This window comes from Rhinichthys klamathensis, unplaced genomic scaffold, assembly GCF_029890125.1.
Source record: "Rhinichthys klamathensis goyatoka isolate OS25496 unplaced genomic scaffold, OSU_Roscu_1.1 h1tg000165l_1, whole genome shotgun sequence".
Lineage (NCBI taxonomy): Eukaryota > Metazoa > Chordata > Actinopteri > Cypriniformes > Leuciscidae > Rhinichthys > Rhinichthys klamathensis.
The window spans coordinates 1,668,995-1,785,861 of NW_026606697.1; the positions used below are offsets into that span (position 1 = coordinate 1,668,995).

Consider the following 116,867-nt stretch of genomic DNA (forward strand, 5'->3'; position numbering starts at 1 on the left):
GATCGATGATAAATAAAGCATTACGTCTCAAACACATTTTACAAAATTAATCACAAATTAAACGTTTTCAGAATTTTACATTTAAACATGTTACACAAAATATTTACATAATATTAGTTCTTCCTTTTTTTTTATTTAGCAATAAAACATATGTATCTTAAATGTACAAATGAAAGCTTACTGTCAAAACAAAGATGAAAGAAATGAAACTATACTCCTGAGAAAATGCTGGGTTATATTTTAGTGCACACCATCATTTCTTTAAGGCTAAACAACTTCAATTTACATTTATGTATGAGACATGTCAATAATATACTGCCTGAATTGAGTTTTCCCTGTCGCTTTGTTCCTGAGGACAAAAGTGTCACTGAAAGTTCTGTAAGGCCATAGGCACCGTTTTCCTTAAATTATGAAACAATAATTCACTTTGTGCATGTGACGAAATAATAACTCCTGCATTGCGTCACTGTGTCTCCTCTGACATCAAGTTATGTAAATCCGTAGAGGAGCTTTCGATTATAAAATGCTTCTCTGCCGCCCCCTCATGGTGGATTTAAGTCAGCGCACGTGAAAACTGCAAAGCAAATGGGACTTTAAGAGCATGTCCTGCTTTTATAAAATAATAATAAAAATAACAAATTTTCTTGGATTAATAAATAACTCCTAAAAAAAAAAAAACCAGGCCAACAGAAATTCTAGATAAACAAAAGCCTGTATGCTTGTAGGTTGAATATTCATGTATGCTGAAATAAGTGGACACTTTGAGTGCAAAAACGGGGTGTTAAAAGTATTATTATTGACATTTAGTTATGATACGGCGCATTCGATCCATAAGGGTGACCGTATAGGCTACGTACACTATCCAGTGTGGATGTTTATTTCCATTACCTGTCCAGCAGGTAGCTTTAAATATCCACCAGTATTTACAGCTCATCCGTCCTGCTAAAGTCATGAAGTATTAAACGCAGAAGGATAAGAGAAACTCAAACTAGCATGAAATACATGGGTATGTTATACAATGGCCCCCAAAAAACTGTCCTTAGGGCCTTATCTTTGGAATGATAATGAAAAATTGATTGTCATCTTCGGGGTAACGTGTGAATGGTGTTAAAGTGCTCGGTGGCATTTCAAAGACGGGACTCCTTCGAGACCCTAAAATAGAAGACATGGGGAAAATGGAAAACCACCTCTCTCCCCTAATCCGTTTAAATGTTAAAACTGTGATTACATTTTAAATTGTCGTTCTTGTGTGCAATAAGCCGAAATGATTTCTCTTCCTAAAAAGTTGGCCAATACGGGAAGTTACAATTGTTTACATTTTTTGCGTTTTCTAAAACTTTTGGAGGAACAATTGATTTGTAAATGAGTGCCGACAACTGAGACACTGAAATTCAGACAATCTGTGTATTTTAGCAATGTATGGAAAGATGGGATGTCTAATAAACAAACATTTGAAAGCAAGTGCAAGTCTTAGATTTGGGCCTACAGATTTGAGAATTATCTACAATTTGGGTCACTCTTACAGAAAACATGCCCACGTCACATTTATTCCAAAAATAAAATAATAATATTAGTAAAAAACAAAAAAAAAACAAAAAACATAATAATATATATATTACTTTATTACAGCAAAAAAAAAAAAATACTGTAATAAAATACTATATATCAGCAGTAAAACATTTACCATGCTATTTAAATACAACTCAAATAATATATTATTACGGTTTCTATTATTACTATTTACTGTAATAAGAATTTGGGGGTAAATGTGCTAAATTGTTATTAAAACAATGTAATTATTCTAAAAAATAAAATAAAAACAATCCTAAAATAGGCTTCATTTTGTTTAAGCAAAATATATATTTTTTATTTTGGGGTGTAACATGACATGGATATGTTTTGTGTGATTTATGACATTTTAAAAATGTAGGATGAGCCATAACTGCGGTATGCCGCTTCCTACATGATTTGATAGAAAGTCCATGAGAGGGAATGATTTGGACAGAAGGGATGATGGGTAAATCAGCAGAAGAAGATCTCTCCGTCCATAGGAGGCTCCGCCAGGGGCAACAGATGTGATGCTGGAGACAAAAAAAAAAAAAAAAACAGCAGGATTTGAGAAGTTATATCTACACTGAACCACAAAAAATACAGACATCATCATTCTCAGTGTAACGAACATCTGAGATTAATACACTCACTTATTCAGCGTGTGCAAAGACATCCTAATGCAAACCCCTACCTCCTGACGAATCATTTTACAATTTAAATGTGTGATGTTTTGCATCAGAGACTTTGTTTCCAATTCCAGTCAGAACGGATATGGAGGCTGTGGTTTGCAGGCTAACTGAATTAATTCGTTTTCATTATCTCTATTGAATTAGTGCATGAGAGTTTTCCGTGTTCACCTGCATCCTGAGGCTGGCTTTTGCTCTTCTTCTTCTTTTTGTCCTTTTTGTCCTTGGATGTAGCCAGCTGTAGCAGTCGTGTAGGCATTTGGTTTTGACCCTCTAAGCTCTGAGTTTTGCTGCCCAGGGAGAAGAGGCTGCGACCCTTCTGTTTGGAGTCAATCCTGGACAAAGAGTTCTTCCTGGGGCTGGACGATAACTCGCCCTCCCAGAGCTCTCGCTCTATAGAGCTGCTGCTCTGGAGCTTTAGGGAGTCCTCCGATGTGCTGGAAGGGGTGCGCTGGAGCCGAGCCTGTGGAATAATAAATGATATGTTATTATGAGTTAAAACTCAAATCAGAACGGGATCAGAAAATGACAAGTTCAATCACAAGCATCACAGGTCAACGTGTCAAAGCATGCACGCTATTTGCTAGACTGTCCGGAAGGGAAGCGCTCAAAACCGCAAACTCCAAACTAATTGACTGGCTTTACATTACTTCTGTTAGTCAGAGCGCAGATTTCTTTTAAGCCTGCCAGGAAAAAGTCATGTTTACAACAACAACAAAAAAATTTTTAGGTACAAAAAGAACTTGTAATTATTCATAATACATTTTCTCACTACTATAAAATGTTTGGAAGATACAATAATTATTTTCATATCACAGCCATAAATGGCCTATAAATACAAGTTTGTCTAAATTAAAAATAATATTATAGATTTTTTTATTTACTTGGGGTCAGTAAGCTTTTTCTAAAAGAAATTATTACTTTTTCCCAGCAAGGAGGGACTAAATTGATCAAAAGTGACATTTTAAATCTATATAATATTGCACACTATTACTGTTTTTGTGGTAATTTTGATCAAATAAATCAAATAAATATAATTTATTATATTTATATAAAAAATTAAAAAATAACTTGTGCACGCACACGCACGCACAACTTATTTTTAATTTTACATTTTTATATAATAAATATAATATTTATTTGATTTCTACAAACTTAACATTTGTTTTTTACTGTGTTTTGAAAGATTTTAAAGAGATTAAATGTTTTTTATCTTTAAACAGATAAAAAAAATCTCAATGTTAAAATAGGGGAATGAGCATGCACAATTATATATCCAATATCAGCACATACATAATACAACTGATATGTACAGTAATAACTGGCCGATAATAACTGATGGTATCAGTATATTCTGCTTATGTAATTTGTAGTACTTTCTGGGATACATGTTTTTAACTCACAAATATAAAATAAAATGCTTAGTGAACAATACGTTGGTCAAAATTTGTCAATGTGAGAATGGTTCATTTTTAAATCAAGATTAAAATGAAACCTTTCTTAATTCATCCAATTTTATTCAATCATTCACACGGTAATTTTTTTTTGAATTTCTCAAATCAACAAATATTTTTAGTTGCTCTCAACACCAGAAAAAAAACACGAATTTTCAATAAAACACTGCAGAAAGAAAGATGATGGCCTTCAGATCTTTATTCGGAGTGAATTATTATAATAAATAATGATTGAGGAGTAATGTGCAGTTCAAGCCTCACCTCCACCCCCCGGAGGTGCTCCACTCTCTCCAGTTCCCTCTGCATCTGCTCCCTCTCCCTCTCCAGCCTCCTCTGAGCATCCCTCAGTCTCTCTAGATCCCTCTGATAATCCTCCTTCCTTCCCAGCAGCTCCTGCTGTGCATCCTCCAACTCCTTGTTCCTCCTCCGCATCTCCTCCTCCCTCACGTGCACCAGCACCTCCCGGTCCGTCAGCTCCCGTTCCTTCACATCCCACTCCTTCTCCTTAATTCGCTTGTCTTCGGCGTGGGCGGCTTGCTGGCGCTGCAGGGCGGTGGCTTCCTGACGGTGTCGCTCCAAGCTGCGCTGTTTCTCCTGCTCCACCAGCGAGGGGGGGCGAGAGGAGGAACGGGACGGGGCACGCTCGCTCAGGGCCTGACGCTGGTCCTCGATGAAAGTGTCCTGCTGCAGCACCACGGCCTGTGAACAAAAAACATTTAAAACAAGACATTATACATAAACACACACTTGTGTCTGTTATATCACACTGGAATAACCTATTCATTAAAATTATTACTGTACCTGTATACACTACTATATCTATACATGTAGCTGTTTTTTTTTTTTTGTCCTCTCTCTTTTCTCCCCTCTATGTGTACTTGTGTGTATATAGTCATTGGTCTATTACTTTGTATATGCAGCTATGTCTTGTTAATAAAAATAAAATAAAATAAAAAACACTTGTAGCTAGTATGAGGATACAAGTGTTCAAATTTATAAATATATTCATATTCAAATTTATAAACATACATTCAAGTTTTGTATAGAAACAATTTTATACAGAATCATGTAGAACAGTAACATGTATATACCGTAACAGGATATATATATATATATATATATATATATATATATATATATAATTATTATTATTATTTATTTATTTATTTTTCGCTTAAATTTAACAGGAAAAAGTTAAATCCAGTATAATTTACAAATATACGTTCAGATTGATCTATATGACATCTATATAAATGGAAATTCATTAAAAAGTACATGATCAGATTGTAACTGTTTCATATTAATTTATTTACATTATAATAAACAGTATTATTATCATATTAATATTATAATATTGTTAACACACACACATATATATATATATATATATATATATATATATATATTAGGGCTGTCAAATGATTAATCACGATTAATCACAATCACAAGTTTTTTTTACATAATATATGTGGGTGCACTGTGTATAATTATTTTGTATATATATATAAATACACACACATACATGTATATTTAAGAAAAAAATATTATTTATATATAAAATATTTATATTTATATATAATATAAATTATATATAAATCTATATACAGTATATACATGAAAATATTTCTTAAATATATACAAGCATGTGTGTATTTATATATATAAAATAATTATACACAGTGCACCCACATATATTATGTAAAAAAAACTTTTATTTTGGATGTGATTAATCACGATTAATCATTTGACAGCCCTAATATATATATATATATATATATTAGTTAAGATGTCAGTTATTTCAGTTGATTCTTTTTTGGCACAACAGCATATATAATACTGTTTTCGAAACACACACACCTGAAGTGAGGTCAGGAGGTCATGAAGGTGAGTGACACTAGTCAGGACCTGCTGTCAGGAAACACAAGTCATTATGAAAGACTGTCATTTGTTAAGTTTCACAACAGCAAGAAAAAAAGATACATCACAAAAATACATACAACTTATCAATATATAAATGTAATTCAAGGATGCCATAGGAAACAGTTATTATCTTCTCTACATGATATCCAAGTCCACTGATACTTTGCCAGAAAGCTAAAAACAACATCCACAACCCCAAGCAGCGCTGAAGGATAACACCCTGAACTCTAAAAGAAGCATGTTCTTCTGTCTTACCTCGCTGTTTTTCTTCAGCAGGAGCAGCAGGTTGGCATTTCCTCCCTGTGGAGCAGACAAGCAGAGACTGCAGCTTTACTGAGCCCAGCTGAGAGTGTTTAATCAGCCCAGCACTAGGCCTGAGCCCAGCACACCACTGCTCATTACGCACATTAAAGAGTCAGGCCATGCTGGCCACTCATAATGGACACTTATTCATTTTTCCACCCTCCACTGAGCTCTCACTGCACTAATGACTGCCATTAGCTACAAAACCTGACAGGATATAATCACAGTGCATGCGTGTGTAGTAAACACTAAGTGACACTAGGGGGCAGTATGGGTAATATGATTCGGTTTATTTAGTCACATAGAATGCATACGTTTCATTTTAATGACTATTTTTTGGGAAATAGTCTAACTATTATTTCAATTTGACACGTTGTCAGCAAAAATGCGGCTTAACGAGTGACCATTAAAATTAACATAACTAAATAATATTCATGAATAATATAATGTGCGCATTTTTCAATCCACATTTAACGTGATTCCGATCTGCAATAAGATCTTGCCAAAAGGAGTAAAAAAAAAACCTCAATACTTGAAATTCATTTGCTGTGCATCTAAAAAAGGATCACACGCCGAGATCCTTGCAATCTTTTTATTACAAGTGCAAAAAAATAAAGTGCTTAGTGCATTTAAAAATCAACAAACGTTTCGGTTATGCAGGACTTCTTCAGTGTTCTTTTTTGGATACACAGCAAATTAATTTCAAGAAATGCGTTTTTTGAGCACTTAATGACTATTTAATTCTTTAACTTTTTTCATTGATCTCACAAACCCCTGCAGTTCCATCATGAAGCCCAGTCTGGGAAACCCTGATGTAATGTAATATTTAATGCACTTGTTGCACGTTGTTGGAATAAAGAATAGAATATATTTTTTCCTTTATATTTTTATATATTAATATGGTACAATATTTTCCTATTCAAATCACTGTGATAAACGAATTAGGTCAAAAGTAATCAGATTACATTACTTTAAACGTGTATTGTAATAGATTAAGTTACTAACTTACAATTTTTGTCATGTGATTTGGAATCAGTAACCGACTACAATTTGTAAGTAATCTCCCCAGCATTGAGACATTTTTTTAAAGTTAATGTGTCCTTGCTGAATAAATGTATTCATTTGTCAATAAAAAAAAAAAAATCTTACTACCCCCAAACTGAACGGTTTATAAATATGAACACATTCTAGTTTAAATATTCAGATTTACAACTATGTTTACAGACTCACATATTTTGAAACTCTATATGTAATCTAAATTATTGTATAATTATAAATTGATTTACAACAATATATTCAATTTTGACATCTGTATATCTGAATATTGAAACAAAATTTTCACGATTTATAATTATACATTCAAATTCATGAACATAAATTGAGATGCTGACTGGGAAAAATAGTGTTAGCTTAGACAAAAGCTCATTTCTTATTGGCTGGAGTACAGGCCTTTTACCTTCTTTAGCACACTGTCAGATTCTGTCCTCCGAAGATCTTCGGCTTCCTCTTTGTCTCCATCTACAGACACACAAACACAATGACTGTAAGCAGGATCCAATCAGCAATCAATCATTTATATAAAAAAAAGATTTATAGTTAACATGAACTAACAATTATCAATACTTCTGCATTTATTAATCTTAGTTAAACTAATCTCAACATTTACTGATGTACTGAGATAAAAGTGAACATGAACTGTGAACATGAACATTATTAACTAATATTAACAGGTAATAAATGCTTCAAAAATATATTGCTAATTGTTATTGTTAGATAAAGGACAGCTACTATGCTTTTTTTTATATTTTCAGCTTTCTTTGGTGTGTAATGTTGCTGTTCGAACATGAAAAGGGTCTGAAAAGTTACAAAGCACAAAGTCACTCTAAAGGGAGTTATTCTCTCAGTTTCTGAACTCCCTGAAACACCTCAATTGTAGTCTTGAGTTTTCTTCCAGGAACAAACACGTCACAATATTCCTCATTTAAATCATTCCCTCCCATACGCAAAATAAAGGGGAAGAGGCCTGGTTGAGTTGTGTTAGTAGTGTGTTGAAACTCATTGTTTATGGTAACGGATGTGACATTTCCCAAACATGCTCGAGGCGGCTGACCAATCACAACACACTGGACCAGCTGACCACTCAGATCACATTGCATTTTTCATAGAGGGGCTTCATAGAGACAGAAACGATACTGACAGACTAGGAAGAGAGGTGCTGCATCAATGTAAAATATGTGTAAAATATGTTTTTTTAACATTCAAGCAGGAAAACCTTATTCTAGTAGACCCCAAAAACACAATCAAGACTTTTATTAAAGGAGACGTATTATGCCCTTTTTTTAATGTTGTATAAATATATTACTCGTTACTTGTTAGTTCATATTACCGTAGTTAAAGCATGAACTAATGTTAACAAATGAGACCTTACTGTAAAGTGTTCCTGTTTTCTTAATTAAACAATTGTTTATAAATCTAATCTTGTGGTAGACTAAAATAGATACAAGAAGTTTGTTTGCAAGAAGTCATACAAACAGTTATTAATGTGACATAAAAGTTACATTTCCTGACGAGCACATTAAATGTCTCACGTTTGCAGATGTTCATCTGGTGGCTGTCAAATCCTCCGAAGGTCTCGGCTCTGCGTGGCAGACACACGGGCCCCATGTTCCCCTGAGCGCAGGCCACCTGCTGCCCGACCGCCCCTCCCAGAGTGCTGTTCACCAGCGCCTGCAACATCTCCACTGTGCAAACACACACATGCACGTCACTAACCGCATTACATTAAGTGAGTTACTAGTCCTGGAAGAACATTAGAGCTGGAAATGAGATGCTGCCACAGCTGCCACCAAACACAAATAAGTCATAAATAACACATCAGTTTTAAGACGACAGGTGGAGAACAGCTGAAGACGCTGGTTGTGTTTCTTACCCTCTCTGAGAGCGTCTATCATGATGGGTTCCCCCTTGGTTACGTCCTCGCTGTTGGCCCTGAAGAGCATTTTGACCTGTGAAGCCGTGTCGTCGGTCGAACCGCACATGTCACGGAAAAGCTTCATCTTCTCCATCAGGAGTGAAACGATCTGTTCATCTTTCCTCTGGAGCATGTCTAAAAAGAGCGTTGTCATTTGCAGGTTAAGGATTTGGATTTTTGTATCAAATTCCTGCACCATTATTTTGCACTTTTGTGGGGGTTTTTGTGGCACTGCTACAGTATGAAATGAACAACACAATGTCAAAAGAAATTATAGTGCAGATTTATTTAACAAAAGTCTAAACTGAATGTAATGAGAAACCTGTGAAATAAGATTCATGATAACTATTGTGCATGTTACACGCTGATTGAATGCAACAACATACATTGCAAAAAGAAAAAGAAAAAAAAGATTCATTAACAAATGACATTAACAAAATCAGCCAAATCAACAAATCACCATCAAACTTTTTTTAAATAAGTTTTCAAAAGATATTGTTTTTGATTAGTATTCATGCCCTGAACTGTTTTGTTTTCATAGATATAAATTGGCACATTAAAATATTTATAAAAAATAAATGGATTACATAAAATTAGATATTTAATCATTTAAATAATAAAAAATGAAGGGGTGGATGGTTGGTGTTTTCACTAAAGAGTGACAGTGTTTTATTAATATATTTAAACAATTAATATATATATATATTTTTTAAGTTAATATATAAATATCTTTTATAAAAAAAAAAAATATATATATATATATATATATATATACACACACTGCATATATATGTTATATGTGTGCGTTTGCAAATATATGAAAAAAAATATTCTAAAGAAAACTCTATTTTTTTGTATTTTACCCCCCAAAATAATAGTATATAAAGCGGTGTTGTAATGTAAGCTTACAGAGAGAAATCTGCTCACCTCTCATTTCTTTAGTTTTAGTTTCGAGTAGCTTCTTGTCTTCCTCCGTTTCACTCGGGATCCCTTCATCATCGTCCTTTTCTCTGTGAACCCACAAGACGCTGTCAAATACACTTTCATTGCCGTTGCACCTTTATGAATATACATTTCCTCCAAAAAACACCAACCATCCACTACTCCATTTCTTCAATTATTTGATTGAACTATGACATACTTCATTTTGTGATACATTTGAAATAAATAAATATTTGAATGTATCGATGGAGAGGGATGGCTCAGAATATCTGGTACTCACATAGAGTGCATGGCGTCCTGAATGAGCTGCATCCAGGTGTTGCGTTCATCTCGGGAGCTGGCGTGAACCTCCACCATTTCGGGGTTTGCGATGCCGGCCGTGATGAGGAAGAGGCCGCGTTCCTCGTGGGCCACCTCACGCACGATCAGCTTCTGCAGGGAGATAACGGTGGCTCGCTGGTCCTGTTGATGAGAAAAGCAGGCGCCAGACACAGAATGAGGAGGGCGGAGTGAAGGAGAACGAACATGCAGAGAGAGAGAGATCAGAGAGATGGAAAGAGAGGAGGAGGGAAAAACAGAGCAAAAAATATAGTAATCATCTAATTGAACTGAACATCAACATCCAATATACAGACATTTTACACTGTACACAAACTACAGTCATCCGTTGTGTTGTGTTTGCTAATCTGAACAAATATCTAAACCTAAGTATTAAATTTAATGCACCATTGTGTTAGGGATATCTAATAGAATCCAATAATGGCTTGATGAGGAGGCCAGCTTTTCTCTTAAGAAATTAGGTCATATTAAACATGTATTCTTCACCAAATGCAAAGCATATGTCTATTTAGGAAGTTAGTGATGAAATGAATCCGAAATAACAATAGATGATGCTTTTGTTCTGACTGTACAGAGTGAGAAATGTCCTAGTTTTCAAAGAAAACGGTTTGTAAAAACATCATGAACAAAGATTAAGATTAGGTGATGCACAATGGACTAACATGAATAAATTGCACTTTTATTAACTAACATTAATAAATATAAAAAAATACTGTAAAAAATATAGTACTAATTGATAGGTCATAGTTCATTTTAGCTAATGTATTTAAGGTGCCAGTTATTTTACTTATGAATTGTGCGTTTTGTGTCGGAATGTCCATTTTATTTTTGGTCTGTGTGATCCCGCCCACTGCCAATCTACCCAATAGTTTTTCAACACCCCTGGGTTACCAGTAAACGCAGCGTATTGCAGCCATGAACGCAAGCAACGAACTGTGCCTAAAAAGCCTTAGCATCCATCTGTCCCGTTCCTGTTGCGTCATCAATCTGGCAACCCACGTGAGGGCAGGGGAAAACAACTCTCTCCAATATTTTAAATTAGGACTGCAGTATCCATTTCAACCGCTAGCTGTCCATATTACATACTGCACCTTTAACTAATGTTAATACATGAGAAGGACATAAAATCCAAATCACTCACCAGAGACGCAAAAACATATTTCTGATCTTTTTCTTGAAGGAACACAAAGACATCAGAGAGAAGAAGTGCATGGACATCTAGGGACAAAAAACAAAAACAAAGACAATGCTGCTGTTACAGTAGATATTCAATTTTAAAAAATGGTAGCACTTTAGTTTAGGGTCCAATCTTCACCATTAACTAGTTGCTTATTAGCATGCAACCTGTCCATGCAACCTGTCCAGGGACAGCGGGTGGAAATTAGCATTTTTTGCTATAACCTGGCACATGACATCTCTTCTTTTTGAGACTAATGTTTTTTTGTGCATTGCCCCTGATCAAATAAAGAAATAAAACTAAACTAAACTGCATATTACTAGGATATTGGCTGTTTATTAGTACTTGTAAAGCACATATCATGCATGATCGTATTCTTCATCCCTTAATCCTAGCTAATACCTAAACTTAAACTATCCTACTAACTATTAATAAGCAGTAATTAGAAGTTTACTTAAGCAAAAGTTTTAGTTAATAGTGAGAATTGTACCCTAAACTTAAGTGCGAATAAAAAAATAAAAAAAACTTTTTAGAACCACAAATAATAATGCAATACTATTTATGTGGACATGTGCAATAAAATAAAATAAAATAAAATTGAAATAAGAAAAATGAAAAATGAAATAAATTGATTTACATTGTAAATAATTCTAATAATAATAATGATGCGTTCGTAATTACCGTAATTTTGAAACGACAACACGTGACAATCTACTCTGTTGTTCACGTCATCGGACTAGGAATTATGTGTTTCTATGTCAACGCTATCAACGCCAAAATGAATCTGTAGCAGTCAGGTGGTACAGTGGTCATGTGGTACAAGTAGGAGCTCTCAAACAAAAGTTGTAATTACGAGCTCTACGAGGACGTGAACGCTTTTCACAAATATAAATCCTGCAATTACAGTAATTGCGACATGATGTGAACGCACCTTAATACACTATTAACTTTGTTCATTTAATTACTTTTTCCTAAAATAAAATGACATTTTCTTTTAATTTATAAAATTGATTGAAAACTAGCTAAATGTTGTTTATATATATATATATATACACATCACTACCAACATACTCTCAAAAATCCATTTGGTTTTTTCAAATCAAGCCCATGATCAGATTTCAGCACATGGGATCTTTAATACAGTATAGTTTGAAGATATTTCATTTTTCAAAATGGAAGAATCACCAATATATAACGGTTTTCCTTTTTTTTATCCATTGTTGAATAAATGAGGTCTACAAACGAGATTTACAATAACAACATTAAAGAGTTTTACCCTTTAGTCGTCCAGCAGCGTTTTTCAGCTGCAGAGAACCATCATGGAGAAGCTTCCGACAGCGAAGCAGGTCCTCTCGGGCAAACATCTGGCCGTTCTTCATGCGCGTGATGGACTTGCTGTCCGTTCGGCCGTAGATCTCTTTCAACTTTTTCTTCTTCTCGTGTTCATTTACTTTATTGTCCACTGAAGCAATTATGTCTTTCACCAGCTGAAGCGCCTGCGTCAAGTCCTCGATATCCTTCTCGTTCTCTGCACAAACACACACACACGTTTATATGATATTTAATTGTAATAAATTCCTGTAAACAATCAACAAGTCCATTTAGTTTCATTATAGTATTAGACTGGCAGGATAAAACCCTCTTGAGAGCTATAAGCTCCTTCTCAAATTGCCCCTGAAAGGATATTTGTTATACTTGATGCTCTAATTCATTTTAAAATCTCTTTGTTGGGAACGTGACCAAAAAGCCTTTCAGGCTGGCTGTGCAACAGTTGGAAGTGATTTGCAGTAAATCTGGAATGTTTACTCGTTGCGGCTCATGTGTGCGGCAGAGGGCCCATCCGTAAGACAAGCGTGTTTACCGAGAGTGAAATATCGGTGTGCTATTCAAACACTGACGGGCGAGTCGGTTTGGAGAACCGAGGCTTGACTTTGCTTACTGCCAACATCTTTGGCTCAAGTCCAATTTTATAGTGTCTGTTTGTCTTCATATCTGTGTATTTGTAAATGACACTAAGCACAACAAAATCAGAGTAGTTCACAAACTTTGAAAGTGGCTGTGAGGTCTCAATCTATGGTATGCGGTATACCATATATACCGTATACTCTGATTACTACCTGCAAAAGAAGCACTTTCATTTTAATTTTATTTTATATTACGCTACAGTTCAAAAGTTTAGGGTCGTTAATACTTTTTTTTAATGTTTTTTATGCTTTTATTATAAGGCTGCATTTATTTGATCAAAAAACAGCAAAAATAGTAGTATTGTGAATTATTACTATTTAAAATAACTTTTTGTCTATTTGAATATATTTTAAAATGTAATTTATTCCTGTGGTCAAAGCTGAATTTTCCCCATCATTACTCCAGTCTTCAGTGTCACATGATCCTTCAGAAATCATTCTGATATGCTAATTTGCAGCTCAGGAAACATTTCTTATTATTATCAGTAATAATTTCTTATTAATATAAATAGTTGTGCTGCTTAATATTTTTGTGGAAATATTGGATGATTTTTTAATGAAAAGAAAAGCATTTTTTTAAAATACTGTCACTTTAATGCATCCTTGCTAAATAAAAGTATTATTTTCTTTTTTAAAAATCTTATTGACTCCAAACTTTAAACGGTAGTGTATCATTATTTTCTTTGTCTATTTATTGGACAATAATTGGGAATGATAGGGGTGAATTAGAGCTCCCACGAAATATGCATTTTATGCTGGAATATCCATTTAGTCCGAACACTATTGCTAAGAATTGACTGATTGATTTCTTTAAGAAAGATTTAAAACTAAAATCACAGCTCATGACTCCAACTAGTCAAAGTAAATCTCACCTTTAGTGTGCTGCAGGATTCTCTGTAAAAGCACCGGGTACTTCGTTATTCGCTGAGTAACCAGCAAAATGCACTCTGGGATGCCCATCCGCCGGACAACACTGCTGCTCATTTTTTTCTGGAAACAAGACCACATTGAGGACCGTTAGGCATCTTCTTGCATTTATTGGGAAGAATGTCCAAAAAAATGAATTGAATAATTCACCCTGATGAATGCCTGGAAGCGTTTGTCTCTGGCATGCAGCTCCTTGTAGAAGTTCACTGCTTCACTGTGTCGACTGCAAAATTTGCCATAGATTTTCTTCATGCTTTCTGCATTAGAACCTGAGAACTGAAGCACATCATGTGATAAATTATTACAGGAGCAAGGATATGAACAATGAATCTGCTGATAATTCATGCTGACACATGCACACAACATGCAGGTAAACAAATACACTATCTTTTTTTACAAAGTTTTTTATTTTGACTGTTTATATTTAGATTTTTTTTTTAATTATTTGTATATTATTATTATTGTTATATTTATTTGATTTGATTATTTTTTTTTTTTTTTATCAATTCACAAACTGCAGTTTGAGGGACTTTACACGACAACAATGTACTAAAAACGGAAACGTTTTCCTTTCTTTTTTAAAATGTTTTGCGTACAGACGACAACGTTGCCAAAACGATCCCGTTCACAAGCATCAATGAAAACAACTAAAAACGCTGTATTATTCTGCCAGGCCAGTAGTTGGCGATGTCACTTTGTAGAAACATTACGTGTCTGTGCACAAACGCATTTCTTCTACATATGTAAATAATGCATCTCCGCTGGCACTAGTCGTGGTGCAGTAAATCTACACTTTGCTGGAGGAACGTTAATAAACTCAGCACCTTGAGCAGCACAAACACAGTTCTGTAATCAAAATTAAAGTACTTGTGCATGCCTATAGACTGAACAGGTAATGCGCATGACAACACTGTTTTCACAAATTCACAGAGAACGCAGAGTTTACACATAGACGATAATGGTATAGTTTTCAAAAGTTTGGGTTTTCAGGTCCCCAAAACGGTGTTGGCGTGTAAATAAACGGCCAAAACAAATGAAAAGTTTACTGGTTTTTGTTGAAAAGGTGTTGTGTAAACGGCACCTGAGAAACTCTTAAATCTTCCCTTTAAAGTCCCCCTGTGGTGAAAATGAAGCTTTTAAATGTTGTTTAAATGTCTATGTGGTGTTTTTAATATGCTTTAAGACAAACCATGAGCAAATTCATAAGTCAACACCATTGCTGAGTATTGTCTCTTTAAAACTGCAGTGAACAAATAACAGTCTCAAAAACGCTGTTTAAAATCGCTGGTGTTTCTGACGTCACAAACTACCCAGTAACCAATCACGTCAACGTGTGATCATCAACGAGTGGATCTCTAAACTGGTGTGAGTGAGTAGATGGGGGGCTAATTTGCATATTCTTAAAACCGCATATACTAAATGAGGCAAGGGGCGTAGAGTTACATTAAAGTTATTTATGGCATGAAGAATTTTTTAAGGAAAAAACATGCCATTTTAGTGATCAAATATGAGTTTTAAGGGATAAAATGATTGACTACAGGGGGACTTTAAGTAGAATCAAACACCCTCACCTGGTTGACCAGCACGTCTCCTATTCTGTCGATTATAAAGCCGTTCGCTCCATCCAGGCTGGCTTCCTTCTTCCTCTCCAGCAGTGCACTGAAAAAGAACGAGTGGAGTTCCAGGAGCTCCTCCAGCATGGGGAACATCTTCTCCACCATCTGGACCTCCAGCTGGAGATCTGTCAGCAGGCCCTTACTGTACACATTAGACATGATCCGTAACGTCCGCAGGTGATGCATCTCCGTCTGGATCAGCTCTGGATTGATAAAGGAAGATGATGTTTAGATCCAGACATCTGGAAAAGCAGCAGTTGCCATTCTTATTGCTTTTGGGCCAGTGAATAGAGATGTAAACTCTTTGAACAGCAAGAGATTCCCATGTTAGAGTTGCCAATTACTTCTAAACTATTCACTTTAATTGTAAACTGGCATCTAAACGAATTTAAGTGTGTTATTTGTCAATTTTTACCTATTGTTAACCAAAAGAACAAAGAATAATTGCTTCAAGTTAAGGTCAACAACACTGCTGCTAAAATGATGACGTGTGATTTTTGATGCATTATTATAGCTTTTTTTATTTTTTGAATTAGTTTTTATTTTTGTATTTTCAGTTTTCATTTTAGTTTTAGTAATTTTGTTTTTGTCATTTTTATACTTTTTTATAAATATGTCTATTTTTATACTTTAAAAAAAATGTATTTCTATTTCTTGTTTGTATGCTGGTCTTGCTGCAAAACCAATTGCCCTTCAGGAACATTTCCCTGGACGAAATGTGCAATCATTTAGCCAGTGTTTGTAAACAAAAGCTCAGAACAGCAAATGCTTTTGGCCGTAAAGAAAAAAAAATGTATTCAATTCTAACATGGACTTACCATAGATGACGTCTTGCCTCTTAATGATGTCCTTCTTGAGATGCTTCAGACATTTCTTATCTACAGTAATGCTCCAGGAGTCAGCCTCCAGTTCTTTAACATCTGCTTCAAACTCTCCCATCAGCCGGCTGTCAACCATCTCAGTTCCTTTAGAAACCAACAAAATGTTTATTCATACATTACTAGACAACCTGTGCAAATAATAAAAAAACATTCAACTTTAAAAAGCCATTTTATCAATAGTGAAAGTGAATAACGAAGGAAATGAGTAGAAGGGGAAGAAAAAGGGCAAGAGGCCAGATTCGAAACTAGGCCTCCCATGAAGCCACAGCTCTGACAATTAATTACTTATTTTTAAAAGGATAAGGACTAATTCTTTCTAATTCATGGATAAGGGAAACATGCTGGACAGTCATTCTTTCCTGAAAGATTTTAGGTTGGGCCCTCTTTTAGATGTGCTTTTGAAAGTATAATACAGGTATAATACAGGAAGAAATATGTCTGCTCACCTTCATCTAGAGACTCATTGGACGCTGTGACCTTATTAGGTTTGTGGAGGGAGTCTGTGGATTGAGACAGATATCGCATACCTCTCAGAGGTATATCGTCAAACCTGCAGGAAGGGATGAGGTTGGGATGAGGGATGAGGTCAAGTGTCCTACAGACAGATGCACTGGCTTTAGGTATCAGAAGCTAAAGAGTCAGAAGTCAAGTTGTATGTTGAGAATGGCGTACTGCTATACTACCAGTGCTGAGTCGAAACTGGTTATACGTACAGTATGTTATCTGTATTACATAATCAGATTCCAAAAATTAAAGCTGCAGTCCGCATTTTTTCCTCTGTCGCCATCTCTGTTTGAAATCTGCAATTGCAGTCATTCGCGGAATTATCAACTTTACGCGAGTTGTACTTCGACACGACACAGCGCGGATGAACACAATGTTTGAGGAGACTGAGGCTGTCAGTCACCGCGCCGGTGTGGATACTGGCATTCAGAATCACAGATTATACTTTTTGGAAGTATGATCAACATAATAATTTTCACCGGAAAATGTCATCTGAACAAGTAAGTAACATCCACTTTTGTTCTGGTTCTGACATTGTTAGATTTAATCAGCGCGATTTACTGCAATGGCTTATCATATCACGCAAAACCGTGCAAATTATACTTTGTTCTCCAATTGTTAATGTTAACAACGTGAGCATTGCGTGACTACATATAATGTCCTTCCGATATGTATCCTTGTTTTCGCACGGTTGCAGTCTCTTTCTCTCTGTAGCCACTCAGAAGTCCAAACGAAGTCTTTTGCATTTTACAGCGGGTGAATCTGTTGTCACTGGTGATTGTCGTTTGAACCTTTCTGGATCCGCCATCAAATTGATAAGTTTAATTATATCAAGTGCTGTGAGAAAAGGCAATAAATCTCCACCTCCAACATCCTCACACGCAATATAGCCTACTAGCGAGACTCTTCTTTATGTGTACAGATGTGACGTAATGACGCAAAGACATGCTCGAATCTCCCGCGGAAATCCACCCGTGCCACTGGAATTAAAAACATTATTACAAGCTTACCGCTTTGAATCGAGCTAAGGCAGGCAGATAGTTTTGAACACTGCCTGGTTATGTATTCTCTCAAATATGTATTTTGGATAATTTTTAACCCCAAAAAAGCTACGGACTGCACCTTTAAGTACTTGTAATTAGATTATATTACATTTTAAAATACTGATAATAAGACTATAGTTACTTTTTTTATTGATTCCATGATTATATATTACTCACAAAATGGCATTATTCCTAATTCATTGATTCTCCCTAAATCTTCTTTTTATCTTTTTCATTTATAAAAACCCTTTTATTTTATTGCAGTTTAGTTTTAGTAATTTTATTACTTTATCTTAGACATTTTATTTCAGTTAGTTGCCAATGTAACATCTAATTTTCACAAGTTTTTTAAGTGTTCAATTTATTTTTATTTTTTTTAGCTTTATTTCAACACTGATACTGTGTAGTATGCAGTAGGCGGTATAGTTGCATTCCATTCTGAACATACTCAGTAACTATATTTTCAGTTAAATGCTGAGAATACTTGTTGGTGTGTGTGTTTAGGCACTAACATTGCAATATTGTTGATGGACATGCTTTTCGAGAGGTTGCTGCTGTGGAAGGGCATAATACTGGTGGGTCGTCTGGAAGGAAGAATCACAGAATGTTCCTCTGGAGAAAAGATAGCAGACCAGGGACGCTCCCGCTGTGTGGATGCTAAACACAAAAATCACAGATACACCATTAAGATCAGTTGACATGAAAAAATCATAGAATGAAAAGAGAGAAACCTACAAACCCACATTTTGTTCGTAAAGTGACGACAGGCAAAGACTCTGGTATTGCAAACTGTTGTTTATGTAACAGAAAAGAAGGAACAGATTGTTTTTAACAACACAATGCAGACACTTTTTTCGAAAGAATATGGCACATTTTAGAATGAAAACCACTCAAACCTTCATTCTGCTTTTGGGACAAATGGGGAGGCTTTCTCTACAGCTCTTGTGAACTCTCACATTGCAATCTGAAAAACAAAACATCACAGATAAAAACATTAGCAAAGTACTCATTTGCAATTCACTTTTTTGATAAAGATGCTATATTGTGAATGCTGTAAGTGTAAGGTATAATTATATGCGTTTATCATTTTTATTTTTATATTTAGCTTTAATTTATTTTTATTTCCATTAGGTTTCAAGTATTTTAGAACTTTAACTTGAACTTATTTCAGTTAGTTGCCAAGGTATTGTGTCTAATTTTAGAGTTGTTTAAGTTTAAAGTTTAAGTTGGAGCAATGAAGGTAGGATTGTTTGTTTGTGTTTATTTCAAATATCAACAGTGTTTCTCAGAAATCGCTTACTGCACCTTTAAGTTATCACTCTTTCAATTCTTTGATAAAGATGCTATATTGTGGATGCTGTAAGAATACATCATTACTTGTTACCAAAACATAAACACACCCTTTTCTGTTAGCAGAGAGTTCACCTCTATGACCAAACATAAGGGTTTAATCATACACGTATAACGGAAGACACTGTTTTTTCTATTCTGGCTTTATGGTCAAAGTGGTAAAGACAGTTGGGCTTAGGGTTAGGAATTCCTTCCAGTCAGGAAACTCCACCAAGCTCACAAATGAAATCCCAGAAACGTGCCAACAAGCACTACTAATGCAGATCTTTTGTAAAGAACAAACTTTGAATATATATAATATCATTGTTTCTTATTACTTATAATTATTTTTAATAGATTTATCATTATTTCTATATAGGTTTATATTAGGGATGGGCGATATGGACTTAAAAATATATCACGATATTTTCTGGCATTTATTGCGATAACGATATCAATGACGATATAAATACAATACCATATTCACCACTGTTTTTGGCTACAAGTGATAGCTGCATGCAAAGCAAAATGTACCCTTCACCAAATAGACTTAAAATGATAATAAAAAAACAGTAAAACAGTAAACACCATCCCTTGCAGAAATGGAAAAGTTGCATACGTTTCTTCTGTAAAAGTGCAGATAATGTTTAAATAGTGCAACTATACTGAAAAACATCACACAGTAATAATTCAAATCATTTACAAGTTTGAAATATAAAAAATCTAACAACGAATAGTTATACTAATACTATTACGAATTCTGATACTAATAACAATACAAACCACACTAAGGATTGATGAGCTGCTTGGTTCATGAATATCATCACGTCTGCGTTTGCGCATTAGTTTCTGCTTGCTCAAAGCTGAATAATTCCAAATGAACTCCATTATTTTTACAGGAAAATACAACAAATAATATAATTTACATGTAGACGTCATGTACACTTCAATTCTGCGTGGTATGTAAAACTCTCTCTCTCTCATCGGGTGCGTGAGAAACACGGAGCGCTCTCAACAGTGACAGCACGTCATGCGCCTCAGTGTTTACTGCGCGTCAAATACACTGTGTATTCATTGAGATGAACTGATATAGTGGGCTTTACGGATCACTTGACGGAGAGCGACACTCTCAAGCGCTCAGTCAGTGTTCGGCGAGATGGGCGGATGAAAATCTGTGTGTACCAGTTCCAGATTGTAGAGGTAGTTACTCGTTTAGCGATAAACTTCACCTCAGCTTCACGTCCGCCTTCCGCCATGCGCGTGAGCTGCGAATGCGTCCCGTCATAGGCTTTATCGTTATTATCGCGGGAAGACTAATTCTTATCGTGAGGAAAAATTTTAACGATATATCGCAAACGATAATATATCGCCCATCCCTAGTTTATATTATATATATTTACTCCCAATGGGCTGGGTAATGAGGCTATGGAAAGGTGGACTGAAAAATAGACTCAATGGGAAGTTTAAAGTTTATTTACAATAAATATGAATGAGATTAAAATATTTAAAAAATAATGAGGGAGAAAAAGGAGAAAAATAAAAATCTCTCCCTGAATGAAGGCGTATTGGCCGCAACGCATAGGTGTGCCGTTTCTTGTCATCTGTTTTTAAAATCTAAGCCATGAAAGAATAAAGGCTTTTTATATTTTTCTAAAAACTACTTTACTCAAGTGTCTTGGATTGTTTTTTCTTATGAATAAGATTGTATCATCAGCAGCTCCATGAGGAAGTGAATGATGTTACCAGAACTGCTTCCTATTTTTGAGCAACGAGTCTTTTGAAATCCATGACACAACAGTTCAGACATCTTTAAATCACCCTTCAATTTGAAGTTTTTCTATTCTATCACCACACTTAGCGCCCCGTTATGCTTTTTTATATATTACCTTTCATGTGGAGTGTAATATAGCTGTTAGTAAATGCAAAAGGTCTGCAAAGGTTTAAAAATCAAAGTGCACATCAAATAAAGTTATTGCCTCCAAAAAGGAAAAAACAGATTCTGAACTGCCGAAACGAGACGTCAGCAATACCAGTCTCACCTCTGTTACATACCTACATAACAATGTAACAGATTTGCATAATGCCAGCCTATGGTCTTCATTGGCTGCCTGCAAACAACGTCTACTTTGCCCCGTCCTCAAAAACTGTAGCTGACACTGGAAAAGTTTGGTTGGTATTGTCGACATGTCAAGAAGGATGAGGACTAAGGCTTGAATTGATATGGTAAAACCGACGCCATTGTTACTGTTCGTATCACTGTGTATTGAGATATTCACTGTGTAAATTCAGATTTGGTAATGGCGTTTGGTTTCCGACACGCTCTGTAAGCGATAGACTAATCACAACAGACTGGGCCGTCTGACCAATCAGAGCAGAGTAGGCTTTCGGAAAGGAGGGATTTAGAGAGACTGAATCTTTAAACGAACTGTTTTTAGACACGTTGAGAAATGAGGTGATGTGCAATGTATATTATGATTTTTTTTTTTTTTTTTGACCTTGGATTCACATCAACTTATCGTAGGAGACATCCAAAACAATATTAGGAGTCTTTGAAATAGCATAACAAGGGGACTTAAGGGAACAAAAATAGTTTATATTACTTGTATAGATACTTGTCCTGCATATACTAGAGGTGTCTTTTCATGTGAAATCTATTGTTGGGGAGTAACTAAATCAAAAGGATGTTAAGTATACCTGAAACCTTAAATGATGAACTGATTCTTACTTGTGCAGTTGACAGCATCTTTAGTGTTGAGGGTTTTGTTGCATTGCTGGCACAAAGCCGGATGCAGCAAACTCGACGTGCTGAACAGGTGTCCATTCACAGATTTCTTGTCTCTCTCTTTTGCCTCTCTGTCTTTCTCCCGATTCTTTTCTTTGTCTTTTTCCTGTGCCAGAAAAGGTATAAGAAATATTACAATAGGTGACAGCTGTTAACACTTGCAGAGCACTGTAATGGCCCGTCATATTTACTTCAGTTTAAACCCATTAACTTAATTGCTCATCATTTTCTTTAATGGCATTTCTGCAAAGTCATTTAGTACGCCTCCCTCTACAAAACAAAGTTTAAACATTTAAATTATGGGACTTGGGACAAAATGTGGATTGAGTGAGTGCCACAGGATCCAGAGCTAATGTGTATGCTAATCAAAAAGAGGACCTAAGTGGGCCGCCCTATTGTCCCTATGTAAAATGTCATTTCAAACTGAGGACATTTTCACTGTGATTCAGACAGTGGTGAACAAACATCCTCTCAATTGTTGTCAAGTTCTCCTGTAACAAAGTTCAGCTTCCTACTTGTAAATATAGGCCCCACGTTAGGCAACTGTTTAGAAACAGCAACCGTTTTTTGGGGTAATAAAAAGCTAAAGTAACAAATACTATCAGGCTTATTCTAAACATGAAATATTCAATTATGTATAGTTGAATCAGCATAAATCAAACACACTGCTGGCAACAACGTGCCAGTTGTGGATGAAATACACTAAAAAGACAATCAATATGACAACTAAAGAATGAGAACGTCGTTCCATTGCATTCCAAATAAGGAGTTAACCATTTCAGAACCAGTGAACATCAAGAAGTGAGAAGAGAAAAAGAAGCACAATATAAACCAGAACAAAAAGTGAACAGACCCCAGGGGCAAAACATCACTTTTTTCCTCAAACGAGGCAGTGACAGAGATCCGGCCTACCTCTTCTCCCTTCAAGCTCTTTATCTTCTGATAGCGGCCTTGAACCTCGCAAAACTTTCTATATAACATTACTGTAGGAGGTAGAGCCTTTGCAAGACTCTCGAACGAGACAAAAAGTTTAGCATCACCTCAGCTTCAGGAGGAAGTGATCCAGCTCGAGCTGGGAGGTGCTGTGACTCTTACTTCCTCTTTTTATTGCACTGTCGTAGCTGGTGTCAGAACAGCAAAGTGCTGATGAAATCTGAACATTTTGGTGTAAAAACACCCATATGAAAACTTTTGTAGTAAATCAGTAGCGCTGCAAAAGTTTCATACTATAGATTTAACGTTTAAAGTATATTTAACTACAAAGTTCCCAGTGTGTGGAAGCTTGATTCATTTTAATGGTTAGTTTTTACAGTTAAACTAGGTCCATAAAATCTTGAAATTAGAGTCTTGAATGACTTTCAAGAAGTTTAGAGTATTAATACGAGGCCAATTCAGAAATAATGCATGTACAGAAGCCCTAAAGTATATTTAAGCCACAAAAAAAAATATGATTTCATTGCATTAAAAAAATAACATTTCAATGTGGCATCAGCAAAGAAATGTCAGTATTTAGTTGCTAAATTGCTAAAACTGTTGGTAACACTTTATTTTAAGGTGACGTAGTTACATGTTATTATATATATTTATTATAGTAATAACAGTAAATTATGCATAATTCCAAGTTACTAACCCCAACTCTATAGTGCATGCAATTAATTAATATTAATCAGTACTTATTTGAGTATGTACTATGTAACTACATCACCTTCAAATAAAGTGCAACCAAACTGTTTATTTCCACGTTTCCTTGAAAAATGTTTTTCAATGTGCACTTTAGGTTTCTGTAGTTTGTAAATAAAGTGCTGGTCCTTTAAATGGGTAAAATGCTGAGCTAACTGTAAAGAATGAAACATTATCGTGCCTCTTCTCACCGTCATATTTCCTCTAGTGTTCAGAAAGTCTCTTCCAACCCCTCACACAATCTACTTCTCCATTCATTTCAGTACAAGGGTAAATTCCTGTCTTGCATTTAATTGACAGGGTGATAAATCACACTCAGTCGTCAGTATGAATGAAACAGATGAGCTAATCTACAAATACACTCTTGGTGGAGAGGAAATTACTTGGTGAAAAAAATGACGAACAAAAATGTTAACTTACTCTCGCTTTCTTGTACATTTTGTTCTTTAGATAGCTGAAAGTCCGGCTCACTTTGGTGGTACTTTTTTCAAAATCTCCTCTTAAAGGTCCAGGTTCCTCCTCTGTAATGCTAAAAAAAAAAAGCAAGATATACTGTAAAGGCATGCATTATATGAGTGTTTCCAGAAATGTCAAAATGAATTGAGATATGCATGGGCATCGTACCTGTATCTCATTGAACTGGAGTTACTGGTGAATGATGTCATGCCTACAAGTACAATGATGGAGTCAAATTACCATTACTAATAACAAATAGCCTCCATCAACAGAGCCTGATTTACATCCACATGCAAAATTGTCTGAGTACGTGATTTGTCTAGATATTCAACTAGATTAAAATGACTCATTGTGCCATGAACATGCTATGGGTAAGACCATTTTAATCAATACTGAGTTTTTGAAATTATAATGCTGTCATGAAATCATATTTAGTTATTATTGTAAGAAATTTCCATGTATTCGCCACTGAATCTCAAAGAAGTACAAAAAACATACAGCCATAAATGTTAATGTAACCACAGACAAATGGAGTAGTAAAACTGTTCAGAACGTGACCTCCTTTTTGTCTGGCAAAAAGAACACTATATTACAGGGTTAATTCACCTAAAAATGAAAATTAGTGACCAGCAACTCCAAAAAGGACCATTAGGGCTGGGCAATATATAGCTAAAAATATAAATGACGCCATTCAGTATGAATGAAAATACATTATCTAGATGCAAAGTACATACAGTATACACAATGTTCCCTAATTTAATACCATAAGTAAAGATATCGCAATACTAGAGGGCTCTACTCTATATTAGGGTCAGGGTTCAAAGGTGACTAGCATATTTTGGATCATCTACTGTGAGTCACAGGACATCATCTAAGGACAAAACACTAAGGGTTACTATGCGGAAGATGCCATTATCCAGCTCCTACTGCAACTTACTTATGACGTCCTCCTCATCACTAGATGAAGAGGTGACAGTAAAGACCGTTTTAGATTTGGGGAGGATCGGTGAGAGGTTGAAGGTAAAAGACATCTGTCTCTTTCGTCGAATTCTTCCTATCGCTGGGCGGTTGCATTGGGGATTGAAAAGTCAGAGCAAGTACTTATTAAACCAGATGATTTAGGGGCTTGAGAACTGAGTGGAGGACAACTAACACAAACCAGATGAAGAAAACAAACTACATTATCCTGGTACAACCTGCACGTACACAACCTCTCAAACAAGGAATTCATTAGAAATATCTGGCATTCTGAAATCAAAAGATGTTTCTAACGCAAAATCCATTTCATAATCAATCTATAGCAGCCAGAAACTGAAAGAAGAGATGGAAATCAAGCAGCTTAACTCACCATCTATGTCCCGTTGGCTGATGGAAAGCATAGAGACTGATTTCATGAGGGGGAGAGTCACAGATTGGCCGCTGTGTCTGAACTGATGATACTTCCTTGATTTCTGCAATTGCAAACTTAGATGCTCAGTGCTAAAGTTAAGTTCACAAAGATATTGCACAGCAAAATTCCCTCTAAGCTGCGCACTCCTTATATCCCGGCCGCGCAGGACAAATAAAATGCAGCGCACAGAACAGATGCAAAAAGCCATTGGACTGCATTGTAGTAAATGAGAAAAAAATGCAGTGCTTGGGTAAAGCGCTATGGAGTTAGTGTCGCTATAGAGTTAGAACTGGTAAATGCGGTTTACAGGTTTCATAGACAGAGAAGTATGTGCGCCAAATCAGTCGCTGTAGGAATACTTTAAAGGTTGCGGGCTAAATAGCTCAACATGAGACGCAGTCATGATGAAGAAGTCATGGTTTTAAAAAAGTGGCTTGATTAAGTGGTGGAAAAAACAGATGATGGGCACAGAATTGTAACAAAACACAGAGACATTTACAGGTGTAACTATAAAATAATTCACATTCACATTTCTGAAGATATTTCACTTGTAGATCTCAGATTAACTGCTTCAGTATGTTTTGTATTATATATTATATTATACTATATCAGTTTAAATGCTTCAATTTGTTTTATACAATGCATTTTATTTTGTAATTTTATTTTATTAGCCAAATAAATAATTTATCTCACAAGGGGAATTTCATGAGCAATAAATAATATACATTTAATTTGGATGTTTTAATGCTGTCTTGTAGTCATTAATTGATAATACAAAAACACTTTGTGGTTGTCCCAAACCATCTCAGTGTAACTGCTTCATTTTTTAAATATTATATTATATTATATTATATTATATTATATTATATTATATTATATTATATTATATTAAAGAATTAAACTGTTCTGCGGGAGATTTTTTTTAAATACATTTTTAATACAATTTCTTGGTGAAGTTACATAAAGGGTCAAATCAAACATAAATAGCACATTAAAATTAAAAGTTACAACTGCATGATGTAACCACTTTTTGTATGTACGCTGTACAGGTCTGGTATAAAGAATGTTTTTGCTCAAGTGGCCAAAATGTCCACCCAATACAAAAAAGGTTTGCTCAGAGAGTAATATTTTTTTTGGAGGGAACATTGTTGCACAGTCTTAAAACAAAAGAAAGAAAGAAAAAGAGAGAAAGAAAGAAAAATATTGTGTATTTACCTTGGTAACTAGTCTACATAACCTTAACCCAAAATACCACTTTATTTTACTTTGTGCTATTTTCTATATCTATAATTTTATTTTATTATATAAAACTATAGTGTGAATGGGAAAATGAGGGTCCCATGGCCAAATCAGTTGGGAAGCACTGGCTTGGGCCGCTTCAAGAAACCTTTTCAAATAGTTCCTCTATTTTAACCAAAATATCATGCTTTGGAAAAGGTAACTCATCTCACCTGACCACCTGGACTGCTGCAATCTCCCAAATCAGATTCAGGACCTTCTTCTGTGAGAGACATCAGTGAGCCCCTCTCTTCACTTTCCCGCCCCTGCACTCCTCCCTGATCCTCGGATGGGCCTCCGGACTGCGGTATCCAGCGTTTGCCATCCTCAATCCCTGCTGCTAGACCCTCCAAACTATAACTTAAAAAAGAAAACATTGCTAACAGCTCAGCACTAAAAAAAGTAGATAAATAAATAAATATCTGACTTAACTTTTTAATTTAGATCAAATTAATTACGGTGTCTACATGGTTTTCTTTTCACCCAAAAAGGTGTCCACATGTGTCTGTGTGTGGTGTACTACTGACCAACCAAATGCAAAATATGCAAAGTGGATGTTCATATTACACTACACCCAACACAGAAGTATACACACTCAAAAAATGATTAGACCTTATTTATTACACAATAATATAACAATTGGAATTAAATTATTATGTATTTCAGTGCAGCTACTTAAGTACTAAAAAAAAATAACTTAAGTACTAAAAGTGCAGTATTAAAATGTAGCTGGATGGTTTTGGGACTATGCAAAGCTGACTCTTTTGACAGTCTAGTATATGAACACAGTGAATTTCACTAACAGAATGGCTGTTGTTAGTATGAGACAGCAGGTCTGATCTTAGAAGCGACGCCATAGACATACATTACAAGCTCAAAGCAGCACAATGAAAAGCACAACCTGAGGCTACATGAGAAGTTTTTTGGTATGCTAAATAAATATGTGAGCATACATTCGACATTCAAATCTCAAAACAAATAAAATCGTAGAAAAAAAGAATCAAAACTACACTGAGAAGTGAGCAACTACATGAGCAAAACAACTACTGTACATATCACACTATATATTAGATAAACGAGGGTCTTGTGACTAGAAAATTTCCAGATTTTCCATATATGAATTATACAGAGATCTCAATTATATTAAACCTCAAATCAACTTATAAGGTTTAAAAAGTGAAAAAAGTAAATTATTTCTAAATGACATGACACGTATGAATTACTTTAATTGGTATAACCTACTGTAGTCAAATTGGTCATATTAATTCATATTTTACATTTTGGTGCAACAGTATGAAACAGATTCGTAACAAACTTCCTCTTACCTGACATTCGGGCCAGATACGAGAACAACAATATCAGTCATCATGCAAACGCAACAAAAAAAAAGCTAAAAAAAAAAAACACTACACAGCAAATGCAGTAAGTATCTCTGCAGCAACACTTCTAACTTTTAAAAGCCATCATTTATCCAAGCTGTATCAAGGCTGAACGGGGCAGCAAAAAAAAAATAAGGCCTCACTTTGCTCTCAGACAAACAGGTAATGCAAATGATGATGCAAAAGCTCTTTGTGCTAGTCAAAGGGGATGGCTCTTCGGTTGGATTTACAGGAAGCTTGCACACAACGCGCTCACACACTTTCTGTACCTGATGAGCTCTCTAATTTCTTCCAGCTCTCGACATGGCTCACTGGGGCACCAGCTCAGACTGGGCAAAAAATAGGGGGCGCCAGTGGGCACAAACCAGTTAGAGGGGTAGTAGTAGAGCATTTATTCAGTAAACTGTTTGTTTGGGTTGATTATTGTGCTCCACTCTTAGAAGAAAAGGTTTTTATAAAGAACCTAAAAGGGGTTTAGATGATTGGAACCTTTTAGGGTTTTAATGAATTAATTTAGTTTAAATTTTTTTTTTTTTTTTGATTAAATTTTATGGATGAAACAACAGCATGTAAACACTTTGTCACTAGAAAAATTGGAAATAACCCATAAGCCATGACTGTATTATGCAATAATTTAAAACGTACCTCCTTATAACCTTTTTGGCATAAAGCGTTCTTTAAAATTTAGTCAAGAACCCTAGGGCCCTATCATACACCCGGCGCAATGCGGCGCCAGGCACGGCGCAAGTGTTTTTTGCTAGTTTCAGCCTGACGCAGTTATCATTTTCAGGTCCTGCGCCACGTTGTTTAAATAGCAAATGCATTTACGCCCATCTATGCGCCCCTGGGCGTGCTGGTCTGAAAACGAGGTGTGTTCAGGCGCATTGTTGGTGCGTTGCAATTTTCAGGCAACTGAAATAGACTGCGCAAATTCCGCCATGTAAATAGCGAATCCGCCATGACGCGAGCGCAACTGGCTTTTAATGGGAATGGGAGATGAAACTCTGATTGGTTTATTGCACATTACACCCAAAACACACCCATTACTTATTAAGAGAACAGGGACACCCCTTTTAGACCATGAGCCGGGCTCGCCGACCATTTTTCCCTTCGTTAAACTAGCAAAAGTTGATTCGGACAGGCCCTAAGTACACTTGAGCCGTGCGCTTTAGACCATGTGCTTAGATTGTTAAAATAGGGCCCCTAGTGTTCTATGTAGAACCCCACTGAACCATTTTTTCTAAGAGTGATATTAGAGCGCAACAGTAGGGTTCGAGAGGTAAAAATGCTATTCATCCTAATCACATATATTTGTTTTACAAAAACATTTTTTTTTTATACATAGCAAAAATTGTGTTAGTTATGTTAATTCCCAGTACTGTAATTTGCTACCATGAAAATGGGAATCACTGTTGCGCTCTATATGGATTTCAGATCTTAAATACTTAAAAATAAAATAAAAAAAACAAGATACCTTCTTCTGTAAAAAACAGGTCTGGCGTCTCCTGTACTTCGTACAGCACTGGAAATGGAAAGATGATGAGAGGTATGAGATGACATGGAAATATTAGAGATCTTTAGTAACTACTATGACTTAAAATATCTGTATAATAAGAGTCTTGGAAGCAAATCCGTAACAAAGGGAAGAGCGAGGTGAGGATGACTAGAGCATGCAAAGGTTTGAGGATGTCACATGATCAAGAAGTGTGAATGATGTCATTCTCAGAGCATGTCTTGTTTTGGTTTGTCGATGCATTAGCATTCAGTGTGTTATGAGTGGGAGCGTATACTGCGTTTCAAAACCTAAAAACCCAAATATATTTTGGGCAAATTGGTGTCTGTCATGAGATATACATTTTCAGCATATTCCTTTACTATAGTCCGTTTCAACTTATAAATTAATTAACTATTTTATTCAGCAAGGATGCATTAAACTGATCAAAAGTGATAGTAAAGACGTGAGATTATATATGTTTCTTGAGCAGCATATTAGACTGATTTCTGAAGGATCATGTGACACTGAAGACTGGAGTAATGATGCTGAAAATTCAGCTTTGCATCACAGGGACAAAATAGAATAGAATATAAAAATAGAAAACAGTTATTTAAATTGTAATAACATTTCACAATATAACATATTGATCAAATATATGCAGCCTTGGTGAACATAAAATATTTTTTTCTGTTGAAATGTCATTCTGTCTGTCAGCAAATTTTCAGATAAAAATATCAGTCACATTTCGTTACAAAAATGAAGCCTATGTTAGGACCATTAAGATTTCTTGCATTGCAATATCATCATGACAAATAAGCACACTTCAACCTATAATTCACATTACATTAATGCAAAAAAACATTTTTTATTTATTTTAAAATGTTGATTTAGATTTATTTTTTATTAAATTACAACCGAGAAGCACTTTTTCACAAAGCAGAAAAACACTGGTCCTAAGAGCAAGCTTCACTTCAGTGTAATCATGTACCTGCGCTGATTCATTTCTTCTTCCCCTCCCTGGATCTTCCCAGGACCCCAGCTGTGTCTGCGGAACGGAGAGAGCGAGCGCACAGTAGAGCGGAAGAGAGAGGCGGGGAGCGGCACCTCAGTTAGCCTGTCTTTGGCCTCCTCTTCTTGCCGTACCTCCTCAGAGCTCTCGGCCGAGGAGCTGGGATGCCCCACGCTGGCTGTGTCGTCTGTGGAGGAGCAGGAGACGGACACCTCGCTCGTGCTGTCACCTCCACCTACTGCCTCCTGACCCTGAGCAAGAAACACCAGTCAAACTCAAATTAACCAACAGACAGATGAAACATTATTCAGCACAACAGTACTGTACTATATATAAGGATTGGCTATATCGTATCAATGATAAATGGAAAGTGTGCAAAAGAAAATGGTTCTCAAGCACAAATGCTGCCCAAAAATGCTCTTAAAAGGTATTTGACAAAGTATATAATTTTTTTTTTAAGTGTATCTAATCGTGATGGGGAAAACTAAATTCTAAAAGTTTTTATCTTCTGTTTTTGTAGATATAGTGTTTTCAAAGTAGCATTGTGTTGATTTTCTTTAAACATTCTATATTGGCCAGTGTTATTTTAGTATTATTTATATACTATTAATATTTTTTTATACATTTTTATTTATTTTTTTAATTCAGTTTTAGTTTTAATAATTTTAATACTTTGACTTCAGTTAGTTTCCAAGGCAACATTTAAAAACAAAAATTGTAAGTTTACATTTTTCTTCTAATGTTTATATTTATTTAAGCTTTATTAAAATTAACTAAAACTATTTGTAATAGTTTTAGTTATCAATAACAACATTGATCCTGACCTCATGGCATTGAACAGATTTGCAAAAATAACAAGCAGGTTTCACCCCAAACAATGCCCTTATTTGTCATTGGTCGGTCAAACAGAGAGTACCGCCCCCAAACTCACACGATTGGTTGAGCCGGTCAGGATTATTCACTCGAATTATTTTAGGGTTAAAATAATTTAATTTGATTGATTTTATTAAATTAATTTTAGGTGAACATCCATGGGAAATCCAATTAGAAGAAAGTATTTAAACATCATTACATATGAAATGTAATACTTTAGAAATAGACTAAAGACAAAATTTTGAAAAGCTTGCATTGAGAAAAGTGTTCATCATTCAACATTTAACAGACAGCAATGACATTATCATAGTATTTGCATTTTTTATTGTTTTTAGAGTTTTTCCCCTCAAATTTAATCTAATAATCAAACATATCTTATTTGACTCCTACTTACACTCCACTGTAAACATGTCTAAACTGTAAAAGTTTATCTCAGACTTGCATGCATCTCTAACACTCACTCACTCACTCACTCCAGTCGTGAGGGTTCTTGGTGTGAGGCTTTGATGAGTGTATCGTGCCGAGCACTGGTGGCGTGTGAGACAAGGTGAAGAGGATTTGAGCTTTTGACACACATTGAGGTTTTTGTTGGTGCTCTTGGTGGGGGATGAACGCCCTCTATTCATGTGCCCCTGAAACAACTTATATTGAGCATGTGTGCAAGGAAGCAGAGGGGGTGGTTTATAAGCGTGTGTGTATGAGGTTTAAAAGGGTTCTAGAGAACTTAAAACCACGTGGAAAAAAAAAACCCTCCGGTGGATTTTAACATTTAGGTGTCCTAAAAAAAAAAAAAAAAAAAAAAAAAACTGAACTGTAGTCACATGATCACATTAAATGGCCAATTCTGAGATCAAATGATATGTATCATTGATATGCATCATAGCGCAGGTGAAAAACCATGACATTAATTACAATTATTTCACCCTATTGATAGCCATTGTTTTATATTTAATCTAACAGTGCTCAAATGTTTGAAAATCCCTGTGCTAAGGCATCACTTTTACTATTCCTCATAGTTAGGTTAAGGATTTTTTAAAGCTCTTAACCATCAAGCATGTTGTGCTACAGACATGAATTAACCCTTGAGCAGACTAACAATTTTGCCAGCTGCATAATAACATTGAAAAAAACTCAAAATAAATAATTAATTATAAAATACAATCTAAAAATTAATTATAAAATATACTATAAAATTATAAAAAATTAAAATTCAAAATAACTTACTAACTAAATAACTAACTAAATATATAAATATGGGAGACAGCCAAGACATATCTAGAGACAAAAAATAAATCTAAGACTTGGCCAGTGAGCAAACATCCACAAATGCCCAAGGAACCACTCAGAACAACCACAAAATGTCCTATGTGGCAAAAAACACTCATATTTTCTTCAGAAAATGTAGTCTGCTTTTTCTTTCTCTTACCTTTTTGAAGAAATTGTCCTCTCCAGCGTCAGGACTGAGAAATCCATCTGTATCGCTGCCTGAGTCTCGAAATGTGACTGTTTCTGAATTGCAAGTGTGAAACTCTGGATACTGTGAACTCTCTGCAACAAACACAAACATAAACAACACGCATTTACACAATGACAGACCAATTTAAAGCTGTGTGCTAAAAGTCTCGAAATAAGTTACCTTACTTAAGTCCAATGTTTAAACAAAAACATGCGATTTCCCCTTCAGAACAGATCTTTGTACACCAGCACATGTATTCACTACAGCAAAGTCTGACAAACCTGGTGCGGTACTGACAGATGCTTCAAAATGTTATCATAGCGTGGATAAAACCATATCACGTGGGAGAGGAAACCATCATGACAAACCTCAACAGATTCCATCACCTAGAAAAAAATACCGCCTGTTTCCTTTGCTCTCTCTCGCTTTCACTTTCTACTGGGTTTTTTAAGTGCAACACATTCTCTATGTACGCTTAGTGTAAGTGAACAGGATCTGGGATCAACACTAGTACAGTAGATCTGTCACAAGAGTGTGAGCTTTGTCAGCTGTCTAACTGCCCACAGGTGGCTCCATGTCTTGGGAAGTGAAGGAGGGGTCTCGCTAAAACCACTACAGCTGCCCGTTCTCAATGTGTGTGTGTGTGTGTGTGTGCTGTTAATTAACCAATGCTGTAGTAAAAGCAAACGTCATTACAAACAACTGAAAACATAAACACAGGCCACGACGGGCCTTTGAGAAGAACGGCAGAATTTAGTATCTATGTATAATCACAGTTACATTTCAATGACAAAACTATTGTCTGAATGTTTTTGACATGATTCATTTGTTGTAAACACTGGGGCTCTGTGTTTTCTTTTTAACATTGTATCATTTTTTTTTTTTTTTTTTTACCTTTTTACACTTGTGGTGTACCCGGTCAAAAATGACCGGCCTACAAATAATAGCTTATAAATCTTTTGTTATGCTATATTAATCACCAAATATTGGATTCAATCTTTTTGTCAACTTGTTTTCTTTCAATTAGCACTTGATCGTAGCCCTCATTGATCTGACCTTATGCGCTTCAGTTTTTGATCAATCAGTTTCAAAAATAAATACAAAACCTTATTAAAAGAAAATATTGGTTTCACTGAAAAACTGAGGTGCATAAGCTCAGATCAATAAGGCCTACGATCAATCAGTTACAAAAGGAGATACAAAACCTGTGCTAATTAAAAGAAAACAAGTTGACAAAAAGACTGACTCCAATATTTGCTGATAATATAGCATAATGACCGATTTACAAGCAATTTTTAAAAGGCCGGTAATTTTTGAAGGCGTTACAGAGTTTTCAACACGGTGTAAGGGTTAAATAAAATGTAAATGAAAACCATGCTAAAATAAAGTTAGGTTTTACAAGCATTGTACTGTGATGAAACTGCAACGCTGTTAAATGCTGTAAAAAGGTGTCATGCTTACAAGGAAGTGATCAATAAATGTCACCCTGCTTCCTGCATTTATAACAATAGCTCTGATTCCAACTAAGTTGTGTGTTTAAGACAATCCAGTCAGGGAAGTCTAACTGGAAAAAAGAAAGCTATAGGTCATGAGATATTCACAACAGGACAAACAAATCATTCTGTACGGTTGAAACACACTTTTCATTAAACAGGAGATCTATCTTTTCAGCACTGCACCTGTGCACCATATGTTTGTGGTTTTAATGTATTTTGTTTTTAATATCAGCCACTGCTTGTGTATTGAAGCTAAATACACTGAAGGTACAAGTAAAGATAAAGTCATCATGCTCTTCTATACAAGCGCTAGTTGCCATTACTATCTGCTGTTCCATACTTCATTTGAGAACTAACAGTTCAATCTCTGTAGACACACTCAACCACAAACAACGCAACTTCACGCCTTCCTGAGAAGCTAGCAAACCATACATATTGTACTGGAGCCTCAAAGGTACAAATCAAAACAACCTGTTCAATTCTGAGGGTCAGGGAAACGATGACTAACTTTACAGCTTGACTATCCTGCCTAAATAGACAGCATCCCGACAGTCATGCAACCTCATAAGTGATCACACAAGCCACATTAAATAGAGCTCATCACATGAAGTGCATGAGCAATGTGACTCACGAATGATTCAAATAGAAAATGATAATAACATGTTGCTAAGCTTACTTCATAAGCATAAACATACCTAGGAACAGTTTAAGATCATACAATTAGACTGTTTTAAGAGCCAAAACTTTTTAGTATAATATATAAAACATACATTACTGTTCAAAGGTTTTGAATTATTAAGACTTTTTCATGTTTTTGAAAGAAGTATCTTACGCTCACCAAGGCTGCATTTATTCGATCAAAAATGCAACTAGATTATTACAATTTAAGTTAAGTTTTATGTTTTAAAATGTAATTAATGTAATTAATTAATTCCTATGATGGTAAATGGAAATCATTCTAATAGGCTGATTTGCTGAAACATTTGCAAGAAACATTTCTTATTATTATAAATGTTGTTTTTATTCAGCAATGCTGTTCTTTTGAACTTTCTATTCATTAAAAAAAATTATGATTTCCACATTGTTAAGCAGCAAAAACGGTTTTCAACATTTTTATAATAACAACCATTATTAATATAGTGCGGTATCTCATAATTATTGAGATTCAATAATAATTTCTAATAATTGAGCAGCAAATCAACATATTAGAATGATTTCTGAAGGATCATGTGACACTGAAGACTGGAGTAATAATGCTGAAAATTTAGCTTTGCCATCACAGGAACAAATTATTTTATAAAATATATTAAAATAGAAAGCAGTTCTTTTAAATTAAAAAAAAAAAAAATTTCAGAATATGCTGTTTTTGCTGTATTTTTAATCAAATAAATACAGCCTTGCTGAGCATAAAGACATCTTTCAAAAACAACACAAATATAATCATTATATCAAACATTATGGTGTATATTAAGGGTTCATATTTCTCTGGACTCATTCAATGGTGACTTATTTAACCAATTACTGTCCTGCAACATTATCTACAGGGTTAAATTACAAATTGAAATTTGATCTTCTGTGTGATTTGTATAATTCCATATGAAGCCATACAGTAAGATAAACTAAGACCATACTAGGTAAATAATAGCATTGCTTAACGTCATCGACAATATGATAGCAGGGATGTGTGTTCTTACCTGTGGACAGGCTGTGTCTCTTCTGAGAAACACTGGAACACAGTGTGTCTTTGTCTCTGTGGATCTGGAGACAGAAAGAGGAAGATATGGTTGTATGCATGTGACTGTCTAACTGGAAAGAATTGCTTGACATACTGAAAAAAATAAAATAATAATAATAATAATAAACATCAGATGCATGACAATACAACTTGTCCGTTTTTTTTTCTTATTGCTGAAATGGGCAAATTTTTCTAATTTTCTAAATCCTGAAAATGAGGGTTGCTAACAAAAGCCTAGGCAACAGGGAAACAGAAGCAGGAGCTTCGCACACATATGCTCAGAGACTGCAGCATACATGAAGTTTGAGCTCAGTCTGCGGTTTGTGGAGCCCATAACAGCTGCATCTCACTCATCATAGACCACACACCACCTCACACCAGCCCTGAGGGACAACGGAGGCTTCAGAAATCAAATATGAGGATCAAATGATGAGATGGTCCCCACAAGCCAGACATCCAAACAAACTATACTGCTGGTTGGATTCAATCCAATTACATAGAAGAAACAAAGGCTGCAAAGGTAAAATCAGCATAGCCTATAAAACAGATTCAGCTCAAATATGATAACCTGTTTGTGTGTGAAGAGAAGTTGTGCGCTACAGTGAATTCCCTGTCTTAATCCATAGTTACGTTTAATAAAAAAAAATTTTTCTTCTTTTTTAAATGACAATGACTAGTCTTGGAAGTATCAGTAAACTGTGTTGAAAACTACATTGTAGTTTTACAGCTTTTGCCCTTAGTTACCAGCAAAATCGTGTTTATGAATATATGGAGCTAAAAGAGAAAATTAAGAAATTGAGAAAATATTAGCATGTAGGCTAACTATAGACTGAAAACCTGCCATAGTTATATGAGGTTCACAGGTGTGCACTTTTTTTGAAAAGCTTCGATTGTGGCTAAATAAATACCTGATAAACATACCTGTGGCACTGGCAACACATTCGTTGAATTGTACTATATGTTAATACCAAGTGTGCCTCGAAAGTCCTGAAAAGTGAAGCCAGAACGTTTCGATCGCCCCCATGTGGTTGGCTGCAGTATAGGTCATAAACCCCGCCCCCTCCCCATGTTATCTAATGGGATGTGAGACAAACTAAACTAATCAAATTGAAATTACAAGTCAAATACATTTTTTCCAAAGATGGTTTCTGTCAGTTTAGGTAGTTTTTAAATCACGCTGATGTAAGTTCAAGTGTTCTTTTTTAAATAAGTTTGGTTTTAGTTAGTTATTTGATGCTATAAAAACAAGAGTGTGACTTCATGATTGACAGCTGTGATTGACAGCTTCTCTGAGGGAAGTAGTCACTGAGGCACCAATGGACTTTTTTCGGGATTTTCGAGAGGAGATTGGAGCTTCAACTTTAATTTCTACATTTCCATAATTGTTTATTTCGCACAACATGAGTTGTACAGTAAACTGTACTAACTGATTCTGAGGGAATGTGGGCGGGGCTCCAAGATGTCAGCACCATATTTGGACATTGGCTGTTTCACTTCTCTTCAATGGAAGAGAGCAAAGGAGTGTAGTCTGTATTTTTTTACAGACTATGGTTAATACACCCAGTTGCACAGCAACCACACGCTAGTAACCTACATGTAGGGGCCGTTTACACAACACCGTTTTACAACTAAAAATTTGAAACTTTTTATGGTTTTTGACCGTCCATTACAAGGGCGTTTGGGTTCCTGAAAACGCAATCTTTTGAAAATCGTTTTGACGACGTTGTTGTCTGTACGCGAAACACACCAAGTAAGAACTGTTTAATTTTCAGTACGTCGCTGTTGTGTAGACATACCCTAAGGCAGAAACATTTATTGCAATTATTATAGTAGTAAATACTATTTATTATATGCTACCGGTCAAAAATTTATACTTTTATTCAGCAAGGACACATTCAAAAGATGTTACGAAATATTTATATTTCAATAAAATACTTTTCTCTCTATTCATTGAAGAAACATGAAAAATATTCCACAGAAATATTCAGCCAAAGTGTTTTTTTAACATTGAAAAATGTTGAAAGGAATAAATTAAATTGTAAAACATGCCACAATAGAAAAGCATTATTTTAATTTGTAGTAATATTTGGAAATATTACTGTTTTTACAGTATTTTAGATCAAGTCCATTGTGAGTATAAGATAATTCTTTCAAAAAACATTTCAAAATCTTACCCAAACTTTTGAATGGTAGTATACATAAACGTAATTGTCTTTTATCACATTGCTGATGTGATGTCAACATAAAAAAAGCACTATATGTGTGTTTTTCCATACCTCATTTGTTTCAAGCAAACTAACTCAGTCACATATATCTTGGAACTAAAAAGCATTAAGGAGCATTTGGGTTTCTTGTGTATCTAGAAAACTGTACATCCTTTTTCAAAGACCAGTTTCAGGCTGTATTAAGAGGCCCAAACACTGCCATGCCTGATTGCCTACTATATGTCAGCTTTTGATCTGAGGCACTGAAAGGGTGAATACATACAGTCTATTGGAAATGTTTACACAGATCTCATGTTACGGGCAGTACTGGTACTGAACAGCAACCTGTACAAAGCTCCCACAATAGAAAGCCTGTATTAAAGCGACCTGCACAGCTGATGGTTATTCACTCGGCTGGAAAGCACAGAGAAAAGCTCTTTCGCCTTTGTTATAATCCAGCTACAGGGTCACACCGGCGATTCAAGATGGGACGGGGGAGAAAGATGGTCAGCAAAGGATACCAAGAGGGAGGGAATACAGGAGGACAAACGTGAAGAAAAAGGACGAACGAGAGAAATCGCTTCTGATTTGACCCAGGAGCAGCTCACATTTCCATCCTGGCCAGGGAATAATTATGTTCACACCCTTTGAGCTTGTCAAAAACCAAGTAGCTATGCACAGCTTTAAAGCAATTAACAATGCACAACACTCCATTGATGAGCACGTCCATGCCAGGGCTCTGACTATCGACTGTGTGCCTCTGGGAAGGAGAACACTGCTGTCTGTTGTCCCGAGCACAGACCCTGCCTACAGACAGGCCACAAAGCACAAGCACACACTCTTTGGGTTATTTGTAGCAGTTCCCATCATAGTGTGATGGTATCTCACATCCACTGTCGCTGAAAAACAAATACTCTGATGTTAAAAAGATTATAAAGAGCTGTATTTTTGAGGCATAGGTCTCTAGTACAATAACAGCGGTAGAACTATTAATGAGATCTACAGTTGTCAGTTTGTGACCTGGTAAATTGAGGGTTTGTGTAATTGCAAAGTATATGAGATGCTTTCATTTGGATAAATTGATCCTTTTGGGATTTGATTTTTAAGATTTGCTCACACTAAAATCAGATGTCCAGGGGTAAAAAGACAGCCTGTAGAGAAGTTAAATGTGGACTGCGAGATGATTTGAGATAGAAAAAAAGGGTACTTATCATACACTAGCATTCATAAGTTTGGGGCCGGTAAGATTTCAATGTCTTTGAAAAGAAGTCTTTCTTTTCGATTCTAATATGTTTTATGTATGTCTGTCTATTTATTTATTTATTCTGACCCCAAACTTTTGAAATGGTAAAAGCTTGAAGTGGTGAAAGCTTTTACACACAATACATGTACACTGATTCAATGTTAAAGTTTGAAATGAGCAACAGACTACAAACAGCTTAACTGATTTGAGTCTGTTAGGCCAAAAAAAAATAAAAAATTGAGTTTTGAGTAAAATATGGCAAAAGTAACCTATAACAATTCATTAGAGATGATCGATAAATATAAAATCCAATGCAATCCCATTTAGTTCAATAGCAGAGAATTGTCTAAAATAGCAATTGAATAGGAAGTAAAGATTTACTTTTACTGCCACAGAGCTCACACAAAAGAAGGACTTGCGATAGTGTACGTTTACACCCTTAAAAAAATAAATGTGCTTTATTGGCATTGATGGCTTCATGAAGAACCTTTACTCAGTTCAAAATGCACTTTCGGAAAAATGTGTTTGAACCCATGAATAACATCAAAAGGCAAACATGCAGAGCTATTGTTCAGCAGTTCGCACACATGCTCCTGACACTTTGAGCTGTGATACCTGTGATGCAGGTTTGAGGCATTTCCTCTTTCTCCAATCTGATAAAGGAGAAAAAGCACATGGTAACATCAAATAAAAAACTGCATTCTTAACTGCATGTCAACCCCCTATATTATATAATGCTCTAAAAACACTGCAGTTTCAAACCACTCTCCATAACACAGGCCCAAACCCTGAAGTCTGTTCGGAGCCAAACATGGCCCAATGTCCCTTTCCAGAATCTGGCACCACTGCCGTTCTCACTGCATATTTGCGGCGCTAGTGGAGAAACCAAAAAGGCAGTGCCAGCAGACTCCGTTGAACACGGAGCATTCAGAAGTGTACCCAATAAAAACACATCTGGTTTGAAAGTGTACAGACTGTGCGCTGGCTCTCGATGCATGCCGCGGGAACAAAAGCAGTGATACAAAAGCAACTGCTTTGGGAATAAATTTATGGCACGATAAGAACACGTTAATCAGCTAGTGGGACATTTTGAATCTAATTTTTGTGCCTGACGTTGCTATGTTCCTACAGGACCATTTTTGTTTCCAAGATCGCGGTGTTTAATCTGTGAAAAGCTCCAAAATCTCCAGTTTGTGCTGATTGTAAAGATGGTGATTTTTAGTTGCAGTACAGCGCTATGAAGTCACTTGGCCGGCGGCCCGTTTCCATCATTCTCTCCAGGCTAAGAGCCAAAGGAAACCGTTAGGATTTGAGCAGCGGCTCCCAGACTGTCACCAAACTGAGCCGGCCCCTTCGACTCACGCAGTTCTTGACCTCCACATGCATGCGCAAACTCCATTTACAGTCAAAACATTGTATCTGAGCTTTCCCAGAGGCATTGCTCCAACCCAACAGCCATCCAGTCTTTAGGAGTCATTAAGAACAGAAGGCTCTTAAATCCATCTAGAGAAATGTACTGAATCAAATGTGCTAGGTTGAAGTCATTAAGGAACAGCATTCGCAAACTATTTTACTTCTGAAATACAGTACATTTTAAAAGTTTGGGGACAGTACGTTTTTTTTTTAAAGGAAATTAATACTTGGGTGGATGCATTAAATTGATCAAAAGTGACAAAAATATATCTTTTGAACTTTAAATTCATCAAAAAATCAGGATAAAAATGCATCATGGTTTCCATAAATATATTAAGCAGCACGACCGTTTTCAACATTGATAATAATAAGAATTGGTTCTTGAGCAGCAAATCAGCATATTAGAATGATTTCTGAAGGATCATGTGACACTGAAGACTGGAGTTATTATGCTGAAAATTCAGCTTTGCATCATTGGAATAAATTAAATTTTCAAATAAATTCAAATAGAAAACCATTATTTTAAATGGTAATAATATTTCCGAACATTACAATTCTCACTGTATTTTTGATCAAGTGAATGCATCCTTGGTGAGCATAAGAGTCTTCTTATAAAAAACATAAAAAAATCTTACAGACTCCAAACATTTGAATGGTAGTGTATGAAATATTTCTGAGTGGAAAAACCATATTCAATGAGAAAAAAATACTAATAATTGTGGTGTGGGACTTAATTTATCAATCAGGAATTAACTTGATTTTGGAAAGTGGACTATGACAAAAGGTTGAAAAATAAAAGTGATTGATCACCTCAAAAAGGAAAGTAGTTGAGATTTTTACAAAGACATGTATTGCACTTCTTAAGAATAATGTTCAATGATGAATCATTTACAATAAAACTGAATTCTGTTTATGTTGACTTAAGTGTATTGAATCAACTGTGCTGAATCAAATGAATTGCCACGTGAGAGAACAGTTACATTTGAGATACACAAAAGCTTTGTGCCGATAACATTGAACACATACAGTTCAATAGCTTATTGAGAACTTAAGGATTTGAGGCTGGAAAGAAGTGACATCTGTGCTAATGGCTGTAAAGACAAGATCAAGCCGCACGTCTTCAGTGCCTGATCAAACTGGTAGATCAGTGCTTCAGGGTATTCGTCTGTTGAACCAAATTAAACGGCTGAAAACAAGCCGCACCTTGTACACACACACACACACACACACACACTCTTCATACTGTATGACATGAAGTGTGAATGCCAGATGTCTCAACCCAACAAAAGAACTATGAATCAACAAATAAGACATGACACTGTTTGGGCACACAGAAAGAACAGCTGACTGCAGAGATTCCTGAATGGGACGCCAAAGAGCATGTCTATCACATTTGGCAAAAACAGACGCTTTCTATAAGCAGAAACTTAACCTTAGCTTGGAAAAACACTGCAAGTTATTGATGCTCTTAGACTTCTATGAAAAACATATACCATTTATAATCAGTACAGTATATAGGAAAGCTCATAAATCTTGCGATCTGTTCTGAAACTCAATGGGACGATTTCAACGTGAAACATTTCTCATCACAATCTTCCAAGATCAACGCATCTAATGGTTGATGGTGTCCACGTTTATTTTATAACAATGCATTCTTACAACAAATCTCTCAACTTTGCTATTTTATGCTATTATCAAAATACAAAATGTACAACTACTGATATACTCAAATAAAATGGATATGTTAAGCATTGCAATGTTTGCTAATGAATTATAAAACAACATTACCGCACAAGACTTGTGCTGTGGACCTCAAGTTTAAAACCTACAAGTCATATTATATAAAGTCCTAATGCAACAGCACTGAATGCCAACATTGCAGATCTCCTTACCTTGATTAAAACTACATCCACAGTTCTCTCTCCTTTGGCACACAAACTATACCTCCGCTTGTATCGTTCATACATCTTTCCAACACACGCAAGGAGAAACTGTGACACTGAACAAAGCTTATTTCCCACATGAGGTCCTGACAGGCACAATCTCCATGGCTCAAGCGTTTGGAAAAATGAGACGCTCCTAATCTTTCACATCTGTGTGAAGGGCCGGCCCCTTTCCCTCGCTCATCCCCCACTCCCCTCTTCGCTCTCTCTCTCTCTCTCTCTCTCTCTCTCACACACACACACACAGACAGTCGCATATGCAAACAGTCTCTTTTCCTCTTTCGTTGCGCCTCCACCATCCTCTTTCTGACACATCTGCACATGGGTCATTCCTGCTATGCAGTGCATTTTCCCCATGTGTTTTAATATATTGGATCAAATATTATATTCACGTTTTATATAGTTTGGTTCACAATTAAGTGACCATGAATTTAAACTCCTTTCCTTGAGGAGCAGATGTTTATATTCACAGTGCATCTGCTCTGCAAGGAAATTAGTTTAAATTCATGGTCACTTAATTGTGAACCAAACTATATAAAACGTGAAAATAATATTTGATTGTTATCACGCTACACCAACCAATATAAAAAAAAGGTTATTAATATTAAACATTAATTTATTTGAAAAATTTTCTCTAATCAAAATGTTTTCCTTAGTTTATTTAAATTAAGATCAATCTATAGCCAGGGTTGTTATCATTAACTGAAACTAACTATTAAAAACACTTAGATTAAGCAAAATAAAATATATCTTTAACAATAGTTAACTGAAAAGTATATATATATATATATATATATATATATATACACAAACATAGGTGAAAATACTAGCAATACAAAAAAAGTATGCTAAAATAGCATAAAAAAAACATATATCAACTTCCCTTAAAGCCAGTTTCCTTGATGATATCATCCTCCAGGAAGTGACATCATTTGGCTAAGAAAACAACAGCGCTAGCATCAGCAAGTATTAGAAATGGATTTGAGGAATTGGTTGTTAATTTACATTTTACTTTTCTTTCTTTTTTTTGGTGAAACAAAACAAGCTGACAAGTTAGTTAACTGTCAATAGCTCAATGAGGAAACGGCTAACTTTAGCTCTTAATGTTTTATCCTGTTAATTGAGTTGCTGCTGTGTAAATAATCAAGTGATCAATTAAGATATCTTAGCTTGACCAGATTATAGAAATACTTCCTTATTAGCATTTTCACCAAGTAAAAAAAAAAATACAGCAGAACAAAAATGACCCACATAGTCACCTTTCTTTCTCTGTCACTGTTCTCCTTCCTTCTCTGAATCGAATGATCCCTGCAGGAAAGCCTGTCCGGTGGGACACACTGATAACAGCCCTGATGCCTTTCTGATTGACACCACCATTGAAACGTTGTCAAAGCTTCTCAGTGTTTCGCGCACCATGTATACACACAATCACAAACACACCCTCTGCCCAGAGGAAACGAGGCAGAGCAACACCTACTAGTGATTTCTTCCATCTGCTCATGGTCTCAGTCCAGAGGTGAAAGAAGCAGAAACCGTGGCTTCGTGTGTTGCCAGGATGGGGCTGCTTATAATTAGCAGGAAAAGGCCTTCAGCACTTGTGGTTCACATAAAAGGGTAACCCCAGCCCCCCCATTCCCCCAAACAGTTATAAAGAAACCTATGGATGAACAGCTGGCCCAGAGGTCACGACATAAAACTGTCAACATCCAACAGGAGAACGGATAATCAACAGCTTTTTTTTTTCAACAGATCAAACCAAAGCACAGCGTTACTTTTTTGTCAACTGATTTTTTTAAAACATGCACTATATTTTCACCCATTTATTATAAGCATTCAAAAATAGCATTCAAAAGTTTGGGGTCAAGTTTGGGATGTTTAAAAAAAAAAAAAAAAATTATTACTTTTATTCACATTAAACTGATCAAAAGTGATAAATGCATTTCCTCAAATAGTTGAAAGCGGTCCAGTTCCGATAGCACCTTTTAAAGTCCCCCTGTGGTGAAAATCAAGTTTTTAATGTTGTTTAGAAGTCTATGTGGTGTTTTTAATATGCTTTAAGACAAACCATGTGCATAAATTAACAATTTTAATAATCCTTTAATATTTTTATCTAGCCAAATGTGCTTCATTCAAGCATTTTCTGTTCTGAACGCGTTGCTTCTCTCTTCCGCTAAAGGACCATGAGAATACAGCAAAAAACATTTATTTTATCGGTCATTTAATTTACTCATATTTGTTGACTATTTTGACTACTGCTGCTCAGATGGAAATTTAAAATTATTCCAAAAAAGGGTAACACTTTAGAATACGCTTCCTTCGTTAATGAATGAACACAAGAACCAATGAGTAACACAATATTAACAATCTAGTAACTATTATTAAGTAACAAGAAACTCTGATTAACGAACTAGTAAGTAATAGTGCACAGATGAAAGTGGTACTTCACTATTAACTAATCAATAACTACTATTTTTTTAATGCTTCCCAGAGAACTACTGAAAAAGTTCATTAACAATCTAGTAACTACTATTAACTAAAAAGAAACACTGATTAACGAATTAGTAACTACTGTAAGAATCATGGTAACAAACTAGTAATGACTCAAGTGTTACTACATACTTCTATGGGATTTACCAATTTTTTGGATCCGTATTCTAAAGTGAAGATCATGGGAACTAACTAGTAATGACTAAAGTGTTACTACATACTTCTAAAGAACTTTTCTAAAAGTATACTATTTAAAAGTTCACCAAAAATCTCAAACGCTTGAAATGACTTTTGTGTTTGGTTGCACAAATCATGACTAGATCATGTAGTGACACTTTAGTCATTACTAGTTAGTTCCCATGATCTTCACTTTAGAATACGGATCCCAAAAATGTGTAATTCCCATAGAAGTATGTAGTAACACTTGAGTCATTACTAGTTTGTTATCATGATTCTTATAGTTACTAATGAAAAGCCAGTAAAGTGTAGAATCTTCAAATCAGTCACAAGATATGCACACACACACACATATATATATGAGCTAGGAGACATACATAAAAAAATAATAATTTTGGGTGGTAGGTTAAATAATAAAATAACTGTATATGGTATTTGGGTGGCTGATGACTCAATATGTCCCAGTACTCACCATGACTCTAGTGATTCAATGTCAGTCCAGAGGAATGCGGGAAAATTGGCCACAGGACAAGTAAGGTCCCTACAACTACATTTAAAAATCCATTTCTTTAAAATTATTCAGTTGATAAATAGACAGCATAGGCCAATTATTAACAGCTTTCCCAAATCATAAGTCTGCTATGCTATTTACATATTGACAATGTAAACAACCTTGTGTATTCGTTTACAGTAGCAGTTAAAATGTTAATGTAGTACTAATCATCTGTCCTGCATTGGTTATTGATTAGTTTTGCATGAATTATGAAACTTTTTCAGTAGTTCTCTGGGAAGCATTAAAAAAAATAGTTATTGTTTAGTTAATAGTGAAGTACCACTGTCATCTGTGCACTATTACTTACTAGTTCATTAATCAGAGTTTCTTGTTAGTTAATAATAGTTACTAGATTGTTAATATTGTGTTACTCATTGGTTCTTGTGTAGTTATTCATTAACGAAGGAACTGTATTCTAAAGTGTTACCCAAAAAGGTATTTGGTCTGGACCTCCGCTGGGAAAGAAATATAGAGACTGGACATTTTGGAACTTTAATTGAATACCCTTGACATGGAGAATACCTGAACCACACACACACACACACACACACACACACACAGCAATGTAGTTTGTAGCCATCTCTACTCTCTGTTCCAGTCCTCTAATTTGAAGTCTCACAAAATAAACAAATCCACATTGCTTCTGGACTTCACGCCTCAACGCTACCACATCTAGTGCTTCTGTGACCACGGACACTAAAGCAACTCTTTTACCTTGAATAACAGCAGCACAATCATGTTACGCTGTGTGCAGCACTTTAGAGTAAACCAACAAATATGAAGCCAAAAATTATGTCATCTGGCAGGGAGCATATGGATGCATACACACTGCTGTTCAAAAGTTTGGGGTAGGTAAGGAAATCTTATGTTTTTGAAAGAAGTCTCTTATGATCACCAAGGCTGCATTCAGTCAAAATAAATAGCAATATTGTAAACATATTTTTACAATTTAAAAATAAACATCTTCTATTTGAATATGTTTTAAAATGTAATTTATTCCTGTGATGGAAAGCTGAATTTTCAGCATCATTACTCCAGTCTTCAGTCCCACATGATCCTTAAAAAAAATTCATTCTAATAATATGCTGATCTGGAGCTTAAGAAACATTTCTTATTATTAATGTCAATGTTGAAATGCTGCTTAGTGTTTTTGTGGAAACCGTGATACATTTTTACATTATTTCTTTTTTCCTATGTCACTTTGGATCAATTTACCATCCTTGGTAAATCAAAGTATAATTTTTTTTTTTTTTTAATCATCTTACTGACCCCAATGTTTTGAACAGTGCTGTATTTCTGTTCTTTATTATGCACTGGCTATATACATACCAAGATATTACTGCTAGATATTCAGATGTTTATAATAATTCTCAGATCTTTATGTAACAAGTAAGGCTAAAGATGAAAGGGGGGGGGGGGGGGGGGGGGGGGGGGGGGCACATCTGTTATCAGTTACACGTGGGCCAGACAGACACCATGGGGACTCGACCAAAATGCAGCCGAGTAACAGGACATTATGTTTTGTTTTTCATAGAAATATCGCCCCTATTTGGAGCTCGGTGCTCAAAATGATTTACTTCAAAGCAACTGTAAATACGGACTCCTTGCTGAATGTTAGGATCTTGCTGAAGGGATCATAACAAAAAAGTAAGAGCCTATTTTGGTTTTTAAAAAAAGGTTTGACTTGTCTTGTTGGGTTTGCCAAGCATCATTAAACCACTTTATAAACAAATGTGGCACATAACATAACAGCCCAGCGTAACAACAGTCATAAGCATCAATCAAAATAAAACAAAAAATTGACAGCAAAAAAAAATAAAAAATTGGCAGCCCTAGGATTTTGCAACCCAAAATCATGGGATGTCATTTAGTCATGTCACAACATACACCCACAACATATTTCATAAGTTAAGTGTAGTAAATTAAATATATAGTCTAAAAACACTATATTTTTAGTACTAACCAGTGGTGCATCTTTTTTGTCCATGATATCAGGCCACGTTGTCTTCTGAAAGTCCATCTGATCCTCCAAATGTGCATCGGACTCTGTGAGACAACATTTAGCATTTACAATAACTTTAATCAGTCATATATTAATTAGCAAAAAAAAAGTAAAAGAACAAATGGTAAAAAAAAATCTTCATGAAAATAAAGAAAAAAAATATCATTGATAACTAATAAAAAATAATAATAAAAAAAAATAGAAAATATGAGTCACTTTTTATTAAATAATAAATGAACTAAAAACATGTCCTGAACCAACTAATGCACCAACCAAACGGGGTTATTTCTGGAAATTATAAGTATGGCTATTTCAGTTCAGTTACGTAACAGCAAAGATAACAATACCCCTTTAAAAACATGGGTGTACCAAATGTACTTTTTCAGTCACTGTGAGAACTGAGAAAAAAGGTCAGGAAATGGATGCTGACCTCGTCTTGTAACTTCACTTCCCTGGACATCCCATAATGACATCACCTGTTGCTAAGCTACATTTTGTTATGTACATATATCATGATGAAAACGCCCTGTTCTCTCAGGCGTGTGCGTGATGGAGGCGGACAGACTACTTACAATTATTCTGTTGGATCTGAAAGGTATAATTACTTAATTTTGGTTTATTATGGAAGGCGGGTGCTTTAATAGAGACTGTTACGCAATCACACTGCAATATTCGATCAGTGATGAAATTAAACTTGGATCTTGGTAATGGATTTTAGTACATTTCTCCTTCATTCAAAACATTTCATGTTTTGGACCAGCAATACTGTTGAAGCAACAATATATATATATATATATATATATATATATATATATATATATATATATATATATATATATATATATATATACACACACACACACGCGCGTCATCAAATGCATATGCTACCGTATTTTCTGTAATATAAGTCACATACTGTATTTGTATTTATCCAAAGTACTTTTATAATGCATGCACAACGTGCAAAGAGAGGTTTAACTAAAGTTTAGTGTTAACAATGTTCGTAAAAGTTTCATTTTATATACTGGTATTTTACAAATATGAATGTAATCAAATGTGACTTATCCACTGATCCAACTTGTGTTCTCTCAATGCAATTTTGACCCGGTGCAACTTAATCATGTGCTTCCTTATTTTACAGAAAACATGGTATATCATAAATGTATCTATTTTGTATCATTCAACTCACCTTTCAGTAGGTCTTCTTCACCAACTGGTTGCCCAACCTCATGCACTGCAGTGTCTATGACTTCAGACATTGGATCTAAGCTTTCCGGGGATTGTTCAGGACATACAGAAGAATCTATAATGTCATTCTTATCAAGTGCCTTAGAGACATGTAAGGCACCTTCTACATGGTCACTGTGGACCAAAACACTCATTTGATCTTCTGCATTGACTGCCAGACTTTCCTCAGAGATTCCAGACTCATTTGACTTAAATAAAACCGGTATGTCTGAGGGATCAACTAGGACACCTTGATCTCCAGATTTATTTGTATTTACAAAAACTATGCCTGCATTTCCTTCTGAAGACTCTATTTCCGATGTGCCCTGCATGACCTCATTGTTTGAGGTCATATCTTGACTGGGATCCTGAGAAGAGTCATCTGGGAGATTCACTTTCTCCATATCTGCAGGAATCGCGGACTCAAGCACTTCCTCCGCTGTTGCCTGAGCTTCAAAAATGGGTTTGTTCTCCAGGTTCTCTTGGACGTTCTCCATCCCCTCGCAGCAGGAACCTAAAAGAACCTCAAGATCTTCAGGTTCTAAGGTGTCCTCACTAGTTGCTGTAGGAGTTCCAGGTTCTGATCCAGGCTCAGTTTGGGATATATCAAAAGAACTTAACAGTCTCTGTCCGTCAGCCCTACTTCCTTCTTCCACTGCATCGTCAATAAAAGAAAGAATTGGATTTTCTACAGGCAACAGCTCTCGATTTATTTCATGGAGGCATGAAACACCCTCATGTTCAGCAACTGAAGTCCTTGAGGTTGTATCACTAGGTTCCTCCTTCTGTTGGTCGGCATCTGTTTCCGAGTATGGCATTTCTAGAGTCTCCTGAAACTCTTCATTGGCATCTTCTTGATCTGAAGTTCTTGAAGAATCAAGATGGTCTTGATTACCTTCCAAACTACACCTGATATTCTCACAAACACCTCCCTCAGATCCCTCCAGCGTATAAGTTCCTTTGTCACCAGTTTTATCACGAACGTCTCGGCAAACACGCATTTCATTTTCAAACCAATTTTGGTTCAAGCAATCTAGAGGTGCATCTCCATCTGGATTTACTTCCAGTAGTTCCTTGCTTTCTTCTCGCACTTCCACTGGTTCTATGAGTTCTCTGCACCCATCCTCTTCCTCATCATCAGTCTCAGCACCCTGAGAACAAGATTCAACATCCGAGCTTTCCGGCGTGTCCAAAGACTGAGTAATTCCCATATCTCCTGCTTCAGCGGTGGGGTTACGCTCAGATAGCTCTTTCTCCTCCAATGCTTTCTCCTCTACAGAGTCGTGTCCTTTTTGCTGACTTTCCCCACAGATTAAGTCATCCGCTTTATCAGCTTCCTCTTTCTGTTGTCCGCAGGAAGAGGTTCTGTAGGTTACGTTCACAGAATTGCTCTGCAAACCATCACTACTATCTCCAATGTCCCTGGTACTAACTACACCAGCAGTTGAGCTCTCCTCTTGCGCTCTGCAATCAGTCTCACTGTTTTCACAAGCACACGCCCGCTTATCTTCACTATTGCCATTGTGTAGGAGAGCCGTGGCAGTTTCGCAGCTGAGCGAGGGACCTCCGTCACCGTAATGATCCAGGCTGCCATTACATTCTCCTTTGTTTTCTTCTGTGCTAAAAGGAGTGAACCCTCGTTCTCTCGTATCAAGGGAGTCGTGCGGTGCCTCTTCACAAAAGCAAACTCTGGTCTCCAGGCCATGATCACATTCTTGGGCAATGTGCGGAGAATCTGAGCTCTGCTGAAACGCAACTCCTCCCTGAACATGAACAGAGAACAACAGCTTTAGAGTTTTCTCTCCTTCAAGCCAATTCTCTAACTCTACAGTTATGCCAATGCAATGAATAGTAGATCTACAGTTGTTGGAGACTATTTATGGTGGAGGTTGAAATCTGAGGGATATTTCTTGGCAAACAAGTTCCCTTCTGTTGCCTGCATAATAGTATGTATTCATTTAGCAGACCTTTCCAAAAAATCCAACAAATGAGGAAGACAACACAGTGATTCATCCTAAAGAGGCAGTAACATGAAAAGTACAATGTTGTACAGGCTAAAATATACAAATAATGAAAAGTAATATATAAGTATATATATATATATATATATATTAGGGCTGTCAAATGATTAATCACGATTAATCACATCCAAAATAAAAGTTTTTTTTCCATAATATATGTGGGTGCACTGTGTATAATTATTTTGTATATATATATATATATATATACACACACACGCATGTATATTTAAGAAAAAAATATTATTTATATATAATATAAATTATATATAAATCTATATACACCATATACATGAAAATATTTCTTAAATATATACAAGCATGTGTGTGTATTTATATATATAAAATAATTATACACAGTGCACCCACATATATTATGTAAAAAAACTTTTATTTTGGATGTGATTAATCACGATTAATCATTTGACAGCCCTATTATATATATATATATATACATAATTAAATAATCACAATCACAATAAAATGCATCTAACATTAAAGTTTGTAAATATATAAATACACAAAATTATATATTTTCAAACTTTCATGTTAGATGCAATTGATTGCGATAAATTAATTTGACAGCACTAATATGTATATATATATATATATATATAGAGAGAGAGAGAGAGAGAGAGAGAGAGAGAGAGGGAGAGAGTTTTTAGTGTGTAATGGAAAAACATTGTTTTTCATCAGAATTTTTAGCCTATTTGCACTTCACTTGCCATTGAATACCTAAACTTTGCATTTATTTATATGAGTACTATGTGTATAATGCATATTGTTACTATTATTTTTTTTCTCTAAAAATATAATGTTGAAAACAATTCAACTTTGTCTTGTACTTTCAATCATCTTAAGCTCTGACAATTCCAATTAAAATTAACAAAAGTGTTTTTTTATGAGTTGATCTTTTTGATATCACATTTTTAACCACATGGTTCAAACTGAAGTAACGTTTCCCTTACAATTGCATTAGTCTGTCTTTATCAATATATTAGCATCATTATTCTTCACATTTGCACATATTGTCCTCATCATGCTGAATAATCATGGAGATGTTCATCACAACCAAAAACTGACAACAGAGCTGAAAAGACAGACAGAGAGAAAAGAAAAGGAAGATTTGCCAACATCTGAAAAAAACTGACCTGACTCGCGTTCCCCTGACAATGGCAAATGATCAGGCTGCGCAGTGCCAAGATGTCAGCCTGCAGGTTGGGTGATGCACCGCCCGGCTCGGTGCCCACAGAGAGGGTGTAGGTGTTCAGAGAGGGGTGGTGCTGTACCACGCGACTGCCCGAGGAGGAGACCTGTCTGAGCGTCTCAACGCCATTGTCTGTATCCAAATCCTCCCTGAATCAAAACAAGCCCTCGGATGAACAGGAGTGCCCAGACAGTTTCATTACAACTTCAAACAGAATAACACTCTGCTGTAATCAAGAAACTCAATATAATTTATAGTTCTTATGGATGTACTTGCTTTGATTTATTTGTTCAAGAGGCAGTGGAGAATGATCCAAATACACAAATCAAGTTATTATACAGCTACATGAATATTTTCTACTCTTTTGCCAACTCAAGTGTGTAATAATAAGAGGTAATGATTAAAATCTGGGCCTGGAGCATTGACTAATGCTGGGTGGAGTGATTTTTGTCAACTAGGTCACAGGAAAGCAACTGTCACTGCTCTCTGAAGCAGCATGCTTAAGATTAAAGAACAATACCCAATTAGATCGCTTTTATGTCTCAGCAATGAGATTAATAGAGAGGTAATGGAGACATCCTGCTTCTCAGATGTTTCTTGTGTGGAAAAAATGCCTCTCTATTAGATTCTAAGATGATTTTAGATGTCTCGTACGGTGTTCAGTATTTACCAAAATACCAATCGCAGCAATCAAAAGTCAGAGATTGTTATAAAAAAAATTTTTTATATAGAATTCATCCAAATATAAGTTATCTGAGTTATGACAGCCACAAGTTCATTTCTAATTTTTAAGAGAAACAGTGTTATTTTATTTGCATTGATATACTATTATAGTTTTTATTGTTATATTTTTTGTTTTCATTTTAATTTTAGCTTGTTTTTGTCATTTTGTTGTGTTTTTGTCATTTTTGAATTTTTTTTTGTTTATTCATCTTTATTGGAGTTTTGGTTATAGTTATTTTAGTACTTCAAATTAAACTAAACGGAAATGAGAAACGCTGCCTAGCCAACTAGCTAAAATATGTTTACATTTTTTATATTCTATAAAAAAATACATACGCAGATATACATATATTTTGAAATGTTTATTTTATTTCAAAAGACAACATAACTGTAACTTCATCATTTTACTCTGGGCTGTACAATCAAAATGCAAACATGATTTGTTAAGCTATTAACAGCACACCCCAAAAGTGAATCCTTTAATAAGCCTAGAGTTACTGACAATGACATTGTAGTTGATTTTTAAAATGAATAAAACAGTGGTATAAAATAGTCAGTAAGTGTTGAAACAGTAAGGATCAGACAATATCTAACCATCATAACCGCAGTAACAGTTCACTTAGTATACAAACACTCATGTTTTTGACTATTTAACAGTGTGAGGACAATTATTCAACAGTAGATTGGTGCCCATAGAGTTCCCATTCACTCCTGTTCCTCACTCAGTACAGATTTATGTTGTTTTCATGTGAATAACAGACTGTGTATGTACTGTAAGTACATTACTCACTGGCTGAAGAGCTCCAGTAGTGCAGTGTGTCCTCGGCTCTCAGCGATGACCACCGGTGTGGCCCCCTGTTTGTTACACAGGTTGAGGGCCTCTCGGGCCCCTGGCTGCTTGAGGAGAAAACTGGCCACTTTGAGGAGCCCACGACGGGCTGCAAAGTGTAGAAGGGTCTCTTGAGGTTCCAGTCCTGAAAGACAAAAACAAGAGTGTTCAGAGAGAAAAATGGATGAACATAAACCAGACCTGGATCAGTGTTTGTCTTAATACATATCAAAAGCATATCAATAATAACCAATAACTTTATTTGAAGTGTTTTGACACACACGCACACACTTTACTTAGCTATGCAAATAAGGACATTTCAGATACTTAAATTGTTTTTATACACTAGTTATAAATAATATAACCTAGTGTTATCATGATACTGGAATGTTTTTACTTTGATACAATACCTTGACAAATATTGATATTCTATACCATTTTTGATACCACATGGAAAACTTATATATCGATATTTTTATTATTAACTCATAATTTTTTTTTTTTTGATAATTTGGGTAATTTTGTTAAAATATCTTACAGCCCATGGAGGTGTTATTTGAAACTTCGAACTAAAGTAAACTGTCAGTAATAAAATACAATAGAATAAAGAGACAAACGAAATAATGGCTTTAAGTTTTTCAGGTGAGTCTAACAGTAGTATTCGGGTAAACACTGGATAGTCTCCATTGTAAAAATTAAATACAGATTGATTTGCATACAATTAAAGTTACAAAAGGTATTCAGTCAAGAGCAAAGAGTGATTTTCTTTGTCTTTTGTTCTCTGATTAACATGACGGAGCAGCAGGTTTATTAGGCTGCTGTCCCTTTAAGAGCTTATGCACTGATCCAATATACTGTTACACAACATGCGTTTTCTTTCTCAACTATTATGTTCCAAAACTGACTGTGTTTACCTGAATACCCGGACATTTTGACATAAGCGTGTGTGTATTTGACCATTTAAGCGCAATAAGTCACGAAAAAGAGCTCAACATGGCATTCACACTCTGTTTGAGAGGTGGCTTTATGTGCGTGAGCTTTTGAGCAGGTGCAAGCAGGAAACCTGCAGGAATGAGTAAAATTATGCGCAATACTCGTATCAATATGTATCGAAATATCAATATTTTTGATAACACTAACCCTAACCCACACCTTAGCCCTAACAGTAAACCTCCTGTATTTTTACAATAAAAAAATACAGTAATATACAACACATAAACTCCATTAGGGCTTATTAATTTTTATCATTATTATTATTATTATTATTATTAAATTACAAAATATCAAACCAAAGTGGTGTTTATTACTGAAAAATGAAAGCAGCAACATTTTTAAGCATAATAAAAACCCATCAGAAAAGTTTAAGACAAGGACTTAGTACTGTGATTCAGCAGAGAAGAACCAGGCCCAAACAATGGCAGATAATTAAATATTTAAAAAGATCTGTCAGCTGTAATTAACGTCAAACTGTAACTGACCTGTCAACTGTCATGTGACCGCTGTGAACTCAAAGGACCTGTTCTGATTACTTGGAACCTGATCTGGAATGTCATTTAGGGACGTTTATTTGGCTGCAGATCCATGCTCGAGAATATCATCCAGTACATTCTCTTCTACACTGCTGGGCAAATCATGGACCAAGCCCAAAAATGGCTAAACACTAAGCTTTTAATTGTCTTAACCACAAATTATTGGTCAGGAAATTAGCTAAATTTAAGCAAATGCACTACTTAAAAAGCTATTGCTGAAAAATATCAAAGAGAGAATTAAATATTTGGCAGAATATGGGAAGTTGTGTGGAGTGATGAATCACAATGAAACACGAGTTGTATGCTGAGAGATTTAATAATAAATGCATCTCTACCATAGTGAAGCATGGAGGAAGAGTGTCATTGTTTGTGTGGGAAGCTTTTTTAGCTGCTGGTAGTGTTGAGCTATATCACTGCAAAAGTCATTTAATGCTTAGGAGTACATGGAGAATATTGCTTCCCACAAATGAACATTTCTCAATGATCAGAGAAGTCCACCAGGCTCATGTTTAGTCTGCTCAGAGTCTAGATTTGAACCCTTTAGTGAATATTTGGTCTCATATTAAACACAAACGAACTGGGAGATATTTTTCAACTACTCAAGAACTGTTTGAAGCCATTAACATTGAGTGGAACAACACTGACTCTTCTTCCTGTAAAAAAAGCTGTCTGCAAGATAGGGAAGGCTATTCCGTGCTAAGTTACTTTATCTACAGTGTTTGTGCAATTCTTCCTAATTTCCTGACCAGTGATTTGTGAGACCATTAAAAAGACCATTAAAAGACCACTAAATATTTTGCCATTTTATTTTATTTACTTGCCAGGAGTGTAAACATGTAATGAAATAAAAAAAGAACTAGATACAATGTCAAAATGGAGACAAAATGGATCATAGGCCAAGAATAACAAAGAATTATAAGCTCTCCAAAAAGTAGCAGTTTATATTTTTATATAATATTATATTATAATATATAAAATTTTATATTAAATAGGGCAGTAAAGTGTATTTTTTATTGGTTTTGTAGACAAATCAAGAATAAGCCTGATGAACTACACCAATGCTAATGCTTAGATGCCCCCTACAGGACCACTGCATAACTATTGCTGAGGCAATCCTCCCATTTGATAATGTAGATAATCTCCTATTGGATGATGTACACAGACAACTTCTTAAAACAAAGGTACTTAACTTATCAAATCAAAACTGCAACGAATGCAAAGGTCTGCAAGTTACATAAACAGTCCTCTGACCTAAACACCAAACTTTCTTTGTCATGATCAGTTAAAGGTAATATTATGCTGATTTGAGCTCTTGTTAATGACTACTTGCCTTCCTACTTACTTTTAGACTTTGCTCATTGTGTATCAGACAATAATACATCATGGATTGAACCTACAACCCTATTTGAACCAGATCTAACAACTAGCCTCCATTAAGCTGCACTCACGTGTGTTGTTCCCCAGCAGGCTCCAGCCAGGGGGCAGCGTGAGATGTCTGAGGGCCAGGGACAGACTCTGGTCCAGCTTTTCGCACTCCTGCAGTGGGATCTGATGCTCGTCCAGTAGTAGAGCCTCTTCCAGTATGTCCGTCTGCCCCACCGCACTCACCAGGAACTGGGCCATGTCGAAGGCCAGGTCCTGCATGAAGTGCAGGTGCTCGGTGGCCAGAGTATGAACGTAACCGTCCCGTCCCGCTGAGCACAGGGTGACCAGCACTGACTCACAGCAGTTATGAGCTGCACAGAGAGGCAAAGATCACATCATGTCAGCAGTCAAACACATTCAAGACAAATAACTAATAATGTGAAAGGTCAAAAGGATATGGAGGGGGGAAAGCACAGCAAAAATAGTGTCATTATCAGACATTTGAGTCATTTAGCTGAGATGTGCATGAAATAAAATAAATAAAATAAACAAGATTTTCAGGTTGGGTACAACTGTCAGTACAGGCATACAACTCATGTCTGGTTTGTTTGCACAATTTACTGTTAAATTACAGTAATTTGTCCAACTAGTAAATGCAATCTCTCATTCCTGGCGGTTATAAAAACAATGAGTCTTTACTGCAGTGACAGCTCATACTAAGAGAATAATTACTGTGGCTGAAGTCTGTGGTACATAAAAAAATGACAGCCAGGTCTCACCACACAAAGTGGCACATGGTCATCCTCCTGGGAAAAGAGACAAACCCATATTTATGTGCAACAACATTTCCAAGAATTCCAAACATCCTCCTAGTGGTCTGGACTTATGTTATGTGTATCTCTGAATAGTTACTAAAATAACATTCACACTAACATAAAATAATTCATATGCTTAAAATTAAAAAAAATCTATGCAAAATTACTGCCGTTTGTAATGCACACGACTTTGTAATATCTCAACTACCTGACTAAACTGACCTTGACCTTGGATGCATGTAAACCTATTATAGAAGACCTCTGAAACAAAATTAGGAACCTTTAAAATAGCAAAATAGGGGCACTTTAAATATTAATGACACAAAGGTTTTTTTTTTTGGAATATTGTCGACCGTTAAACTGTGCTAATTAAAATCTAGTACAGTAGTCACCATTTGTAGTGGATCAAAACCTTTTTTGATCCACTTCAAATGCTGACTACTGCATAACTATAAAGTAAAAGGTCCATTTTGATCTCATATTGAAAACAAGCCAAACATAAACACTAAAACTGGATTCACAAGTGCCAAACAGGCCTACTGTTTCTCCCAGTAATCTCCCTCCATCAGCGGATCATCCCTTCACTGACTGCTGAGGCATTACACCTGACACTGAAACACAACACTAAGCATTGCGAGCATCTATATAGTGAGAGGGTTTGTTTCAGCTGCCAAACAGCCCGAAAAGACAATTAAAAACATATCAGTAAAAAAAATTCTTATAATGAGATAACAGGCTTAAATATATCCTACAAACACAGAGAAGATCAATTTTCTCCACTGAAGTCTTTCTATGGGGCTGAACTACACCATTTTCAGTTTGACTCAATCCCTTAATAGGACCCGGTCAGCAAGCAAACATGTTTTGTTGACAGGGCCAAGTGCTGCCACCTCGTGCAGACAAAAGCTTTCCGCATTGAGAACTTATATTATGAGTAATTCACATAATATGAGCTTTGATGGGAAACTACAGATTATCTAGATGTACATGAGAAAAGTACAGAGAGGTGCTCATGTTTCTCAGCAAATAGTGATTTCTTAAAAAAAGGACAGAGGGCAGCATGTTCAACCAATTCATCTTCCCCCAACTGAGTAAACAAAAAAAAAAGGCAAAAAGTCCCAAAATACACAGTCAGAAGAACATAGACAGTTAAACATTCATCACTAGAACTCACAGTGACACCCAGAACAAACACATTCCTCAACTTTAATATCTGGCAATAAGTTAATGTGAAACTTAATTTCTGTAATCAATCCGAAATTTGGCGAGTATCATTTTTCAATGCTAAAATAATTTATCGTGTCCCAGTTTATGCAGAGAACAAGTCATTTGCAGCCTGATTTTCTTGTAAAGTTTTTTCAAAACTTTGACCTTGCAGCCAGATAGAGTAAGCAGAGACGCATAATATATCAGCACCATATTTATTATTGACTGATGTTTTTTTGTTTTTTTTTTAATCGGTCGGTATCGCCTGATATTGGATATTTAAATGTCTCTGGCTATTTTACCATTTCAAGATTTAGCTCATAATCTAGCACTCAAAATGATAACTGCAAATTATGGTTCCAAATTATGAGGCCATTTACATGACACCATTTTCAACTAAAAACGGGAAACTTTTTATACGTTTTGGCTGTTCATTTACACAACAACAGCATTTTGGGGGCCTGAAAATGCAAAATTTTGAAAACGATAAAGTTATCTTCTTCGTGTAAACTACAAAAACACGAATTTGTGAAAACATTGATGTCATGAACATGCGTATTACGTGTTGGCATCGCCAACTACTGGTCTGACATGAATAATACAGTGTTTTTAGTCGGTTTTGTGAATCCGTGTGAAAGGAGATCATTTTGACAACATTTTCGTCTGTATTCGGAAAATGCAAAAGAAAAACGTTGCTGTTTTTAGTACTTTTAGTATCTTTGTCGTGTAAACGTACTCTTAACGATTTAACCTTTTAAAAGCAGTATATATATATATATATATATTCATATATATATATATATATATATATATATATATATATATATTCACAATACTGACCGTTTATTGGAGATTGGCTATCTAATCGTAATATCAATATATGTGCATTCAGAATAATAATTTTGGCTCAGCCCATATGCAGTGCTCATCTTAGTATGTTATATTAGTAATGCTAGTTACCACTAGAGCACCACATCACAATTTTATAGTAAACTATTCTAAGGCAGGGATTCACAAACTTTTTTGTCAGCCGACAAAAGGTCAAAGGTTGCAGTTGGGACGCAGTTGACTATGACGTCACAGATCCAAGGGCCCAATAATGCGCTCACCTGGACACACAGCCTGAAGGGTGCCATGGTTAAGCTTCAGTGTGCTGGTTAGATGTCTCTGAGAGGAGCCGGTGAACAACAGGAAGAACTGCACCTCCCCCTGTTCTCCTTCACGGAGCACCTCATCGCAAAGCTGAACTGTTAGCACACACTTGCCCTGCCACAAAAAAAAGAAGTTTAAATAAAATACAAGTTTATGTGCTTATGAATAATAACTTAATATATTATCATCCAAAAAGCTCAATGCCAAACTGATCCAATCCATCACATTTTAGAAGTCACATGAATGAACCTGTTAATAATGTGCTTTTCAGCCAACTTGATCATAAAAAAAATGTACATGATTTTTTTAGACAAGCACTGTATGAGTGTGAAATTTGCTTTTAAATGGAATTTGCCATTCTTTCTTTTAAATGGAAGCTTTCGTAAGTTGTTAATGCAAGAACTCAAAGTCAAACGCAATGAGAAATAACTGAAGTTGTGGTTGCAACAGGATATCACACGCGTGCTGGTCTGCACAGATTAACACAGATAGCAGTTTGAATTTAACAGCACACGCCTAGGTTCTAGGTGAGAAGCTGGTCTCCTCCCATCACTTTCACAGATTAATACACTGAAAAAAAATGAATCTACAATTAAAATTCTAACAATATGCTCACTGTTCTGCACAGCAGCCAATGGAGCCACCACTGCAAAGGCCATGATGAATTTAAACTGGGATTTTATCACATTTCATGAATTTAAAATGGGATTTTATCCCATTTCCTATTAGAATAAAAATGTATTTCCTATACAATTGTATATGAAAATATCACATTGAATAAAGAAAAAAATGAAGCATATTTCTATTCAGCAAGTACACATTTTAAGTGACAGTAAAGACATTTAATATTCTTTTGAACTTTCTATTTTCCAAAGAATCTTGAAAAGAAAATACATGACCATTTCTACAAAATATTAAGCACAAGTGTTTTCAATATTGATAATAATAATAATAAATGTTTCTTGTGCATCAAATCAGCATATTCGAATGATTTCTGATGTGAGTAATGAAGCTGAAAATTCAGCTTTGGCATCACAGGAATAAATTACATTTTATTATAATATTTAAAAATATTGCTGTTTTTACCATATTATTTTGACCAAATTAATGGAGCCTTGGTGAGCATATGAGACTTCTTTCAAAAACAATATAAAATGTTACGACCCCAAAATTTTGAATATAGTGTATATGACCTTAACGATAAAAAACAAAAGTCCCATTTGAATTTCATGGCAACTTTGAAGAAATTTAAAAAACAAAAACTCACTTTAACCATGAAAAACGAATAAAGTGGTGCTTTAAAAGAATGCAGAAGTCAATGTGCCAATCTTAAGAATCAATAATAAAACAAAGAACTTTCTCTCCAAAACATTTAAGAACATAAATCTATGAGGAACCATAATATAACCGACTCAAGAACCCGATGAAGTGATAATGCTGAACTTAAAGTCCTACAAAGAACCATTAAAGAACATTGGTTTCATGGTAAAGTTCATGCTCATAATGCGTTAAAGCGACAGAAAGGATATATTCGAGTTTCGATGGAGGCAGTTCTATGGCGTGATTGACAATCGGGTAGAATTGGAGAAATCTGAGTCGCATACTGACTTCAGAAATTATTTCAGGAGAGGAAAGATGTCTATGGGAATAAAGACACAATAAGGGGTGTCACACATACTTCTGTACTCAAAACCAGCCTAATCCATCCTCTATCACTATCACCATTGTGTCCATTTATCTCAGTCTTCTGGATAATCTAATATCGTTTCAGCAGTTAATTACAGACGTTAACACAAAGATAAGTGTCTTTGAACCCTCATCAGATTTCACAGCACAGGAGGGAAAATCCCTTCTCTTTGTTGACTGTACTCCTACGTGAGATGGGCTTCTTGTGATAGTAACACAATATCAGTCATACATCCATCCCATTGCTCTACTCATTTTCTGTTCTTGTAAGGTGCTGACAGTCATATTCCCACTGGGAAGAATTCAAACTGGGGTCACCACCAGTCTCCTGAACGACAATTGTATTGACTTTTCAAGATCTGTGTTGAAGACCGCTGAAAGGACAGCGAACTTTGAGGGGACTGGCGAAGCTGGAATGTTTTTCTGATTATATTATTTCACAATTGACGTTTAGATGGGCACTAATAATGATTTTTTTCTAATTATCAGAGTAAGGACTTAAAGGCCCACTGAAGTGCCTTGGAGCGCACAGCTTTGTGTGATGCGTTGACGTAATTTCCACTGAAACAGGAAGCTAAGGTGGGACATATTGAATGGCCCCTCCCCCTTTCGAATAGCCAATAGCGTTTAGTTTAACTCACAGAATGCAAGTCGTACTTGGAAGCGAATCCGAGCTCTGATGATACGTTGGATTCAATAGTAGAGGTGTAAATAAATTCTATTCATTACATTCTTAACCAACGTACAGTTGGAAAACGGAATAAAAGCTGAATAAAAAATTCGTACTAAAAGCTGAAAAACTTACAAAAGTTTGATATCAGGGGGCCTTTAATTGCGGGAACAAAAGTAAACATTTACACTCTCATTTACATGCAATTTTCATTATTCTATCATTTTTGTGGGGGGGTTTAAAGTCCCCGTGAACCGGAAGTTGCAAACGACTTTTCTCCAGTGTTGAGACGTATTTCCGAGAGAAACGGAATACTAAATGAGGCAAAGTGGTCGGCGTGGCTTTTTTCCCAACTAGCACCTGATTGGATCTAGAAAAGTAGGTGTTTTCATTCAGCCTGTCTACTGTCAGTTGGAGGGGCGTGATTACGGATGTTAAGAAGACGCCCAAACCGTGAAACCTACGTCATCAGGCAAGGTCCTCCAACGCAGAGGGGAGGGAAAATTTCAGATTTTGATTAAAGATTACGAAGCCAAAAACATTTTTTGTGTGGATTGACTTGCATGGATGAATTGTTCACCACAAACCGATCAATTTAGGCAAACAAAGTAAGTATGGTCAATTTTGAATTCATGGGGACTTTAACGCCACTATTCACATACCAAAATGCATGGCACAAATGATGAACTCAAATGCAGTAGATGTGCAGCTGGTCAAGCTCCTCCAGCACACAAGGATTTGTTTGCCGGTTCTTTTGTATCCAGTCTCAGACATTTTTTTCGGTAGTGCACCAAAAAAAAAATTCATCAACCATCAATATAGTACTGTGTCTATGTAATATACATTATATTTCATGTCGCATAACATTATCAACATGAATTGAGTTTCTTCAACACCCCAAAACTTCACATCTGGATGTTGGTCAGACTGGAAGAGATGCGTTTAAAGTGTTTACATGCATGTTTATTGCGATTAATTCAGCATTCACCAGGTTTTGCTATGATTACGGTTGCTAAGATTATGAGCTTAATCGCATCAATTTGATCAAAGTATTGTGTGAATAAATGAGGTAAAGTTTAAAATCGCAATATTGCCTAAATCTCATTATAATAGCATTATTATGGCTCATGTAAACATAGTCAATAAGTGTGATTTTAAAATACTTCCTTCTATCTCGGCTTAATGTGCAGAGACAACTATAAGCAAGCCATTTGTTAGATGATTTCCCCGAGTGAAGTACAAACATTTGTTTGAGCATCACAACCATCCTGACAGCATGATGCTGCAAGAATGTCTAAAGAAGACCACAATCTTCTATTGAATCTTGCGGAAGGTTTTTATTTTGGGTTATTTAGTCCACGTTATTTATTTTGATAACTTGTGTTACACTGCAAAAAATTATGTTCTTCCTAAGTATGTTTGTCTTGTTTTCTAGTACACATATATAAACATTCTTAAAATCAATATACATTTACTTGATAAGTAAAATTACTCAAGATGTTAGGTCTTGATTTCTAAAACATGTATCAAAATGAAGTGAGTTCTTGCTTAAAACAAGAAAAAAGAATCTGCCATTAGGGTCAGAAAAATAAACTTAATTCAAAGGAAAAACAATATAATTTGTATTACCCCATTGGCAGAAGTTGTTCTTGTTTTAAGCTTAAACTTACTCAATACAAATCTTCTTTTTTTTTTCAGAAAAAAATAATTATCACATTTTTCTTCTCAGGTACATGTATCTTGATTTAAGAATGTTTACATATCTGTACTGGAAAACAATGCAAAAAATACAGAGGAAGAACATCAGTGTATTAAGAAGCAAAATAATGTAAGATAAGCCTTGTTGAAATAAATGTAATTTTCTTATTGCATTTGACAGATTTTGTCTCCTTGCAACTGCAAGCCTAAATCGAACAACATGTATTGAGGTTTATCCTAAAAACAAGAACAAACATTGTCAATGCGGTAAGAAGTTTATTTCAAGAGCACATCTAAATAGCTTTATCTTACATAATTTTGCCTCATAAACTAAATGCATTTTTGGATTAAGTTTGTTTCAGATATTTTTACTGGAAGAAAAGACAATAATATTGATAACAATAATTTGGACTTCTATTAAAATTGTAAAATTGAATGAATGCACTTACAATGAAAATCTATGAGGTAAGTTTATAGTAGAGTTTAAAAGCAGAAGGTCTATAGTTAAAAGCAGAAGTGTATTTTGATAAAGCACTTACATGAATATTTCGGTGAAAATGTTTGTTATTTGAACAAGAAAGTTGTCATTTCAAAGTGGCACTACTTTTCTACCTAGACAAATTTCTGGTTGTGCATTATCAACACTTATTATGAGTCAAGAGTCCAATCGAAGCGGTTTTCAGGGAATGCGTTTGTGAGTCCTGAAAATTTACAAGTGTAAATTCAGTTACAGAATGCGGTTGTCACTCCCGTAAATAACCGTACTGTGTGTGAACGTAACAATACAGGACTGACAACTGTATTCTGCTGCTGTGTGAACATGGCCTAAAAACATGCGCTGACAGAAACGTTTGACCACTGCGCATGTGCCTCGCTTCTTTTGCATCGTCTCTATTAGAGACGATGCAAAACGTGTTTTCGACGTTCCTGAAAACACAACGTTCAACTTCCAGCAAAAACGTGTCTTTAGAGCTCGTGTTAAATGTCATGTTTTTCCATTGAAAATGGAAGACGCAGGCTAGTCTAATGAAAAACAATGTAAGCTCTAGAGCTTTTGCATTTTTAAACGCAAAAAGGGGTTGTGTTAGGGGTGTGAATGGCCCCTAAATCCCAAAGTATACTTTGGTTTTTACGCGTACACTAGGCTACACAGTGCGCATGATGTAAATTGTCATCAGCATAGTATGAGCATATTGTACACACAGCCCAACTTTTATAACCACATGTACTCTGTGAGCTCAGCTCGCAAATGCACCTGTTTTGTTGTTGTTGTTGTTGTTGTTGTTTGCACCAACTAGTTGGTCCACAAGGTGGCAACACTGACTAGGGCCTTTATTTCACAATAAATGAAATATATATGGAAGAACAACAAACAACTGGACAAGGCAACAACAATAGATTCATGCAACTCTAGTTTAAACAAGTAAATTCTAGACACTAGACACTAATGCAACGTTCTTGTGCGCATGTGTCTAGCGCCTGTGCGAGATATGATCATATTTGCTGAAACTGCAGGTAGCTAATATTTCAAAACTGATTTGACTGAGCAAATAAAGAGGAATGAAAAATAAGCATGGAGGATACTTACATATAACGGGGCTTGACAAGGACTAAGTTTCATGACTCTGGACACTGAAAAGATACACACAAAAAATACAGTATGAGTTCAATGCAAACGAACAGTAGATTATCAGATCAACCACAATACTGCTTCTTCTTTCGGCCCAATAATAAAAGAAGGTTTATGGCTCGAAAGGTTTGAGCATGAAAATACCCCTCAGCATATGTGGAAAAAATTTTAAATTAGCACCTCTACTGAGAGTATAACAGCTGTTTGTTAAATAGCACTTAAGGCCGAAAAAAATATTCATGAGTGTGAGTCACACCTTCAGACTCAGTGAGTGCAAGACATGTTAAAATACACTGCTAATTCTCAGGCCTGCAATCAGCAGAAAAGTGATGCGTTTAAATGTTTACGGGAACAACAAGTTCATGGGTGAATCTCACAAAACATGTCAAGACAATGATCTGGTCATAATTCATTCAACAACAACAAAATATATATATCAAAATAAATAAATTATATTCAGAACATTTTGAACAACAAAAATGCCCTGATGTGTTTCTGTAATCATGAGTTGGTATAGAAATGTGCTTAATTTTCATTAATATATTGCCACAATAAATTAAAATAAATCTTTATGGTTCTAAAAATAGGCTTAATTTCCTTCACGCTAACTATCTTTTTTGTTTAGTTTTTTGGGGTGAAACCAAAGAAATCCACAAGCTGACATGCAATCCATTGGCCATCCATCCTTTTAATGCATTTTCAGTGCACACTGGTAAATAAAAGCAGCGCCGCTGTTAGATGTAAGGAGGATCAGGTTGAAAGGATGAACAGATGACTCTAATAATACCCATCCTAATCCTCTTCTCCAGCGCTCAGTTTGCTCTCTCTCTTCACACAACCAAGAGTAGAGTCACTGCACGCACACTTTTTACCTTTAACATCTCATTCTGCGAATCACTTGATTTTTCTGTATACCCGTTTTCAAGTAAAAAATATATTAAAAAAAACATTTACTTGAGGAGCAAAATTGGGTAAGTCTTTAGAAAATTCATCTTAAAATAAGTTTCATTTTCATACTCCATTGACATATTGCGGTTTAGTCTTGTTGTAAGCATAAAACTAACAAAATTTAGTGAGGTTTAAAGCTAGGGTAGGGAATTTCACGGGGCTAGCAATAGCAAGCTAGCTTTGAAAGCATAAGATCCCACCCTCCCTTCAGAGCGTCTCCAAAAAACATGGACACGCACAGCCAGAGCAGAGTCTGCAAACCGTCATAAGAGACGCCATTAAATTACCTCATGTCTCAAAGTACATAACATTACAATAATAATGAACGTAAACATCTTACAGAGCTCGGACTTGTACCACCTGACTGCTGCAGATTCATTTCGACAGTGATAATGTTGACATAGTAACGCATAAATCCGAGTCTGAGGATGTGAACAGCTCAGAACGTCACAGGTTGCCATCTCGTAATTACGGTATTTACGACATGGCGTGAACGCAGCATAAGCTCGTTGTTTTGTTTCAGGAGGAACTGTAAAGGTGGCTGCTGTGTGTTTGCTATGTTCGGTCTCATTTCGAAAGCTATTAGTCGGCCGTATACTTCATCAAAGATATCGAATTTCAGAAAAGTAACCATTTTATGAAATGTTTTACTGAAATGAGGCAGCCTCAATGACATATGCGGGCGACAAATGTAACCTACAGAGGGCGAAATGAGACAGTAGGCCTGTCCAAATACCCACACTTGCAGTCTTTGTTCCTGACCACTTGTTTACTTAAATGATGCATTTCCTGTATTTAGCCCAAGTGTTCGAGTGGGTGTGAAGACAGCAACTTTTGATTACCTGTGGGACACACTTATAGTGTTGTGAAAATGCAAGTTTTTACAGAGCTTTGTTTTGATTTTCAATACTTTACATTTTAAAATAAACTTCAAAATGCCTGTTCAGTAGTAGTAACAGACGCCACTATTTAGTAATTGTGGTGCTTCTAATTAAAAGATAAAAAGCAGTTGCAAATGTTGTCCAACACTGTGTATTATATTAACAAATTAACCAAATTATATGCTATATCTAATTAATTTAACTTACAGTGAAATGTTTCTCTCAACATCTCGCGATTTCGGGGCACACAAGTTGCTGAACATGATGCATGATGGGATATGCTTAGTCTCAAATACCGCTCCGATAGTGGCAGGATCCCAAATGGCACACTCTGGCCTTGTGGACCACCTTCGAGTTCACACTTGGTGATGTCAGGAAGTGCAGACCTAAGGGGCGCTGAGTCCACACGAGAGTGTATTTTGGGACAGGCTTGATGACATCATGCCACCGAAATTCAAACAGCCACGAAACTCCTCCCCTCATTGATCTGATTGGGCGTTCGCAATGATTCCTGGGTAGGTAACTCGTGTGGTGGGTGCGAAAGTGGGGGTTCGCCGAAGTCCGCATCGAGGGCACACTTCTGAGAACCCTTTCGGACTCGTACACTTGGCGAGCACGCGCAATTTAAGCCCACGAGACCGCGAGTACACATGAAGTGTGCCATTTGGGATCCAGCCAGTGTGGGTTTAGTGTGCGGTGCGTTAAGGGCACTGACCTGGGAAAGTTATGTGCACTTACTTCCTGTTACATGCACCTACTCTCAAGTGTCCAAGACTGCAAGTGTGGGTATTTGGACAGGCCCGGTGTCGGTCTACAACACTGCATAGCCTCATGGAACACACTGATGAACACGATATGATGTCTGCGCGAGCAAGGTATGACATCCTACTATTATATTCGGACCGAATGCAATGATTGGACAAACATTTTTGGTCCTGAGACTTCCACAGAAGATATAGCCTATGCACATGTTTTAATATTTAGACCACTTCTATTATTGATTGCTATCAGGATGTAAAGAGAGTTTTATGAAAAACATTGCCTGACCTAGCTTTAATTCAGGAACACATCTAAAAGTTTATTTTGCTTCCTAATTAAATGCCTCTTCCTTTATTAAGTCTGTTTAGATATTTTACTGGAAAACAACACAAGGAATCTCAATTACTAACCGTGCATAATATGCATGAATTTCAGCATGAAATCGTCGATAACTTAGCACTTAAATGTATTGTATTTTACAGGGGGAAAAATGATTATGTGTGGTCTTCTAAACATGAATCTAAATCTAAATATGTATGCAAATTGCTAACCTTGGGCAAGCATTCGCTCATTCATAATACTCCAAATTCCTCTATACACATTGTGAATTAGGCAGATACAAAATTGTGACAAGTTCTCCAATGCATTTAAATATAAATATTCCATGCAATGATTTGTTTATGATGAGACCCAATAATATTCAGAAAAAGTTTTTGCTGTGAGGGTCAACTGTAGGATTCTTCTCCATGGAATGAGACGGAAACACCTGGTTGAACCTGAATGCATTAAGGCAGCGAAACTGCCTTTAATACACCTGTGCTGTAAGCTGATATATACCTTTACAAGCTTATACCTCAAATACTTGGCAATACACGGAGTTCATCTACACCCATCAGAACATCAAAGGAGAAACTGGACTTCCCACCTTGAGGTGTGGCTCTTCTGGTGTCCTTTCATAATGTTCTATTGCATAAAGTGCACAACAGCACAAAGAGCAATGCCAGTAACAATTTAAAAAGGGGAAGCCGTTTCATCACTCATAGGCCCTGAAACACTTTGCTGAACATGTGTGACAAGCACAACGATTAAATATAGATTTCCTCCCAACTGAAATGATCACGGAAACCCCTTTATCTGACACCTGCTTTTATATAGTAATGAACAATAGCAATAGTACTGACTTTATGAGGGCGGAAGGAAATGAGTAGACCTGGAGACCTGTCAAAGAGCAACGTTTACCCTACAGCACGGGCATGTATGCACAAACTGAGAGCTGGGCAATGTGAACATACTGTATATCACCGCAACAGTACCACGAAGGACTGATTTATGTTATTTTATTTTGAGAGCAACAAGAAACATGCAAAAATATATAGAGGGACCTTTCCCAAAATCGAGGGTTGATGTAATAGACAACAAAAAGTGACGTTTAATTGTTAATAAACAGAAATAGTTGCAAGTAAAAGGAAAAATAATTAAATAACCATTATGTGATATAAAAAGTGATACTTGGAGATTTTTTTCATACCACCCACTCCTAGGATGAGGGTATCATTATTAATAGAGACGTGCAGTGATGACCTATTTCTGAAGTTAGCATCACCCTGGTTCCCTTTTTGGGAACTTTTTGGAGAAGGGGATTTTCCAGAAAATAAGCTCTGTGAACAAGAACCATGTATGATTCTTACATGTTTTTTCATCAAGCTAATTCCCAAAACTGAACAACATTTATGAGTCTGAAGCCTAAATACAATCGCCAGGAGTAAAAATAGTTAGGCTATAAACTAACTATAGCACGGTCGCATGACTTCACCGTCACCACCATTAAGCTGTTGTCAACTCTTTCAATCTTCATGTTAAAAAGTGTGTGGTAGAATAGTTTGTAAGAGTATGATTATAAAAACCACAATGAGGCTGTAAAAGCACTAATGAGATGAGTTTATCCATTCAGCATGATGACATTTAATGTCCCAACAACCACTGTAGTTCTATTCAGGCATTTTTTTTGCATTACTTACTCATCTTATTCGCTCTGATTAAATAAATAGTGCTTGTAATTATATCGCGCATAATTTTACTAATTCTCATAGGTTTTGAGCTCGCACCAAAAGCATGCGCACCACTGATCTATTTAAGTAGTGCACACATAAAGCCGCCTCTCAAACAGCTTGTGAGTCGCGAGTACCAAAATGAGTGGTTTACTGCGCTTAAATGATCAAATACACATAAAATATGTCAAAATGCCCGTCTTGCATCCTGCAGAAGGGTTACATTTTGCCATAATTATTCAATTTGAAAATCTGGAAAAGCACACAAGTAGCCTAAATGATGCACAATATTCAATCCCAAAATCAGAGACTCGCTCATCCAAATCACATCACAAGTGGTCAGTAAGCATTTGAGATTCTACTAGCTGGTGCAATACGTCTCTGCTGACTGACCACTTGTGACTGGATCACCAATGGCCAATGTTAATACCAAGAGTAAACAGGGTAAAAGATCTGTATTGATAACTAAAAGAAGTAGGCTCGAATCAATCCATGAGCAACCACTAGGTTCATGCACATTTCTTATGCATCTGATGTATGGCAGGATTTTGTGGTTAAATACACTACTGTTCAAAAGTTGGGGTTCATTAAGATTTTTTTTTAAATAAATTAATCAATTTAATTTAGCATGGATACATTCAATTGATCAAAATTGACAGAAGACATTTACATTACAAAAGATTTCTGTTTCAAATAAGACAATCCTTTCAAAAACATTTCAAATAATTATTAAGCCTAAACTTTTGACTAGTAGTCTAACTGGCCTTGTACTGCAAAGAATAAAAAAGTTAAATCCCAAGCTTGAGCACTAGATAATTACTGAGAAAAGCCTATCAGCACGGTTCACCATCGAGCGAGGGACTTGATCGCGTGATGATCAATGAGGACCCTGCAATTAATGTCTTTAAGGCCTTTTCGAATTACAAGCGACTGCAAAATGACAAATTATAATAATCTGATCTAACCTAATAATCGGGGCAGCTTATCTGAATTATGAGATAACTATCATGTGTCAAGACTCTGAATGGAGGCCACAGGAAGATTATGGGGCCTTTGATTTTTGCATAACCCTCTGAGTGATCAGCATTGTGCAATTTTCTTCTGGACTTTTGTGGGGCAAATAAAGCACAGTCAATGTTTAAAACAGGCAAAAACATGTTCAGGTACTGGCCTTGGTGTAGAAATAATCATCAGTCTGCATTAGTGCCTCAGGTGTGAAGATCTAATTAGCGGAAGTCTAAAATATGGCTGAAGTAGCAGCTGGTTATTATGGTTAACAGTGAATTTGTAACAGTGGTGTTGTAAGGCACGGTGAAGTACGGTAAAGTCTTGTATTTGTAGTGATGAACTGAAAAGATTTTTTATAACAAAAGCATGAAACCAAAATTACAATTTTCATTTAGCCGAAAAACAAACTAAAAATAAAAGTAAAAAATATTTATGTACTGATTAAATTTGTGTAATTGAACTCATGCTGTCCATGCTGTTGCTAAATTGAAGCAGTTGTGGTAAAGTTTTTTGGAAACAAGACACCTCTCAACATTTGTTGAACGAATTTTAGTGTTTACGCCATGTCCTAATTACCGTAATGATTCTAAACTGTAAAAAGCCTTCACGTGCTTGTAGAACTTGAAATTACAAAGTGTAAACTCATAATTTTCTGAGATCTAGAACTTATTGTACCACGTGGCCGCTGTACCACTTTACCACTGAGGATTTAAGGTACGTTTGACTTGAAGCAGAGCTGTGGAGACCGATCGGTGTCAAAGTCTACGTTCGGGTCAAAGTCTACGTTCAGACTGTCAGTCCTGGATATCGGATTGAAATCCGAACAGATTTAGCAAGTGTGAATAGCTAATAAAAAAATAAAAAAATAAACATTAAAAAAAATTAATTAATTCACATGAAATGTTTCGAGCTACATTCATATGTGGTTTCATTTCTGGAAATCCGTTTCAGTCGGATCCACACGGATTTTGTGTGGTTTATGTGACTTTCTCATGCCACGTAAAACATAAACGTCAGACATTGTTAAAGGAAACATGCTGAAAGTCGCTTCAGAAACAAGGTTGTGTGGTTGCAAAGTGCCAGATGAGCAGAAAATGACAAAATAACGGAGAAATGTTTTGAGATCGGCGGAGACGACAGAACGTCCTCTTACGTTTCTGCCACTGCCTAGTCCAGCATGGCGACACATTGTCATGTTGTAAATAAGACAACATCTGTATTGCAAACCCCTCTATGTTGCGGTTGTTGTTGTTGTTTTTAAGCATATACCTACCAATGCAACATTATTGCCATAAAAACCAATGCAGATATTCAAAAAAACTAAAGAGCGGCACGGGACACACAAATCAGACCTGAACAGTCGCGATACAATGTGGACATTCAAATAAAATTTTAGATCAGACTCCAATTGGATTCACAAATAATCAAGATTTGGACTGACAGTGTGAACATAGGCAAAAGTACTGCAATACCGAATTGAAAGCTTTATTTACGGTAATTAGGCTACAACATGCTGTGAACGCAGCATCATATCATATATTTACGGTGGCCGAGACAGCTCAACGCGCTGCAACTGAAGCAAACACATGCAAATAGAGAAAAACGTGTGCAAATAGAAATAAACGCATGCAAATAGAAAAAAACACATGCAAATAGAAAAACACGCGTGCAAATAGAAAAAAACACATGCAAATAAAAAAAAAACATCTTCATCAGTTTCACAACACACGTGTGCTCCAAATAAGGAAACGCGCTGCAAAAGTTCACAACACAACCAAATACAGAAAACGCGCTCCAAATAACACAGACCACAACGGAAATGTTTCCAGGGGAACCAAATAAGTGACGAACCCGGCTGAGATGTGCTTATTGCTCGTGAGCTTCCCTATGCCATACTCCCTTCGAAGGGCAGATTGCAGAGCCCTTTTGGAGTGAGCAAGGCTCTAGTGGGCTGTTAGGCAGCCGTGTGGAACGCACTTGATGAAGGGAGCAACTAAAGACAACGTGGGATGTTCCCATGACAACGCAGCACGGTGTCCATCAGCTGGTCTTACGACAGAAATATGATGCTGTTAACATAACGGATGCAAATACATTTTTATTTTTAGTTTACAAAAAAAGCTTTTAAAATATGCGTTATATATCTGTGTCTCAACTTTAAAATTTTGGACCCTACATTACCTAACATTTCTTACGAAACTTTTCTCAATGAAAATGTAATAACATGAAACAATTTGTACAGTGTAACTGATGTATAGATAAATATCTTTCCTTCATGTTTTTCTTCTTTATCTTTTTTATTTATTTATTTTAGTTTCCAGCTCATTGTTCTTTTCTCATTTGTATTCTGATGACATTGAACATATTGTTAATACATTTTGTACATTGTATACAAGTTGTATGTCATAAAAAATGTAATCTCTGTATGTTTTGCACAAACAAATAAATAAATAAACAAATAAATAAAGTATAATTTTAAGCTGTAAGCACCAGCACGCATAGATTTATGGATATCTATGCTGGCACGTCCCAGCCGGGTTCGTCACTTATTTGGTTCCCCTGGAAACATTTCCGTTGTGCTCTGTGTTATTTGCAGCGCGTTTATGTATTTGGTGGTGTTGTGAGTATTTGGAGCACACGTGTGTAATGAAACTGATGAAGATGTTTTCTTAATTTGCAGGTGTTTTTTTTATTTGCACGCGTTTTTTTCTATTTGCATGCGTTCTTTTCTATTTGCATGCGTTTTATTTTATTTGCATGTGTTTTTTTTTCTATTTGCACGCGTTGTTTTCTATTTGCATGTGTTTTCTTCTATTTGCATGCGTTTTCTTCAGTTGCAGCGCGTTGAGCTCTCTCGGCCACCGTATATATTGCTACTTTAGCATCATTTTTGGTCAAAGTGAAGTGCGTCCACACTGATGACGTTTACCTGTTGTATAGCTTATCCACATTGTGTACATGAAATAGATGCTTAAACAGTCAAGGCGCATCATCAGAGAAGAGCTAATTAAGCATCTCTGTTTTGGTCAATGATTTCGGCCTTCCAAAATGCTTTTTGCCATTTCAGATGACTATTTTTAGTTGCTGAAATTTCAGCGCATCACTATGCATTTGTAAAGTGTTGTGATATTGCATACAGTTACCATGATATGAAATATTGGCCATACGACTCACCCAGAGCATGAATAGCCAAATAAAAAGGCTTAGAATGGGTAGGATATAACTTTGTGGGTTTTAGGCATTACTTATAATGATACAACTAAGGACGCACTGAAACATACACCATATGACTACGTTCAATGCGGTCCCTTGCCAATTATGAGATCATACAATTTTGAAAACTGCACAACATCAGGTAAATACCACTGTTTTTGTTGTGGTGTGACAGTGTTCAAACACATGGAACAGCAGCACTCAATAGTGACATGATACTGGTGTCCCTTCCTGACACTTGATCATGACAGTACTGTTGGGCAAGGCAGAGCATCCTGTTTTAGAAAAGACTTGGCAAGATCAGTCTTTATACACATTGAAATAAATATAGCTTAAATTTTCAAAGATTTGTCAATATCATTAGAACAATATTATGTCAACAACAAACCTGTGTCACGAATGCAAAAGTATAAAATGTCCTTCTGGGTGTGGAAACTGAGTGTTATTAAATGTCATTTGAAACATAAATCTTGTTTTATTACTCTGACCTGAAAAGACCACACCTTCTGATCAATGCACGTTTTAAAGTGGTTCCTGATGTACTGCAGTTCAAAAGAATGATGATGATCCTCTGAATTCGTAACTGTTTATAGTCTATGAAATTCTCCAGAGAGCCGCGTTAGTAATGCTTGAGTGAGTGAGTGAGCCTTTATGTGTGTGTTTTGGGGGAGGGTCACAACTGAAAGGTGTGGAGGTGGAGCTTGATGTTTAACTACTTGCTTTGTTTGAATTTCCATAGCAACATTGACTGACACTTCAAAGCGTGAGGGACAACATTCTATCCAAAACCATATATCAAGAGTTACGGCTGGGAAACCGCAGCATATTTATCTCTAAAATATCAATCTATCTAACCACTGAAAACTGCCAAGACAAGTACCACTATTATTTCTCATACACTTACTGTTCAAAAGTTTGGGATCAGTATGTTTTTTAAAGGGTTAGTTCACCCAACAATGAAAATTCTGCCATTATTTACTTACCCTCATGTCGATGAAAGTTCATAAAGAGATTGTAAAGATAATCTATATGAATTGAGTAGTTTGTTCCACATTTTCTGAAGAGACTCGATTGCTTTATATGATGAACAGATTTAATTTAGGTATTTATGCACATATAAACATTGATCAGTGAACATAAAACAGAAGCTCTGAACCTGCTTGAAGCGCAAGAATGAACCTCATTGGTTCTTGCTGAAGCTCAAATGTGCTGAGTAACATGAGAATGAACCGTATTTGTTCTTGCTGAAGCTCAAACGTGCTGCGTAACACAGGAGAATGAACCTCATTGGCTCTTGCTGAAGCTCAAACGTGCTGCGTAACACAGGAGAATGAACCTCATTGGCTCTTGCGGAAGCTCAAACGTGCTGCGTAACACAGGAGAATGAACCTCATTGGCTCTTGCTGAAGCTCAAACGTGCTGCGTAACACAGGAGAATGAACCTCATTGGCTCTTGCGGAAGCTCAAACGTGCTGCGTAACACAGGAGAATGAACCTCATTGGCTCTTGCTGAAGCTCAAACGTGCTGTGTAACACGAGAATGAATCTCATTGGCTCTTGCTGAAGCTCAAACGTGCTGTGTAACACAGGAGAATGAACCTCATTGGCTCTTGCGGAAGCTCAAACGTGCTGTGTAACACGAGAATGAACCTCATTGGCTCTTGCTGAAGCTCAAACGTGCTGTGTAACACAGGAGAATGAACCTCATTGGCTCTTGCGGAAGCTCAAACGTGCTGCGTTACACGAGAATGAACCTCATTGGCTCTTGCTGAAGCTCAAACGTACAGGTAACACAGGAGAATGAACCTCATTGGCACTTGCTGAAGCTCAAACGTGCTGTGTAACACAGGAGAATGAACCTCATTGGCTCTTGCTGAAGCTCAAACGTGCTGTGTAACACAGGAGAATGAACCTCATTGGCTCTTGCGGAAGCTCAAACGTGCTGCGTAAAACAGGAGAATGAACCTCATTGGCTCTTGCGGAAGCTCAAACGTGCCGTGTAACACAGGAGAATGAACCTCATTGGCTCTTGCGGAAGCTCAAACGTGCTGTGTAACACAGGAGAATGAACCTCATTGGCTCTTGCGGAAGCTCAAACGTGCTGCGTAACACAGGAGAATGAACCTCATTGGCTCTTGCGGAAGCTCAAACGTGCTGCGTAACACAGGAGAATGAACCTCATTGGCTCTTGCTGAAGCTCAAACGTGCTTTGTAACACGAGAATGAACCTCATTGGCTCTTGCTGAAGCTCAAACGTGCTGTGTAACACAGGAGAATGAACCTCATTGGCTCTTGCTGAAGCTCAAACGTGCTGTGTAACAGGAGAATGAACCTCAGTGGCTCTTGCGGAAGCTCAAACGTGCTGCGTTACACGAGAATGAACCTCATTGGCTCTTGCGGAAGCTCAAACGTGCTGTGTAACACAGGAGAATGAACCACATTGGCTCTTGCTGAACCTCAAACGTGCTGCGTTACACGAGAATGAACCTCATTGGCTCTTGCGGAAGCTCAAACGTGCTGTGTAACACAGGAGAATGAACCTCATTGGCTCTTGCGGAAGCTCAAACGTGCTGCGTTACACGAGAATGAACCTCATTGGCTCTTGCTGAAGCTCAAACGTACAGGTAACACAGGAGAATGAACCTCATTGGCACTTGCTGAAGCTCAAACGTGCTGTGTAACACAGGAGAATGAACCTCATTGGCTCTTGCTGAACCTCAAAAGTGCTGCGTTACACGAGAATGAACCTCATTGGCTCTTGCGGAAGCTCAAACGTGATGCGTAACACGAGAATGAACCTCATTGGCTCTTGCGGAAGCTCAAACGTGATGCGTAACACGAGAATGAACCTCATTGGCTCTTGCGGAACCTCAAACGTGATGCGTAACACGAGAATGAACCTCATTGGCTCTTGCGGAACCTCAAACGTGCTGCGTAACACAGGAGAATGAACCTCATTGGTTTTCGCACATCAAGCAAACATGCTTGAATCAGTTTTCCACAACTGATGTGTGAGTTGATGAATGTTTATATGTGAATAAAAGCTTAAATTCAATCTGTTCATCATATAAAGCGATCATGTCTCTTCAGAATTTTTTTTACTAAACTGCTCAATTCATATGGATTAGTCTATGAACTTTTTAAAGTGTCAAAGTGGTAGTTGCATAGCTGTCAATAGAGGGTCAGAAAGCTCTCAGATTTCATCAAAAAGATCTTCATTTGTGTTCCGAAGATGAACGAAAGTCTTACAGGTTTGGAACAACATGAGGGTGAGTAAATGATAACAGATTTATCAATTTTGGGTGAACTATCCCTTTAAGAAAATGTAATATTTCATTCACCAATGATGCATTGATTGATCAAAGTGACCATTCGTTGTGTTACATTTTAAAAAATGCTGTTCTTTTGAATTTTCAATTAAACAAGGAATCTCAAGTGTTTCTTGAGCACCAAATCAGCATATTTGACTGATTTCTGAAGGTTCATGTGACACTGAAGGCTGGAGTAATGATGCCGATGAAAAAATGTTTTGCAGTCAGAGGAATAAATGACCTTTTATAATAGAATCAAGTAGAACACAATATTTTACAGTATTTTCAAATAAATTCTGGTGAGCATGGAAAAACAATATTAAAATTTCTAAATGACCCCAAACTTTTTAAAGTAGTTCTAGCCCATCTCATAGGTAAGGCTTTGCACTTCATGTGACATATGACAGTATGACGTAACTTTAAAAATCCGTTAAAAACCTAAAACATTTAAACTACCGGAAAAAAAAAAATCTAAAACTATGTGTCTGCTGCCAGTCACACAGCTCAATTTGCTCAGAACTCATGCCACAGGTTTTTAATTCATATATTTTATATGCATTTCTCCTTTAGTTCCTCACATTTTAACAAACTCCTTGGATGACATCTTACCTCAGGTCTTGAGAACTCCACGCTGAATCCAGCGGAGCTCATAGATCCATTATTTCAGAATATTACGTGAATCAAACGTACCAAAAAGCACACCTGAATCTTCATGCATCTCCAGTGCATGGCAGGTTAGGTCACAGCGCTGATTACTGCGAGCTAAATGCGGCTTTGTGTTTGGCAGCCGATAAGAGGCGTGTGATGTCATGGGTGGGGGAGGATGAGGAGGCTGTGGCTCAGGTGTCTGTTTCCAAGAGCACTTGAGTAACAGAGGCCACTGCTGTTCGTGGTGCAGTCTGATGCCTGTCTGGTTAATGTTCTCTTACCTGATGCTCTCAAAACCTTCTGTTATTGCTGTTTGTTCCTGCTGCTTTACTCTCTGAGGGAAAGGTCACCCTTTTTATGGGTCAGTATTTACCTGTATGGCCTTACTGATGTCACATTGTAAAAACTGAAGGAGGAAACCATGCCAAGAATCAATAAAAAGAACAAACACAACTAAATGATACAAATGATCAATTGGCCAATCCACTAGAGATTGAGAAACTACAATAATCTTTGAGGAGGTTTAATGTTAAGTGCATTAGTTGTTTGTATCATTTTAAGCTCAAATTAAAGCAATTATTTTCTGATATTACAATACATGAGCTGAATAAATAAATAATCTAAATTAATATAGTACTTTAAATGGGGAGATATTTTTGTGTTGCACTGAAAGCTCCTAACACGGATTTAAAAATGGTAAAGATAAAAAATACTGATGAAATGTAGTAGATCTTACTATATTACGCAATACCTTAAAGGGTTAGTTAGTTCAACCAAAAATGAAAAATAACCCATAATTTAAATGAAGGGACAGAAATCTCAGGTTTCATAAAAAAAATATCTTTTTTTTTTTTTTTGGATTTGGATTGGAATTGGATTGGAAACATTTTGTTTGGAAGTTGAACGACATTTCATAGGTTTGACATGAGGGTGAGTACATGATGACAGAATTTACATATTTGGGTGATTACCTTATAAATACAGTAAGCTGAGACTTAGATCAAAATAACTCTATTTCGCGAATCATATCGTTAACATCAAAGATAGGCTACATCGTGGCATTTTATATCGCGATGTCTCGATATATATCGTTACACCAAGAAAATGGTACGCTACCATTCACTCCCATTATAACGCTATTTTTTAATAGAACTCCGAATGACTTTGGCTGAAAGAAGAAAATCATTATATACACATGGGATGGCTTGAGGCTTGGTGAGTAAATTATGGGATAATATTCATTTTTGGGTGAACCCTTAAAATTCGGAAGTAAAGCATAGACACCCAGTGGATATATAGTCAAATAAATAAGCAAAGAAGCTAACTTCATTCAAATATAAGCCTAAGTTTTATATATTGCTGTTATTAAAGAGCATTAAAAACCAAATTAAGATAGAAAAAAATAAGAATAAAACAGAAAGAAAAACTGATTCAATCTGAAGGGGTATTGTGAGGCTTCTTGCCATTGAGATGACTGGGGAAATGGTCCCAATCAGCCAATACTGTGTTTAAAGGTCGGTTTGTGCACCTGTTGACTTTCTAACGAAATTAAGTCAAATTAAATTATTAAATAAGCCGCGCCTTAACCATGAGAACATAAACCCTGGTTTGTTGTTTGATGTGTTAATAGCACGTCCATAATATTCAATAAAGTACAACTAAACAAAAGCTGTCAAGCACATTCACACACGCCTCTATATTTCTCCAAGTAGCCTACACATGAAATAAACCACTTACCTCTAACTAAACACGTCTACCGCCGTAGTTTCCCTTGGACGCACGAGGGTACAAACTACAAATAAACTGAAACAGGTCAGATGAAATCCATGTCTCATGATACTCTTTGAGGAAACATATTAACCGTGATCAGTGAGAGGTAAATGTTGATGACTAAAAACTTTCCTAGTTTCCTATCAGTTTTTTCTTCTTCTTCTTCCAGGTGGTGGCCCAGAAACCCGAATCCACCATTGGGACGCATTGCAATCTTAGGGTCGTTTTTTTCCTTTCTACTAGCGTTTTTTCACTAAAAGTTTAATCATTTATATCTTCTATTTATAAGGAATAGCACATGTCATTTAAACAGAAATCCGCTACAGTAATCTCTATGAAATTGACATTAAATAACGCATTATTCTGTAATCACAAACGAATATGATTGGTCCATCTTGACCAGCGCTGAAAAAATGATCAGGTATCAGGTGACATCAATGTCTATGGACTGCGTCAGAAACGAGTCTGGATAATAATTTACACATGAGTAATGAGACTGAGATACATTTATACACATTGAATTGAAAATACATAATAAATAGTTTAAATAGAAAAAGTATTATTTAGACAAAGAGTCGAAGACAACCCCCGGGTCGTCTAAGCCACGCCCTTCTAATTTCTTCGTGAATTAAACCAAATATCAGTTTGATGTGCGTCTCTACTAGAGACATTTCAGGAGTTTGGTTGAGGGTAAATTAAGACTATATTACTAATGTTGTGCCTCACAATCTACTTTTTTGTTTAAGGATGTTAAAACTGAATATTTTCAATAAGATTTGTCATCGGCTGGTGTTTTATAGTTTGTTGTGCCACCCCCTATTGGTAAGTAAATAGACTGCATTTCAAAAACTCAAGATGATTTCATTTTAAAGAAATCATCTTTAAAATTGCCTGTTTGGTTTTTTAAACCAGGGGGTTTCAAACTATTTTGAATAAAAAAATATATATTTTGTTAATTAATTGTATGTTTTTTTTTTGTTTTTTTGTTTTTTTTACAAAAATGCATTTTAGGGCTACCATAATGAATGTGTGCAATACATATAGGCTATTAATAAAATATGGTTAAGAGTTTTTTTTTTTACATTCACATTCACTAGATGTAATTATTCCATTGTCCTTTATCAAGACATTAATGCTATTATTTTATATTTTGTTTTATTATTCTCATAATTTGTTATTTTTAATCTTTTTTTAGCTAAATAAAATAAAATAAAATCTCACACACATTGTCAACTTAATTAAAAAAGTAAATATTTTCCAAATAATATTTTAACCAAGTAAAATGACAATTTTGGAAACAACTTGATTTTATAATGTAATATTTTCCTCACTCTGTATAGATTTATACACAATAAAATATAAAGCTGCCTTAGTATTTATTAACAGGGTTGTATTTGGGGGTCTTTAGCATCCAAAATGTATCAAAGCACCCAAAATATCCATCCAGCTCTTCTTGCACTGGACCAATGACAGTCTTACAAGCCAGTCCAGATGAAAAAGTTTAGTGTGATACTGTTACATGTGACACTATTAACCCTTTGAAAACAAATAATTTTTCCAAAACACATCATTTGCATATTTATTGTGAGGCGCTGCTTGTGTGTGTTGTGAATGGAAGTGCAAGGGTCTCTGAATAATGAGCTTCATGATCCCAGTGCTCTGTCTCGGTGTCTTCAGAAAGCCCCAGGCCACTCTTCTCTCCCCCCAGCAGAGTTCTGCTTTAGATAAATAAGGAAATAGTGAAAGAAAAGACTCTTCTCTCTGTCACGCTGAGCTGCACTTCAACGCATTCGCGATAGCAGCCAGAGTAAGGGAAACGTGAAGTGAATTTCAATATGCCGTCTGCAATCCGTCGTTCCCAGTTGGACACCAATGAAGAGAGATGGGGAACAAGCTTGACACAATGAAGTACATTGCCAGTTTTGTTCCGTCACAAAAGCTGTTTTGTACGTTGAAGGACTTGCGGTGACAGGGTGGGTTGTCAACTATGCCAAGTTGATTGGTGCTTAGTTGGGGAAGTTTTATGGTGGTCAGGGAAATTGTTGTGTTTTCCTCTTCCTCTTCTGAAGATTTTAAAATAAATTCTTGGTTATAGATAAAGGCCTGGTTGGTTTCACAGGCAGGGCTTAGGAGGAGTAGGCCTTAGTTCATGGGTTTTAAGTAGCTTTTATAAACGTGAATTAGAAGAGAAAAAAATTACTGGTGTGCATCTGAGACAAAACAATTGCACTGTCATATGTTAGGATATATCAAGTTGCTTTCAGTTCAGACAGCTCCAACATGCATTTAAGCCTGGTCTGTGAAACCAGGCATATCGAGGCTTCATAAAATTAAACATATTTACTAAACAGATTTAATCTACGGTACATTGTCGAAAGTCATTTTCAGAATGTATGTCCCATTTACTCATTACTTATATAATTCACAATGCTGTAATGACACTGAACTTATATTAATATAATATGAATATTTGATCGATTTAACTCTATTTAGTATTAAATACAAAATAAACGTTAAGATAAAGCATGAGTCTATTTTTTATCTCTATGTTCAATATCTATATTCTTTGATATTACTCTCTTTTGAAAATTATGCTTTGATCTTTGACATATGAACATTTATAATTAATTAATTTATTTATTTTATTGAGGTCTGTAAGTTTCTTATACTCACCAAGGCTGCATTTATTCCAGTAAAAACTATAATATTGTGAAATAGTATTACATTTTAAAAATTCCATTTGAATATCTTTTCAAATGTATGTTGTTCCTGAATTTTCAGCATCATTACTCCAGTCTTCAGTGTCACATGATCCGTTAGAAATCATTCTAATATGATTTGGGGCTCAAGAATGTATATATATATTTTAAATTATTATTATAGCCGATATATTAATTTTGCAGCTTCATATTTTTGTGGACATTATGATGCATTTTTTTCAGGGTGTATAGTTGGTTGTATAATGCACAATGTTCAATACATACTAAGCTAATATTCCATTCCTTAGTTGCTATTGTTCTTCCACAAATAAACACTAGATGGCGACTTCATCTTTCACTAGAGTGGATTTGAGGATCGAGTCAATTTCACAAAGCTTTAAGAATTTTCCTATCAGTGGCAATTCAATGCATCATACCTGCGAATGTTTATCATTATGCAAGCATTATCGTAAGAAATCAAATACTTGGGTTTATCAGGTATTTAGCCCTACGTATTGAGAGGCTTTCGTGTCTATCAGTCAGGTGACTGGAACTGCAGTCACGCTCCAATCAGCTTTGAGGGTTTTGAAAGGGTCAGTTTGGTTGTGTCGTGTGTGCTGTACTGCTGTACCGTCTTTCCTTCCCACCTCCATTCCCTTAATGCTGTGGGATTACGCTAGCAACTTCTGGCCTTTGGAAAACAAGATCGACAGAACAAGTCTGACTGAGTATATCTGACACCAACACAAAGGGTCAAATGTTCTGTCATTCAGTGGAAGATATTTTCCCTAATTCCTGGTTTAGATAGTTGACCCCTATATATTATAAGGGGTCAACTGTATCTAAATGATGTATTAAGTATATATATATATATATTGTGTGTGTGTGTGTGTGTGTGTGTGTGTGTGTGTGTGTGTGTGTGTGTGTGTGTGTGTGTGTGTGTGTGTGTGTGTGTGTGTGTGTGTGTGTGTGTGTGTGTGTTTGTGTGTGTGTGTGTGTGTTTTTGTTGTTATTGTTAATTGCAAAATGACAGATACATTTCTATGAAATTTGGGCACACAATCCAAGAAGATTATTTAAATTCATTGTATACTGTTTTCCAAGATTTTAATCAGGATTTTTAGAGGAAATACCTGTGATTCATAAGTTAATTTACAAAGTTATGTGACGGTATAGGCCTACGTAATAAGTATTATACAAGTATTTGGTCTAATGTAGCTAGCGAACAGTTGGCTAATGCAAAAATGGCAGCCTTAAATTCAATGGCATAAAAAAAAACCCAGCATTTTAGTAAAAACTATATGGATTGATTGGTTAAGGCACAACATTAAATGTGGTGTATTAAGTGGTCTGCAATTTTTGTTTTAAAGTGGTCTGCCACCTGACAAGGTAGCCTAGTGTTAAACCAAGGATTTGTGGAGGTGAAGCTGGTTTTTGCCCACTAGGGAAGTTTAGATGAATTAGTGGGAGGGGAAAGTAAAAAGGCGGAGCGAGTGGAGAAAACAGGGAATATATGTGATCTAAAAATAGCCAATGGTTCTGTTGGGGTGGAGCTAATCCTCTTTGCAGCAGAATTACTGGCTGTGGGATTAGGCAGCTTTACTGTGTGCAAGACATCTACCCACTATAATACCGTTCCATAGCATGCCGTACAAACTAACTCAGTGCGTAACCGGAAACGAGCATTTTACTTCAGCTAGTTAAGCCGTAATGTGTCGTTGAGGTCAGTTTGAGAAGGAAATGTCAGCATCCTTCTGTGTGTCCTGAAAGAACAAATTGACTGTTCTTATTTTTTATGGAATTTGCGGTATTTATTATAAATCTATGCACATCATTATTTATTTTTTAAATCCATGTGCCTTCATAATCTTTAACCAGAATAACTCCCCCCCCCCCCTCCCCCCCTCCCCTCCCACTTGAAACATGATATTTACTGGCGCGAGGGCGGGACAACCTGTCACTCACAATACTCGACCAATAGCAAACCACAACCATCCAATCAATTCCTAATGGACAAAATCAAGTCCCGCCCTACATTGTTTTCTTGTTCGAGAAGCCTTTTTAATTTCGAAAATACGTAACAATGGGGAAGAATCGCAACTTCTGTTTCATGCCGACTTTACTAAAAGAGTTTTTAAAGACATTGCACTTTGGGGAAAGATAACATTTCAGGCCATCAAGGCTTAAATTTGGCTATTTAATTGCAATAATCTGTGAATAATCAAAACATGTAACGGGGGTCATCTTTTCTCATTCAATAATAACTTGATTATTTAGCATCAATGGCATAAGCATGTCTAAGTAAAATCATTATGTATTGTAACAGTTTTCCCCTCCGGTTTGGTCTATTGTTGCAGCATGTCTTCATTAAACTGGATGTGGACTCTACCATTTGGTCTGGCAGCATCAAGCGTAGGGAGATTCCATCTGGATGAGCCGGAGGCGCTGATCATGAGGTCGACCCATAATCCCCTGGTCTGCCCATCAGACTCCTGTTAAGGTGACATGTAGGGCTTGCCTTCTGAAACTCTGCCAGGATTTTCCTTTGGATTTTTTATTAATTTATATCGAACGCCATAATACATAAAGGAAAACAAATTCTGGTAAGTCAATTTCATTTCATTTGAACGTTAAGGTATTTTTAAACTGCTTTCAGTGCCATTGCATTTAAATTATACCTGATAAAGGTTCGCATTTGGTGAATGCTTTACTTTCAACTTTAAATGTCTGTAGTCCTACAAAAAATCACAATATTTGACCCGTTTCGATCATAACTGTGAAATGATAACCATAAACAGAGATTAGATTTACACTTTGAAAGTACTGGTATTTTTCAGATCTATAAAGCTGACGGAAAAGCTCCACCCTACATCATGACATGTTGCCTTTCGTTTTGTACAACAGATTGTTTATTGACTTTTAGCCATTGACATTTTGGGTCCTATGTGTCCTCCAATGAGGTTATAATAATAAAATGACAACAGCTCTAGGAAGAAAATAACTACTGAAAAATATGTATATTTCCCCTTACATTTTGCGTTAAAAGAAACTGCAGTTTGTTATACCATTATATATTATAACATTTAGTAATTTTCTAAAAGAAAAAAAGAAATATGATCCAAATGTAAAAGTGATTTTAGTAAGTATTCATGTATCTAGAAAATAAGTAAACTTAAGTTTAAATATTATTGACCTGTAAAAAAAAACATTAATGGCAAATAATGACCACAAACAATTCAAAATGTCCAAACATATCCAAATTATTATATAGAAAGTATGTTGATACAGAAATAAAGGTGCATAATTGTCATTGTCCAGAGGCTTCTCTGTAGTTTTACAGGTGACATGCGTGCCCTTCAGACTTGCCCTCCATTAGCTGGCGTCTCCTCCCTGTGACATCACTAAAGACCCGCCCACACCATGTGCACATTCAGCCATATATCGCCTGACGGAGAGGATGTCACCAATTAATTTAGGCGTGAACATTCTCTATTTAACACTTAATTATTGCTTTCAGTTTAGCTTTCGGACGTCAGAGCATAATCTACTGTAATGTTGGTTCATGCTTTAAATGAAATGTGAAGTTTTTGTATATATTATTAGTAGTAGTTTTAGAAGAATAGCATGTCACAGTGTAGCAAACTGATGTCACTGCTTAATCATTTCAATAATTTGCCAGGACATGTACAGTATATGCGTGTGCATACCAGTTCTATATTCACATTGAAACAATAGAACATGCAGGAAAATGGATGAATATCATGATATGTTCCCATTACAGTCCCTGCAGACTTAATGCATTTCCTAGAACATTTGTTTTAGCTTATTTGGTCACAGTACATGTCTGAAGTTACGTAATGCCCATCTGGGACCGTCAGATCACGATGACCAGGCCGAGGCAGGATACTCAGTGAATGTAAATGGATTCACTCAGTAATCTCTTTTCAACCGATTTTAATGTTTGGGCAAGGGACAATTGTCAGTGTTTAGGGATGCACGGGTTGTATTTTTTTCTGTATTGATAAAAGCATACATTTTCTTTGCAAACATTTTCATTTTTACAATTTTTACATTTTCTTTTTACATTCTATGGATCTTATCTGCTATTTATTGCTCTTTATTATTGATCGATCTTGATATTTATTATACTCCTAACATTTGATTATTTAATCGAGAAGAGGGTGTTCAATGTTCATCACCCTCCAAATCTAATCTGGCCTTCTGGGAATGAATAAAATTCGTCTGGTTTTAAGCTGGATTATATCATAGCTCTCACTTGGAAAGCAGGAGAAAATATGGCACATGTCCGGGCACAAGAAAAGCTTTCCGTCTTTGTAGTATATTACACATTTTGCACAGTGTCACATTTTGGTCCATTGCTAAACAGACACACGCAGGAACATGTGTGCATGGTCATTAAAGCTCCTTTATTTTCACATTCATAATATCAGTATTATGACATGCTCAAATACATTACTACTTTAATTTACAGGCATGTAGTGAGCAGGATGTCTTGCGTCTGGCATGGTCAGATCAAATGGCTTGGGATGGATAAGGTGGGGCTTAAAATTAGGTCTAGTCTTGACCAGTATTATCATCTTGTATTACACACTCTAATGGCAGCACGAGACGAGAGGAAGTTACAGTTGTTTGTAAACATCTCATTTACAGCTCCTGTTAACCAAAAAAGTTATTGACGGCACATACACGTTAATATATGTTTGCTAAAGTGGCACCAAAAAGTATTTGGACACTCAAGTCAATGTTTGACAACCACAAAGTGTCCAATTTCTTGTTTTCATTTTGAACAGTAAGCAATTCACTGTTTCTGATAACCTCTTACTAAAACACAATTTTTGTATGACATATTTTTTAAGTGTCACTTGTACACATTTATTTTACTCCTCTATGTGATCATATTGCATTTGTTTTAATGCTTCATTGAAAATGCGATAGCCTAACTATTGTATATTGAGCTTAGTCGGGGGTAGACACCATATTTATTTTTCATGAATGGAAACGAGGCTGTAAGGGATCGACGTGCAGTTTGTTCAGTGGTTTGTGAACTGAGAACTGATGGACCGAAGTACCTGGGCCAAAAAATGTCCCGTTCCGTTTACAGTTCTCGCACGTGCATTCGGAATGCACTTTTAGGGCCGGTTCACACAGAACGTGTTTTTGCTGATAAAAATCCCGCAATGTCTAGAGATAAAAAGTTTAACTTCTTTTAACTTGAGCGCCTCTTTTTTAGAAGGCCGTGTCATGCGCAAGACGCTGCTAAAAACCCAAAACGCGTGTTTACATTGAAAAACAACGGAAAAGTAGAGCAGTGTAATGGAAAAATTGCCTTCTGTGTGAACGGTCCCATACTTCACTTCTGAATCAACAGCATGAAAGTAACAATTCAAATAGTGAAGTCCAATTACAGATTAAATGATTCTAATGAGCTGATTCTTTTCAGTGAATCATACAGCACGAACAGCGTAGTCTGATTCCAAAACGAATGACTAAAGTCGGTTCTTTTTTAGAGAATCAACACACAGGCGACAAGTGTATTGTGATTCTCAAACGAATGACTAATGAGTCGGTTCTTTTCAGTGAATCAAACATACAATTCCCAAATGAATGGCTGTGGCTGCGTCCAAATTGGATACTCTCTTGAGTAGGTACTTATTTTGAATAAGTAATTACTTCATGATCACTAAAAAAGTTTGTTCTATAACCTATTGTATGAGTGTGTGTCGTATGAATGCAATTTTGACGTACTACATTCGCCATGTTGTCATTATCATGTGACCTACCAGCATCAGTTGTGTCACTTCAATGCCATTAATCCTCTCCTGTTGCCACATGGGATAGTAAAGTATCCATCGTATGCACACTTTATAATCTCGCCTGAAGAAGTAGGTCATCCGGGTAATTTTTGCCTACTCTTTTATGAGTACTGTGAGTACAGACAATACTTCTTCTGTCACATACTGTTTTTTGCCTAATATATAGTATGGAAGTATGTGAATTCGGATGCAGCCTATTATTTTTCAATGAATCAAACCCACATGCAAAAAAAGTCCAAAGTCATTACAAGTGTGTGTAAACGCCTTTTGTAAGATTTTTTTTTTTTTTTAAATCAATGAATGCAATGAAATTGCATTTACCTCTAGCCTCGTTTTCATTCATGTAAAATTAAACCATCGATAATGTTGATCAAAAACATTTTTCTAACTAATGTTCTTTTTATTTCAGGTGCAGCATGTGGCCTTGTGTAGAACCAACCAAAGGGAAATAGCTTGTTGATGTCATAAATATTGAGGCCTTAACTTAACTGAGGTGCAATTTATATTTTTAAACTTTTTGGATTTGGAACCGTCACCAAAGTCTCCGAGAGATTTCTGAGGATTATGTTCATTTAGCTATTTTTGTCTCCAAGAATATATATAACAAATTCAAGCCAAAATGGATGACCCTTACCAAAACAACATAAACCAGCCGGGAGAAACGTATCCCACATATGGAGAAGGAGGAGAGTACACTTACCCTTATCAGACAGACTTCCCTCCTCGGGAGGAGGATGATGCTGCTAGTGATGCCACCGAGGGGCATGATGAAGATGAGCAGATGTATGAGGGAGAGTACCAAGGCATCCCTCATCCGGACGAGATCAAGGAGGCACGGAGAGCCGCACGGAGGGAGGCCCGTACGAAGGCCAGGATGGCAGCTGAGGTCGTAGAGGAAACGTTGCCAGAGCAATACGAGAGCATCATGGAAGACTGCGGGCACGGGCGCTTCCAGTGGACCCTCTTCACCGTGCTGGGTCTGGCCCTGATGGCTGATGGCGTGGAGTGCTTCGTTGTGAGTTTCGTCCTGCCCAGTGCTGAGAAGGACATGTGCCTGTCGAATGCTGACAAGGGCATGCTGGGTGAGTGAAGGAGTCGGGATCAGAATCAGCTTCATTTCTGATCAGACAAAGACTTTGTTTGTAAGAAAGGCCCTGTCAAAGAATTACACTATTTTTAATGTGGTTCAACGCAAAGTTTTCAGAACTAAAAACTAAATGTGAAGTTACCTGTATTTATATTTGGGCTGGGAAAATAATAGCAAATATAAATGATCTTCCTTAGATGTCCCAGAGAATTTTATATTTGTCAAATCAACATCTAGGCCTAAACCCTTTTACCTTGATACATGCATAATTTAAAAAAGTAAAATGTTATTCCACAAGTGGGTTTCTATTTTTTCCATTTAATTTCTTATTACATTTCAATAATATTTGATATTATTATTATTAAGCTATTATTAATAATTTTCCTTTTATTTCTTATTAATAAAAAATATATTATTATTGTTGTCAATATATATACATATATACTATTACAAGTATTACTATTCCATTTGAAAGCTTGGGGTCAGAAAGATATATATATATATATATGCATTATTAATGTCTTTACTGTCACTTTTAATTAATTTAATTCATCCTAGCTAGGATGAATTAAATCAAACAATCGCTGTTCTTGTACAATTTCCATTCATCAAATAGTCCTGAAAAAAATGCTTCAGTAAAATGCAGTTTCCACAAAAAATATAAACTATTTTCAACATCGATAATAAGAAATGTTTCTTGCGCAGCAAATCAGAATGATTTCTGAAGGATCATATGACACTGAAGACTGAAGAGTAATGATGCTGAAAATTCAGCTTTACATTACAGGAATAAATTACATTTTAAAATATATTCAAATAGAAAACATTTCTTTTTAAATTGTGACACTATTTTAAAAAGAACTGTTTTTACTGTATTTTTTTATTAAATATATGCAGCCTTAAGAATCAGAGACTTGAACATGAAAGATTTAATGTGATACAAAATGAGACAAAAACATTTAAAAATCTTACCGACACTAAACCTTTCAACAATAGTGCATTTATTGATTCTGAACAAATATTGGAAACCAAAAAGTTAATATTTTCTTTTTTTCTCAAGCACGTATCAGACCCCATTCACACCCCAAAGTATATCTTCCTGTACTGATTTTTTTAAATAGCCCTGTGAGTGACAGAGTGAGAGCACAGGTTAAATGAGAATATTTCCTAGATTGCGTGCAATAGTGAGGGAGAAGCAGGAAAAGTTTTAGTGAGGGATGAAAGTTGCCACTGTCTAGAGTGGTGTGTAATCCACGTCGAGGTTCACAATCCCTGCCACGTGCCTGATAATCACTTATCCCAGTCGAATTAGGTGTGTGTGTGTGTGTGTGTGTGTGTGTGTGTGTGTGTGTGTGTGTGTGTGTGTGTGTGTAGCAGTAGCAGAGCTTTGATGAAGGCAAGAGAGACAGAGACGGAATGTTGTGTGATATTCTGATGCTTCTGTTAAAAATTATCCACTTAATTTCTCAAAACTAATAAATTCTATATCTTAAAGTCGACATGAAACTGAAGTTGCGATAGTTCTTTTTTTTCCCCATTGTGATATATATATCTAAGTGAAAAAGCTTCTTGAACAAGAAAAAATGTAGACCGTATGACCTTCTTTATTTTGCGGGACACACACACACACACACAGACTGAAGAATATCCTGGAGACTGTTTCACTATAATGAAAGTGAATGAGGACTGAGTCTTTATAAAGCATGAATTTGCTAATGATTTGAATTAACAACATGATGTTTGTAAATGACCTACTGCATCATTCTGCTGGAAATGCTGGAAACAGTAGCAGATAGTTTTTCTATGATGTGCTGTTACTCTTCCTCCGCATCTAACTGTCTGGCTCTGTGTTTTGTCTCTGTGTTCAGGTTTAATAGTGTACGTGGGCATGATGATCGGCGCTGTCGTGTGGGGGGGTCTGGCAGATAAACTGGGCAGACGACAGTGTTTACTCTACGCACTGGCCATCAACTGCATCTTCTCCTTCCTGTCTTCTTTCGCACAGAGCTACGGCTTCTTTATCTTCTTCAGACTCTGCTCGGGAATTGGGTGAGGCTCACAGAAAGCAGCAAGAATTTATTTATACATCTATCTACACTATCGTTCAAATATCTGGGGTCAGTATTAAAGGGGTGGTTGATTATGATTTCACTTTTCTAACTTTAGTTAGTGTGTAATGTTGCTGTTTGAGCATAAACAACATCTGCAAATTTACGGCGCTCAAAGTTCAAGGCAAAGGGAGATATTTTACAGAAATGACTTTTTAAGGACTACAACAAACGGCTGATAGGGACTACACGACATTCCTCCCGGGTTAGTGACATCACTAACCCTAAGATTTACATAAACCCGCCCCCGGGAACACGCAGTCCATGTTGAGAAGGGGAAGAGTTGTTGTAGTAGAACACATTTGTGAGTCTGCTCAAGCTGTCGCATCCGTCTATTCACTTGCAATACATACAGTACGTAACACAAATGCAATAGCATGTCACTCTGTAAGCATCTTACAACAGTTACCACACGAGCGATTTTATCGATTATTATGACAGAATATGCTAATCATAATCAATGACTTGAAGATGGTTAACTCCACATCAGCAACATACATTCATCAACTAACCATTCGTAAACATCCTGTTGCATTCTACATGTTCACTTCTTTTTGAGTCTCTCCATCATTGTCCGACTCCGGTTTGAACATAAAAGGCAGAACAGTTTCTGTCATTTTAGTGCGTGTCTGCAAGCTACTAACACACGAGCTCTTGAAGCTCCGCCCTCTGTGCCGGGAGCAGCAGCTCATTTGCATTTAAAGGGACACACACAAAACTATGCGTTTTTGCTCACCCTCAAAAAAGGACAATTTTAACATGCTATAAAAAAATATCTATGGGGTATTTTGAGCTAAAACTTCACATACATATTTATTTACACACACATACTTATTTTACATATTGTAAAAAGGGGCATTATACAACCCTTTCAATGTTTATGAAAGATGTCTCTTGTGTTCACAAAGGCTGCATTTAATTAATCAAAAATACATTTAAATATACTATTTGCTGCTCAAACATTTCTTATTAATATCAATATTGAAAACAGTTGTGCTGCCTGATATGTTTGTGCAAATCTTGATAAATTTTTTTCATGATTATTTGACGAATAGAAAGTTCAAAAGAACAGCATTATTTATTATTTGAAATATAAATCTTTTTTAACATCATAAATGTATTTACTGCCATTTACTTTTGATCAATTAAATGCATCCTTGCCAAAAAAAGTATTCATTTCTATAAAAAAAGAATTGAACTGACCTAACTTTTGAACGGTAGTGTATCATTATAGTTCTTATATGATTTCATATTTCACATTTTTTACATAGACACATTTACCAGAGTTTAATGGTTGTATAAAGCAGCTTTGTTAACTGATGGAATCACTTTATGGTAGAATTGTATTTTATCTGTCCAATAAACGACCCCAAGAAACAGTTACTGATGATCTCCTGCAGGATCGGAGGATCAATCCCTGTTGTGTATACGTACTTTGCTGAGTTCCTTCAGATAGATAAGAGAGGAGAACATCTCAGCTGGCTGTGCTTGTTCTGGATGCTCGGAGGACTGTACGCTTCCTTCACCGCATGGGGAATCATCCCACATTATGGTAATTCATCGCAATTCCTTACAATGTTTCTAACAATGGCAATTACTACACGTGTAAGAGCAGACTTGAAGAAACAATATTAGTTGTCTGGAAGTTGTTGTACATAAAACCACATTTCAAGATCCAGGTTTCTGAGAGTTTCAGTATTTTTTGTTGCAGGCTGGGGTTTCAGTATGGGGACAGAGTTCCAGTTCCACAGTTGGAGGGTGTTTGTGCTGGTTTGTTTCCTTCCCTCTGTGGCTGCTCTCGCTGGGCTTGTGTTCATGCCAGAAAGTCCCCGTTTCCTCCTGGAGGTAATATAGTGTATGATAGTTTACTAGTAGAGCACGCTGGCTATTAATCATTACTTTATCTATAAATAAAAACATTAAAATACATGTATTTATTTAGTTCGTTTTTCTCTTCTCAAAATTCAGAATTGTATAGAAATTTCATTTTATACTGTAAATAGGCATATTGTGGAAAAGATAGCATTTTAAAGGTGCAGCGAGCGATTTTCGAGAATCATTGTTGAATGCTGCTGATATTTGAAATCAACCCAAACATACACCCCTCCACCCTTCATTGCTCCACCTCTAAAATGCACGAACACACAATGCAAGAGTGGAAGTCTCTTTATTAAACAGAAGCGAAGCGAAGCAAAATAAATATTTGCGAAGATGACGAACAGTACTAATCAGGACGAATCAGCTCCAGACAAACAATGACACTCAAAACTGTTCTGTTACTAGAGCTAACATTACAACAACAGCATGTCTTGGTTCTGCGAAACATAGCAAAGCCAGTGTTACTCACGTGTGGAGCAGCAATAACCTTAGGATCTGTTTCCAGGCCTTACCACATCAGTCCCTCCAGTGCTGGAAAGCTTTTCTAATATAAACGCTGGTCCTAAAGCTCTTGCCTGATCATAACCCTTCTTTTTCCAGTAATATTCCTCCAGCCTTTTCTCTTTTGTAATGTTTCTCAGTCATCTCTCTTTCTACCGTCTTTCTTCAAATCTCCCTCTTGCTCACTCTCCCTCATCATGAGTGGACACGCCCCCTGCTGCTGATTGGCTACAAGTGTGTTGTGCTGCTCGGTCTGATCCACTTTCAACAGCGTTTCTCAGAAATTGCTTACTGCACCTTTAAGGCATAAATTACTTTTCTTTATTGTATAAAATGTAGTTGGCAGACACCCAGTGCTACACAAAATGAATGATCTCCATTCTGGGTTATTATCATTAACTAAAACTATTAAAAGCATTTCTGTTAATTGAAATACAGTTGAAGTAAAATAAAATATAAATATTAGTTAGAACATTTTTTAAATGTTGCCTTGGCAAAAAAAATTAGTAAAACTAACTAAAACTGAAACACATATAAAAATAAATTCAACCTAAATGGCAATATTTAAAAATATAAACTGATAAAATGATAAAAGCACATAACAAAATTACTAAAAATGAAACTAAGATTAACATCGAAGATAAAAAAAACATAAAAATAAAAGCTAATTTGAAATATTCATAAAAACTAAAATAACATTGTCTGTTTTGTGAATTTCAGGCTGCAAGACACGATGAGGCCTGGATGGTCTTGCGGCAAGTCCATGACACCAACTGGAGGGCAAAGGGAGAGCCAGAAAGAGTATTTCAAGTAAAGTTGTCCATTTTAAACTTCTACACCACTGAATAACAGCAAAGCAACAGAATTAACCCTAGATCTGCATCTGTGATGAGTTTACTGAGTAAAGTCTTGAATTTATTAGTAACTGCATTGGCGACACTTGATAAATGGCTCATCTTACATGGTCTTAACTATGAAATATATCCCTCTCTTGCAGGTTTCGCAGCTTAAAATACCTGAAACACAAGATGACGAGTTCATAGAGATTCAGAGTGAAACTGGAACGGCCTTTCAGAGATTCATGGTCAGACACCTGACCCTGGTTAAACAGGTATGCTAACATAATCCAACTCCAGATCCTATCCTTTTCACAATTTATAGTACAATCAGTATCTGCCACCATCTTCTTTCTCGTCCTGCATCATTTGAGCTTCAGACCTGAATGATAGCTTAAAGTGTGAGGCTTCTTTAGGAGAGTTGTGAGGTTACCTTTCTAAGCGAGTGGAATTACAGTTTTTGTCTGGCAAATGATAAAAAGATTGAAACGTGCAATAAAAATCATTATAAACACTCCAAACACGTTTGCAGCTGCATAGCAAACTCCTGGCAACCACCCTTGCATGGCAAGCACCACCTACATTTTGTTCAGAAAATAGAAAAATAGTAATTTAATACAATTTTGGCAATTTTGGATTGGATCTTAAGATTCTTGTTTTGCTAACACAAATGAAGTGGTTGTTTCATTTGTTCTCCAAAAGGTCATGAAGAACATGATGTCACTGGCTGCACCTGATCTCAGAATCCATAGTTTGTTCATTGCCATTGTGTGGTTTACGATGGCCTTCAGGTGAGCAGCTCTTGATAGAGAAGCTTTATTGAGCTTCTTGCTCTCTATGTTGCATATCCTGGTCATATAATCTCATAAGTGATGGATTTTGGAATGCTCTTGTAACGGGTAAAGAGCTGTGTGGGTAAACCTCACTCCACTGGCCTCAAGAGGTACACTAGCAATTGGCGTTAGAGGCTACAGTCTTTAGCGTGATGCCACACTGAACCAGTGATGCCGGTTCAAATCCCACTCGGAGCGGTGCGAGTAAAACCAGTGGGGTTACACTCTACCCGAACAGCAACATAGTATCTGCCCAGATCCATCCCACGACTGGCCCGACACTATGTTGCTCTCTGGTACATAGGCAACAACTCTAAGTGATCTGCATTAGCCCTCTTTAATTATTTGAAACAATATTCAAGAATTTATACACGTCAGTCTTTTATGCTCACCAAGGCTGCATTTATTTGATAAAAAAAAATCAATAAAAGTATAAAATGTTTATTTATTTAGAAATTCTATCTATTTATTTAATGGCAAAGCTGAATTTTCAGCATCATTACTCAAGACTTCAGTGTCACATGATCCTCCAGAAATCATTCTAATATGATGATTTGCTGCTCAAGAAACAGTTGAAAATTGTTGTGCTACTTAAAGTGTGGAAGTGTTTTTTTCAGGATTTTTTGAGGAATTAAAAGTTCAAAAGAACAGCATTTATTTGAAATAGAAATATTTTGTAGCATTATGAATGTCTGTGTTGTCATGCTTGATAAATTGAGTGTTCACAAAATGTTCACAGAATTCTTTCACAAAAAAAGAAAGAATTTTTGAACAGGTGTTAAAATTTGTGCCCTGTATGTTTATGCCTAATTGCATAGCACTCACTTATTTAATAAATGATTTATTTAGAGATATGTTCTATGTAGAATGAGTTTTAAGTATATTTAAAAAATAAATTCACCAAGATTTTTTTTGGTTCAGCCATCACAATGGACTTTCATTTCTTTTTTTTCTTTTGACTACAGGTGCATTGTGGAATTAACTTTTAAATGAAAATTACATTTCATGCTGCATAATGAGGAAATTTTAGGAGGCAGTATACTAAGTCGCCATTATGTCTGGAGCATGTATATAATGATCTCAACTCAGTACTAAATAATAGTATTAATCAATCTTCCACCACACAGCTATTATGGCCTGGGAGCGTGGTTTCCTGACCAGATCAAGTACCTCCAGTTTGAGGAGTACGAGTCCAACGTCAAGATCTTCCATCGTGAGAAAGTGGAACGCTTTCATTTTAACTTCACTCTGCAAAATCAGGTCCACAAAGAGGGGGAGTATATCCATGACAGGTACATTAACTTCATCTGTCTCTGTCTATAAAGTATGATGTTTTATAGAATAAAGGACTGATGCAGGCACATATTGTTCAAAGACAAAGATTTTTTAATGTTGAAATAATGTGAAAGACTCTTATGCTCACCGAGGCTGCATTTATTTGATCAAAATTACAGTAAAAACAGTAATATTGTGAAATAGTTTCACAATTTAAAATAACTGTTTTCTATTTTAATATATTAGAAAATGTAATTTATTCCTGTGATGCAAAGCTGAATTTTCAGCATCATTACTCCAGTCTTCAGTGTCACATGATCCTTCAGAAATCCTTCTGATTTGCTGCTCAAGAAACATTTTTTATTATTATAAATATTGAAAACCATGATAATTTGTTTCAGGGTTCTCTGATGAATAGAATTTTCAAATGAACAGCATTTATTTCAAATGGATATCTTTTGTAACAGTGTCTTTACGGTCACTTTTGATTAATTGAATGCATCTTTGCTGAATTAAGCATTAATTTAAAAAATATACCGACCCCAAACTTTTGCACGGTTGTGTATTGGTTGAGCAGTCAGTTTTATTTACTTTACACGCAGGTTTATCAACATAGAAATAAGAAATGTGAAGTTTGAGGAATCCCTGTTTGAGAACTGTTATTTTGAGGACATCAGATCAACAGAGACCTTCTTTGAGAACTGCACCCTTAAAAACACAGTCTTCTACAATACTGGTATGCAATTAAGATTTACTTTATATACTAACCTTCATCCTATTAGATTTTTGAATGATTATTTGGGTTTTCCTTTCATTAATTGTCATCTTCCAATATTTGTGTCTTGTTCCTTACAGACCTGTGGAAAGATTCCAAGTTTTTTAACTGTAAGCTGGAAAATACAACATTTTTGCACCCCAAAAAAGGCTGCCATCTAAATTTCCAAGAGGAAAATGACATCCTGATCTATCTAGTCTGCTTCCTGGGCAGTTTATCTGTCATACCTGGCAACATCGTAGCAGGTCTATTAATGGATAAAATAGGACGACTTAAAATTATAGGTGAGTGGTTACATGCAAAAGCTTATATTAAAGTGCCCCTATTATGCTTTTTCAAATTTTACCTTTAATGCAGTGTGTGATATAGCTGTTTGTGAATGTAAAGGTCTGCAAAGTTTTAAAGATCAGTGCACCACAAAGTTATTGTCTCCTACATGAAAGAAGCGATTCTGAACTGCCTGAAATGAGTCGTCAGCAATTCCAGTCTTACTTCCGTAACATATCTGCAGTACGTAGGTTTGTAACAAATTTGCATAATGCCAGCCTATGGTCTTCATTGGCTGCCCGTGAACAATGTCTACTTTGCTCCGCCCTCAAACACTGTAGTTATAGCTGAGACTGGAAGAGTTTGGTTTGTGCTGCGGATCTACTTTGCATGCACTTCGAAAGAAGGAGGACTCGCACTAGAATTGATACAGTAAAACATACCTGTCAACATTTGGTTTTCAAAATCCGGGAGATTTCTCTGGGGGGGGGTTGTGGTAAATGTACAACTTGTAACGACTGGAAATAAGGTGTGGCCCCTTTAAGAGCTTTGCGCTCCCTGTTGAACTGTCGGCAGTCTGTATTGTGCGCGTCGAACACCCCTTTTACTGTCTATGCATGCGAACACCCCATGTATGTGGGTAATTTCTGTTTGATGCTAATTTTTATCTTATTTTGTTTATTAAGTAACGATGTGGACGGTAGAACGTGTGACAGACAGTTAGGCTACACGAGTTCGATTTGGGAATAAAGTGCGAGTTGTGAGATGTCAATCGCCTCCGTGTGTCTGTCTGGCCTCTGCATGCAATAACTTCAGTTGTGAGCTACCCCTAATCTTCCTGAAGCAACGCGTTACAAACTGTACTTCAGTTTCATTGCGGGGACACCACCTTCACCTGCCATCATGTCTATCGGCTCGCTTTCGGGTTAAACTTTCCGCGACTGCGCAACTGGGTTATAGGTTGCCAGGTTGAGGTGACAAACGGGTTGAAATTGTAAATGGTCTGTGGATTGTGTGAATATAATGCATTTAATACAATCTGGCAACTGGTCAACATTAGCAAACATATTGGTCCGATTATTCATAAAGGAGTTTGGGCCATGCAAATTACGGGAGTTTCCCGGGAAAAATAACAAACCGGGAGGGGTCCGGGAGATAGGGCTAAAAAACGGGAGAAACCCGGGAAAAACGGGAGTGTTGACAGGTATGCAGTAAAACCAACGCCATCGTTACTGTTCGTATCACTGTGTATCGAGCGCTGAAGAAGATCCGGAGCTGAAATTCAGATATGGTAATGGGCGTTTCGTTTCCAATACACACTGTAAGCGATAGACCAATCACAACAGACTGGGTCATCTGACCAATCAGAGCAGAGTAGGCTCTCAGAGAGAAGGAGTTTATAAACTGAATCTTTATCGAGCCGTTTCAGACACTGTGAGAATAGAGGGGATGTGCAATGTATATTATGAGAAAATTAAAGTGATATTGACTTTGGATGCATGCAAATCTATTGTAGGAGACGTCCAAAACAAAATCAGGAACCTTTAAAATAGCATAATAGGAGCACTGTAACAGTTATTGATAACTTTCAAAGTGTTGATAGCATGTAAATGAATTCTTCTTGTGTATCTTTGTTTGCAGGGGCATCCATGTTAGGCTCCGCTGTCTGCACGTTCTTCCTGCTCCTGTGCTTCAGTCAGTGGGCTGTCGTCCTGTTCCAGTGCCTGTTCTTCGCAGGCAGCGCGGCAGCTTGGAATGGCATCGAGGTCATCACTGTGGAGCTCTATCCTGCCTCGAAAAGGTACAAAAAGATCCATCACCAAAAGACATCTCTGATAAGTAGAATTAATGTAAGGCAGATGCTTTTCAACCTGTGAGTTCTTTCTCAAAACTGCATTTACGTGTTAAAATAAACTACCGTTCAAAAGATGTTTTTAAAGTTTTTGAAAGAAGTATCTTGTGCTCACCAAGGCGGCATTTATTTGATCAAAAATACAGTAAAAAAACTGTAATCATAAAAGTAATCCATACGGCACCAGGGGGTTAATAAAGGACTTCTGAAGCGAAGCTATGCGTTTTTGTGGGAAAATATCCATAATTATAACTTTAAAAACTGTAATCACTAGCTTCTGGTTAGGTCTGTCCGTGCGTTAATGAGAGTTCCAGCGGAAATGTGACCTCTGACCCGACGCATGATGTAGGATGTAGGATTAACATAGGCTTCGGTGAGAGTAGATGCCTCTCACGGTTCAAAATGGCTGGGCAACAAACTCAAGCTCTTCTGACATTTCTCGTTAAAAATTCTCATTTTAGACTTCTATCTCGTGAACTTTGTTTTGTTTTGCTCTATCCTCTGTGCTTCTGCGTTCGTCAATACGTCATGCGTCGGGTCAGAGGTCACTCTTCCACCGGAACTAGACTCGCATACGGCTGTTACCGGAAGCCAGTGATGATAGTTTAGAAAGTTATAAATATGGATATTGTTCGCTTCAGAAGGCCTTTATCAACCCCCTGGAGCCGTATGGATTACTTATATGATGAAATTGATGCGCTTTTTTGGGCTTTAAAATCTAAGGTACCATTCACTCCCATTATAAAGCTTGGAAGAGCCAGGATCATTTTTAATATAACTCCGACTGTCTTTGGCTGAAAGAGGAAAGTCATAGACACTTGAGGTTGAGTAAATTATGTGATCATTTTCATTTTTTGGGTGAACTTACCCTTTATGGTTTTATTCAATGTTTTTATCTGGAAATTTGTAAAGATGCTCTTTTTTTACCTTTGTTTTTTTTTTTTTTTTTACAATGTTTTCATTAAACAGCGCAACATATTAAAGGCGGGACTTCTATGTCTCAAAGCCTCAATTATTCCATACACTCTTACAAAAATAAATGTTGTTTATTGGCACAGATAATTCCATAAACAAGCTTTAACAGCCATAGAACTTTTCAATTGCACAAAAGGTTCTTTATCGTGGAAAAGATTGAATAAATGAAGAAAAACATAGTTCTTTTAAGAACCAATCACTGAAAGGTTCTTTGGGGAACCACAAATAGTTCCTCTATGGCTGCGAAAAACCCCTTTTGGAACCTTTTGTTTTTAAGAGTGTAAAGTATGTACTTATTCTTTTCATACTTTGCTCATTAATCAATCTCTTGTTTCCACAGAGCCACAGCTTTTGGTGTGCTGAATGGCACATGTAAACTGGCAGCTATCATTAGCACTTTCATCTTTGGCAAGTTTATCGGCATCACCAAGATTATCCCGATCATCCTGTCCTTCTCAGCGCTAGTGTGCGGAGGACTGCTAGCATTTAAGCTACCTGAGACTCGGGAGGTCATTCTTCAATGAAAAAGCCAAACTCCTCATGGCCTCAGCGTTTGGTCCAGCTGGACACTGGATGACCGCATGCTTAGTCTGATGAACACTGACAGGAAAAGGGCTGAATCATGTGAAGCTGAAACAGTGTTATGTTAGAACCACTGTACTGTAGTATTACTGTAGTATTCATAGTATTACTTATAGAGATGTAGATGTTTATGTTGTTCACAGTGGCTGTATTTTTTTAGTAAGAAATCCAAAATGTGGAAATATGGGGCAATATCTTTGCTACAAAATGATTTAGAGGCGAGTAGTGATATCAAATTCCCTTTTTTATATTGGAACAAATAATAACTTTGACTGTAAGTTCAATCTTTGAATGAGATCTCTGCATTTTACTTTTATTTATTATGTAAAATTTGAGTTTTGCATCTCCAACTTCACCCGCTCAACAACTTTTGGTCATCAGCTAGTTTTTGTTGTGTTGTATTTGTTAACTACTGTGGTATATATTTATTTCACATTAGACAATTACATTTTCACTGTGTTTTAATTCTAACGTTTTTGGATTCCCATCTTTTCAACTATTATTTGTCATGCCTTTCATTAGAAGACGATCACGCTACATCAAAATTACATTGTTTGTATGAAAATAGACATTTTTAAAATGGACTTATATGTGAAGTATGTATAATGCTCATTTCCTGTGAGAAAATATGTAGATTATGTGATTTTGATTTTATTTGTCTCTGTTTTAAAAGTGTGTGAATACTAAATATGTAGGTATGGCTCACAAATTATACTTTCTACTTGTTTTCCACTTTTGACCACAGAAAATGCTATTCAAATATCCTCTTATACATCTCCTATACATCAACACTGATTAAATGCTACAACAACTCCGAACAGCTTTATGTCAAGAGAAATCTAAAAGAAAATCTTTTTATATGTAATGTTCAAATAAGAAAAGATCAGTTTACCTTTTTGTTTTGTTTGTCCTGGTTTTGTGATGGTATAACAATAAAAAATATATAAAACATTATAATTTTGCTCTTCAGTGCTTCATGTTCTTTCCCACCAGAATATATTGAAATGGGAAAACCACAGTATTTTGGTCTTGGAGAAAGTTCCCATGCTTTTCGGTGAGTATGGGCACATGGAAAGGCACTTGTGAAAACAAGGCCAGGGCACACGTGTGAATCAGTCACACCTCTTGTGATGGTCATTTATTTATGCAAAGGTGTGAAACAAAAATCTAGATAAGTCTTTCACCAGATTTACTAGATTAATTGCTGTGCATTTTAGGCAACTCTTCCTTTTTTGTATTATTAATTTCCTAAATAAAACAATGTTTTTGGCTGCATAATGTTTACCTCTTAGCACAGCTCCATTTATTTCTTTAGGCAACCATCATCAGCAATATTTTCAGAGATTCAATACAAGCAATTTGCTTGTGCAATGACAGTATTATTCACGCACAATGTGTTTCTTGGTTTATATCAACCCTGTGATTAAATTGCTTGTCGCATTTCATACCAAGGGTGTGAACGTCCTCACTTTGCTACACCAGGACACAGTAAAAAATCAAAGCATGGTAACATGCAAATTGCCAAATGTGCAAATGCGTTATCATATATGCTGCCCCTGCAAAAAAGCACAAGGAATATATATTTTAGTTGAGTTTCTGTGGGAGTTTGATTTGAAGAAAGTGAAAAGACACACACAGGTGGCAGCTTCACTCATTCTTCTGCAGTGAGGAGGTGCCAAATCTAGCACGCTGCTCATTCACTCTCACAGAGAGGGTGGCCTGGAGGTCACAGTGCTGGTTACAGAGGTCATCAGAGAATTAGTTCTCAAGAAATGGATCCTGAAAATGGTACCTGGTTACATTATAGGAGGGCACACAAATCAAAACTATTAAATGCTAATTTGTATCATTTAAAAACCCCAGGGTGGTTGACATGATAAGATCTTTGGAAATTTAATTATGGCTAATATGGAAAAGCTGTTCGGTGACGGTGAGACTGATTTAGTTTCCCAGTGTGATTTTATTCACACACATCCAGGACGGTCCGTAGAGCCAAAGTGGCATCAAATGTACTCACCGCTCATTTATCGCTCATAATCTGGTCTTTTGATATTTCGTTTTTGTTGAGATTTTTCTTTTTGCGTCTTTGGCCTTAACCACACTAATACGTTTTCTTTTGAAAATGCATCTTTTTCTCTCCGTCCACACTGAGATGGTGTTTTTATTATTGAAAACGAAGCTTTTTGAAAACGTTCTCCAAAGTGGATTTGAAAATGGCGTTTTCGCGTTGTAGTGTGGACTGTGAAAACAGGTAGGCCTATTTGAAAATGATGACGCATATTGTACCAATACTAATAGATAATCATTATGGACGGTATTGTGCCTGTTATGCGCTATTCACTTTCACACAGTTGCTAAAATGTTACAATGCACTCTTTATTTCACAGTCTTGCAAAGATGACAGAAAAATTACTAAGTTACTAGTAAGTAGCCCATTTTCAGTGCTGCTCCTTGTTTTCTGTCTTCAGGTTTATTTCCACTGCATGTAGGTAAGATCTTACGGATTAATGAATGAACCGCTCGTTTTAAAATGTTCCCGGTCTATTGACATTTGTCATGACATCCTTCAAACCTTACAATGCTAATTATAACTTGTTAAAATAAGTAGGCTAACGTTAAATACATTTCACCAGCTAATACTCTTTATTTTTCTGCGTCGACGTTCAAGCAGTCTCGCGACCACTAACGCCATCGCTATGACACACATTCTACCAGGTGTTATTTATGGATCAACTGCAGATCATGTTAACTGCAGGGACATGCGCTTAATTTTACCTGGCTTTCCAGCAGATACGGGCTTCTGCGCATTGAATTGTCTGGCATTCCTGCTTCGACATGCGTTCAAGGCTCTCCAGTAGCCTAGTTTCATACGGAATCAAAACAGTAAGTAAACGCCTAGTATTTACCTCAACAATCATCCAGAACTCCCTAGCAACCACACGGCAACAGGCTAACAAGCACACCCCACAATTCACATTAGGGTAGCCTACTATTCTAAACAGATTCTGAGACGCCGTGTAGGCTATTCTAATTTTATTCAGCAATGATGCATTCAATCGATAAAAGGTGACAATAAAGACATTTATAATGCTACAAAAGATTTTTGTTTCCAATAAATGTTGCTCTTTTGAACTTTCTGTTAATCATAGAACCCTAAAACACATGTATCGGGATTTCCACAAACTGAACTTTTTTTAGCACTAAACCACTAAATCTAAATAGATTAAAATATCCAATCTATTGTAATCTAAATAAATACATTCAACTAAAACGTGTGCTCACAGTCAGTGCTCAATATTAGAATGATTTCTAAAGGATTCATTTAAAGTTAAATATTTCACAATTTTACAGTTTTTACCTATTTTAAATCAAAAATATGCAGAGAGCATAAGAGACTTCTTTCAAAGACTGTAAAAAATCTTTTACAGACCTCACATTTTTTGAACGGCAGTCTGCATATTGTAAATTTATGTTATATTTTCACATTAATTTTATTTAAAATATAAAATTAGTTTTTTTAATAAAAAGAAATAAAATATATAAATATAAGTATTTATATATACATAAAAAAGGTTATACTGATAAATCAAATCATATTTTTTTTTCTTCTCATTATCACTTTGAATCTCTGAATGAGACCCACTTCACTGGGCGAATGACTATCTTGACCACTAAACTGCAAAACTGGTCGCCGGTTTGTGTGAATGTCACACCTCAAGTGCAATCTGCTAATGGAGTTTATTAAGCATCATTAAACATCATTAAGGTCAGTTACTCTGCTTAGCTCTTTGAAATACAACCCCATACAGACAATTAGCAGCGGTTTTGAATTATTGGGCTGATTGGGACTGTCTCTTAAATATAATATACTGTATAATAGGCTGCTTACTTTAGTGGAATTTATCAAACGACTCAGCTCAAATGTTTTACCTTTCTAGTTTAACCTAAAAAATTACTATTGAAATATTGTTACTTACTGTTAAAAAGTTTAGGGTCGGCCTGATTTTTTAAATGTTTTTGAAAGAAGTCTCTTATGCTCACCAAGGCTGCATTTATTTGATCAAAAACTGATCATTACTCCAGTCTCCAGTGTCACATGATCCTTCAGCAATCCTTCTGATAGCTGATTTGCTGCTCAAGAAACATTTCGTATTAGTATCAATGTTGAAAACAGTATTTTTGTGGAAACCATGCAGCATTTTTTTTAAGAATCTTTAAATGAGTAGAAAGTTCAAACGAACAGCTTTATTTGAAGTATAAATATTTTGCCTTTTTTACTTTCCTTTAATTTAATGCTTGCTAAATAAAAGTATTAATTTCTTTAAAATTTTAACATTAGATGTTTATTGGTGTGATTGCTGTATTTTTTTTGCTTTATGACAATTTTTATGTGAGATAGTGCTTTTTACACATACAGAATTGAATACTTTTTTCACCCATTTTTTTGTGATTCATCAGAGATGAATTTCATAGATACATTAAATCAGATTAAAGAGAAACCATACATTGTTTGTTCAGATGTACAAGATCAGTTCACTGGAAGAATAGCTGCACTGGTTTGTTGTTTTGAAGAGGAGTCAAAATTCACACCTCTGCTCCTGTGGCCTCTCCAAGCCTTTCCCAGACAGACCCAGGCCGAGTCCTGTGGTCTGAGAGACAGCGATGGCTACCGTAAGCCTGCAGAGGTGTCACCTCGCACCTCTGAGTCCCACATATAAACCTCCAGCCCTCAGTCCAGCCTTCATTCACACTCAAGGGTCACAATATGGAAAGCTCAAGCCGCAGCCAGCAGAACCAGTGGATCTATTCAAGCTCGGAGTCGGAGTTGTACAGCGTTTCCTCTCCGGACACCGTCTCGACAGACCAGGGCTTCTCCCCGTCCCACCGGACCCAGCCTGCATGCTCCAAATCGGTCAAATCTACATGTGTCGACAAGAGAAAGCGCAGGTTAAGGCTGAAGAACCCAAGCGAGCAACGGCAGAACGCCAGCGAGAAGGAGAAGCTGAGGATGAGGGATCTGACCAAAGCCCTCCACCATCTCAGGACGTACCTGCCTCCGTCCGTAGCTCCCGTGGGCCAAACCCTGACCAAGATTGAGACGCTCCGGCTCACCATAGGCTACATCTCGTTTCTGTCAGCTCAGCTGGGTCTGAGTGCCGAAGAGCTGAAGCACAACTCCAGCGGCTGCTCATATTCTCCAGAGATCGTTGGCTATTTTCAGTGCAGGTCTATGGCTGGAGATTGCGTCGGGCCGGGACAGTGTCACGGTCACTGTGATGGACAGTATGAGGGAAAACCAAGTCATACAGTGCAATGTGTGGATCAGTATCCACAGCAACATTCAACAGAGCAAAACGTCTCTGCAAATATAGACGGTTTCGTCCAGTCACAACAGTGTGCTCAATCAACACAGACATACCAGGTATGTAAAAATGTATATTTTTAAATTGTAGATGTATTGTCAAGTCACCTTCATTTATATAGCGCTTTTAACAATATAGATTGTTTCAAAGCAGCTTTACAGTGATAATAGGAAATTAAAGTAACAGATTGTTTTGGCTTTACAGCAGCTCTAGAAAAATGTTATTGTCCAGCTAAAGTTAGTTTTGATTGATTCACTTCTGTCGCAACTATCATTAGTTTTATATATATATATATATAGGCCAATATGTCCCTGGCCTATACTCTAACCTTGTAAAAACAGTAATATTGTGAAATATTACACAACTGTTTTCTATTCGAATATATTTTAAAATGGAATTTTAAAGTTTAAAATTGAATTGTATATTTTTTTTTAGATGCGAGATGTCTCTAATTAATTCTCTATCCTCTATTTCAGGTTTATGGGAGAAACTTAGGCTATCATCTTGTTCCTCAAGGAAACTGGAGCTGACAGCAGAAACCTCTCCATCACATCCAAAGCAAGACTGATACCTACTACTGTGTTTTGTGTACAGTAAATGTGTACATGTGGACGTTTGGCATCCTATCTTGTGAGAGCAATAAATGTGAACCCAAGTTAATCCTGATATTCTTATAATTTAAGTTGTATGTGTTATCAATGTCTGTTCTCTGTAAATACAAAACTATATTTGATATGTATTTATAATAAAACATTTTTAAAATAGTTTCTTTTGTTCTTGTCCTTTTTGGATATTTACAGATCCTACATTGCATGGTGTTGATTAAAATTTTTGAATTTTAGTTATTATTATGTTCATTAAAAGTGTTGCGTGTGTGTGTGTATGCTTTACTGTACTGTATATATATATATACATACACACATTTCAGATGCAAGTCCGTCTGACATTTTTCTTTCATGAGCTTTTTTTAGCCTATGTTTAGATTCAGTAATTTTACTTTAATGGCAATGAAATGTTTATGAGTATTAATAAATGCCTTATTTAAAAAAAGAGCTGCCAACTCTCGCTCTCAGCGCTCTCGCACCACACGTCCATTTTCTCATGCAGTTTCAACATGGAGCCTATACAATGTCACATAATGTTACATTTACCTCAGAAAAGCCATTCAGTGGCCATAAACTGTATTTAGCGAGAAAAAATAATTCTAGAGGAGCATTATGCGACAAAAGGACTATTTTACATATTCATTATTTTTACATTAAAAAGTTATAACATTATTATTATTATTATAAAAGTATTATTAGGCTGTTAACAGTTGTTAATTAACCTTTAATAACAGTTCATCATGACATGGTTCTCTGTATAGTTTACGACATTATTTGAAAAGTATTTTTCTTTCTTTGAGCTAAATAGCACATGTGTTTTTCTAAATGATTGCAGAAAAATATGTAGTCCTATGTTTTAATTGAACATTGATGGATCAAAAGTTTTTTGTCGGAAAATAAAATTTTAAAGTGGTGTGTTTCACCTAAAAATCCTATAAATGTGCGAGGTGGCGAGGAGGGCTTTGCTCTCTGGAGGTCAAAGAATCACCAGGATGGGGCAAAAGGCAAACACTTTAGCTAAAGTACTATGTTTTGCATCGAATACTTTTTCAAAACAATCACTTCAGCAAAGTGTGTACTATTTTCTGTTTATTTTAACTAATAAATAATAATTAATAAATCTATATTAAAATAAATATTTAAAAATGATAGAATCTGGAAGCTTTGAAGGAGATGCCATAAAAATGTAATATGGCATTACAGTAGTAACAATAGATACATTTTATAATATATTATATGATTATTGATATAATATTTTATGCGGCAAATCTTAAATTGAAGACACTGTATGTAACATCATCTCTAATAACTTTTTTTTTGTTTGACTTGACAGTAGATCTCTGAAGTTCTGACAGGAACCTCTGCGGCTGTTCAGAGGAACTAATCAACTCTCTTTGTATTTACAAAAGTGCAATGATTTATTTCCACATCCTTCTGAAAGCAATAGCGTCAGATGCTAATGTTGCTGCTTCACGCCAAAATGCAAGAGGCTAAAGCGGATGATGGAGAGTCCAGTCGATTCAGTGCGCCGGACACACGGCTGAACACACACTTCTGGAGTGACTGTGACCGATCTTACACCTGGAACAAATAAAACACAAATGAGTTTTATTGAAAAAATGAATTACACTAAGAACAGGTGAGAAAACTTCCAGTTTATCATTTTTAGGTGTAAATTATGAAGTGAAAGCTCCAGGAAACAACATAGAGTTCAATATTCTCATAACATGGTTGTCATTTACCGTCGGTACTTCTCCTGGATGTTTCCGTCTCAGGTCCTTCATCTCATCCTGAGCTCTTGTTTTGGTGGATTTTTTCATCAATCATTCAAAATGCATCTTAAATAGTTTTCAGCTCATGGCACAGTACCTAAAACCATTTGTGTTGAATGATCCTGTCCAGATCAAGCCGACGCTCTGGCTTCTGCTGCAGAAGGGAGGAGATCAATTCGCAGCAATCTGTGAGAAAGATGGAGAGACGTCTGATTATTACCGTCAACTTTACATCCGCTCTACTTTCATCATTCTAAGCTGTGAGATCTCCAGGTCAGACACCCGGGACAAATTCCTGCATTATCTATACAGCCACCTCCTATAAAGCAGCCTATGAGGTTTTGCATTAGAATTGTACTTGAAGTAATAAACAAATCACCTTCTGTCAAGCCAGGTTTGTACCAGGTGTTCATATTGGTGCTGTAGAAGTCGAAACTATCTGGAAAGTATCCACACACCATTCTGAACAAGAGGATCCCCAGAGACCAGACCGTCGCCGGCTTTCCGTGAAACTCGCCCTTCATTCTGTACTCGGGAGGGCAGTACAAATCTGTGCCTGGAGGAAAGAGTGTTTGTCTGATGTGTAAGTCTCTACCACAGCATTAGCATACGAGTGCTGAGTCAACTGATTCACAAGAGTTTTGAGAACTAATACACACCACGGTAACTCGTGTAGGGAGATTCTGTCAGGAAATCGGCGGATCCAAAGTCAATGAGTGTGACATCGTGGTTCTTGACGTTTATAAGCAGGTTCTCTAATTTGATGTCGCCATGGTAAACTCCACGGCGACAGCACGCATCAGCGGCTAGTGTTGCCGACCACATGATGTGCCGCGCATACTTCTCCTCAATGCGGCCGCCGCTGCGTGCCACGTAGTCGAACACATCCATGCAGTGCGAGAAACGCTCGAGGACCATGACGTAGAAGTCCTGCTGGTCCTGCCAGTCCAGCAGCTTGATGATGTCCATCGCTGGACCGTTTTTACTGGCCAGGATTGTCAGAGCGACTTCTTTGGGAAGGGGGTTGGGATGATCAGGCTGGAAGAAAGAAACATTATATGATGTCAGATGGTTTTAAATAGGGATTTAACTCAGTTTGTCTGCTGAAAAATCACTACTACTCACAATGCTGATACATTCTGTGCACTCCGTCTTTAGGATAAATTTCACTGCCACCTGATGGACAAAACAAAAAGCAATTAATGTGTGTAGAGATCATATCATAAATTCCAAGCAATAATTTAAACCCTAACAGGTCAAGAAGAGCCATAACTAGTGAATATATGATACAGTAAGATGTCTTGCATAGGATAAAGTGAGAGATCAAAGGATGAGAAATAATTCAGATCAAAAACAATTCGCTAAACTAGTAGTGGTAAGTTTTTTTAAAAAGTCAAACCTTCTGGCCATCCGCCAAACGAGTGCCTTCATAGACGGCACCAAATCCACCTTGCCCCAGCTTACGGCCAATTGTATATCGGCAGCAAATGTCGTCTGTTAAAAGATGAAGAGAAGAAGACAATGTTTAGTGGTGCTTTGCAAATATTGTGAGATTATTGTTGAGGACTGTGGCAGGAAACTCACCCTCAGGTCTCATGTTCTCTTGGTTACGGAGAGGAGACGTTTCACCCGCTGTCAGACGGACTGGAGCGTCGTGGACTTGAGTTTGAAGCTCTTCTTGCACCAGAGGCTCAGCAGCGGGAAGGACTTCAGGATCATCGACAGGAGGTTCCTCGAGATCAATGACCTCTACACATCTAGAGATGCACTGTAGAGACTTTTGATCTAAAGAGGAGAATATCAGCACAAGTTAGCTAGCAGTCCATTAAATGGTAAAAACTAAAAATACTGATTTATTAGGAAAAGCGATTATTTGATATTAAAGTAAATTACTAATTGTTCACCTATTGATTTTTAAAGTACAAAGTATAATATTACAAATTTTTACACTTTTGAGGTTACTTATATTATTTTATTAGCCTATAGAGAGAAAAAAAAGTCTGTTTAAAACCATCCTAAGGGCAGAAAAGTTGCCGTTACTCATTTAAGTGTAAATTAAGTGACTTTTTCATGTAGGATATTTAATATATATTCTCATAACATGGTTGTCATTTACCGTCGGTAATTCTCCTGGATGTTTCCGTCTCTTGATCCTTCATCTCACTCTGATCTGAGCTCATTTTGGTGGATTCTTTCTTCCATCTAAAGGAGAGACTCTTAAAGATGTTGAAGTCACCCACTTTCTTTTTCTTCCTCTTCAGACGAGAGATGGGAGGCTGGGCTGCCTCTCCCTTAGGCTTCTTCTCGTCAGGCCGATGAGGAAGATGTTTCTCCGCCGTGCAGCTGCTGGGGTTTGAGCCTGGTGTGCGGTCACGGTGATGGAGGTCGTGAACCTGCTCGCTATCCGTGAACGGTTGTACTCGTGAACTTCTTTGTCCCATAATGAATCGCTGTTGTGTATCAATCACACTAAAGCAGCTACAAACTCAGTAAATGAGTAAAGAGTTGCAATAACGCGCGACTAAATAATCGAACTCATTATGATGTCACACTGGCTCTGACGTCACTCAGCTGAGGGGAAAAAAGTCTGTTGTGTTGTAAGGCTAATGTTTCCTTTAAATATTAGGCTATATTAAAATGTTATGGTATCCTCATGCTTATAGAATTACATCTGAATGACTGTACAATTTCTTTAAAAAGGTTATTGAACTTTTTATTTTATTTACAGTTAATAAAATGCCTACAAACGGCTAAATAGTTATAAACATTGTACAGTTAAGTTGCAAACATATGTTTATTTATTAAAAATAAATATATATTAAGTATAATGTCTGCTAAATACATTGTGTAGAAAATCTCAACATTTGAAGTGAACAGTTTTATAAAAATGCATAGGCTAAAACGTAGCGGCTACTGCAGCAGCAAGAAAATATCCTAACAAAGTTTTCTGTTGTGTTTTTAACAATATAAACATATTCACATTTATTTTGCTACTTTATTTAAAGACACGATATAAAGGTTGCCAACTCTCGCGCATTCAGCGCTCTCGCAACACACGTCCATTTTGTCATGCAGTGAAAAAGATCACGGAGCAAAGAGGACACAGACAATGCGCTAAATCCCTATGGCTAAATCACAAAAGCCTCCTCAGCTTTCATATTTTTTAAGTTTAATTACGAAATTCAAACAACAAATTATCGTTTTGGCGCTTCCAATATGGCGTGGCAGATCGCTATAAAGTGAAGCGGGAGCGCGCTCATCTCCAGGCAATTTGTAAGTGGCATAAATGTACACTATGGTCAATTATATGTTTATAGAAGCCATCATACCATCTAGCTATATGACACAAATAGTATTTTGTCACTAATTAATTTATGGTTTCTACCACCTAAATGTTGGAAAGAGAGAGGAGTAATATATGGCACATATTTGGCATAAAGCAAACAAAATACACATCATACTTAGCTATAACTTGAACATGTCTAACGTGCTTGGAAAACTAGCCTACATATCCCAACATGCTCCTCAACTACTCCCGTATTCAGGATTAATTTGATAAATCCAAGTATAATCCAAAAACCTGCCACTAGATGTCAGTATACGTCTTGGTGTGTAAAAGAATAGTACTTTTTCAAAAGCAAAAAAGTAAACATTTTCATCCGCGTTGTGAATATAGGCTATAGTTTGTTGATTTATGACTGTTTTACGACAATTTTGTTGTAAGACTATGGATATTTTTTTTTACCACACTATTATGGTAAATGGACATACAGCACAGCCTACTTTTATTTTGCAAGGATGCATTTAAATTGATCGATAGTGACAGTAAAGACCTTTACACTGACAAAAACACAAATGTTGTACCCTATTTAAAATAAATGCTGTTCTTTTGAAGAAAGAATCAGGCAAAAAATTATTTTCATCATTGATAATGAGAAGAAATGTTTCTTGAGCAAATCAGCCGAATGATTTCTGAAGGATCATGTGACACTGAAGAGAATACTGGAGTAATGATGCTAAAAAAAATCAGTCTGTCCATCACCGGAATAAATTACATTTTAAAATATTTTAAAACAGAAAAAAAAATCTTTGTAAATTAATGTATTTCAGAAACATTCAAAAATCGTACCAACCCCAAACCTTAGCATAGTAGTGTATATAATGGCAAGGTTTCTGGACATTCAGTGTCCTTCAGTGTTCTCTATTTCCATGCATATTGGAGCGCTCTGTAAATACTATGGTAATCATTCGGAACAAAGGTATATATATATCAAAATATTACCCTATGGTACACAACTGTACCATGGTACTGCCAAAAGTAGTTTATTCTAAGCACTAATACATCCCCCAACATTCAGGCTCCCTCAGAAAACAACACAAGTTAAGAGTAGATCTTAAGTATTTGGGCAAAACTGTTCATAATGGATTTGTACGAGTTTTTGGACTATATTTCACCCTCATTCGATGTTTTCACATCTGTTTCCCTGTTTAAAATGTGTTGCAACCAGAGAATGTCTGATATGTTCTGTTTCAAAGAATCTGGTAAAAGCAAAGCTATTGAATCTGGCACAGGGCTGCATCATAATAAGCGAAGCAAATGTGACATCCTGGATGATTTAACTAAAACAATAACCAGAAAGGAAATTACTTTGACCTCTGATGGTCACAAATATTAGTTATTTTGTGTGTTGTAGATTCCATCTAAGCACCAGGCATGATCCTTCAGATGTGGTGTGTATTCAGATGGTGACAAGTGAAGCTTATTGTTGCTAATGAAGTTCAACTGCATGTGAAAAGCCATTCACGCCACTAAGTCTAGCCTAAATCTAGCTTTTGAGACCCCCCTCACGTTACATAATGTGACTGTGAGTGAGCTGCATTTTAAATGCATAGAACAGTTGTGTGTGAATTACAGTATGTTGTGGAATTAGCCCACAAAGTTTATTTTGGCAGCTAATAAGGGATATTTGATGTGCAAATCCCAATGTCAAATACACACATTCAGCTCTTTCATCTTGGAAGGCAAATACACAATTAAAATGTGTGAATGTGTAACAATCACGTGTTAATCGGCTCATAATCACATGGGTGTTAAACTAAGTTAGAGGAAATCCCCCAAATTAGGTTAGAAATGACACCCTCTCATTCTGGTAGGTTAATCAGGTTTATTACATTTTAATGCCATATCTGCAATCTACACTCTTAGAAAAAAATGTTTCATGGGGTTCTATATAGAACTAAATCCATAAAATGATCCCATGATGGGAACCCCTCAAATGTTCTATATATGAAGCACCAGAACCCTTAATGGTTCTATAGACAACGGTGTATTTTTCAAAAACTTGCACTTTGAATCCTGTTTTCAAATGTTTGTGTTTTCAGGCCCCCAAAACGCTATTGTCGAGTAGGCTAAATGAACGGCCAAAACAGTTAAGTTTATTTTTTTATTTTTTTTAGCTGAAAACCAAAATGCCTGTCAGGAATAATGTTGAAATACATGAGAACTTGGATTCCTGTTAACATTTCTGAGGTGTAACTTCACACCTGTGATTGAGAAACTAAACATTGAGAAACGATCTTAAATCTAGTTAAAATTGATATGTAAAATAATTTAAAAGCATCAATTGTGGTCACATTTTTTGAGCACATCGCTAAAACCTTTTAGATAACATTAAAATGCATATAATTGTGCGTATGTGTGTCTCTGTTGATGCAGGAGTCAAATGCGACACTTCTGTTTGTGGGAACTGCGGTCACTGATCTCGTCCACCACCATCATCTGCTTCATCACTACAGGAGCCCTAAGAAGGTGTCATATTCAGACCCCTGAGGTCAAAATTTCATGTCTAGCTAAGAATGCAATCAAAGTGGTGTTAATCATGTTAAATTGAGGAATGGCTGTGATGTGATTGTGTTTTTCTCATGGTCCTCTCCACACATATTTTGATAGAAGCCAGATCAACTATGTTCTTTCTGTTGGTAGAGCTACTGTGTTTGTTTGTCAGTCAGTGGAGGATTTGGATTTGATATCTGAATCAAACATGTTGTCCGCACTGACCTTGAAATATCCAGATACTCTGGACTGTTCATGAGGCATACACATAAGCGCAGATATAAGTTCTTCATTACGGCTGGTCAGCTTCAGAGAGAGTGCTGCACTAAAGCAAAACTTCTCTGAAATGCTGATGCGACTAAAGAACTGTTCTGCATTTAACATTTCAACTCGTTGTAGGTAGTTAAAGGGATAGTTCACCCAAAAATAAAAAATTTGTCATCATTTACTCACTCTCATGTTGTTTCAAACCTGTATGAGTTTCTTTTTTCTGTTGAACACAAAAGAAGATATTTTAAAGTAACCAGTTAGTAACCAGAACGGTACCCATTGACTTCCTTAGTATTTTTGGAAGTCATTGGGTGCTGTCAACTGTCAGATTACCAATATTCTTTAAAATATTTTCTTTTGTGTCAACTCATACAGGTTTTAAACAACTTGATGTTAAGTAATGACAACATTTTCATTTTTGGGTGAACTATCCCTTTAACAAATAACCTGGGCATCAGGATGTAGGTTCAAATATTTATCTATAAGGGAATGTGATGTAACTGGTCAGTATTGCGTATGTTTT

General features: G+C 36.3%; 4 protein-coding genes and 1 long non-coding RNA gene across 10 annotated transcripts; 2 read left to right on the forward strand and 3 right to left on the reverse strand.

The window, feature by feature from the left end:
- Positions 1-1,860: 1,860 nt before the first annotated feature.
- On the reverse strand, positions 1,861-81,059 carry LOC130091347 (A-kinase anchor protein 13-like). 6 transcript variants are annotated; one of them, XM_056259172.1, is made up of 38 exons: positions 80,967-81,059; positions 66,372-66,415; positions 60,687-60,843; positions 57,640-57,927; positions 54,624-54,807; positions 53,055-53,259; positions 49,848-51,648; positions 48,620-48,702; positions 36,596-36,659; positions 33,376-33,497; positions 31,056-31,327; positions 30,047-30,094; positions 28,842-28,901; positions 27,367-27,553; positions 25,874-25,976; positions 24,694-24,736; positions 24,490-24,598; positions 22,333-22,495; positions 19,175-19,242; positions 19,022-19,070; positions 18,791-18,935; positions 17,178-17,281; positions 16,669-16,815; positions 15,806-16,053; positions 14,385-14,510; positions 14,180-14,297; positions 12,620-12,871; positions 11,308-11,384; positions 10,108-10,289; positions 9,813-9,895; positions 8,844-9,020; positions 8,503-8,655; positions 7,371-7,432; positions 5,867-5,911; positions 5,549-5,596; positions 3,953-4,390; positions 2,409-2,700; positions 1,861-2,081 (listed from the first exon to the last, which is right to left on the reverse strand). In XM_056259172.1, the coding sequence occupies exons 2-38, from the start codon at positions 66,402-66,404 to the stop codon at positions 2,023-2,025; spliced, it is 6,795 nt and encodes a 2,264-aa protein (XP_056115147.1). In that variant the 5' UTR covers positions 66,405-66,415; positions 80,967-81,059; the 3' UTR covers positions 1,861-2,022. The 6 variants fall into 6 exon arrangements, with proteins under 6 accessions (XP_056115147.1, XP_056115146.1, XP_056115143.1 ...); XM_056259171.1 differs by having other exon boundaries at positions 5,549-5,599; positions 19,022-19,067; positions 80,967-81,058; XM_056259168.1 differs by having other exon boundaries at positions 5,549-5,599; positions 80,967-81,058.
- Positions 81,060-90,078: 9,019 nt separating this feature from the next.
- On the forward strand, positions 90,079-102,815 carry sv2ba (synaptic vesicle glycoprotein 2Ba). Its single transcript, XM_056259177.1, has 12 exons — positions 90,079-90,614; positions 92,488-92,668; positions 94,128-94,279; positions 94,439-94,572; positions 95,827-95,916; positions 96,104-96,217; positions 96,645-96,733; positions 97,903-98,067; positions 98,653-98,786; positions 98,906-99,109; positions 100,734-100,893; positions 102,260-102,815. Exons 1-12 carry the CDS (start codon positions 90,152-90,154, stop codon positions 102,441-102,443), a joined length of 2,070 nt encoding a protein of 689 aa, XP_056115152.1. The 5' UTR covers positions 90,079-90,151; the 3' UTR covers positions 102,444-102,815.
- Positions 102,816-107,177: 4,362 nt separating this feature from the next.
- On the forward strand, positions 107,178-108,576 carry mespba (mesoderm posterior ba). Its single transcript, XM_056259179.1, has 2 exons — positions 107,178-107,923; positions 108,341-108,576. The coding sequence occupies exons 1-2, from the start codon at positions 107,267-107,269 to the stop codon at positions 108,392-108,394; spliced, it is 711 nt and encodes a 236-aa protein (XP_056115154.1). The 5' UTR covers positions 107,178-107,266; the 3' UTR covers positions 108,395-108,576.
- A 969-nt stretch (positions 108,577-109,545) lies between these two features.
- Positions 109,546-110,292, reverse strand: LOC130091355 (uncharacterized). Its single transcript, XR_008807802.1, has 2 exons — positions 110,212-110,292; positions 109,546-110,050 (listed from the first exon to the last, which is right to left on the reverse strand). It is a non-coding gene; the product is annotated as an uncharacterized LOC130091355 (long non-coding RNA).
- A 9-nt stretch (positions 110,293-110,301) lies between these two features.
- LOC130091351 (serine/threonine-protein kinase pim-2-like) lies at positions 110,302-112,202 on the reverse strand. The gene is made up of 6 exons (XM_056259178.1): positions 111,826-112,202; positions 111,641-111,735; positions 111,367-111,417; positions 110,901-111,279; positions 110,621-110,797; positions 110,302-110,427 (listed from the first exon to the last, which is right to left on the reverse strand). The coding sequence occupies exons 1-6, from the start codon at positions 111,836-111,838 to the stop codon at positions 110,339-110,341; spliced, it is 804 nt and encodes a 267-aa protein (XP_056115153.1). The 5' UTR covers positions 111,839-112,202; the 3' UTR covers positions 110,302-110,338.
- Between the last annotated feature and the right edge of the window lie 4,665 nt (positions 112,203-116,867).

Bases quoted from the DNA above. Each gene is read 5' to 3' on its own strand.
- LOC130091347 (XM_056259168.1), bottom strand. From the start codon at position 66,404: ATGAAACTTAGTCCTTGTCAAGCCCCGTTATAT. The intron at 57,928-60,686 runs GTGAGCGCATTA...CTCTCTGTGCAG, and splicing joins CCTTCAGGCTGTGTGTCCAG to CTCATAACTGCTGTGAGTCA. The intron at 48,703-49,847 runs GTGAGTTGAATG...GTTGTCTCACAG, and splicing joins TGAAGAAGACCTACTGAAAG to AGTCCGATGCACATTTGGAG.
- sv2ba (XM_056259177.1), top strand. From the start codon at position 90,152: ATGGATGACCCTTACCAAAACAACATAAACCAGCCGGGAGAAACGTAT. The intron at 96,218-96,644 runs GTATGCTAACAT...GTTCTCCAAAAG, and splicing joins ACCTGACCCTGGTTAAACAG to GTCATGAAGAACATGATGTC. The intron at 98,068-98,652 runs GTACATTAACTT...CTTTACACGCAG, and splicing joins GGGGAGTATATCCATGACAG to GTTTATCAACATAGAAATAA.
- mespba (XM_056259179.1), top strand. From the start codon at position 107,267: ATGGAAAGCTCAAGCCGCAGCCAGCAGAACCAGTGGATCTATTCAAGC. The intron at 107,924-108,340 runs GTATGTAAAAAT...CCTCTATTTCAG, and splicing joins AATCAACACAGACATACCAG to GTTTATGGGAGAAACTTAGG.
- LOC130091351 (XM_056259178.1), bottom strand. The intron at 111,418-111,640 runs GTTTGACTTTTT...TTTGTCCATCAG, and splicing joins GTTTGGCGGATGGCCAGAAG to GTGGCAGTGAAATTTATCCT. The intron at 111,280-111,366 runs GTGAGTAGTAGT...TCTTTCTTCCAG, and splicing joins GCACAGAATGTATCAGCATT to CCTGATCATCCCAACCCCCT.